Below are 121896 nucleotides of genomic sequence, written 5' to 3'. Positions count from 1 at the left end.
CTACTACCACACTGGACATTGGTAACTTGAAAAAAATATAGACTGAATATTGTTAAAAACTAAATTGTATTGAAACAAATTAAACTACTATTGCTTTCTTTGTCATTCGGCAGAACACCTTGCATATATGTATCGGTATGTGTTCTTTTTGGGTAACAAACAACTGCTCGTGGTGTTTAAAGCACTCAGTTCTACTTTTATGTGATGCCTAGGATTGGGATTATTGCAAATCGTACACTACACTAGAAAAGTGTGTTGGGAATGCGTGCACAATATGTCCACACAATGTAAAAAAAAACAAAAACAAAAAACATTTTATTGTTTCTAATGAACTGTATTTACCTCCAGGTAAATAGAACAGTTTCAGACTAGAATGGCGAGGGTGGGTGGGGGCTGTAATATTTGTCTATTAGCCAAAGTGTCGCCTTCAAATGTTGGCAAGATAATTAAATAAAACATGAGATGATTTAGGCTCCATTTGACACATATCTAAATCTACTACTGTTTTTAAATCTTTATAAAATGATATTTATGGCACAGGAAGAAATATATTTTAAAAAATGATTACAGTAACTTTTAGAACCCCCCCCCCGTATTCCAATCCTCCCGTACCCTCGTCGCTACAGATCGCGGTATGGGGACCCAGCGAGTGCATACTAACACGCGCGCTCCTGCCGGCGGCCGTACCCTGAAGAATCGGGGATGGGTTTCGCGTGAGGCAAGAATGAAGTCCGTCTATGCGAAGCAGTGATCAGTTCCAGCAGAACAGTGCTGTCGTGCTTTATTGTGACACTGCGTTTCGGAGGAAACACGCGTTCTGCATTGTTCACGAGTTAAGAGCACAGCAATTGCGCGTCGCTGCACCGAACACACGTTTGATTTAGGAAACAACTGAAACAAAAATACGCAGAAGCTGTGGACACTATATTTTCGGTGTTCTTGTCGAACTGCTTAGCACAGCATATGGTAAGTATCCCGAATGTATCTTGTTAAACTTTTCAGGAAGTTTGAGTAAACCGCGTTCTAAAGGACTGTGTCTGAATTAGCCGTTTTTGTAGCTGGGACAGTATTAGGCTGTTAACCACTGCTTTCGATGCTGCCCAGCAGTGTCCCCGGATCCAAACATAAACCACTACTTCTTTCAGGTTAAACACTGTTTACTTAAGCCTTTCGATTGTGTGCTGTTGGGCATTTCACTACTCCTACATCATGAAAAGGTAATGCAGTATTATCTAAATATTAAGTTTGCCTGATCATTTGCTTTTCGCAGCTTTGCTGGTAAGAAAACATCTGTGACTGATATTTTAACAATTAACAATTTGTTTCGTACGAGGTAGTCCAACATTGAGCGCTTTCTTTCTCTTTCTCACTGTCTAGAGTATATAGGGTACGCTTCTTCTTGCTTTCCTCCCTGCCCTTATTCATAGCGTAATTTGGGACACGTAATTGTCGTGAAAATGAGGGTAAGTATTCCAGCGCCTGGAGAAAGCCACAATTATCCGTAATGTGGTAAGCTTCCATGGTCTCTTTTGGGGAAGTGTGGTGGAACAAGGTCACCATCGTAAGACGAGTTGTGTTTTATGATGGAGAAAAGGTGTTAAACAGTGGTCTGCGGTGCCTCTTTAACACTGCAGAGACCATTGGTATAATCAGTGACCATTTCACACACTCAATCGGTTGTTGTCATTTGCTCAGTAACTTGTTAATTTAGCAACCTTCGTTGTTTTATCTTATTATTTAAAGGTATTTACATTTTATTAAATGTACATCACCTTATATTGTTTGAATGTAAACATTACACATGTATTATGCCCAGTGCCCCAGTTCATGGAACCATAAGTAATTAAACAAATTGCCTACTCTAAAATAAAAATGTTATATTAAATGCTTGGTTGCTAATCAGTTGTATTCAATATCCCTGTCCACTCATATTATATGTGTAATAAAAGCACTCAAAACTGAGGGAATCCAATTGCAAGAGGTTTTATATTCCACACCAAGCAGGGTACTGAGTACTTGGGAGTCTGGCTTAAAACCCAACTTCTTTTGGCTGGGTACAGCGAGGGTGAGTTCCTTTTTGTAGTGCATACGATGCAAAGTGACACTAGGAAGGCAGAGTCTGGGAGGTATCCGAGGGTTATTCAAGAAGCAGGGTCTGGAAAACAGGTAGAGTATAACAACCAACAGGGCAATCCTACAAAAAGGGCTAGGCACGAGCCAGGGGCTAGAATTCGGGCAGGATCCGGCAAGGAGCACAGCAAGCAACCGGGATAACAGCTCGGTAAGCAACATAACAGTAGCAACACTTCGAAATGAGGCTGAGACTGAGGGTAGAATAAGTTGGAAGTTTTAGAGGATGGGAAAATGCAGATCAGGTAAGGCTATTCTGCTCTGGTGAGTTAGAACAGATCTGTTGGCAGGGAATAGGCATGGCACTGGGAGAGTGGGTAAGGTCTGGAGGATTCAAAACAACATGCTTGGTCGAGTCAACTTGGCCTGTCAAGAACATTGAGCTTCTTACCTTTGAAAATTTCCATGGACGCTTTAGTGCTTTATGCATGGAGCAATTGTTTGTCTGAAAAGTAAACTACCATCCACTTGGTTTGAGGCATTTGGTTGGATCTGAGCAGTTAAGATCCTTCTGTATACTTCAGAGTTCCCCGTGCTACTGGTATTGGCAGTCACATAATCAAAAAACACAAGTAACACTTTCCATTGGCAGTCATACATGCCTCTACCCCAGTGTTTCACAGATGATGGCTCATATGCTCTCAAGACTTTGTCCCAGAACTTTACAGATATTTAATGTTCTTTAAACCAAACAGTGACCTGGGTTTTCTGTTCCTTAAATGAGATATTACAGTGACATTCTCCATGTAAGTCTCCATTCTCCACATACAGCTGGTCAATGGAAACCAGGTGTTCAATTACTTATGGTCTCTTTAAACAGGACACCTGTGCATAAAAAAGGGCTGATTCTTATATGGTTCACCTACAGATATAAATACACTCTTGCCCATATATTTCAAAGTATTCCATGCTGAGCAGAGCCCAGGCTTTGAGTTTCTTTGACAAAACAGGCTAGTTGCCAGGTTTGTTTTCAGCAGGGCAATCATTGTCTCTCACCCAGTGCTCAGTCAGCATGATCTGGTGTGACTGAGAGATAGTGATTGTGCCTGGCATAAATTCAGGTGTTGACTGATTTATTGCTTGTTTAAATTAATTGACACAGGTGCTTACCTGGTAGCATACTCAGATAATTTTTGCTTTCAAAACATTGAAGTGCCAGAAATGTAAATCTAGATAATGTAATTAGATAATATAATGCATTTTATGAGGATTTAAGGTTGTAGAATGCATGAACACCAGTCAGACTGACCCCCTTTCCTAAGAATGGCAATGCTTAACTCTGCTTACCTGACCTACTTAACCTGTCTCTTTCAACACTCTTAGCTAAGCAATGCTGCATTACTGTATATCAACAAAGCAGCGCCGTAATTTCACAACACTGTATTATCTGAACGCACAAAGGTCTTTATCACAGGGCTCAGTTTCGGGGGGGAACATGTAGCCTGGATGCTTTCTCTGCTTGAAGTTGAAGTATTGGGGGACAGCTCTGGGACTGCTCTCCATAGAAAGATGTAGTTCACAGTGCCGGAGCGGCATCGCTGCTCAGAGAGCCTCTCTATAGGGTGTGCTCCTGTAGGACTGTAGATGGTGTATAAAAGAGAGAGGGGTGCACAGCCTTAATTCTCAGTAGCTTAAGTCACTTTTACTGCTCTGCACATTTGTTGTAGAGACAGTAAAGCTTTTTTTGTGAGCAGATGAGTGCTAGACCCAGCTGCTGTGTCTGGGTCCCTGCCACTAACACACACACAAACACACACACACACACACACAAAGCTACTCTTACTGTATCACACATTGCATCTGTGATTACTGGCACCGCTCACTGGTTGTGAAGTGCATGAAGTTGTTTTCATGCAGCTCACAGGGTGCCAGAGGAAGTGCCGTGTTTAGTGAAAGCGTAGGCATGCGAATCGAACACTAGGACACAGAGAGGGACTTGACAAAGAAGACAATGAATGACAAAGAAGGACAAAGATCTGAGTAATTCATAAATAATCAAAAGTTTAAGCAGTTTGTATAACTTTGTTGCTTATAACAACATGCTTTTACAACCATACAATGCATAAAGCATTTTTGCTTATTTTGGCCTAACAGACTGCTCTGGATGCTCTGCGTCTGTGGGAGATTACTTACTGACTATGCCACTGTATTTCTTGTATCAGTAGATTTAAACCTACATCAATATATTCAATGTCAGAGTATTCTTGAGGTAAGGGGTACAGGGCCTCTGTAGCTGATTGACTGGATGTATCTCTACTTCTGAAGTTCCCTAGATCTATTAGCATGTGCTCTGCCTATATAATGCTCAGCCTGAGCCTGAAGTAATGTTTGCTTTTTTGATGGAGCCCGAGCTTCTCTTTGCAGGGAGAGATGGAAATGTAAATGCTTAAGACCCCTAATTCTTCTTCTTAAATTGTTTTGCTCCCAAGAGTAAATGTTCATGAATATTTTATGTGGTTATAAACAGTGCATGTGGCTTAGATCATGCTGTGTCTCATATATCTCTTGACGACATTCTTAGCATCAAGTGAGGTGCGAGCATAAAGGGGCATGTCACACCTAGTGAAGAAACTAATCTCACAGATTATTATTGTATGTGTGCAGGGGACGCGTGGTGAGACTGGAGGTGGGAGTGATTAGTGATGTCAGCTCGGCGTATAAAATGTGTTTTCGTTTTTTTCTAGCCGTGATAGTTGTTGGACTGCTAGCTGAGAACTGGAGAAATAATACTGAATGTCGCAGCAGATCTTCAACAGTTCAACAGAACATGAAATCAAACACCTGAGACTAAACGCTGCCTCAGTGAAACCAAACCCATGAAGGCTATTTATACACACTGTTCTGTAATAATACTGTTGTGAATGCAGGGCTGTGACACTGAATCATGTGTAGAGAAGAATAGCATGGGAATGTTCAATGTCAATTAAAATTTTATTTGCCATCTGGTGAATAAATGAAGAAAAAGAAATGTTATTTAAAAGTATATTGCATTCAGAGAGTGATGTAACAATACAGTGTGTTCTTTGATTAGAAATACACATAAAAACAAATATGCTCAAGCAACAGACGTTTTATCATAAACTGAGAGTTTATCCTATAGTAAATCATATAAACTGTATATGAGAAATTTAACTCTGCATGTTGGAAATGTGAGGTAGATAGTTTTACTTTTGTTGGGAGAGCATTTCCAGTTTAGCTATGTACATCAGCACAGCCAATATCACTTTTGTTTTCTAACTATAGTTATATATTGTTATGTACAGTATATTGTTATTGTTTTCATGATCTGAATTCAGTAGTCCCAGGCTTTAGGCTGCTAAGGCCTGGAGGCAGAGGTCAATCCTCGTGACCCTTGCCTGATCCTAAGATTATGCTGCCCTTCTACACACAGTAGAAGTGAAAAGACCCTGTGTTATTCACAGTGTCCGTAATGTGGCCTGAATCTGGTGCTATTTCACAACACGTCCTATTTTTTCTTTGGTCATTTGATTTGCTGGGAGAAACTGATGTGACTGGCATTTGAATCAAAATCCTCCTTTAGCAAATGGGGTTGACTGCAGTTTAGTGGGCCAGCATGGACTGAAACGACAGTAAGAAAGACTGAGACAGCCCGGAGATCTGGCTGTGATGATGCCCTCTCCCCGTTTATGTTGTATGAGAGAGCCAAGAGTCCCTCTAGCTATAGCTCCTGATAATCTGAATATGCACAATAGTTTCTATGTTTTACACTGTGCTTTAACAGTTTTAGAACATGTAAGATCAAATTTCATCACATGAAAAATGGTAGTTAGTTAGCTGATTAGCTGATAGTGGGTAGTTAGTTGATTTGTTGAGCAGCAACAGTTAGTCATTCTGAAAGCCCCTTCTCAAATACATCCAAATTTGCAAAAAGACTAGGTCTGAATGTGGCCTCATTACATAATATTTTGGAATATTGGGTTTATGTAACTGTAGTTTGTGATGTCTCCTTCACAGTTGCAGTGAGGTTGTAATGAGGTCCAGAAAGAGAGGACAACTATCAGAGCGTCACAGGAATGGCCTGCTTTTCATTAAGCAGGAATCTACACTGTCAAAGAGCACAGTGGGCCCGTGCTCTGCAAGGCAAACATTATGGAAAGAGTGTCAGTGTTGTGCTTATCTAGATTTATGTCCCATGCTCGACAAGAGCGTTTTTCTCTCTGCTGCAGTACCCCCACAGGTTTTCGGCTCATAGCTGCTTTTTGTACCTTGGCCCGTGCCCTACCGTAGTTAAGCTGTGAGCTGAGCTCCTCGCCACTCCTCACCACTCCTCGCTACTCCACGGACTCCTCACTACTCCTTACTAATCCTCACCACTTCTCACCACTCCTCAGGCCTCTCACCACTCCTCACCACTTCTCACCACTCCTCACTACTCCTGGGACCCCTCATCACTCCTCACCACACCACTCCTCAGTCCTCTCACCACTCCTCACCAATCCTCACCATCCCTTCTGTCCTACAACACCTGGTCTGCGGCGTGCCTGCCATTGCAAGCACAGCCTGCCTTTCAGTTTATGGATGACCCCTGCTGCCCTGTAATTAGGAGAATAAACATTTATACAGGACAGGAATGCAGATGGGGAAAGCTGAGTTGCCAAATGGCTCTACCGGGAGATCTGGAAGCTTAGTGGGAGCTGCAGCTATCACCTGTGGTTGTGGCTTTATGGCCATGTGGCTCTTGTGCTGTTTCTCTGGTTTGACATCACCCACTTGGCCAAAACCTCCACCATTGCCATACTGTCCTACCCAGGGCAGACCACAGGAGACCCAGTGGACAGACTCAGAAAACAGAGGAGGGGCGTATGTTAATGTTATTAATGTTGGCCGTTGAACTTCTAATTGTGCCTATATGAATACTGTTTCTTGTTTGGCCAGTGTGCCTATGCTGTTTGTGTCAAAAATACTGTCATGTTCATAGTGTTATGGCCAACTTGCTAAAAAACTGGTCATGGTACAATCACAGCAGCTACACAGAACTCCTTTAAAATCTAAAATTAATTTATGAACATTTTATAGCTGTTATTAATATTTAAACTCTGAATTCCTCACTGATCATTTAGTGAAATATTTTTGATTAAAAAAAACCAACAACCCCCTACCCACAACCATATTTACTGTATTTACATAAGCAGTGCCATAAGCAATAAGTATTTACATTCATTATTTCATTTGAAATTCCCTTGGCATTCACTAATACTTTTGTCTGCTGGAAAAGATCTTGCAAATGTGAATGAGGCCTACACTCAAAAGTGAACATCAAGCCCTGCACTCTGAAGTTGATGTAAAAAGGGCAGTGGTAGCTCAGTGGTTAAGCTTATTGACTAGTAATCAGAAGGTTGCCTTACCACTGCCAAGTTGCCACTATTGGACCCCTGAGCAAGGCCCTTAACCCTTGATTGCTCAAATTGTATTCCGTCATAAGTACGTTGCTTTGGATGGATAATGTGCAAAAATGTAAGGAGTACTGGGACAGAGGTAGTTGTCTGAACCTAGGGCTCCCAGCCTGTTTATCCAGATTAGCAAGGCCACTCTGACAGCACCATGAAGCACTCTGCCCTCCTGTCTCAGGCCTGCTTCCTTGGCCTTTAACTACTCTTCTGTACTAATGAAACCCAAGGCCTGGGGGTGAGTGGGTGAGCTTTGGTGATGTGTGTGAGTACAGTGTGTGCTCACAGTGAAGCCCCAAGGCCCATGTGGTGGCCATAGATGAGGTTGTTGACCCTGTCAACCCCAGCCCTGTTCCCATTTCGTGAGACAGCCACACTGGCAAATAATCCAGTGTGGATGTTTAACGAGGTAATGGAGTGGGGTCAGATGGTCAAGGCCTTGCAACAGGGCCGTCTGTCTTCTCCATTATTACAGCAAAGCACAAGCCTCAGTCGCATTGCAGCCTCAAACAGGCCTGCACTGAGGGAGGAATGCTCTGACTGATGTAATGAGTGCTTGGCAGTGTTTACATGTAATGACTGGGACACAGTTTCAAGGTCTATAAATGAAGCTCACATTTTTCCAGACATTCCTCTGCCTCACACTGAAGTATTGTGTATAAGCAGAAAGACCTGTATTGTCTTTTTGCACAAATGTGACCTAAGCCATTGTATTTCTGTTTTGCACAGCTGCAGTCTTTTCTGCACAGCTAGGTGTGTCTGCATTTGTGCATGTAATGTGTCTGGTGAGTAAGGCTGGTCACAGCCTACTTCTGGATCATGATCAGGAAAGCAGTTTTGCATGACTAGGTATGGTGTTTTAAGGGGCTGTGTGTCTATTGCAGTGCAGAGTTTGACAGAGTTCAGTGTGGATGTTGTGAGCAATCTGTGTGTGAACAGAGGTTAGTAGATGACACTGGCCAATGGCCTGCATTACTCTCTACCTCGTCCCTCTTCCAGCAGTCTGCCTCAGCTCACAGGGCTCTGCTACTTCCCTCACTCTCCTTTCTTGCGCTGTGTCTCTCTGTCTCTGTCTTTTTCGCTCTCGCTCTCTCTCTCTCGCTCTCTCGCTCTCGCTCTCTCTCGCTCTCGCTCTCTCTCTCTCTCTCACTCTCTCTCTCGCTCTCTCTCGCTCTCTCTCTCGCTCTCTCTCTCTCTGGAATTCTGCTTTCAGATGGAAACAGAGAAATGATGGAGTCCAGTGAACTTCTTCTTTCAATTGTGGCTTTTTACAGATTGATCACATTTAGCCATACTTGTGGGCAAATAAAGAATGTGAAATAACTCAGTTGTTTGTTTTTTTCTCTGTTGTATTCCTGTCTCCTCTTTCTTTCTTTCTTTCTTTCTTTCTTTCTTTCTTTCTCTTACTCTCTCTCTCTCTCTCTCTCTCTCTTTCTCTCTCTCTCTGGCTGTCTCTTTCTCTCTGGCTCTCTCTCTCTTGCACAGTTTCTCCTGCTGTGGAGTCAGGTATTGAGGAAAGGCTTTTTGGTTGATGATGTTTTCCCAGCTCTGCTTGAGCTCCGAGATTCAGATCTAGCTCTGCTCTTTCTTCTTCCTCTGTTCTTCTAAGCAGACACTCTGGTCTGCGTGGTATGACTCGCACATATGGATCTGCAGGACCCGTTTGCAGTTATCACTCTCAAATGTCAGCATGGTTTGATGTGCAAACACGTCCCAGCGCTGTACTACTACAGTGAAGACACTGGTTCTGTCATGCTCTCTGCTGCAGCACTGCTGAAGATTTTCCACTGCTGTTTGGACATTTTGACTCTTCTGCATATTTTGAAAGATTGGTTTTGGATAATGATGCTACTTAAGCTCTCAGATCTGCCAAGAGAGAGAGAGAGAGAGAGTCTAATGGTCTAATACAGTTCTTATCCTTTGGTAAACCTAGCCTGTTTCTCTTTATCAGATCTGTTGGTCACTGTGCTTAAACGACCAGCAGTGTGATAACATGTGTCTGATCCCAACACAGTGCTGTTTGCTGAGAGTGTGAGAACCTCAATCTGACTTCACCTGTCTGAGAGGATTAGCAGACAAGCAGGTCAGAGATTTTATTGAAGATCTCATTGTCCATCAGTGCAGTGGCAGACGCAGTGTTGGGAACCAACCAGGGCTGCTGTGCCTGGGAGTGCAGCCATCCAAAGTGGCACTTTATGGGTGGGTGTGTTTCTGTGTGTCTGTGTGTGTGTGTGTGTGTGTGTGTCTGTGTGTGTGTGTGTGTGTGTCTGTGTGTGTGTGTCTGTGTCTGCGTGTGTGTCTGTGTGTGTGTGTGTGTGTGTGTGTCTGTGTGTGTGTCTGTGTCTGTGTGTGTGTGTGTGTGCGTGTGCGTGCGTGCACGCATATGCATCAGTAATGAGTTGGAGTCGATTTATTTTGCACATCTCTATAAAATAATCAAATGCTGAATAAAGATTTAAGCTCTGATGCTTGCCTACAAGGACCTGCTCCCTTTCACTTGATGGCAACGGCCAAAAACCTCAAGACCCTTCTCTGTCCTAGCACCCAGTCAGTAGAATGAAGTTCAAGTTGTTTGAAATGCAGAGTCCCTCATTTACCCATTTCTTTGAAAAGCACTTAAATTAAACCTAATCAGGCACTTGCAAGAAGCTTTTATATTTGCACTTGGCTCGTGCGAATTGTGTGTATAGTATTGTTTTGTATTGTAGTTCTCATTCTAGGTTTCAGCACTGACACTTTGTTCTGGCACTGTCTCAGTTAAGGGTATTTTTGGACTCTAACCTATTTGTGCTAGATAAAATTACATAGACAACTAAAGCACTTTTTGTAAGTTTCTCTGGACCAGAGTGTCTGTTAAATGCTATGAATATAAAGGTGACATGCTACTGTGGTTTATTTGTTAACTTCACATTTTCCCACAGAGCCAAACGCACATGTCCTACCTCCAGGATCAGGGCAACATGTCTAGCACACAAGCCACAGAATGTGGGTTCCCATCCTGCAGATGTGAGATGTGGTCACCGCATCTTCTCATTTGGTTTGGGAGTCTTACATAAGGAGCACTGGGAAATCAGGCACTCATTAGGCTTGTATTCTGGCTATAAACCACAGCATTGAGGAGACAAGCCACATGGCAAGCCACTCTATGGCCGCTTTACTGTGGACACAGCCCCGCAATGCTATAAATGACTGGCTCATAAATGTAGTTTAAAGGGGCCCCTGTTAATGTGTAAGTGGGAACGAGTTTGCTACTCCTGGCTGAAGGGAACCGAATCCTCCTGTAGCTGCAGAGACCTGGAAGAGGGAAGACGACAATGGCCTCGTCAGACTTGATAAAGTGTCACTTACGGTGCTTCGTGGCAGAAGATCACAATCAGTTCCAGAACATCCCCCAGCTGAGTGCCTGTGCGGTGAAACTGGACTGAGACAACACTGCCTTGGATGCTTTTATGTGCTTTATTTATACTTAATCATTTGCATGTTTTTGTTTATTTACTCTTTGGGGTCTTGGTGCTGTTAATAAAGCACAAAGAGGAGATGCTGAAAGATGATGCAGGGAGGATGGAGGGAGAGGTATTTATAGCCAGAGTAACCTGCTATTCTATCTGCCTCAAAGAAGCGTGGCCTCCCTGTCAGACTCCATCAGATCTCCATGTGGATACTAAAGGACTTGAGTGTATATACACACACAAACACGCGCACGCATGCACACACACACACACACACACACACACACACAAAAGAAGAGAAACACACATATTCATCTAATATCCACCCCCCAGCTGCTCTCTGCCTCCACATAACTAAACTCTCATGCACCCCTGATCCTGGGAGCATACATGTGTCCAGGACTGACTGTGTGACCAGCACCGAACTAAACCACAGCCGCTTTGTTTTCTGCAGTCACCCTTTTTGATAATCATTGAGCCTGCCTCAGTCCCTCTGCCTCAGTCCCTCTGCCTCAGTTTGCCTCAGTCACTCACTCTCTCTCTCTCTCTCTCTGTATCTCTGTCTCCTTCTTGTTTGCTGTCTCTCTCTGTCTCTCTGTTTCTTTGTTATTGTGGGTAGGGAACTTAGTACGTTTGTTACATACTCATACTCAGTAATGTAATTTTTTATTAATCCATATTCTTCACATGGATGAGAACCCAGATGCATCATTTATCTCTGCAAGGTTGACTGCTGCTTAGCTGGCTTTTGCTCATTTGTAATAGTTTAGTGCTTTGGCATTTGTCCATGCACTTATGTAACTCATACAGTCATTACATCAAAATTAGCCACAGAATCAGTTGACTGGACAGCAGTTCAGACTCATTCCAGATCTCTGTTTAGCCACCTTGGCCATGAGGACCAGGAGCCGGTCTCCCACTTCGTACATAGAATTTCTATGTAATCTACAGAAGACAGGAGGCGGGGCTAGCTGACATGTTGAAACAGGATTGGTGGGATTCAGCGGATTCAGTTGAACAGCACCCTGGAGTCTTCAGATTGGTCTCTGTTGTCGGGTCCTGTGTGTTCGATGAGTGCAAGTGGCTGAGCAGAGATGGTGTTGAGGGTATGGTACCACAGGGCTGTCATGATAGTGAATGGTGACACAGGACTGCTGAGTTGGACATGTCAGGACATGTTCTGTACAGATCAGCCACTCTGGCATTCAGAACCATGAAACCCTTTACACATGGAGGAGTGCTGTTCATGGGCCAATAGCTCTGGTTCCTGTAGTTGCACATGCACACACACACACACACACACACACACACATGCACTTACACACAGTGCTTGATCTTTCCTCTTATGCATTGTAAGGGTGACAGAAGGCTGTTGGAAGTCTTTACATAAGCTGACTTTATTGGTTTAGTCACTGCCCTAACTCTTTAGTGAGGCAGAGGGAGAGTAAGAGAATGATGAGACAGAGCGATAGATATAGACAGATGTTGTCTGATAACTCCAACTCTAAAATAATCGTTTTTGCTGTTTATTTGTCTGTTTCTCAGCAGGCATTTTTTTTCTGTACCTGAGCCCCACTGTGGTAAACCCAGAATCATGCTCTGAACCATGACAGCATGAGTGCTACAGGCAGACCAATCCAGAGGCAACATTTATTGTTTATTGCTGTCAGAACTGGCCTAAGCAACGCAAAAATGTGAGTCATTTGTTTGTGATAGTTGTACTTAAATCTTGATTCTGCATTCCTGTGTTCAGATTTTTCAAAGCCTAAGAGACAACCTAACAAAAATATGTTCCTTTTAAGGACTCTAGAGCCTTTATTTGTTAGTAATACATGGATAATGTAGAAGTGGAATGATATGATAGCCATCTGATTTAGGTCACCCTGTGTCTCCACACTGACTTCTGTGATTTGATCAGTAGGTTACATGCTTCATACATTATAGTAGGCCTGGTAACAGCTTTTTTAACATTGCATGGTGGTACATTTCAGTTTATTTGCACTTTCACTCGTATACTATTAATACAGTGTGGCTGCTTACTGGATATACTATATATATGTTGAATAATAATGAACATTAAAAATTAAGTTAATTATGAAATAGGACTATTTTGAGGCATTTATCAAGAATTTCCAATGTGCAATATGCAGTGTTCCTCCGTTTACTTAAAGATCGGGTTTAGCAGTGTAAAATATGTGGACACTGGCCGAACTTTAGCAGTCTTCAGAAACATTAAGCAGTGAGTGGGCTCCTTCTTGGCTTTGTGGTTCTTGAGGAGAAAGCCCTATGAGACTGTAGCAGATTTGCTGAGTGTATGCTTTGGCATCTGTGCTTGTACAGTGATTTCAAAGAAAAAAGCTTGTGGTGTAAGGTTTTTGTTTATTGGGTTTGCTGGTATATTTTCACTGCACATTCTGCAGGACAGCTCTCCTGAGTCTGAAAATGCAACCCCAAGGGTTAACTCAGATCCCAGACAGGGTACTGAGCAATGGCCTCAACAGAGGAAAGGCATTACAGGTCCAGAGCCTGGGCTTCATGAATCTCAAGCACAGCACGGCTTTTGCTGAGGGTCTGATTTCCTGACCCTGGGCCAGGTTTCTGGCAGTGAAGTCTGGCCAAACTGGGCCAGAGTTCTCGTCAAAGGGCCGTTAACGCAGGGCCTTCTACTCTTGCCACATTAAGTCATTACCAGCTGGACAGTAGAGACGAACTGCCCGATTCATTGACCTGGCTGCAGATTCGACAGGGCTTGGATTGCTCAGTCTTGGCAGGCTGTGCTGGAACAAGCTTTCTGCATGGCAGGGTTCAGGGTCCTCTTCACCTCCCCTCTTCTGCCCCATTTGTGTCTCCACGTTTTGTCTGGGTGAATATTTTAATTTGCACTCTTTCTCCTTCCTTGTCCTGTACCGTGACTTGTTTAGACAACCTCATGGATAGGATTTCATTGTGAGCCTTATTAAGAATTTGTCACATCATCACATTGCCTCAATAGCACTGGAATGACTTAGAGTTGAAACAGATTTTCTTTATCTTTGCAAACAGTTCTGCACGAAGTTCTTGAGCGAGGGACATAAGGAAACAATTAAAAGGAGAGTTCAAGAAAAAACAAAGAAAGAAAATATTTCAAATGCAATATATTTATTTACCCTTACTATAAATATGTTTTGTTTCAGTGACAAATGAATTGCTTTACGGACTGGTGAGAAAATGTCACGGTAATTAATCCTACACTATGTAAAACATACAGACTTGAATCTTTGGCACCATGAAACATATAGTAATGATGTTGAACCTGAATTGTGCCTGATCCAACCTCCTGCTGAAGACTAGTGCCAAGCCTGTGTGTCTCAGCAAAATGAGGCAGAGAAGCCATATGCTCTTATTTGGCGTTATCATCATGTGGGAGTTTGGCTCATAAGGACTCTGCTCTCTCTCTCTCATGTGGAGTGTGTGTGAGAGTGTGTGTGAGAGTGTGTGAGAGTGTGTGAGAGTGTGTGAGAGTGTGAGAGAGAGAGAGAGAGATTTTTTTGCTGGCCTTGCAGGTTGAAGTTCATCTTCTTTTTGTGTCCTGTTTTTCTGATTTGTTGCTTTGCATCTTGAGTTCTGGCTCAGCTAACAAGGCTAAATAAGTTTGGGTCTTTTTGCTGCTTTGGCAAGTTTTTAAAGAGTCACAAAATAAGCTTTAGCACCTGAGGTAGACGTCTTTTTCCTGCCACTGGGCTTTGATGGTGCTACAGTGTTGCCAAGCGTCCTGAGTTAGATCCTGTCTGCTTTTACCCTGTAACAACTGTAACGAGCTCACTTCCCCTGCCTTTGAGCTGACAGTTTAAGAGAGACAGAAAAGAAGGGGGTTGTTTCAGAGCATCGAAGTGGGAGAGTTTGAGAAAGACAGAGGGAGTGAAAGAGAGTATGGGAAATAGAGAGATATAAAGAGTGGGGGCTGAGCAGAAGACTGCTGAGCAGGTCGCAACGCCATCACCAGCTGCTCTCTCTTCGAGCCTCTCACATTCCGAACGATTTTGAAAAACAGACAAAGTGCCTCGATCCACTGAGCAAGAGCTGGAGAGAAAAATGAGCCGAGTGTCTCAGGGTCTGCATAACAAAGCAGTTATCCCCCCCCCCCCCCAACACACACACACACACTCACACAGACAGACACACATACACATCCCCCTACTCTTCAACACACAGTGTAAAGCTCCCGCAACGCACCACAAAACAAGATGTTGGGGGACATCTAAAAAGGATGTGTGTCAAAGCCCCTGGGGCCCTGCAGGGTGAAACTAAGCAGCCTCCTTGACCCTGCATCCTTTTCCCCCCACCGCTGGGAAGCTCAGGCCACCCCCTGACAGCACGTTACCAGCCAAACTGTCCCAACACAATAGAAACACACTCTTTAATATAAGACTTGCTGAAAATATGGCCTGTGTGCAATATTACCATCATGCTACCGCAATAGGTTTTAGTAATATTGTAATCGTAAAAATAGTAAATATCTTAAATAGTGTATTAAAAGTATTAAAGAAAAGTGATATGTAAGATGATGGTGGAAAACACATGCAGTGCTTAAATGCTCATGACAGCGTAAGCAGAACTTCAGGAGAACTACCCTTACTTGTCTTCCCCCTGGTGGTGTGAAAGAGAAGTGCTGCAGGGGGTTGAGGAAAAGCTGCCATCTCAGGCAGGGCCGCTATCCTGTCTCCTAAAGGCACTTCGTCTTCTCATGGTAATGCGTTTGGCAGGCCTGTGGTGATGGCCTGCTCTTCGCTGTGTCTACTAAAGCCCTCTTTGTGCTCGCAGTGATGTTTAGAGGCCCCCGTCGTCTCCTCGGGCCGTAGCCCCGGCTTGTGCTCCGTGCTTGTCTGCACGCATGACGAAAGCAGAAGGGGAAGCGGGATATGGTGACCTGACCCAAACCAAAAGAATGATAAAAAGTTTTTTACAAATTAGAAGGTTAACAATAAGGTTGTCAGACAAACACATTAACAGAGTTAGTGCTCAGACATACATGTATGACTATGTATGTGACAAATAAACCAAACTTGAAACTTGAAACATACTGATAAAATTAAAGTTGTTTAGCTTACCTGTCCAAGAGTAAGCAATATGGATTCCCTCTTTTAATTCCCTTAATAAGTGACTCAGAGAGCCGTCTGGCAAGTTGCGGTAGCAACAGCAGTCTCCCACTGTCATCGTGGGTGTGTGAGTTTCTGTTAGAAATAGGAAAAAAACAGAAAGGCATTTAAGGAAAACAATGTAAGACACTGTTACCTTTGAACAGATGCTAGTTTAGTTCAGGGGTGAATGTACTATTCATTTAGTTTTGTTTGGACATTTTCTAATTGTCCTCTGGTAAGTGGAGTACTCTCATTCTTCTCAAACTGCACACTAATGATTTTCTCTGTTTATTTTTCACATGACGTGAGCTAAAGGATCCTGTCACGGCTTTATGTAATCCAGCGCTCAGAAAGTCCCATTAGAAAGCCTTTTAACTTTCAGCGCCATAAATCTGCTCTCACAGCTACCTGATAGTCCACTGGTTCCACTGGAGTCTGATCCTATACTAGCAGCGTCTGTGGCAGTGACTGATGAAATAGCGACGGACAAGTTGGAGTGGGCTCAGATCACAGCAGGGTGGACTTATGTAAGAGGACAGGGTGAGACGAGCGCATCTGAATAGGGCACGGAGAGATGAGAAGAGCGAGAGCAGAGGAGAAATGTGGAGGAGAAAGGAGAGCAGGGGAGCACAAAGAGAGAGGAGGCTAGTGAAGCATGAATGGATGAGGCGTAGAGCGAGGAAGGGAGGAGAAGTGACAATAGGAAGTGTAGTAGGTGGCTATGCTGCAGGAGGGGAGAAGATATGGAGTTAAGGGGGCGGGGCTTTGATATGCCCATGAGCTCCTGCTGTTGCACAGATAAAACGCAACACTTTGGAGGTCTGTGATGGTGGCTCTGCTAGCTCTTTTATGAAAATTAAAAAGCTAAAGCTGTCGCAGAGGTCACAAGCGTGACTGCATGAGTTGGAGGATAATCGCGTTCTCTGTGCCGAGGCTAAAAAGATCTGTACTCCTGTAATCGAATGACAAGGTCACACAGGACGTGGAAAGGGTTTGTCCACCAGGCAAGGGGCAATTTTAACAACATTGACAACGTTATACCATCAGCATTGTGAGCATCATCAGCGCTAACTGAGGCTCAGCCCCACCCCTTATTCTCTGTGGTTGGGTGATGCCACATTCTGGGAACTCTCACTAACCCAGCCCAATAATTATGGGTTCCCATACACCAGTGTGCATTGGTAAATGGAGTGGAATAAGGTAATGGAGTCTCGGGTGTCCCATTGTCTGCACGTGTCTGTTGTCTGCAAGCTGTCTAGGTTTGGGGAGGTGGCATCTGTGCGGGGGAGGCGGCTTCTCTCTCCTCTCCTCCGTTGCCTCTCCAAACTTCCTGAAGCCTGGCCCTTACCATCTGTCTCACGGCAGGTCGCTTCCACCCCCCCCAACACACATACATACACTCAGTGGATCAGTCACACATTTAACCAATGACCACAAATGGAAGGAGTGGGTGCAGTGTTGGGGTGGTGGGCTGAAATTTAGGCTGGGTGAGTTGTATGCCGGAGGGGTGGGGCACACAGGTTGCTTTGAGCCAGGTAGCTCTGCCTCTCCGATGATCCGCCCACCTTATGCAATGTGGAGCTCCAGAGCTCCTCTCGACATTCCACTTTTATCAACAGGAAGGAGCGCTGGTTAGGCAGTGAGTGCCTGTGGTACGAGGAGAGCGCCTGAGGGCTGTGCTAGTGGACTGTCATGCAGCGAGTTCTGATGAGGTCATGGCAAAATCGGCTGATGAGGTCATGGCAAAATCAATGGGCTGTGTTGTATCAGCTTACACACAGTTGCACTGCGATTGATTACTGAACAGTGTTTGGGTTGCACCTTGACAGCTCCCTCCATCCAAGAAGCAGGGACTGTGCATGATTGGATGATGTCATTTGTACATGTGAGGCAGTGTGTGAGCGTGTGTGTGTGTGTCTGTGCGCGTGCATTCATATTGTTATGTATTGTCTCCCATCTTCCTGTTTGTCTCCTTTTCTGTCTCTCTCTAAAGTGAGGACAGGACCAGGCACGTATCTCCTACTCGTGTGCTGGTGCAGTTGTGTGCATGTGCATGCAGGTGTGTGTGCTGCAGTCGCGTGGCTCATGGAAATGCGTCCCACTTTTTGAGGCGCAAGCCGCTCCTCCTTCCCCTTCGTCCTTCCACTAGGTGCATTAAAGCCCGCAGGACACAGACGGCGCAGCCATCCTGCCAGGGAGGGGCTGCGTCCCAGATCGCGCGCACTCAGAGGCCGGAGGCCATGAGTCAGCTGTGGCGCATGCGTCCCAGACAGCTGCGATGCTTTATGAGCACATGCAGCGCAAAAAAGCGTGCTCCACAGCACAGAAGAAAATGGATCAAGCACACAGACAGGGGCTCGGCCACAACGAGGCACCAGTCGGTTCTGTTCCTTTTTTGGATGGGAGTGCAGCAGGATCAGGGAGGGAGGCCTTCGTCTGATATGCCGCATGGAGCATGCTTGCTGATGTGAGCAGAGCTACTGTTCCTTGTGGCCTGCTGAAGTGCTTCTGCCCGCGAATATTGAAGGCTGTGTCAAGTTCCAGGGTGGTTAGTGTGCGTGTGTGTGTGTGCGTGGGTCTTTGCTCACACCTCCTGGCCGTCTTGAATATGATGTTATGTTAAATCCAGTGATCTGGTAGACTTGTAGAGGGTCAGGAGATAAGCAGCAAGCAATTGCAACACAAACATATACCTTTATTTGTGTAATGTTTTCTTTAAAGTGGAGTGTGTGTGTGTGTGTGTGCATATGAGTGAGTGTCCAGTGGGTGGCAGTGTGCTCCTCCCCTCCTCAAGCTCAGAGTGAGGAACAGATGTGCTGAGGAGCTTAAAACCGTAACAGCTTAGCCTAGGCAGAGTCAGGCTTTAGCCTTTAGCCTCCCTTCCTCTGTTCCTGCTCCAGCTCTGGCTCAGTGTCCTTGGGGAAGAGTTGAAATTCAGGAGAGCTGATTCATACTCTCCCCTCTGGCCATGACCTCACTATGATGCCTCTGTAACCTAACTGCAGTTTCCTCACCTTTCTGCACAGTAAATCTCCCAAACAGGTTTATCAGCTGTAGAGTTCACATGTTTGTAAGATCACAGGTGGACACAAGAATGTGTAAGCCTGGACAGGGCTCAAGGCAGATATTCATGCACATGCAGGTATGCATATACATATGTGCACATACGTGTATGCACATGCGTGTGCAAGTGTGTTCATGCTTTGGAATATTTGGTCCTTCATGCTGCATCGCTTTTCCCTATAGATCTGCAGGAATCTGCACAGACTTGGTTTCAGCATGGCCTAACCCTCAGCGTGTGTGTGCATTTCTGCAGGTGTGCGTGTGTGTGTGGCAGAGCCTGTGGAGTCGCTCTGGGGATGTGCGAAGCCTCTTCCTGTCCTGAGTCTCCACATCCAATAGGAGTTGCAGCCTGGGCCACACAGCAGGGTAAGAGCAGACCTCCCTGTCTTCTCTCTCTGACTTCCACCGCCTGTAGCTGTTCTCTGAAACTAAATACACATTTCCCAAGCCATGCCGCTATAACGCAGGGATCTGTTTCTGCATGCTGTGTTTATCAGGTTTATCAGTGTTTAGGAATCATTTTTAAAAATAATTTTTGTTCACTGATTCAAAGCCAGTTAAGCCAAAGTGGAAAATAAACCTTTATTTAAATGTACTGTAAAAGAGGGCAAATAAAAGTAAATCTGTTTGTGTTCCATTAGCACACTGCTGCTGTATGGGAATGTGCGAGTCTGCTTTCCTGCCATGGAGAGTTCAGTCCATGTTGGTTAGCCAGGCCTGCTCTGGATCAACACTGGCAATATGAGTGTTGGAGGGTCAAATCTGACCCTCCTCATAAAATTTCAATTAAGGTCCCGGCTAGCTCTTTGAAGTATATTTTGCTCCACTGTCAGGCTGGTGATAGTGATGGATCACCATAGCAGTGTGTGACAGCAACAGTGGGGTGATCTTTAAGGCATGTAGGAGGAGCTGAAAGGTCAAGAGGGCAGGGATTGGGTGGACAGTTTGTGTAAGTTGCAGAATTGTGGGGGCAGGGCTGGGATTGGACGAACACAGAGACAGCACCCAGGAGTGCTGTGAGAAACCCTGGGTGCACTCACCCAAGAAACCAGTGGGGCTGCTTTTCATTCTCCTCCAGCTCTGGCCCTTTTTAGCTCTACCCAGTACCACTTACTGCATGTGACTGGCAGTAGTTCCCCATGAGTGTGTGTGAGTGTGTGTGTGTGTGTGTGTGTGTGGTCTCCTTGGCATTTGTTCTACCCCCCGCGTCATCGTCCTCGCTCACACTCACTCAAACACAGCTGTTCCTTCAGCCATCAGCAGATTTACCCTGGCACCCCCCTCCCTTTCTCTCTCTCTCTCTCTCTCTCTCTCTCTCTCTCTCTCTCTCTCTCTCTCTCCCTCTCTCTCTCTCTCTCTCTCTCCTTCTCCTGCTCCTGCTGTGATAACAGTGGATCTATCAAGCACATGTATCTATTCATTTCGCACTGCTCCAACAGGCTCTTTTGTATTTGAGTCTCACCGTGGTCTGTGTAGCTGTGTTTCACACACTCTGCTCACGGCAGCAGTCACTGGACATGTGGAGGGCTTTCCCACGGAGTTCATCACAGAGCCAGCTGACTGGCCTGCTCAGAGCCTATAGCCATGCACCAGTTCACATCTCTGCTTCATCAGCGCCGCCACACTGGAACGTTTTGCCCTTGACCAGGACGAGTTGTCATCAAATGTCTCAGAAATGACACAAATCACTGAATGACAAGAAACAGCAATATATTCTATCCAAAATACTCCCAAACCATGTATCTTATATCTTATGTTGTTTATGACTCAGATACAAATGAGTATCACTGGCTCTCTCGCGCTCTCTCTCTCTCTCTTTGGGTATAAAAAAAATGTGTGTGTGTGTATGTGTGCGCTTGTTTTTGTGTAACCTGTATGAGAATCCCTCAATGAGGGGGTATGTGTGTGAGTGTGGGACAGTGTGGAAGTGTCTGCAGGATCAGTATGATGGACATGTGGACTGGATAAAGGTGCACCTGCATGACTGTTTGAGGACATCTGTGTTTGTCTGTGTGGTTGATTGTACTGGCCCTCTTCAGTTGCTCACAGGGCTCGGATCCGCTGGCTGGCCCGGCACAGACACACGCCTGGCCCTCTCTGAATGCCAGAGGAACAAAAGCCCAAAGCATGCTGGGAGTCAATGGAAAGTGAACTTACAGGCGTGCAGAGTGAACTGCCTAAAATACTGCCTGCTCCCACCATTCTCCTGTGAAGATTTACTGAGCGTGCAATGTGTGCGTGTGAGCGTGCGTGTGTGAGAGTGCTTGTGGGTGCGCGCGTATGTTTTAATAGGTACCAAGTGTTACCTCGTTGCCCTGTCCCATAAAAAGAGTGGATGCTGCTCATGTCTCTGAGGGATTTACCGCCTGTTTCCCTCCATTGTCCTGGATGGTGGCTCCTCGTTCCATTTCCCCACCCTTCTCCTCTCTACTTCTAAACCCTTGTGCTCTTCTAACGTTCTCTCTCTCTCTCTCCCCCCCCCTTCTCTCTCTCCCTCCCTCTCTTAGAGTTTATGATACCTTTGATCTAGAATTCTGTTGCAATACAGGGATCAATGCTGATATCTCGAATTGTAAAACAAGTATAAGCTCTATCTCAGACAACAATAAGTGCAATAAGCAAACAATATCACACTGTATGTGCTAGACTTTCAGTTACCCAACATGTGTAGGTTCAATAGTCATTCTAAATATTTCACAAATAGATAAGTCTGCATTTGAAGACTGCAAGGGTCTCTGCTGTTCATCCCACCGTTTGGGAGCCAGAATGGAGAATATTTTCAGTAATGATATTGGTGACAGGTTTTCAACAGAGAAGTTAGATTTTTGATTTTTTGATTTTTTTTTTGATTTGCTTCTTTGTTGATGTCTCTGTATTGTGACGTATATTTATTCCACTGTCATTGTTTTTCTAATTATTCATCACCTGCTACCAGTTACTTGGTGAAAGGTGACTCACTTATATAAACTTCATTTCACCATTGTCAGTTCCTTCTTAATCATCACTGTTACTATTTTTTCATGTTATAATATTTTTATATCGAGAGGTTGCTGCAGTGTTTTTATGCAAATTAAAGATGCCATCTGTAGTGAGAGCTAAGTGGAGGTGTTATATGTGATGTACTGACCCTGGGTGGTGAGCAGTCTGTCATATGCTTCAGGTCTGCTTTAGACTGCCTTTGGAACTGTGTAAAAGTGAGTTGACCTCTCACTAAAAATTTAGTTTAGACTACCTGTAAAAATGCACTTCCCCATACTGCCAGAAAATGTTCTTTCTAGACCTAAAACATAAATCACATTATCACACATATAATGAGGCTCTGGTCTTACACGTCTCTCCAGTCCTTCAGGGAGTCTAAGAATGGAAGCTCCCTGAAAAACACTAGAGGGCTAAAGGCTGCGTAGCGTTTGCCTGCTCCTCTGGTCCTTGACCCTCCTCCTCTTCAGCTCAGATGGGAAAGCAGAGGCACTGCTGTAGCCGGGATCATGTCTGATTGACATTCACGCCATTGTTATTAAAGCTGATTTTATACTGGGTGACTCCATAATTGCACCAGAGGGATGGAAGTTTCACCTGCTCTTTCTGTCTCTTTGTACCTCTTTCTCTCTCTCTCTCTCTCTCTCTCTCTCTCTCTCTCTCTCTCTCTGTCATCACCAAACTGCATAGACTCAAACTGTGTGTGTGTAGTTTGTTTGCATATAGTTTGTTCTTACCACATAGCGTGATATTTTATGCATATAAATGTGTGTATATTTCTCTGTAGTCAAAGGAGCTGAGAGGTTTGTGAGGTTAGTATTAATGATTGAAAACTTTGAGTTGAAGCTGTTCTGAAAGTGCTGGATTGATGAACTGAAAACTATTGGATTACCCTATCAGGGCCATGGGGTATGCTCAGCAGCGCGCACACACAAACAAACACACACACACATATCTAACATGCCCTCTTGCACACACACATGCATTAGCAGACTGGCATGGACTCTAGGCTCTTTCACAGATGCAGACTTGCACAGACAGAGAGAAGAAAAGACATCCTTTGGAGAGCTGCGATATTTTTTTCAGAGAGTGTTAACTGAGATTAATCCCTATACAAATCCGGTCAAGCTCTGCCTCAAAAACCAGAACACGTAGACGCAGCGCATCTTATTTTCATGCTTGCCAGTGCTGACTGATCCATGCTATCTTCTAGGGTTAATTGTGGCATGTGTGGACGTTTTCACATCAGTAGGAAAGTTCACAGTTCATCTCAAAGTCCCTCCAAAAACAACATGCTCAGTGTACTGTGGGCCTCATCAGGGCAGCAACACTCCCCCTCAAAACCACCACCCCCAACAACACCAACACCCTACTGCCCAACACCCTACTGCCCAACACCCTACTGCCCAACACCCCAGCCCTCCACAACACCACCATCCCTCTTCAGCCCTTTGTCCTTTTGTTCCTGCGTACCTCTCCACCCCCAGTAGAGGGGTTAAGTGTTTGGCAGTAGCATGTGAGGGCTTCTCTTTGTGCAAGTGTGTGAGGTTGATCAGATGGCTGGTTGTATGTTGGATTAGAGTGCAGCACAACCTGTTGACCCCCCAGCTCCATCTTTAGTTACCCTGAATCTGCTCCCTTCTGACCACTGCATTGCCCCTGTGTGGAGCTCAGTTGTGGTCAGACGGGACAGGAAACTTCCAAATGTCCCATCCCCCAATGCAGGCCCAATCAAGCAACATGGCCTGTGCATTATGATCCCCAAGCACTCCTCTATCCTTTCCAACTCTTTAAAAAAGATACGTGTGTGTGTGTCTCTGTGTGTGTGTGTGTGTGTGTGTGTGTGTGTGTGTGTGTGTGTGTGTGTGTGTGTGCAATATCAAGTTAAGTCCCCTGGCAAGTTTATGTGCAGTTCATGTTCATATGATAACTTCCCTGGAGGGCGTGAAGGTCCATGAATCACTCAGATGCTCATGCGTCGCTGATGGTTCCTCACTGTTGCCCCTGTGTCTGCAGCCCCACACTGCTCTGGGCTCGCGGGCCTTCCCAGCCCTGTGTTCGGCTTGGAGTCGGCACGCCGCACTTTCTTGCCTACGTGTATTCAGTGCAGCGATGGGCAGTAACCGAGGCAGAGGAGGGGCCAGATGCATGAATGGCCTCTACCGTCCCTTCTTACTTCACCAGGGGGAAGGTGCCTGTGGGCTGCTTGTCCTGGAGTGGGCTCAGAGGAAAGCTCCTTTCACACACTGATTTCTTATTCCCAACTCCAGAGCATAGCATTTATATTGCCCTTTGATAATGTATGTGGGGATTGGCTTTAGTTTGTTGCAGCTCTTTGATAATGAATGTGGTGATTAGCTTTAGTTTTCTACTGCCCATTGATAATGAATGTGGTGATTATACAGTACGACGGTGTGTTCAGTGAAAATGCACTGCAGTGCATATATGTGCTACACTTGTCTAGGTTTTGTGAGGTTTGTGTGTTCCGTCTCTCTGTGCTTCAGCTTTCTTAAGAAGATCTTGTTGTGCAACACTAAGAAATTGAACTGAAAAAGACGTTTATGAGAGAAGGAAAACGAGAGAGAGCGAGAGAGAGAGATAAAGGGAGAGAGAAAGAGAGAGGAACAAACAGATGGACAATCATCAGTCACATCATAGGGGCAGAAGAGCATTAGAGGTGAAGCAGGAAGTGAGCCCCACCCCCACCTTTCTAGAAAAAGAGTAGACGGAAAAGGGGGGGGGGAAAGAGAGAGAGAGAGAGAGAGAGAGCGAGAGAGAGAGAGAGAGCGAGAGAGAGAGCGAGCCAGTGAGTGCGTGAGCGAGCGAGAGAGAGAAGGCAACAAGCAGAGAGAGACTGAGCCCCAGCATGTGAAGGGATTAGACACGTGAGGGAGGGGAGCCTGCACTCAAAAGTGAGAGGGGTAGGGGGCGGTGCTAGGACAACCCAGCCGAGACAGAGCAGAGCAGAGGAAGGTGCTTCACAGTGAACGGACGGGGCAAAGAGAGGAAAGTTTGACGAGAAGAGGAGGATGGGAGGAGGAGCAGGGAGCGGAGAGTGTGTGTGTGTATGAGTGTGTGTGTGTGTGCGCGCGCGCAAGGGAGTATGTGAGAGAGAGCAAGAGCATGTGAGTGTGTGAGACGGAGAGAAGGGGACAGAGAGCAAAGCCAAGGAACGGCATGAGCAGCTTGGGACTGTGCACTTAGTTTGACTGCAGGGCACACAGTGGAGACGCGAGGAAGCTGCCATGCAGAACGCTATGGGTATGTGTTAGATATTTTACAGCCCACACACACCCACACACACACCCCCACACACACACACACACACACACACACACACAAACAAGCGCATGGTAAAGTTCAAACTACTGCCGATGCTTTAGAGACAAAGCCCTGAGCAGTTTAAAGTGATCAAGATGAATGATTAACTTTCCAACCTTAGAGAAGTGAGTAGTCTCGAGGTGGGGCATACACAGTACAATGAAGAAAAGCAAAGAGGTCTACAAGCTTTGTTAGGGGTCTTTGAGGGAGATGGGCCTGTGTTTACCAGCTGCTATTACACTATTTATTACACTAAAAGCAAAGGTCTACTAATCTCTGTGCTACCTGTGCATTTGAGCACATGTGTTTTCTCTGTAGCGTGGCTCTGTGTGTTTCCGGCATGGTGGACTCCTGTCAGAGTGTGTGTTTTCAGGCTGTTGCTGGTGCCGGGCCTCCCTCAGTGGAGTAATAATGAGCCTCTCTCTGGAGTAATGGACTTACACAGGCTGGCCCATTTGGTCTAGGCTTCTGGGAAAGGGCTGTGTTTGGGAGTGTTGCTTAGGGTGAAGGGGCCATTAACATACTGGACAACAGGCGTAGATGTGCCAGTCTCTCTCTCTCACGCACACACACACGCACAAAAACGCACACACGTACACACACACGCACGCACACACATACCAAAATGCACACACGCACGCGCGCGTGCACACACGTACGCACGCACGCACATACAAAAACACACACACACGTGTGCACGCATGCGCACACACACACACACACACACACACACACACACACACGCGCACAAACACATATAAAGGTGATACTGTAAACATTATTTATTCTCAAATTACAAAGAAAACTATTTATGGTACATGTAATACTACAGCATAGGGTCAGTACTCGATTGCCTGGCATGTTTTCTGTTGTCTTTTAATTCTTCTGAGGGAACCTGCAGTCATGTTTGTTGAGGTGGTTTGACACTAGTATGAAGTTTCCATTGTGTTCCTTCTCATAGTTTACTGAGACTGGAATTTGTGGTCTGACTCAGCTTAATGGTAGACCTATGTACAGTGCTAACCTAAAATAGCATGGTCTGTCACTGTAAGTCAGCAGCATGCTAACATTGCTTTAACCAGATGAGATCACCAGTGGTGGGGGTAGGGGTGCTTACGTCACCGAGCTGGAAAATAATAGATGTGTTAAATCACTCTCATATGGGAGAGAGCTTTGAAAGGTGCCCTTACACACTTCTGTTGCCTTTGTCTTTTTAAGGAAGTTTGGTGCATGTCAGAACCTTGCCATGCTGGTATAGGATATCAAGCCCAATTCAAAATGGCCTCTGAGTGTCTGACATGTGGCATAGTTCTGGACGGCAGTGGACATAGTGTGGGGGTATACCTGCGTCTGAGGTCACGGAGGTGGACGGAGACCAGGGCTTGGAAAATTTGAGGAGATTTTTCTCTCCTCTCCTCTCCTCTCCTCTCCTCTGCAGTATTTCCATGCATGAGACAAAAGTGCCAGGTATTTATATAAGGCCCAAACTGCAGACCTGTACACGTGTGTGGAGAGCGAGAGCTCATTAGCCCTGAGCCAGGCTCAGCTGAGCGCCTGAATCAGAACTTTCCATGCCATACCTTTTCGTCTGAGCTCGCCTGGAATCTGAAGTGCCGGAGTGGCCTTCGTCCACAGCCCTTTCCTGTTCTCCTCGCTGCGGCCCGTTTACATGTTTTCAAACTCTAAGCTGAGGAAGTTTCCCTCTGCTGTCTGTGGCTGCTGCGTACTTCACCACATACACACTTTCTAAATCATATATTCATGCCAGCATAGTTTGACTCGTGCTGGTTATGTAAGGGCTGGTGTGGAAATCCATTTACCCCCGGGGTCCTCTCCTCCATACCACTGAAGCTCAAATTTATGCACCCTGCACCAAGCTCAGCTCGTAACAGTCATGATGGCACGGAATATTGCTTGTCATTAATACATAAAAATATATTTCAGTTATAAAATGGTTATGCAATAAAGTGGATGAAACTGAGATGGAAAACTGTTTGTTGAAGTGCTGTGGCTTGATGAAGGCCATGTCTCATGAAATGTCCTTAAACCCAGATTTAGTTGCCTAGACATGGCTGTGAAATAGAGATTAAACTCAGCCACACACATCCCAGGCCAAACTGTCAAGCCGTGTAATTGAGTGTGAACAAAACTAGCTTTAGAAATGGCTATAAAATGGCTGAACAGTACCTATACCTCATGTCCCATCTCTGCTATGTGTATTAGACAGATTCGGGTCTCTCTCTCTCTCTCTCTCTCTCTCTCTCTCTCTCTCTCTCTCTTCCTTTCCTGCTGATTGCAGCTGATATCTAATATGGTCATAAATGCTGCTCAGTGACCCGTCCTTGTGATCGCGCCGCATCAAGAGTGAGCATTCCAGTGGTTCATTCCCGTCCACTTGGCGGCATCTCGGCAGAATGGCCGCTCTAAAGGCGTCAGTCGGGAGAGGCATTAACGTGGCGTGACCGCACCACCTCTCCTGGCCGATCCTCTCGCCAATCGCTGACTCTCTGACCGCTGGCCTGGGATAAATGATCATTAGCGGTTGGAAATCCCTGCTGTAGCGTTGGGGAGTGGTGGAGGGGGCATAAGCAGTCCAGCGCTCCCGATGGCTCTAGCAGAGCAGTTAAGCGCAAAGCGGGTGTTTGGTGACCCTTCACACCGACAGGCCTCTGTGCACCTTGAAAACGCTGTTCGACAGGGTGACAAGGGCTTGAAACTGGGCAAGGAAGGACTATGGAAGGAGAGACGTTGTGGGTGGGAAAAGTCCAGTATGAGCAAAGTAGGGTTTAGGAACTCGCAGGGCAACCCCATGCTCTATTACTATAATGCTTTTATATAGAGACTCATCCAGGTGCTGTGGATTGCAAATAAGAAAACATAAGATAAGGTAACATTTCCTCTGTGGCTCTAAATGTGGCTTACCGATCAGGAGGTGGGACTTACTACAACCATACTGTGTGTGTGTGTGTGTGTGTGGACTTGGCATGGCTCTTCATTATAATATCCATTGATAGCTTTAAATCTTTCTTGCTCTAAATCTATGCTGGCTGTTACAAGCAGTTTTCATAATCACATCCTGTAGGAGATGATCAGGGTTTGTTCAGACTGACCAGGTTCCAGCAGTTCCTAGATGCCTCTCTGGCACAGACCTGGGTAAAAACAGCCGGCTCGACTCGGGCGTGTGCCAGTGTGGACCCGGTAGCATTGCACGGTGGGCAGAAAAAGCTCTGTCCGCTGTGTTGATTGACAGGTTACATCTTCCCAGATGGCGGTGGCTCCATGGTGGCATTGTGTAGGAGACACACTGTATCTCATTGGACGGTGTGGAATCAGCGGGCTCTGTAGTGAGATGGCTGGTTGTGGAGACTGGGACAGGGGCAAGGAGACTAGCTGGCTCTGAGAGCACTGGGTGACAGGTCCAGCTCCTGCACCACCTGGCCTTTAATACAGCCCATATGCTTTGAGGTGCCGAAGAGCCTGTGTAACGACCTTTAGCCTGCGTCTCTGCTGGTCTCTTTCTTGCTCTCACTCACTCTTTCTTTTATATCCACTACCTCATGTCTGTCTAAGACTCGGTATGGGCTGCTTCGCTTGACATGAATTAAGCCTAGTTAAGTAAGCCATGAAATAAGCTAAATTGAAATATCACTGCTGATTCATCATTGAACATTCTAAGCTTTGGATTAGGACAATACTAGGTCCAGGAAATTGGCCATATGTGTCTTACATGCGCAAACATTCTTCCTTCTCTTTTTCTTAGTCTTGATCCTGCTTAGCCTCGTATTCTGCCCACCCCACCCCACCCCAGTTCCCGCCTTTTCCTCTAATGTTGAGCTTTCACCTCAGGCTGCACAAATGTAGGCCTTAGTGCGCCATGGCAACATCCCCAAACACAGCTACAAGCCAAAAGCCTGCGAAAGCAACAGGTTGGCAATGATTTAAAAAAAAAAAAAACCTTAGTGAGCCAATTACCCTTGTTCTACAGGGTTTTTTAATTCGATCCAGCATTTCAACAAAGACGTACAGGACCAGCATAGTGAGGAGAAGAAGCTATAAGGAGTTAACCCTGGCAGTGGGGGATGGGTCGAGGCAGCAGCTTCACGCAGAGGGGGTTGAGGCTTTTTTAGTGTTCAGCTCGATACTTTCTCCTTGTTTTAGGCTGTGCTTTGTGAAGGTACATTTTCAGGCCTTGAGCACTCAATGAAGTTTGAGGGATTTGAGTGTGTTTTTCTTAGCTCAGTGGGAGATCACATACTAAAGGAATTTGTGACTCATCACTCTGCCCTTTAGCATGGATTGATGATCAAATCCAGTATTTGACCTCTGCTTCAACAATTTTATTTCTCCCTCTCTTTCATGGTTTTCTGACATGTCAAGTTAGATGCTGTTTCCTTCACAAACGCTCCCACACAGAGTAGATTATTCCTTTCATATCCTTAAGGGTAGATCTGGCACAGGGAAATGTTGTTGAATTAAACTTAAGACTCTTGCCGCTGCTCTCTGACGTCCATTGTGCGAGGTACAGCTCCTGAGTGCAAATCACTTGCACTGAAAGGAGACACTCTGCCCGTCTCTGTTTGGTTGAGTTCGCTGCGTCACCAGGCAGCGATGGGGATTTTCCAGGTCCATGGGCTTCTCCTTCCCTGCTGCCATTCACAAGTCATGAGCACGCCTCTTTGACGCCGCGAACGTCCCATTGACTCCATTTAAATTGTAGTTACCACATCAGCGCATGTAGAAAAGAAATATAATAATAACGTTTGGACCCATCATCAGGAATGAAACTTGTGCCAGATTTCTTTATTAAGAATTCTTGTTTTTTATTCTAAAACTACTGAAAATTGTTGCATGCACATGTTCATTTGGACTCGGTGCGAAAGTAGATAAAGCCCATACTGATGGTGTGCGAAAGACTGGGAGTGAATGGAAGTCATTAGTACTTCAATCAGACAACCTCTATGAACTCTGGCCAAAACCTTATTAAACAGCTCCACCCAAAGCTTTGTGGCAGCCTGAATACCCTGTTCTGCAATCTGTCTGCGGCTCCTCCGCTGTGCTGCTGTGTCCTGGTGACCTCCCTTTCTCTTGTGCTCACACTGTCCCATCTTAATAGATTAACTGGCCTGCTGTGGAGAACAGGTGGTGTATTAATGCAGTCAGAAACACAGAAGTCTCAAAGTTATTCATCTGTGCTAGAAACCCACTCAAGGAAGAGCATCACAAGACTGCACTAAACTATGTGTCCTGTTTTGAGTGCAGGCAGGTAGATGGCTCCTGCTCTGAGATTTACTCCTAGATCATGCACGGCATAACACTGTATGCTTCCTGCCCTGTTAAAGTAACCGTGCAACTAATTATTAAGCCTAATTTCTGAAACGAATCTCCTCAACATTTATGAATAATTGAGTAGCATGGTAACCCAATGCTCAAACTTCCACTTGCACTCTGAGCAGTACAGCATTGTGCTTTGTGGAGATCCTAGTGTTTTCTCCTGTAGATATGAGCCAGTCTGCTTAGAGGCATACAATGACTTCAGTACATTTGTGTGTGTGTGCTTGTGTGTGCTTGTGTGTGTGTGCTTGTGTGTGTGTGAGTGTGTGTGTGAGTGTGTGTGCGCGCATGTGTATGTGCATGTGAGTGTGTGTGCGCATATGTGTGCATGTGTGTGTGTGTGTGTGTGTGTGTGTGTGTGTGTGTGTGTGTGTGTGTGTGTGCGCTTATGTTTATAAACCACAGTAGAAATGTTTGCGTATCATTCCAAGACTGTCCCTAGATAGTCATGCTGTTTCATGGAGAGAGACAATAGGGGTGCAGCTGACAGGAAGTGTCCCAGCGGAGAGGCCGAGAGGCATAGTGCTGGGTGTCCAGTAAGAGCTCCCTGGGGTGGGCCAGTGTTGTGTGACAGGAGCAGGACACAGATCCCTATCTCTCCATGCCACTGATTTACGCCACACACCTGTGGGGTGTGAGAGGGACCGAAGTAAGTAAGATGATGAGAGGAGCAATGGGCTACTCTGGGTAACAGGAAGGAGTGTGTGTGTGTGTGTGTGTGTGTGTTTAGGGGGTCAAACAGTCTAAAAGCCTACAGTACAGGAATGGGAAATGGGAAAGGAAATGAGCAGCCAGGTGTGCAAAGATCTGGACGGAAGGAAAGAGGCTTGAGGACACAGGAAAAAGTAACAAAGAAAACAGACTAGTAAAAGGAAGAGGTGAAGGGACAGAGATGTAAGGACAGGCAGTGTGGTAGAGAGGGTGACTCAGAACTGGACCTCATGATATTTTGAGATTGTAAAAAAAAAAAGAGGGCGGTGAAGCTGGAAGGAGGTCAGATGTTCTCAGTGTCCTGTCAGTGCTGTAAGCAAACATAGCCCAACTGTTCAGGACATGATGGTGTCATTAATTCAGGGATCACTTTCACATCTTTATTCTGCTCCTGCCATGCTAGGCTTCTATAATTAGAACTGGTTCATTTGCTCTCAAATGAGAAACATTGAGTTATTTTTTGTTGATTTTGGCCTTTATAGTGAGTTACCACTCTATAGAGAGTTTGACTCATTTCACTTGCTGGAACTCTGTTTAAAGTTTACAGGACACACATGTCAACATGTAAGTATAACATAATATGATTATATTTCCAGTGTTTCCTTACCATTGATTGTGTGAGAGAGTGTTAACCCACAAAAAATATATCCACAAAAAAGCTTAGAAATTAGTACTTTTCTGTGTTGTACTTGAGTTGAGTGTGCTAACATAAGTTGTCAGCCTTGCAATATTTGAGTTCCACTTTCATTTAAGTTTGTCTTGAGAGATAGTACACAGATAACTATGCTCTGTCTCTATTAATGAGTCACTGAAACAGTGAGCACACCTCTCCAAAGAGGCGGGTTTGTGTGAGCCAGGTCCTCCCTAAGCCTGCTATTTGAACAGCAAGCTTGGGCGTGTGCAGGACACCCCCACCTTCACGGACAATGTGTCCATGGGAAGGTTCTTTGATCAGAATGTGAATGCACATCAAATGACCTGGGCCCAGAGGCAGTGTGTGCATCCCAATGAGATTAGGTCTGCCGGGGGCTGGGCGGTGAGATCTGGGGCATGGCTCGGGCGGCAAGATCTGTCCTGTGCTGGGCTGGGTTTTGCACTCGATGCCTCGGCTTCCCGCCCCAACTCGCCCAGCTTCCAGCAAGAGGCCGAGCAGGAGGTTCATACCTCGCCACTAATCCTTTCCGGCAGCGCCGGAGCCATTAAGACTTATGGTAACGGGATTTGAGTTGCCGGTCCAGGCTCTCACTGTGACTTTGATTAGAAACACTTGCAGTGGACGACCACTGCACTAGATTGCTTTCGCAACATAGGAGATGAAGGAGCAGGATGGAAGACCTGGTCTGTTTAATTTGGGCAATGATAGGTCACTGTACCACACGGAGAATTTTATGTTTGGTTCAGATTGATGTTCTTTCTGATGGAAATGGGTTTGAGATGTAGGTGCCATGTCACTCCAAGAGGAATCCAGTATTAAGGTGGGGCAAAGAGAGTTGCGAGGAGCAAGAATCAGGATCTAGGAGGCAACCCAAGAGCAGAGGTGGGGCTTGATCTCACTCACACCAGGCACTGCCCACATAAAACTTCCCATGGGGTGGTAGAGGAGCCAGGTCATGATCATTCTATAATCTTATTATCCTAGACTTGGCATATTTGAGTAGGGGGTTGTGTGTGTGGGTAGGGGGGAGGGCGATTTTGGAGGGAGGAGAGACGGTGCAGACCGTGTGTTCTGTGACTCACATGTGGGTGGACCGAAGCTGAAGGTGGACTGAGGGGTGTGCGAAAATAAGGTGGGTGAAGTGAACCATGATGATGCCGGCCTGAGAAGCTAGAGCAGTGGGTTAGTGAGTGATGGACACTGTTTAAAACTCAGCCCCTTTTTGACCTCTCTGCTGACATCTCTTTCCACAAAGGGAGGTGTGCAGTCACCCTGCGCATATAATTTATTTCACAAAGCTTTAGTATTGCACAAAAACTTGAAGAGGTGTTGTTTTGCACTTCTGTGAGCACTGCTGTGTTTTGAAATTGGAGCAGGGTATTTCTGCTGTGCTGCAGAGGTGTGTGAACAGTGTGTTGAAGAGAAGGAGAGGGATGGGAAATTATGTTTTGCAAAACACCCACAGGACCATGAATACCTGATACTCACGTTGGTGGAGTGCTCTGAGCACCATACTTTCTCACACTAGGTGCCATGCTTTCTATTTTTACTATTTTAACTTGTGACTTCATTTGTAATGTCAGTAAGTTAATTAAAAAAAATCCTTCTTTTGATGTACAGAATATAAGATTCATGTTGGCCTATCTGCAAACTCAGCTCATTTGACTGCCACCAACACACACTGGGACACTTATTTCAGGGATGGATTCTTTCAGGCAGCATGACGGACAGCGGGATCAGGGTCAACCATGAGCCTCACTAATCTTGGGAAGTGATGCCATCCCACGCTTAGACCTGTCACATTGACCCCAGCAGAATCTAGACCTCATCTGGAGTGGCACCTCGTATAGGAACAGCTGGGTTCCATGTGAGCAGACCAACCATGCAGAGCAAGCTGAAAGATCCTGGCTTTAATCCTTCTGCTCAGTGCTGCCTATGCAGCAGGAGGAACCCAAATGTCTCTGTACTCTCTATTTGTCTAGAAATGACTATATTTGTGTTACAAACAGTGTCACACAGTGACCAATCTCTTTTTTGTCTTATATATTTGGCATGAAAGGCAAAGAGACAGGTCTCTAAATCTCAGAATGTAGTGTGGTGTGCTTGTATTTTCAGAGAAGACGGAACATCCCCATTTTCTCTGCTATTTTTTTCTGAACCAGAGCTTTTCAAATATCTGTCTTTGTCATATTTATTAACATATAAAACAGATGACTTCATATTATTTCAAAGGGGAATGAGTAGATAGAAACTATGCGTCAAGACTGGCTCTGTCTCCAAGAATAAGACAAGACCCAAGAACCTGTTTCTGCTTTCCTCTCTCCCTCTCTCTCCTCACTCTTTTTTTCTCTCTCACCCCAACTTCTCTCACTCACTCTTTCTTCCCACCCCCCGCCCCTTGTCATACTCTCCTGTTCTCCGTCTGGTAGCCTTGGCTGTACGGATGTCACTGCAGAGTGATCTCTCTTGGCAACGTGCTCCCCCAGTGCGTCGTCACAGTGAGGCATGCTCTTTGAAGTGCAGTGGGAGTGTGTGCTTCAGCACTCTGGGGAGGGGCGGAGGTGGAATTGATTGGAGTGGCAGGCTCTTTGCAGGCCTCGCCGCGTGCTTTATTCCACATGGCGAGACAGCTCTGCAAGCTAAATATAAGAGCCGCACCGTGTCCAGGGCCCTAGTTCTACCACTACACTGAAACCTGCTGGCTAACACAGCTCACCTCCCCTGTCAGGCAATGCAGTTTGATTGCTGTTAAATTTCATATATTTACTGTCGTTTTGATTTGTTTCCTCTTGCCATGCTATGTGCAGAAGACTCTGCCTTTGTGGCACCAAGGTAATATTCTGATAATATGATGGATAACACTGAACTTTTAAAGCTTGTGTTTACCATGGAGGTTTTGAAGCTTGTGTTTACCAATGGAGGTTTCACAGAAGAATCCATTGTTTCCATAGTGGTCTTCAACTTCTCTGACTTCTGCCTCTCTCTCTGCAGGGTGCGTGCGTTGCGTGCGCGGTCGCCATGGCTCTGGTTCAGGCACTGCCTGTGCCCTGTGATCGCCCCAAGTCCAGTGTCGATATCCAGCTGTGCCACGCTACCTCACACTCCCCGCTCGTGCCTACAGGGGGCACCATGGGCTCTGTCAGCAGCCTGATCTCGGGCCGCACCTACCAGGAGCGCCACTGTTGCGCCGCCAGTGACTTCAGCGGCAAAAGCCGCAAGCCCACCGCCGTGGCCGCTGCCACCAGCTGCTTCCGTCAGCGGGACGGCACACTGCGCAGTACCAGCTCCCAGGAGCAGCTCCTTATCCACCCACCTGCTCCTCCCACCAAGGGCAGAACCTCCGCCCTGGTTGCCGCTGGCAATGGGAACTACAGCTATGTGGGCGAGGACGTGGTGTGTGACTGGAGTGATCACCACACAGCGGTGTGCAGCCCTTGTAGTGACTCAGAGGAGCCGCGGGACAACCGGACTGTGAACGGGAACCTCGGCGGCCCTCCGCCTAAACTCATCCCTGTGTCAGGCAGGCTGGAGAAAGTGAGTTAGTGCCCTTTTCTGAGTCCTTCCTTTGCCTGAGGAAATGTCCATACTGCCAGAAGCTTATTTTATGGCTATGAAAGGAACATACTGATTCAGGGTTCAACGTCAAATTAGTTATTAAAGTGTAGCTGGCCAGAGGCTCCGTGAATGTGAAGTGTGACTGATTGATGTGCTGTGGCAAAGCCTCCAACGCATCATTATTTAGTTGCTCACTGTATTTCATTTAATCAGTGGACTATCTCATTTACACTCACTGACACCCAGTGAATCCTGAGAAAAACTGGAAAAGCGGCTCACCGAACAGCAGCTTAACTAACTTTAATGCTTTTGTGTACTCTGATCATGTACAGCTGATACCTGTGGGAGTTTTAATTATGTTTGATTATGTGAATACATGCTAACCTGATGCTTTTGTTTACAGAATATGGAGAAAGTTGTAATTCGCCCCACCGCCTTCAAACCTGTAGTGCCCAAGAACCGTACTTCGGTGCAGTACCTCTCCCCGCGGCCAGGGGGCAGCCTATCTGAAAGCCAGGGCAGCCTCAACCTTTTACTGCCGGGTGGTGGAGCCGGGCTGGTGAGTGCTGAGAAGCGCAACTCTTACAGCAGTGGCCGCAACGCTCGCAGCAGCCAGTCATGTACCATGTCGGACTCGGGGCGCAACTCACTCTCCAGCCTGCCTACGTACAGCAGCACGGGCTACAGCCTGGCTCAGAGCGATGCACCGTCTGGACATGCGGAGCCCACACGGGCTGCTGGCAGCCACGGCCACTCGAACTCCGACAGCGGCCGCTCCTCCTCCAGTAAGAGCACGGGCTCCCTGAGTGGGCGCGGCCAGCCACTCTCAGACACCGGGTCATGTGGCCGGTCCCCTGCCCCTCAAGAGGGGTACGAGGTTGTGATCCGGGAGCTGGAGGAGAAGCTGAGAGAGAGAGACCTGGAACTGCAGCAGCTCAGAGACAATCTGGACGAAAATGAGGCAGCCATTTGCCAGGTGAGGAACTGCATATCTTAACCACAAATGCCATCAGAACTGACAAACGCACAGTCTCAGCACAAACTTCTTCTAATCATTATTTTTCATCAGTGGAACCCAAAATGTTGGACTCAGCAATGGGTAGAGCAATGTCTCAGTCTGTTTCCAGCTCCCAGCTGGCTGCAGACTGAATGCTGGCTGTATGTTCAGGTGTACGAGGAGAAGCAGAAGCGCTGTGAACAGGAATTGGAGGAGCTCCGGCAGACCTGCGCCTCCCGCATGAAGCTGGCGCAGCAGAAGGCGCAGCGCACGCAGCAGGTGTTGCAGCTGCAGGTCTTCCAGCTGCAGCAGGAGAAGAAGAAACTGCAAGAGGACTTCTCCCAGCTGCTGCAGGAGCGCGAGACACTGGAGAAAAGGTGCGCCTCCATCGAGAGGGAGCAGACTCAGCTGGGACCCCGTCTGGAGGAGACAAAGTGGGAGGTGAGACTTGTTAATGACCGCGAAAAAAGAATCCAACTGAGCTAAGGCTAGTCTAAGCAGTTTTTAGTCCCTTGCAAAATGTAGGCAAATGCTTTGGTTCTCAAACTTATTTCAGTATTGTTCTAACATGTCAAACAATTTCCCCTGTGTATCTGTGCTGCAGGTGTGTCAGAAGTCAGGCGAGATCTCCCTGCTGAAGCAACAGTTGAAGGATGTTCAGGCAGAACTGGGCCAGAAGGCGGCCGAGATCGTGGCTTTGAAGGCCCAGCTGCGGGAGGTGCGCTCAGAGCTGCAGGCCAACCAGGTGTGCACACAAGAGGCGCATGCGGCGGCGCGCACCCGCACGCTGGAGCTGGAGGTGTGTGAGAATGAACTGCAGCGTCGCAAGAGTGAGGCCGAGCTGCTGCGTGAGAAGGTGGGCCGATTGGAGGAGGAGTCCAACCGGCTGAGGGACGCCCTGACACTGCCTGCCGCAGCCCAGGCCGCCCTGCCCTACTCCAAGGGCCAATGCATGAGCCTGCCCCTGCCCATTGGTCAGGGCCGCGGTGGAGGTGGCATCGCCCGCCTGCACAGCCCTGCCCACATCCACAGCGCCGCCCTCCGCGACAGCGAGGAGCAGCTGCTGGCATACGAGAGCGACGAGGCCAAGGCGCAACGGCAGAGCACAGACACGCTTCACGCGCTCCGCCAGCAGGCGGAGCGGCTCCGCGCCGAGCTGATGTATGAGAGGAGGAGAAGCGAGGAGCAGCTGGAGGCCTTTGATGAGGAGCGACGTGTGTGGCAGGAAGAGAAGGACAAGGTGATCCGCTACCAAAAGCAGCTGCAGCAGAACTACATTCAGATGTACCGGCGCAACCGCGAGCTGGAGCGCGTCATGCGGGAGCTAAGTCTCGAGCTGGAGAACAGGGACATGGAGGAGTTTGACACACGCAACAATGACATCCACTTTGAGGAGATCACAGCCACTGAGATCTAGCCTCTATCACCACCCCCTGCCACAGTCCACGTGGAGCTCATTGCAGCAAATGCACAACAGGGCTCGTGTTCCTTCTTAGACCTGAGTTTGTGTTATGGATATACAGGTTGGACAGTGTTTATTCAGCAGTATTTCCTAAACAAAAAGATTTTTATTATGGCCATAACCCTTGTCTGCGTGGTGAAACATTTAAAAACATGTTTAAATGGTAATGTGCCAGAAAGGTGGACTGTGGGACTGGAAATTGTTCGTGTGAAAGGTCTAGAAAGTTGTTTTCTCTACTCTACTGGCTCTCAGCCTGAAACTTCTACTCTTCATATTGTAATAGGCCTGTTGTGTTTTGTGTTTGGACACAGTGAATGCACTAATGGGAGAGCAGCACCAGCACTAATGGAGACCTCACCCTCTTCTTTCTATCACCATTAATATTTGATGTCATGGAACTCTTGAGAGGCATGGTCAAGTCTTCCAGGACCTGCGTGTGCTGTTCTGCACTTCAGAGTGCAATGAGTCAAGTCAGGTCACACAAGTTGTGTTTATTGCAATCTTTCTTGGAGTTCCTCTCACCAGTGGTTGAGACATCAGTAGTGTTTGTTGTTCTCATACTGGGGTCCACGAAGACATAATAATCAATCCAACTCTCTGTGCTCACTGCTCCCTGAGCACGCAAAAACGAATCACTTTATTTAGAAGTACTATTTTTCTAAGTAGATCTTTAAAATGCAGCCCAAATTATATTTTGCCTGTATTTTCTTCAAACCCTCATATATTGCAAAGTAGTGCAAAAATATTGCAGTGCAGTGTAGAGTTAATTGCATGGGTGCATGATTCAGTAGCATTCTACCACCAGGTAGTCTGGAGATCGTATTTATAGTGATCTCTGTTGAGATAAGATGTCTGGATATGACATCACACAGGTCACATATGCTGTAGTCAGGAATGTCTCCACCCACAGTGGGTAGGGCCACTGTTCATTCATAGCAGAGATGGTGTTGGCATAAATATCAAATTAGGTTTGCCCAGTTTCTGAAATACTATTAAAACATTTGTGGCCACAAAAGACATACAATACGTATATACACCAACTATATAAATATTGTTTTTACAGCACAGATTCTTTAAAATAAATATGAATGGAATATTGAATATATAGGATGTATATTTTTATATACATATATAGCACCTCAAACTATTTTGTGGTAACTCATCTTACTTTGTGATTTTAAGAGTTCTGTATCTTATATCCGTTAACATGCAGTCTAATGGTGTGATCATTTTCCATGAGTGATTTGTAAGGCTTTTCTGTGTTGTTTGTTTTTTTCATTTTCTCTGTGTGGAGGTCTGCAGAAATTTCTTTTCGAGCATCATGGAGAATTCCATTCTGATAGTATGATGTTTATTTTATATTCGATAGAAAATAGAATTCTGAATGTTAGAAATTACTTTTACCAAGTGCCAATCAGTTCTTTGCTAAACTCAGTGCTTATTTCACATTTAAATCCTTTTTCCTGAAAATGTATATTTATGTGAAAAATGAATTTGTTGCTCCCCACTCAAATAAAAGCCAAATCAGGCACTGTGCTAATCCCTATTGCTCACAGAGTTTCCACTGCATAGAGTCTAGCATATTTGCTTAGTGGTTACAGTTGCTTAGTGGCCAAACTGACCCGTTGTATTAGTCAGAATGTCCTGGTTTGTTAGTTTACTCTGGTCAGTTTTTGTGTTTGGTTATATTTTTAATTCTTGTTAGCTCATGTAAATGTAGCACTACGCCCTCACTGCCTATCACTTGAATTTCTGTTTGACACGAGAAGCACTGTGATTGGATGAGGACAAGGTGTTATCCAATCAATTTCATGCTTTTCACAACCTAATCAGATTATTAGCTCTATTGTACTGATTAGAAATAATGCTTTTTGAGTTATATCACAGCAGAGTCTCATCACACAAGTAATGCAAATGTGTACAAAGGTAGCTCCCCCATCATATCTCATACTATCTCCATGACTAAAACACACCTGTAAATATTTCTAACACTGTACACAACAACATATTTTAATCTTTAAGAAGACAAAATATTTCAAAATATCTCAAAGATGTAGCCACTGTGAATAGACCAAAGCAAAGTAACATATTTGTTTTCATCTTTTTTTTCATGGCTGTTTGTGTTTTCTTTGTCATTCCATAGTGTTTGTAGTCAATTATGTATATTTTCATGTTGTACATTTCTTGTAAAGACAAATACCATGTTTTTAATTAAAAGAATAAGTCACAAAAATGGGTGGTTCTTGCTGGTTTATTATACTTTGACTCACTAGATCAGAGAATTGAAAAAGGAGTTATACTACTGAAAGGACTTGGGATACTATTTCAGTTTTTTTATTATGACATAATCACACAGGACTTTTTGTATTAAAATAAGTTGAAAAATAATTGCCAATCAAAACCCTCATTTACCTACAGTGGAACCTAACCACATTTGTGATTATAAAGTTCCGAACCTGTTTTTGATCCCACAGGCTTTCCAGAACATAATAGTCTATTGCACAGTTAATGCTCAGATGTAGGGCACTCTGCAAACATGTAACTCATTCAGAATGACCTAAGTGTTCAGCTTTAGGTAATGACAGAACAAGGCAGACGAAGCCTTTGGATGCATGCATGCATGCGCATCCATGCATAACTCACATCCTGAAAGCATTGGCTTATGATACAAAAAAAGGAATGTCGTAAGCTTCAGGTGGTAAGAATGCATGAGACATTCATCTTATCAAGGCATCAAATTTGACATGATACAGAAATAACATAACATGGCCTTATTTGACATGATACAGATAACAACTTGTAGCATGGCCTTATTTGAGCTCTGCTGGGTATGGCAGTAGAGCACTAGAACTCTTCTTTGTCTTGTTGGGATTGGTATTATTTAGATTATTACCTTGCCAACATGCTTCTTATCATATTACATTGGCTAAAACATATGCTACAACCAAATTTAGACTAACTCTCACTACCATATATTTTTGCAGCCTTGTCACTGGTGTGAAATGAAGAAGCAATATTAGTCCTGACATGTATGAGCGGGTTTTTGAAAATTATTAAATGTCACTGAATTTTCAAAGACAATAAACATGCAAATTCTGCACAAAATAGCTTAACAATTATGAAACTACTGTGTGAAATGATACAGAGAGCAAATAGGTGCTGGTGTATCACTGGACAGATTTCTGAGGAAGCTCTCTGAGAAACCTTACCCTTGGACGCACTGTTTTGGCCAGTGCATTAGTATTACACAATGGCAGCTTTGCTTTCTAATGGAGTGATATGCACTTCCCTTGTATTTGTAGGATGTTCTCACTCGGTTTCTGTTCATGTTCTTTGCTCAGACAGTGAGAACAGTAATATATATTTTTCCTTCAGTCTCTTGGGTTCTTTGGGACTTTGATGATGAACTCCATAGGGTCTCTGGCCTTGTTGCTGAAAGCCTTTCTTATGGCATCCACCGCATGCTGATGTGTGACTCCCTGGAGCGATTCTCCATCAACTGACACAAGCTCAAATCCAGCCTGCAGATGCATGCACACACACACAGACGAGAAGGATAGAAGGATAAGTTCAGATTCAAGCACTCCCTCATTTGTTCCACTGTTCTTTTTTGTCCTACCAGGACTTCACGTGAATCCCGGTATAGTCCTGGTAGCACTGAGGCAGTCACACAGCCGTTAAAAATGAATGGCAGGAAAGACTGATAACTGACTGCACATCAGGTGAACACTGCTGGTCACTTCCTTTGTTCTCTTCCTTCAGTACCTGTGAATGAGCTCATCCAACCCATTTTGCTTCCCCCTACATCCTTAACTAAGGTGATTTCCCTGTTTGTAATATCCGCTATACCCTCTAAACACTTTGTGCCACAGATTCATTAAAGTGCAAAGTTATCCAGTCCCTCCCTGCTTGCTCTGTTGGCCCTGTACATCTACCAGTCTATAAATCTGATCTCTCTGACAGAACCTACTGATTTATACCACTGCGATTGATACTGGAACATCACCTCCAACTCAAGGTCTCACACACTCACACATGCAAGTTTCCATTTACAGCTTCTTACTTATGCTTCCTGTTGGAAGTACAATAATTAGTAGCTGTGTTGCTAACATACTGCTCACACTCTCTCTCTCTCTCTCTCTCTCTCTCTCTCTCTCTCTCTCTCTCTCACACACACACACACACATCTATACATCACTCACACATACAGATCTATACATCACTCACACACACACACACACACACACACACACACACAAACACACACACACACACACACACACACAAACAAAAAAAAACCCCCAAGAACCCCAGATCTAAGAGCAATTCCTTTGTCACTTCCTGGTACCAGGATGCATCTGCTTGAAATGTCCCTGCACTTATCATTGTTTTCTTCCCTGGTCTTCACGCCCCCAAAACAAAGACCTTTGGTTCTAACTGATCAAACAAAAGCTTTAGCCAAATCTTACAACCGCACATCATTACAGAGATTTTAAAAAAATTTAATGAAATTTCAAAATGTTATCCATATTAATTCTAATACATTTGTTGTTATATTCCAGATCAGTGAGCATTCTCATTTCTCCTGCTGCTTCAGAAAGTATAGCTTGAGTTCAGTCATGATGTGAATTTCAATATAGTTAGATTCACTTAATTAAAAAAGCTGATCAAATAAAACGCTTAAGCTGACTCAGAACCATTAAACTAAATGCTGCACAATCTGGTTTAGCCCTTTTATGGCCATTTAAGAGCTCTAGCTTCGTTCACTCCACCTGGGCTTGTATTCTGAGTACCTTTTATCACACGCTGATTTGCACGTTAACCACCTCACCAACACATGAAAATTGCCAAAAAGATCCAGAGGCTTTACAGATGAATTACCACAGGAGAAAGACTGTAGTGCTTTAACTGTACATATGTGTTTGTGGTGTGTGAAGGGGCTGTTAAACCAGGATGTCTGGACCAAACATTTTTATATATATATAGTATGCAGTAGTCTGTCATTTCCTTTAATTAAATTGTACCAGCTATTTACCTTAAGTTATACTATTCCTGAGAGAGAGAGAGAGAGAGAGAGAGAGAGAGAGAGAGAGAGAGAGAGAGAGAGAGAGAGAGAGAGATACAAACAGACAGACAGACAGAAAGAAAGAGAAAAAAGAGAGAAGAGTGAGCACCAATGAAGTAAAAAGGTGAATAAGGTGGGGCTTAAGCAGAAGGAGCAGCCTCGCATTCATCACTGTCCCTGGCTACCACTGGGACTTTTTTGTATTCATAACTGATGTGAGAGACATTTGGGCTTGCAGTCCTCCAAAGTGAAGCTGGTCAGTATCTGATACATTGATAGCACAACTGTCACTGGGACAACAGGACCAGGAAGTATGTTAACACACACTTTCCCCTACCTGATAGGAACTTTGAAGTGGTTATAACACACTGTGGCCTCAAAGTGTGAGAATAAGTGATGTGTCAGCCACTGTTATGTGTTTAACAGACACACACACACACACACACACACACACACACACAGCTATTTTTGATCTTTTTCTTAGGTCTTCTTACACGCCGGAGGTGAGAGGAGTCTGTGGAAACTGAAAGACTCGGAATTTGACACTAGATCTCCGGAGTAAGTGTAACACTAATCTCTTAGAGAAGCACAGGGAAGTGCCGTCACATGATAGGCTGCCATCAAGGCAGAAGCACACACACACATACACACTCACATAATACACAACCAAACACACACATATGCTTGGGATTCCAAAGGGTTGACCTAGCACCCAGGGTCACTGTGATGGTGCTAGCCTCTAGTGACCCTAAACCCACACCCCTACCCTTCTCAGCTCAGCTTGTATGGCAACGCAAGGCTGATAATATCTTGGAATGACTGATATGGGCAAGAGGTATGATTATATGTCTGATTATTCTGAAACCCATCTCTACACTGATCCATTATTTAGAGGGGTTCTTCTCCTATATATCCACTAATAAATTAGGAATGGCACACATAGTGGTATTATTGGGTGAGCATGTGTGTGTGTGTGTGTGTGTGTGTGTGTGTGTGTGTGTGTGTATGTGTGTGTGTTTGTGTTTGTATGGAGAAAGTGAGAGCTTGCGTGGAAAGGAGAGATCCATTAGAAGACCAGCCACAAAGCAGCGCATTTGCTGGTCAGTGTAAGCTCATCAGTCATGGACGAGCTGTGTCATTTAAGCCCATGAAAATACATCTGTGCTCAGCTCACATGTCAGTGAGTGTCATTCATAACCACAGCAGACTGCATCTTAACAGTAGCAGTCAAAGACACACTTCAGAGGTCATTACCAAACTCTAGAGGTCATTACTGAACCCATCAACTGATACATCACAAAGTAAGATCACTTTGTAATGTTTAAAACACTTATTCCAATCACACATCCAACAAGGGCAATAAATATTTGTCTGACAGCAAGTCTAAACATTTCGTATATAAAGACTTACTTATCCTCCCATAAATTTAGCAGAGTTCAAAAATATTTAAATATTACTGTACTGTATTATATTCACCTTGTGGTAAAATACCCCTTACAGTTTTCTAAAGACAATAAAACAAGGTAAACATCTATTCATATTCCACTCATGTATTCCCAAAGCTTTAGTGAAAGTTTCACAAAAGTGGAGAAAACAGGATAGAAGAAGCCCATATCAGGTTGATGTAAATGATTCTGTAGCAGGCACCATACAGTGTAACTTAATAGGGTCATCAGGGCCGGAGGTACGTGTTGTAGTGGCTGTACTCCATGTGTAGATGAGAGTGGGTATTATACGACATCTGCCTGGTACCTTCAGTACCCCACTGGTAGAGGCAGCACCTCCTGGAAATATCCTCTCGATCTTAACCATCGGCTGAACCTTCGACTCTATGCCTCCGGAGATGCTGATACCTGCCAGAAGCAGAAGAAAATGAGGAAATCACCCACCGGCCTAATGTCTAAGTTCATGAACTTTCAAGCTGAAGCACATTTACCAAGGTCCAAATAACACTTTCCACTTTTATTGCTGTTCTCCAGTGTTATGTTGCTCATGCAGACTTGTGTCAACTCATACCTAATGTACCCTAACTTTCCATTAAGCGCTGTCTGTCGCCTTACATACACATGAGGAAAATGAAGGCCTCAAATCTGAGCCGTGCCCGTTTTTGGAAGCATGCTTGATTTCTTCGTTTCCTTTCACAGATGAGCTCTTTAGGGCAAAGAGTAACAGAGTGGGAAAGTAATGACTCTCTCTCCACTGTCACTGTCAGCACATTGGACATCCATCGTTTGTTTTATAGGAAGAGATTAGGTTTCATTGATGCTTTACCATAAAGACATCCATCTATTGGTTCTCTATAGCCACAGTAGACCACAGTGTCTTGCCCCATTTATTCTGACAAACATTAATAACAGAAAGAGTAGGTTTAGTGACAAATCCCAACTTTATCTCTCACAAACCAAGACCATAACATTAATTGCTCATATATTTTCATTTCAGTAGATATATAATCAGATAAACAATCTTGAAGTTTTGTAGGATACTGACTGCATGGGATGACTCACTGACCTCTACTGGTGAAGAAGAGTATTGGTGAAGATAATGTGTTGCCACTGTTCACTGGTTTCAGTGAAAATAATGCTCATGATTAGGAAAATATTGCGTGTTGTGGATGCTGGAATGGACAAAACAACTTTCCACAAACTTCACTTTTTTGATGTATGTTATGGTCCAGTTTTGACTTTAAACAACACCTGTGCTTTGATTAGCCCAGATTTAAATATGAGTGTTGTAGAGTTCACTAATGTGGTAAACCGCATACAGACCGAGAGTGTCTATACTCACCCAGAGACTGTTTGGACTTTGGGATAGTGACATTGGTCAGTTCATACTTCTGTACCGGCAACTTGTCTTGGTGGTTCAGAGATAATCCAGCATGTCCGTTCACCTGTTCTCTCTCTGTAGTGTCTGACCCGAACACGTGTGTCAGCGGTGTCCTATTCCGCCTATGCGCACTCATGACTGTGTACTTAACCTCGCTCCCATTCCCAGACTTTTTCCTTGTAGATTTGCCATGGCCATTCCTGTAAGGGGACCTCCCACGCTCTGGCATGGTTTCACCCCTTTGGGAGTTCTCCCCAGAATGCGCTGTCCAGGGTGAACCATCGGTCTGTTTTTGAGGGGAGCGCCCGCGTCGCACTGTGCTATGAGGGGACTCGGTGAGCAGCCAGTTGGGGTTGGCAGGGCTTAAGGAGCGCTGGCGGAGAGACCCACTGATGTAGCTGTCTACAGGTACATCTAGCAGAGGGGTGAACGCACGGGGAGGAGGGGACCTGCCGGTGGGGAGGCCAGCCAGCTTCAGGCGCTCCAGCTCCTCCATCAGCTGCCGGTCTCTCTCCAGGGCTCGTACAGGCTGCAGCTGGAAGCCTCCCCTGTAGTCTGAGACAGAGGAGAGCCACAGGTGTGCTTCAGTAACTGACATGAATGCAAACTCACACGCACACATGCATACACACACAGACACACACACACACACACACACGCATGCACACACACACACATGCACACACACTCACACATGCACACATGCAGATACACTTTCACATACACGCGCTCATACATGCACACATTAACTAACTCGCCTACAAAACACAAAGAGTCAGACATTGGTGATCCCATGTAGGCAGTGATGCAGTTTTGCATCCTATGAATGACATTTAGCACTGAAACGGCCTTTAATGTAATTTCACTTCTGCTTACAGAACCAGAATCTGATATCACTTGTCAAACTTAGGCTCTTTTATGTTGTATATGGCAGAACAAGACTGAAACCACAGATACACACAGACCCAGACACACACACACACACGCTTACTCACATACACACATACATGCAGAGCCTCATTCAGATTACAGTATCCTCTGCCACAGAGAGGCTTGAATTACTCCTCTGTGGCCGGTACAATAGACAAATAAGAACAAGCAATAAGCTCCAGACCTGCGTGGGTAGTCTTTGAAGGCTAAACAATGCAGCAAGTCTTTCTTGCATTTCAGCAATGATTATTATTCAACACTCAGAGGCCCAGGGTGATGGCGCTGACGGACTACTGCCAAGGACTGCGTCAGTCACCACCCACCTCACTCATGTCAGGGGCCCAGGGGTCACTGCAGGGGCTGGCAGAGAAAGGAAACTGGCATTGGCAGTATCTGTGTGCTGCTTTCCACAGTTGGAGTTCAGTGACCTTGGACAGGCAGTGATACACTTTAGGATTCTATGAACAACTCTTAACTGTGTTCAACAGAGCCAGCATCACAGTTCTATTAGTGCGGGGGGGGGGGGGGGGCACAGTATGACCTGGGCTTAGAAGAGTTTAGAGAAGACAGGACTGTGTGTGTGTGTGTGTGTGTGTGTGTGTGTGTGTGTGTGTGTATGTGCGTGTGCGCATGTGCATATGTGTCTGTGTGGGCGTTTGGATAGGGAGGATTAAATGTCATTGAAAAGATATTTTCAGTGCAAGTATTTGGCTCTTCTGCTCAGACATTGGTTTCAGGATGTGACATGACTGGAGCAGGGGCAGGAGGAAAGTGAGGTTATATAAGGTATATATAAGGTGGTTATATAACCACCCAGTGGGCTGAAAATGAGCGCAGCGCAGTCACGGCCAGGGGGAGGAATGGCAAGGAAGGGATGATGCACTCCCACACACTGAGGCCCAGGACTGTAGGCTGCTTACCTGGGATGGGGGTGATGAGATGCCGGCGTGGGGTGCCCCCATGACGAGGTGAGCGCAATGCTGGAGAGCGCACTGACGAAACAACACAACACACAACCAGTGCACACTGTGTTACCCACTCAACAGTACACTGGAGTCTTCAGCCAATTTAGTTTGAAAGAGATTTTTTTTGGTAACTTGGTTCAGTGACTTAGAACTAATTTGATTTCTTGAATGTATCATTACATGATAACTAAGCATTCACTGAGAAAAAATATAAACAAGAAATATAAACTAGTGCTATCTTTGAACAAATATATATTTTAGACAAATGTGGTCTGAAAATAAAACCATTTTGTAAAAGCACTAAAGAGGATTTAATTACCAGAGCGGTTCTTTAAAATGTCATAGGCCTCCAGTTCAAAAGGCATAACCATGCTGTCAAATCGACCCAAATCCGTGGATGGGATAATCATTCTAGATCAGGGAAAGTTTAAATAAAGATACTGCTTAAAATATAGATCCTGCATAAATGCTGTCAGCCAGAGGCTAAGGGAAGTGACAAATGCTGTGTTTGTAGAAGAATGGCGTGTGCTTTGTAGCATTAGTAAGCAGCCAGGGCAATCCCTCCCCTCCTCACCTGATCTCCCGCAGTAGCAGCAGCTTCTCAGGCCTGTCAAGGATCGCCAGCAGGGGGCGCACCAGGTCCTCGACCACCCGCTCAACCAAAAACTACAGAGCACAGAGGAGCAAGGGTTACCAATACCCATTTCCCTTAGTAACTCACTTAAGATCAGATTCTTCCTCGTAGGCCAATCCACATATTTATCTGTTCCAATTCCCAATACACTCTGGCTAGGAAATCAAGAGCTCTTGGCCACGTAATTGAGGGTTCAGGTGTATGACGAGCAGGAACCTGGACTGGCTGAGACCATGTGATTCATGAGGTCTAGATTGAGAACCTATAAGGAAACATGCACTGCAGTTTCTTGCCAGGGTTAGGGTTAACCCTAGCTGAGTCTGAGCATTGCCTGTATGTAACCAGTAATGTCTGGTAAGCACTTCATGAGAATGCTCAGCATGGTTAATGAACTCTTGTAAAATCATCCAAAACAGGGAAATGAAGCACTACAAAATATTAGACCAGAGCACATGTTAATAAACTAAAACATACATTTGTAGGTTAAGAAAACAAATCATTTAGACCCAATGTCAAAAATTCAATTTAATAGATTTTGATTTTCTTTGTGCCATTGCTACATAAATCAGATGATGGAGAACATTTTATCCTAATCTTTAATATCACGGCAAATCCATCTTCTGCAAGAGCAGCCTGCATTCACACCAATACCTTATATAGACTGAGGGAGCTCTGCACGTCTTTCAGCAGAAACCCATGTGTGACGGTGACTCTGGCATTATGAGACATATTACATATGTCAATAGATATTACTTGAAGCATGCTCACTTTTGTGACTGTTGCAAACTGTAGCCTGTGTTTATGATGATGAAGATTACACAATGTAAATTTTTTTATAAATGGTCTTAATTTCCTTTAATGGGACATCATTGTTTTGCCTGAAATTACTGTAAAATTTCCATAGACAGAGTGGGCTGACACACAGACAATAGGCTGACCCTCACCCACAGACAGAAACACAAACACACACACACACACACACACACACACACACAAACAATATGCAAACACACACAGTGGGCTGACAAACACAGACAGTATGCAGACACACACAAACATTGGGCTGACACACATAGACAGAATGCAGAGTCACCCAGACAGTGGACTGACACACAGACAGAATGCAGACACACACAGACAAAGGGCTGACACACACAGACAGTGGGCTGACACAAACAAACAGTATGCTGACATACACAGACAGTGGGCTGACACACACAGACAGTGGGCTGACACACAGACAGAATGCAGATACACAGACAGTGGGCTGACACACACAGACAGTGGGCTGACACAAACAAACAGTATGCTGACACACACAGACAGAATGCAGATACACAGACAGTGGGCTGACACACAAACAGACAATATGCTGATACACACAGACAGTGGGCTGACACACAGACAGTGGGCTGACACACAGACAGTGGGCTGACACACAGACAGACAGTATGCTATCACACAAACAGACAGTGGGCTGGCACTCACTCTATTGCAGTGTCTCATGACTGCAGCCACCTCGTCCTTACTGAGCAGTTTGCAGGCCATGTCCTCCACCATGGCCATGGTCTCAGCACTAGGCAGGGTCTCTGGCTGCCGCACGCCAGCACGCGTCTCCCGAGGAGAACTCAAGAGGGTCACAATTGGCCGACGCTGTTCTCTACCTGAGGACATCACAACAAGTATTACTCTGTCAAGTAAGGACCTCAGAAACAACACTGACTTGAACAATCTGAGAGGGAATCAAATAAATGTCAGTTCTATCCACTAAGGGATTACACAAAAATATAGTAACCAGCCACTTTATTATGCACACCTGTTCAACTACTAAATATCTAATCAGCCAATCACATGGCAGCAACTCAATGCATTTAGGCAGGTAGACATGGTCAAGATGACCTGCTGAAGTTTGAATCGAGCATCAGAATCGAGGGAAAGGTGAATTAAGTGACTTTGAACGTAAGATGATTGATGGTTCTAGATGGGATGGCCTGAGTATTTCAAAAACTGCTGATCTACTGAGATTTTCAGGCACAACTATCTCTAGGGCTTACAGAGAATGGTCTGAAAAAGAGAAAATATCCAGTGAGTGGCAGATCGCTGGGTGAAAATGTCCTGTTGATGTCAGAAGTCAGAGAATGGACAGACCTTGAGGCAGATGGGCTGGGGCAGCAGAAGACCACACCTGGTGCCACCCCTGTCAGCTAAGAACAGGCAAATGAGGCTACAATTCATATGGGCTCACCAAAACTGTACAACAGACGATTGGAAAAATGTTGCCTGGTCTGATGAATCTCAATTTCCGCTGCTAAATTTGGAAGGTAGTGTCAGAATTTGGCATAAACAACCTGAAATCATGGATCCATCCTGCCTTATATCAACAGTTCAGGCTGGTGGTGTAATGGTGTGGGGGACATTTTCTTCTTGCATGTTAGCTGCTACTTTGGCTGTTTGCGTGAATATGTAACTAATTGGTTACTGAGCAGAACTACTGGGGCCAAGATGAAGGCTACTCAACAGGAGTTATTGCATAATTAACAGCAAGGCAGCTCTCTCTCTGACCTTAGCACAACTACTAACCAAATTTGGTTGAGGCAGACTATTCTGATTGTGGTTGTGGGGATTAGGTTCATATGTTTGATTGGGCACAACAGTTCAACCGGAGCTTTTACTTGTGTCTGTGACACTGCTAAGTGGTCTGCCACCTAAACACATTCAGCCAGCAGCAGCCATATGGACAGACCTGACCAATTATGAAGACTTAGAGCAAGGCTAATGTAGACTGTGCAGGGCAATAATAGCACACCTAAAAGGTGTTTCATATGAGTGAATGTATCTTATAAAGTGGGTGGTGAGTTTATTTGATATTTGAGTCTCTATTTTAAAGTATTCAGTCTATGTGTATCTATATTACAGTATGCAGTCATATGCTGTCTATGTTACAGTATGGAGCCATTCATCACAGTGGGTCTGTTTGCATGGGCTCTCACCCCGCTCATTATCTAAATGTGTGGGTGACTTGGACCGTCCACGCTGACCGTCCCCTGTCCCCATAGTTTTCCTATCTCTCGAGGCAGACCTGTCCCTCTTGCTCTTAAACAACAGACTGACGAATGTCTTGGAGCGCTGCAGGGTGCTGCCTGGCCCCTCGGACTTCCCCGTCTGTTGCTGCTTCTTCTTCTGCTTGTCTTCTGCTCGACATCAACATATACACACACACACACACATGTAAAACACATTCCAGAAATTAGCAGATAATTCAGTTTACTGAAAATGATTACATCAGAAAAGTAGTGAAGAGGCAAATAAATAGATTTTAAATAACATTAATGATGCTGAACAACAGAAACAAACGTGTTTCACTGTGGGAAGAGGGCCCCGCAGTGAAGGTACTTGTCATTACTGAAACACCAGCCATTCATTGGAGCAGCAAGAGGTGCCAAGGGTGACATATGCACTGTTAAATTTATACTGAACATTCATTTCTCATGAGGTTAGTTTCTCCCCTCTCATCCATAAATCTTCCAGAATCCCAACAGTAATACTGATGTATTATGCATTACTCAAAGCAAATTTAAGTGCATAAAAGCCATGGTAGCACACAAAAGTGCTCTTTAAAAGAGCAGGGTTTACACATTAAAACATCAAACCAGAGTGATGCAATTAAATGTCAAAGATCTGCAGCTTCTGCCTTCCCTGTCCTCCCACTTATTTCAGTAAATGCACCCATAAATAAGGCAAATGTGTGATATATGATAAAATGATGATATAAAAACTACTAGAGATCTGTGGCAACTAAAGGAATCCTAATTGAGTGCTAATAGATCATTAATCATTAGAATGATTCAAATTGAGGGATAATAGGTAATTGATCAATATAATCATTTCTCTGCAGGAACAAATTGAGGAACCATTAAATACACCTAAACATTTTTAACAGTGCTCTGTGATTTGTGTAGCAGCATAACTCAGCATTATAACATGACCAAGAGATTACAACAGCCATCTATAGGTCACTTGACAAAATATTCAGGATGGTATACCAGCATCATAAAAGATGTATATAGCAACCCAAGGACTCTCATAAATCTCTCTGTATGTTAACCCTAGAAGTGATAATGAAGTCGCTTGATACCTGTTCCGTCACTTAATCAAAAGGTGACCTTGTGAGTGTGTATTCTAAGAGACCAACTGTTTGAGGGCAGGATAGAAGGCTGGCATCCCACAGCTCTGGCTGTACCTAAAACAGTGATGTGACTCTGGGAGCGGTGGATGGGCTTGCGGGGCTTGCTCAGGGCCATCAGCACTGCAGTTTTGGGTGAGTCCAGAGCCTCTTTGTCTCCAGTGGAGAAGGTCCTCGTCCGAGCCCGAGTCTTATCAAAACTACCGCTCCGAATCACCGTGTCCTTCAAGAGAACCGTCTCGCCCACTGTGCAACTGGTGTCCATAGAGATGAGCCTGCTGGGGGGGGGTGAGGGGTCAGCCTCCAGAGGGTCGGTCTGGATGGCGGTCTCTGTCCGGTCAGAACTTGGCCGGCGTGAACGGTCCTCGGTCGAAATGCAGACATCCACCATCTCTGAGCTGAATGTAGGTGGGAACATGACCTGAGACAGGCCACTGAGAGAACTGACTGGTGTCCCGGAAGAGAGAGAGGAGGTGGGGGAGTAGGAGTCTGAGCCTTGAGAGGAGGATGGCTGGCCCCCATTCCCCACTGAGAGAGAGAATGCGAGACAGAGGGAATTGTAAGCAGAACTGTGCATGCAATACTTATGTAAAATGTATTTATAAGCAAATGTTAAAGCTACTTTCACACTACTAAACAACCCTTGTTAATCTCAAATATCTCAGGTATAGAAAAAATGCTCAATATAAACAGTGAAAGCATATAATATGAGTCTCAGAACCCAAATATCCATATCAACCCTGATGTGAGAAGTACACACAATTCCACACTAGTTCCAACAGTTGAATTGGACCCTCTAAAGCCAGGCTTTTTAATGCCAGGCTATATTCAGACTAGTTCATATTAAATTCAGAGGGTTTGACACATGGTCAGCATGTGCTCTCCGTTCAGACTGTCTGGAGACTCTGCTGGTGTGCATCCAATCATTTACACTAGTGATGACTGCTGCTTCTAAGATTAATTAAATCTAGCAGTCAACAAAAGCAGTACCAGAGGAACAGAACATTGTAGAGTGACTAAAATAATGAATGTGATTATAAATGAATGGTGTTTGTAAATGGACTTTACATACGTTTATTGAGCCAGCTGTACTCTGCTATCATCTCCTTATATGCAGGGTAACGCCCAGCTTCCTGTGTTAATAATAAAAGCATAAGAAAAACAACTAACATTTCAAATACAATGGTGAACAGTTTGGCCAGAGAGTGGAACAGATTAGAATGTGATAGAGAGAGAGAGTTAAATGATTTTTTCCAAAGGGCAAACTTGGAAGGAATATGAACTCATATCACATGTACACTTAAGTTCCTCTGCACTGACCTCACTGTGACTGCACAGAACATTTGAAGCCACTCATTCCAAAGCTCCACAAAACACAAAGCCCTGACTCTGGCATTGCTGGCAGCTTGCCTGCTTCAGGAAACATAGCATGAAAGGCACAGTGGTCACAGAGAGTACTAAAGAATCTTCCCAGACAGAATCAATAAAAGCTCCCCTGCCAGACTCAGATACTGCTTTGAAATGACCGTGTCAGAAAGCTTTCATATCCTTTTGCTTCTGACTTGATATTTGCCAGAGGCACTGCTACCAGTGAGAACAGCCTGCGTTGGACAAGCCCCGTCTGCTTATAGTACCAATGTGGGCTTGATTCAACACTGTGCCACTGGGGGGTGAAGCAGGCCACTAAAAAGACACTTTCTGCTGATTATAACCCGATCCCCATGGCCTGGTGAATAATGCATGTCCCCTGGCTGTTTTTCACAGGCGGAACCTGAGCTCCTCCAGAGTAAAGTGAGCAAGCAGGAATGTGATGACCAAACAGCAGCTGTCTGCTTTACTGTTCTGTCTCACTGCCATGCTCAATAAGGAGCTGTGTTGCTTAAGGAATTGTAAAATAGTTAGTGTGCCTAACTGATAAATTACTTGCTATTCACCTGCATTGTTGGAAAGAAGCACAGGCACATATATAGTGAGATAAGATTTATACTGACAATTAACTTTTATTTAAAACTGAGGGTGATGTGCCAACATGGGTCAGTTGTGCTATTCAGATACAGAAGAGAACATATGTCGGGAACTAGTTGACATTCAAGGCATTGAGTAAAAGAATTTAGAGGCCTGACAGGACCCTCTTAATCATGTAGCCTTTGGACTGCTTGCAATCTGTCTCTGTCATCCACTATGATGCAAGGCTGTGTTTACAGCAGAGAAGTGATCTTACACAGTGTTAGACACATCCCATAAACAATGTCAGGATTTGAATGATTGTAAGATATTCTGAACCATGGGCGCTAACTTGGAAATGTTTTATAATCACGTTGCTTAAACAGTTTGCTTCTTTGAGATAAGCCTATTTTTTAAACAATTTAATTTGGGCCACAAGCATTAAACCTGTTATCTTGGTATTGTGTCCTGAATTAAAATAAATCCAATGATAGTGTAGATTAAAAATGTATCAATTGTTTTTGACTGTAATAAAAGAGAGTTCTTACCTTAATGGTGAGCATGACATGGGTGTGACTCTTCAGGACTTCCACTGCATTGCTATGGCTAACATCCTCAAAGCTCACTCCGTTGGCTGCCAGAATCTGATCGCCCATTTTAATACCGTTTTGCTCTGCCAAGCCACCAGGGTCCAGCCTCATCAGCAAAACAAACATGTTAACACCCATTAAGTTTTCACTTGGAAATAAGTTATCAAATAAAGGAATCAGAGAATTAAATCAAGTATAAAGCCCAGTGCTGCAGCTTCTTTTCTGTGGTCCATACTTTGAGACGTAGATGCCCAGGCCAAACTCCTTGCCCCCACGGATGTTGAATCCCAGGCAGTAGTCATCAGAGGTGGTGTAGAGGTGCACTATCCTACGCAGAGCCCCATCCGAGCTGGCCTCAGAAGGGGTCTGGCCACTCTCCTCCACCACCATCCGTCGGTGGATTAGATCCACCCTTTGCACAGTTATTTGTATTCAATACATTTGCCATTGTACACCCAAAACGGAATTTATTGTTAATGCATGTATGCACACTATCACACACACAAAACACATGCAAAAACACTTAAATACATAAACCCCATCTATTAAGTTATTACACATTTACTTGCAAGTACAAAAACACACACACAAAGGCACATTCCAATACATCTGCCCACTGTACTATCACTAGCTGACAATGCTGTAAAAACTACTGGGGTAACTCTAGCACAAACATATGGTAAAAGAGTAGCTGGAAGGAAAGATAACAAGTAAAGGCCAAGAGTCAATAGGTTTCCATACTGTTGGACATGATAAAAAGAGAACAGTGACAGACCCAGATTAGCCCTTCACTGTCCTCTGCTTATCTTTTTCATTTATCTGACTTAATTATATATGATCATTGTGCATCAACTCTGCCTGCCAACTGGCTTAAAACAGACATGGCTGTGATGTGTCCTTATATGTCCACAAGGCCTCTAAATGTTCTTGACCTAAACAGCTAAGCATACATAACTGGTATGCTTAGTCAGGTTCAGTGAAATGGGCAACAGGCATATGTGAGAGGTTTTGCAATTTTGACATACAGTAATTTTAGAAACAAATTGAAAGATAAATATTACTGAACTGCACCAATTCTAGTGATATACAGTAATTCACCCAGAGGTCATAATATGTATTCTTTTATACTATAAATGGGCAAAAAATATGTCTTGATTTGCCAACCAGCTATGGCATGATTCAGTATGGCACAACATAAAATACTATGCCACGATGATCAAATCAGACCATGTGTCTGTCTGTAATTGACGGGGCAGGTGACTGTCCTCCTACCAAGTGGTCTTCTCTTTGGAGTAGCGGATGCCAGGCACTTTCCCTACACGTCTGACCACCATGCGCAAGCGGTTGTTCCCCGTTAGAACCCTCACGGCGCTGCTCATGGTGATGCTCTCCAGGCTGATCCCATTCACCTCCACCAGCTTGTCACCAACATACAACCCCGCAAGCTCTGTGGCGCAAACACAAAACCACTCCACAATTACGGGGTCATATGTCTGCAGAGACAGGCACAGAGGCATGACAACATAGACAGAAAGGTGGCAGCCCAATGTAGTCACACACCATAGATCACAGTGAGCCACAGTTCAACATCTGTTTTTAGGAGGACATTGGGAATTTTAGTTATTAGAAAAAAAATTAGAAATGTACATATAAGAAGTAAATTAAAATAGTCTGTGCTGCTATCATATGTATTGTATGGATATTGTGACATAGTCACATCCAAGAATATGAAAAGTTTTCAATCATGTTATTATCCCAGTGGGAAACCTTACTTAAACTAATACAAAACATTATAAAAATACAAAATATTAAAAAACAAAAGATTTTACGATAGTTGTCCTTTACAGTTGTAATGTCCTACACTGGCCATTAGGATCCATAGACCACAACTGTAACTGCAATCTATGCCTGATAATGTATCACAGAAAGAGCCTGTGTGTAATACAGTGTAGTTACACATACCCGCAGAGCTGTTGTCCTCCACCTTGCTGACGAAGATGCCGAGGCCATGTTCTGAGCCACCGCGCACGCTGAAGCCCAACCTGCCGTCTTCACTCTTGTCAACAGTGATTGTGTGGATATCCTCACTGTCGTCCCCACCTGCAGCCAGATAGCCCCAAACACAACACCATGATAATCTCCTCAGGCTAAATGCCTTTATTTACTAGGCTAGTTAGTACCTCTACCCCAAATATGACTCTTGTAATTGGGCCTTCATATAAGAGTCACAGTTCAGAAGTGTAGCATTCAAATATTAAAGCACTTTATGGAAGATAATGTTCTAATTAACATTAAAATTTAGCAGAACCCTGTTCAATATATGAGATGCTCACCATCCACAGGTGCATTGATGAGGATGACTCTGCCCATGGGAGATGAAGACCTCACTCCTCTCTGTCGCTGCTGCTTCTTGTGCAGGTAGCGTGGCAGAGTGGAGGTTCCTCCACCACCTGGTTGGGCACTGGAATAGGCCCCATTCGTCATCTCTCTGCGAGCATCGCGAGCATCGCCAGACAAATGAGCCATGGCAGAATGGGGAATGGTCCTCGAACTGGGGGGCTGGCAAGGGAAGTGAGCAGCTGCACTGGAGGCCTGGCTGGTTAGTGCCAATCAGAGGAAGAATGCTCCACAAGATCAGTGTAATGCTAATGTAAACTCTGTCACAATGGCACAGAAGAACCAGACAGTAATGGGTCCAGATTTGTGGTGTCTCCTCACCCATATGCTTTTTAACAGGATTCCATGCTTATGTCCAAAGGATAAAGCAATAAAAACATTTGATCCAAGTATAGGTGCTCTAATCAGGTAATGTGTTAGGAAGTTAGGATGGTGTCTTCTTGTGCTGCTCCAGTTCTTTCTGTCTGGAGGAACAGCTCACATTAACTAAGCAAGGGCCTGCAGCTGGAGCACATCTTCTCTGTTTGGAAGCAGTAGTGTGAGAATATATATGCCTTATCCCCCTAGCCGGGGCCATGGTGTGTTACCTTCACCCAATGATAAAAAAAGAAGGGGAATTCTGCGAGGAACGCACGATGACTATGAATTTCCAATGGAGGTAAGATACGAGCGAGCGTGAGCCGTTGCTTTCGCAGTAGCCAACAGAATTCACTTAAGACGTTTCACTGAAATGAAGGCATGATTTGAAAGAATTTGGAAATGTTTAGTATTTGGAAAAGTACTAACAGCAGCGGTGAAGAGCAGTTTAGAAAGTTAAGAACAGCCGATTTATGACGAGGTTATCTTCAGGACCATGGACAGCGCTCGGACAATTGGTTGCCTAAACAAAAGAAACTGACGCTATTTTAAAACGAACGCAATTCGACTGCTTCCAGAGGACCTGGGTCGCAGAGATAGACTTCTGTTTAAATCAACTAAAAAAAATGGTTGTTTTCCATTGGCTTAGCCTGAGTAAGGAACAAGTGCAGTCCCCGCACTAAGAAGTCAAGAAAAGCATTATCATAATGCAATGCTTTTTGAATTAGCCTTACGAATGGAGCTAAACTCGGGCTTATAATACACACACCATGTCGTGAAGACACAGGCGGGATGTCAGATACATACAGATAAGTCTTTTTACAATTGTCTGTACGTTAACTGTCTCCAGTTTATTTAATCTTATCGACTGATAGTTTTATTTCATCTAAAACACAAACTAAACGAATTAAACAAACAATATTACCTGTCTCCATGTTGCGCTGAATGACCTCACCTGAGACGAAGAGAGTATTAGTCTCCTCCAGCCCGCCTACCAACCATGACGATTGGATTACCTGGAATAGTTTATTTGTTGCAAACTCATTTCATCAAGAGAATTACAATCGTCTCTCATAGCATAAACGTATTATATTTTAGAACCCACTTATCTATCGTACGAACGTGTTCAGATACTTAGAATGTCTCAGGTAACAAATCCACAGGTTTCTTTTCTTTGGGTATCTAAAAGTATAATTAGAATAACTTAATGTCAAACAGTTTAACCTTTGTAGGTCGATGTTGGTGTGCGGCAAACTGCAGGACCGTTTTCCTGCAAAATTCCAGTGACTTGCTTTCATAGTCACACCATTGTCTTGGACCATTCCATTAAACTATACTGCCACTTACTGTTCATTTCTGGTTATTACATAGGTAATAAAACTATACGCGAGAATTGCAAACAGGCTATGACGACGTGATATGGGCGTGTTACGAATCCGACCTACAGCTGCAAGCAACTCTAAAAAAGGAACTGTCCTGTTAGTTTGTTCTTTCTTCTATTATTTAACAGTAGCAATAGAAACTTCCACTTCTTGTTTAATCCCATTTTACAACTATGTACAATTGTATGCTAGGTTACATCATGACTATATTTTCTCGGATTTAATTTCACTGTACTTTTGTACCTGCTACGAACGCGCTTGTGCAGCCTTACACTTTGATTTAATGAAAGAGGGGAGTGGAGAAAACAATCTAAAGCAATATGTATAAAACTGATGCATATTTCCTTAAATTAACACGGTAATATTATCATAAAGCTCATGCGAGTTTCTCCAAAAACTGCAGATGTCAAAAACCCGGACTTTACTGAGTTCACACTACGCCTCTCAGTGCAAGAACCAATCCTGCCGTGACACTCCCTGTCCGCCCGGCCAATAGTCTCATGCGTCCCAACCGCCGCCTTCTCACTCAAAGGCGTTCTCAGGGCTATGACCACAGAGTTAGGCTGTGCTGGCTAGCTGGGTGGTTTTGTGACCCTGAGCTTCAAGGTAGATTGACCGGAAAGTTACACTAGTGAAACATATTTGGGAGGTCAGTTAATTTTCAAGTATTCCATAATGTCCATCCAGATGTATTCGCTGGATTAGACTTTGACAGACGTATGTTTGTCGTCTTAGACGGTTTGAACAATCAGCGTTACGGTTTATTGAGGCAACAATGTTAGTATTTATGAACATGACATTAGTAATAGCTAGTTGACCTAGCTAGCTAGCTTAACAGCTAGCTAGCTGGTTAGCTAGTGTATTTCTAATTGATAGCATATTCAGTTAGCTAGCTATCTAAAATGGTAGCTAATGCTGATATAGTTAACGGTAGCCATGTAGTATCAGCATCAGCATACCTAGCGATCTAACTAGAGTAGCAAGTTAGCTAGCGTTAGCTACTTAACTAGAGAAAACTTGCTAGGCGACACATAGGTAACCGGTACTGTTGCGATAACTAATGTTAGCAACATGTTAAACTGGCTAATATAGCTAGCTAGCTATCTTAGCCAGGTACATTTCGTTTTAGATCTTAATAATGATTAACACCTAGTTAGTTAGCTAATGGTTTGGTCCTATAACATTAATGTACTACTTGAAACTAAATGGAGCGGTAAACTTAAAACTGATACCTCATCACCTGCTAGTCAGATTTGCTCAGTTGACGCGCTGAAGGCGCGAACTTGAGTCATAGTGTGTTAGTATGATATTTGTAACCTAATGAATGTTTCACGTTTTAGTGAAGACATTTAAAGATGCCATTTTCGAGTCGATAAACAAGATTTGAATCAGTAAGCTTAAGAGTGTGACCATGATGTGTCTCAAATGAACTGTGAGGTGAAGAGGTTGCATGTTCTTTACTTCATGGACACGGGAGTAACAGATGATGTCTGGAGATTTGCCGCTGAACATCAACATTAAGGAGCCGCGATGGGACCAGAGTACATTTATGGGCAGAGCCCAGCATTTCTTTATGGTGACCGACCCAAGAAACGTGCTTCTGTCAAGTGAGGTTCTGGAGGATGCCAGAGTCACTATAGAGAATTACAGGTCTGTTGGGGTTAATTGAACATTGGTTTGGTGCAAGACTCATTGACACCTGGTCAGTTTATGTAGAAACCTATTTATTATAATAAACTTGTGGCTTTGAAATAAATACAGTAAACTGGTATTATGTAGATAGTGATACAACTGGATGGCTTACCTTGGTACATTTTTAATCGTTGTTTGACATCTTATGTCTAATGCCTAAGTGGTATTTTTGGTGACTTATTGTATGTCATAACAGAGCAGTGTATGATTTTAAGAATCTGTCCACATATTTATACATGGTGACCAGCGCATTCTCCTACACAGGCAGGGTATTGTGCAACCTGGGCTAACAGAAGATCAGCTATGGAGGGCCAAATACATCTACGACTCTGCCTTCCACCCAGACACAGGCGAGAAGATGCTTCTGATTGGCCGCATGTCTGCGCAAGTGCCCATGAACATGACCATCACAGGTTGTATGCTCACATTCTATAGGTAAGGACACGGCATTCAGTTCAAGTATTATGCACAATCACTTTATGTATGTATCATACACTGTGACTATCAGGTAGCCTTCCTTTTTTACCTATAATATGGTGAGTGGGCAGTGGGATAATCTTAATTCATGGTGGGAAAATGGAGATAATCCTCAAAGATCTGCCAGAAATATCACAACTCAGTTTGGTGAGTCATGCAGAAATGAGTCACAATGGAAAAGACCTCTCAATCGAATTTCAGGGTTTGTAAGGATTTCTTTGTGGTTGCTGTTTTTATGTGTTTCTTATGCTGTGACATTATTATTCAGAATTTTTGTATATGTTTGTAAAGCACAAATTGTATCTAAAGCATCTACACATTTTCTGTTATCAATATGCATTCCCACTGTTTTCCCTCCCTGTGTATCCAGGACAACTCCGGCAGTTGTGTTCTGGCAGTGGGTCAACCAGTCTTTCAATGCCATTGTCAACTACACAAACCGCAGTGGAGATGCACCAATCACCATGAAGTAAGGAGGCTGTGATCTCGTTTAGAACACTAGCAGAAGGTCTTTTTAAGAAGGCCTCACAACAAAACACCCCTGCCCATTTGATTGCTATATTACACCACCTAAGTAGTTGTAGAAAATATTTAGTCATTACATCAAACATGCCAATTATTATTTTAAGTAGATGTTTGTACAGATGCCATGTTAAGGTAATTGCATCTTTAATATATTTTGGTGTATTGTAAGATGATTGCCCTGGCGCTATAAGACGATCCTGCCTTGGTTACTTGGTGCATGATGTAGCCAGACATTTATTGTTTGAGAGTATTTACTGCTAAATATGGAAAGTGATTAATTCTGTAGTTTAACTGTGACAGTTATAGGCCCTCTGTGAAGAGGTTTGTGTGTGTGTTTGTGTGTTTGTGTGTGTGTGTGTGTGTGTGTGTGTGTGTGTGTGTATGCGCACATGCTTTTATAGTCAGCTTGGAGCAGCATACGTAAGTGCTACCACAGGGGCTGTAATTACTGCTCTTGGCCTCAAGTCCCTAACCAAGGTAATCTTTTTATTTTTAATTGCTACATCGCACTGCGCTAGTGTCCTCATTTTGGTGCACATTATTCCCACTGTCGGTTATTTTAGGTAAATGTGAAAGCTGCATTCTGTGGTGTTTAACTCCTTGCATTCAAGTTGTTAAAAACAAAGTGTAAAAAATCAGAGTAACTGTTAGCACCCCTTGAAAGCTATTTTGAGAAACACTAGTCTCTGTTTGAACAAAATGTACAATATAGACATATTGCCTTTGAAGTTCCAAGTTTTAAATATAAGGATGCTTATTAGAGAAGGATCCTCTGTATTTTGGAAATAGATTTTGTTGCAGGAATGGCAGGTTTATTTGTTGTACTATGGACTACTGTTTCATGTTTCAAGTGCTAATTTGACCTTAACACGACTGCCCCTAGCACCTGCCAGCTATCGTGGCCCGCTTCGTTCCATTTGCTGCAGTGGCAGCAGCAAACTGCATCAACATTCCCTTCATGAGACAAAGGTGTGTGAAAATATTTAGTTATCTAATGTTTAACAGGGAAAGATGCAGAAACAGACTATTATGAAGAATAGTCTGATACCATGTATCATTAATTGTACACAATTTGCAATATTTCTACCTAGGTGGGCTTTTTAATAAAATGCTATCATATATAAAACAAATCAATTAAACTGGTCAGTGGAATAAACGCATGACTACAATGGTGGATGTTTATTATTCTTTTAAAATTTTCCCGTTCATGGACAGTCGATGCAATATGGAGAATACCTCTTCACTCTTTGTTTTGCTTCACCCAGAGAACTCAAATATGGAATTCCCATCACTGATGAGGAGGGTAATCGCCTGGGGGAGTCTGCCAGCGCAGCTCAGCAGGCCATTGTTCAGGTGGTGGTGTCTCGAATCGGCATGGCTGTGCCAGCCATGGGTAAGGGCACAAAATAATTTAACATTTTTAAAAGGTGACTGTCTTAATCTGACACATTAGTTCCAGTTAAACATTGACTTCATGAGCACTGGAACATTGGAGTCCAGTGTGTTAGTGTTGGATCGGTGCTTAGTGAAGTGGTATGTCACCAGGTGCAGGGCTATGCACCCTTTAAGTCAGGAATGCATACTCAAATGGAGAGTTAGTCCTCCTGGTTCTTATGGACTGTACCTGATTTTTTTTTTTTTAGAGCATGACTGCCCTTTTCTGACTGTGAGCCATAGAAGTTTCTGACTCCGTTGCTTACACATACTGAAAACTGATGTTGATTTTAGACGTTTTAGGGTTGTTCTATTGTGCCATTGGGTGTTTGTCCTTATCTTCAGCATATAGTTCATAGTTTATCAGAGCAAGTTAACATTCCTCATTCCAGGCATGAGAAAATCCACCATCCCAATTTTGAGATTCTGAAGTTCTGAATTGTAGCTTTAAATGTCCAGCAATTAAGTATATTTAAATGCTTAATTTAAATGCCTGGAACATACTTTATTGTATTTTTTTTACAGCTATTCCCCCTGTTATAATGAATGCCTTAGAGAAGAAGGCCTTCATGAAGGTAAAGTTGTAAGCCTTGAAAGTCTTGCTAGCATTATTTAGGATATCTTTATTGAAGCTGAAAAGTTGGAGCTCTCTCCTCCTCTCCCCTCAGCGTTTCCCAGTGCTCAATGCTCCAGTGCAGGTTGGCCTCGTTGGGTTATGGTGAGTTTTGCTCCCAGCCAGTGCTGTACCATATGCAGAACAACTGCCTTGATCACAGCTAATAAAAGGTTTTGGGTGTGCCACTCTCCTAGTCTGGTGTTTGCTACTCCGCTGTGCTGTGCTCTTTTCCCACAGAAGAGGTGAGTGCTAGTTACAGTGCTGTATTCTGCTCCATTGTAAAAATGGTTGCCTTGTGTTGGGTTGTTGGATCATTTTTGCTGCTGTGATGATGGTTGTTTCCATTGCTTTTATGTGGGTGCGTGTGTATGTGCATGCATGCGTTCATGTAGTTCCATGAAGGTGAGCAGTCTGGAGCCTGAGCTACAGGAGCGCATACGACAGAGCAATCCTAAGACCACCACTGTTTACTTCAACAAGGGCCTGTAAATGCCTCTCCAAGCCAAGGCTGATGCATCCTGCTCAAAGGGATGTTAGTGGGCACAGTATGAAGAATAAATATATTTATATTTTTGATTTTTGTTTCCTGTTTAAAGTAACTGCATATGTATTTGCTTTGCTATATTTTCTCACATCTGCCTTCCCTCATGTTGATATGCAATCCTGAGTAAATTTCTGTACAACAGAGTATCACTGAGCTGCCTAGTATGATCTGGTACAGTGGGGTTATGGTTATGGGTTATGAGGAAAAGGGTTTGTTGATGTTATTGCAGCTCTGATGGAAATGACCACATATGTTTATTAAGTAATCTATTGTGCTTTCCTATGCACTGTCCCAAATTGTTAATGAATTTATTTATCATTATTTATTTTTCTTTATGGTAGAAAATTTGAGCAATGTATTTTGTTCTTTTTTTTGCTTGAAACAGCTAAACATCTGTCCATTGTTTCTGCTAGATCAAGAACAGAATGCTAGAATACTCTTCCAAACACACAACTGTTCAGGAAGTCAACTTTGAATCATAACATTTACCACTTTAACACTGTAAATGATTGATTGCATCGAATACATCCCCATAGGTGCCAGTAAACTGCACTTGACACCTAGGGTTCTTGCATTTTGACACTCCAGTGGGTATAGCAGGTAGACACTTGTCTGCACATGCAAACATGCACACTTTTAGGTAACTCATGGGTCCATAATATGCTGATTTCTAATGTTTGAAATCAGCATCTATATGTAAGCCTTATGTGGATTTCAACCATTTAAGTTTCTCAGTGGAGAAAATGTATAGCCATTGAAAAATATGCTGTTGGTGTAACAACAATGATATTGTATGTTGTTGATGTAGCAATATCTATGCTGATACATTTTCCCTTTAGTAACCTTTGTGTTTTCAATAAGCATTTCTTTTTATAGTCAGTTGCATAAAAAGGGCATATTCTGTTAGTTATATCATAGACAGTGCAATAAGAAGTAACCATTGTTGGTGAATGACTGTATGGAGTACAGTGGCATTTTATGTCACTTAAACACTTATTTACTGCAGTTAAGTAGTATTCATGTTTCCATTTAAGATATAATTGCGTATTGTACATTTATATGATGTATAAAACACAAATAGCTGCTTATCTTACATATAAATGTATATCTGTTTATCTATATTAGACTTACCCCATGTGCTCACTCATCCATTAGTGCTGACATAAGCCATAATGGATGCAACTGAAAATTATTTTTTGTGGAATAATATTGTACTAAATATGGGCTTAGTAGTAAGTCTGTCATGTAAATTTTTAATGCATCTAAAAATCTCATTATAGTTTGAGCATTTATGATCAATTCATGAAGTATTGTGAAGTAACTGTGTTTTTGTGAGCTGTTTCTGTGTATGAATTCAATCTACCTTGCAGTGTTTCTTTTTGCCTTACCACTTGAAACACTAGGTCTATGACTTTTGAAAGAGGGTTTTAAGAAACATGTGCTCTTTATGACCACACAGTGGCAGTAGTAGTTCTTGTATCAATTGTGCTGTATATTATGCAAACATGACCTTTTATGAATTTTCAGGTACTGTCATGTGATATTCATACATTAAGATACATGTTAAATGCACAATAGGTGTGCAACTACTTCTAATCATAAATGTTATTTTAAATGGGAAAAGCAAAGATCAATTTAATAGATTAACTGCATATCATGACATTGTTAAGAAATGTACGTGAGTGCAGTGTTACAGTTTTGACTGAAGTGTTTTAGATGAACAAATACACTTACCTTCAGCACCTTCTATGTGGACAAATTCACAATCTTGTATGTTACTGAACCATCGCGAATAAAGCTTTGGCACAAATTATCAATACCATAACATAATGTGAGAGATCCAACAGTCTAACAAATGAATACTGACCCTTTTAGCCCATGTATTCTTTTTTCTTTTACAAAGAAGAGTGGTGTAATTTGAAAAACTCAAAATGCATTTTGTATTCCTGCACATTAAAATGTCAATATACTGATACTGGGATAAATGGTTACAATATGGGAAACAACATTTTCTTTCCAAATAAGTTTTTCTGATGAGTTCATGATAGCAATCATTTAAGGCACCTTTTCTTATATTCAGTTCTAAAGATCTTGTTTAACCAGTGAGCTTTCCTTAATAGCTTCAACATTTTTTCTCAATTTTCAAAGCATAAATGTCCCATAAAGGTAGCAGATACATTTACCACTTTACCCAATCTGCTATAGACTTTGGATATAAATATGAAAAAAATGGGAAAATAAGGCATAAATTTTCAAATGCATGATAGCAGAAGTTAGTTTAAAACTAATTTATTTGTAACTATATTTGTATGATTGTTTCTTGCTGTGGACTATGATGGTAATTTTAAGCGTTTCTTTAAACATAGCCAGCACAATAATGAGCTTTGGTTAAGCAATGGGGGATGCTTAACCAAATAATATAAATTAAATATTGAATAATTATGTTAAATAGCAAAACTTGGGGAAAGACACTGCTTTTGTGACACTAGGTGCTATGTTCTGATCAAGAATGTATATGAGCACTTGCCAAAGAGCACAGAATGTCTAGAAAAGAGCACAATAAGTGAACTCACTCCTCAATCAGTTCTTAAGATATTGTATAGTACATTGCTGCACCATGTCTCTTCTCATGTATTTTGTCCTCAATTTTATGGTCGTGTATTTATTTATGGCATAATAAAAGTATGAAACTAACATGGGCAGGCTTATTTTAATGGTTTACTTTAGGATACTATTCAATTCTGCATGCCTTTTGATAGTATTGTCAAGCTATTTTTTGTTGGTGAAATCAAGCATAAACTATTTCAGAGTATTTACAATATATACTATATTTAAATTACAAAAACATTACGTTTCTGGAAAGGTATGAAGAATGATCTTGTCTATTACCAAAACTAATAAAGTGCTAGAGACATAAATGCACTGTGCATTGACTTGATACAGCCAATACAGCTATCATCACTGTACCAGGAAAGCTACTTTATACTTTATATAAATTTGGTCTCCATTTAGTTAACAGACTTGACAGCTTCCAATTGGTAGTATACTGCAAATACCCATTGTCCTTTGTACAGTCACACCTCACACTTAATTCTTTGAAGTAAAATTACATGTAGTATGCAACATATGAATATATAAATGTATACATGAAATCAACTGACTAGAAAGAATTTGATAAAATTCTTTATAGTGAAAAACTTGTTTCTTCCAGTGATCAAAATCTGAACTTGGGTTAAAGAGCTGTCCTCTGAAATAGCACAGACCTCATTAAGACAAGTTAAAAGTCTTTCAAACACAAAACATGAAATATAAAGAACTCAGAATATCAGATTTCAGTAACTTGCTTTTTATGGTACATGGTAAACCCCATCTGCTTCTGGACCTTGGGCCGTCCACTAACCAAAACCTGTTGAGCAGGAAAGCGTGTGTAAAAGCATCAAATCTGCTCTCTCACTGGGGAGTTTTGAGTTAGATTGTCATTAAAAACACACACAAGCCAAACCACCAGCCCAGGAGCAGACAGTCAATAATTCCTGACAGAATGAAGAACAGCACAGTATAATGCAACAATTTCTGAAGTGCAAAAATACCACTGCAGTAAACAGTGATGTTATACTTGAATACCCAACATTAAGATTATTCCTCAGCATCAAGATTTCAGGACAACTTGAGCATTCTTTTATATTCACAGCATTAGTAAACTAAATGAGGTGCAATGTGAAGGCATACAAAAATCTATTTATCCACCACAATTTTTTTAGCTGCTTCCAAAACAGAGACAGGGTTGACTTTGTCTCCAAATTCCTTCTCCCGATGCTCAAGAATAATTCCCTAAAAAAAAAAAAAACAAAACAGCAAAATATTAAACTTTTACATCTACAGAATAAACCCTTTAGTCTTGCATTGATTAGTCTTGACTTAAAAGCAAAAACAAAAATATTAGAGGGAATAGTTTGGGTAAATCTAATATACACAATTTTCTGCTTAACCCAGATGTAGCCAATCAGCTGAGATATGCATGTTACTTTTTAGTTACATTCGCCTCACAGAATGCATAAGACTTCAGAAATCTCAGCAGGAATCATTTCCATAAACACATGGCCAAACTTTCACATGCTCAAATCATGCACAGTTTTTAAAATAATGTCACAAACATATACTGACGTGGCTTAAGACTGTGTTTCTCAACCCATTTCCACAGTTTTGCTCTGTCCAAATTCTCAACACATTAGGTTACAGCAAAAATATGTAACTGTCTGGTGGGCCCAAGACATTTTCATCCCATTTCTGAAAGTCATAACCTTACAGAGGCAATAATCTCATGCAAATGGAAATCACTTTCACTTAGCAAATTATTTATTACCATGCAATTTTATACATGTGTAAAGATTTGGGCATGTAATCCTCTTCAAGGAAATAATTCCCAATTACATTTTCATTACTTGTTCGCACCATTTCTTATTCCATTGCCTGGAATAAGAAACCAAATGGTCACAACTGTCATTTCACTGAACCATTCCTTTAAGACTGTTGTAGGAATTGCTTTTGCAGTGAGAGACTGACTTATGAAAATTTGAACCTTCCTGGTTAACAGGCAAGGTGATTAATTTAACCCTTTTGTTGTATTGCTATATTACATTTTAATACATTTTTAATATTTAAATATGCTCCATCCAAGTCACCTGTTTGCCAGATCCAATGACAAATACTCCACCGAGGATGAAGCCCTCTCCATTCACGTTTCCCTGGAAACCTGACTTCCAGGCTCTCATGAAGTTCTGCCAAACTCCCAGACGAATAAAGCCAAGGAAACCCATTTTCCTCTGGCGTGGCCCATAGAATGCCAGCTGCAAATAAAAAGGTTTTCATATACATGCATTATCCTTTTAATACCTGAAAAGCATCTCTCTACAAAATGTAAGATAAAAGTGTGCATGTTTTAATCTTCGCTTACTTATCTGCAGAAAGGTTTTTTGAACATGACTTACATATGCACTTCTCTTATCCACCCTCACCTTCTCATCCAGGAAGACATCCCCAGAAAAGTGGGGTCTGAAATCCTCAATCTCTGTACCAATGTTCTCTTTGGCAACAGCATACAGTGGGACCCCGAGCTCATCCAGCTGGGGCTTGAGAGAGGACAGCTCAGAAGCCTCCTGCATAGATACAACAGCACCAGTCCTACCAGCAATCAGACAGATGCCCTTTTACTTAACTGAAGTGTAGGAAAACACATCAGGAGTACCTCTCTGCACCAAAATCATCCAGGCCGCCGTACAGCCATGATCACTGCTCCAGACTTCTCCCACAGAGTTCTAGCTTTAAATGTCTTCTCATCTAAATGCACACCAGTGAAAATAATTAACCTAAAGCCTCTTTTATCATAAGCAGGATTCTTCATTACTAAACTTGTCATCAGAAGGCTTTTTCAATAATAAACCTATATGGCAGACGAAACTAAACACATACTTACCTCCTTTAGTGGTTCTGAGGTCAGCATCCTGCAACTGCTCCAGAGTCGCATGCTCAGGCTTGGTCAGCAAGAAATCAGTATTGCCAAGAATTATGCCTAAAATGGCTGCAATCGCAGCCCCAAACCCCATGGACCACATGCCCATGGCTTGCGTTTCCCCCTCCACGATGGCTGATGAAACTGCAGTGAGAGGACAAACTGTGTGTAATATAAATACATAAAATATATAGAAATATTTTCTACATAGAAAGCATTTCAACAGATCTGGGATGGAGAAGAAGAAAAAAAGGTGTTGTCGAGGATGTTTTTCAGGTTAGCACTTGATTAGCAGCCAAGAATCAGATTTCTGACTTAACTGACAGTTGTGCTTCATACATGAAAAGCTTGACTGCAGCCTCATTTTGTACCTCACATAGCTGCTAAGATAGACAACAATGCTACACAAATGTGTGCAGCAAGGACTCAAGAGGTCACTAAAGTGATACCTTTCAATTCATGCACGGTGGGCTGGCCAAGGCGGCTTTTCCCAGAATGGGGCTGGCTCGTTGAAAGTGGACTAACACTGTCAGTGCCAACATGCACAGGGAACCCTGCTGACTTATGGCATGGTTTGCAACTTAACTTAGGAGTCTTATTCTTTGGGGCCAATTTATTTGTAAAAACCTGAGGTTTATTATCTGAGATTAGGCCCAACTGTAGACAAGGCTGCAGTGCAGTGGACCTTAAATTATGGACTCTTCTCCAAATGGCATTAGTCACAAGAGGAATTAATTACCCTCTGCCCACCATAGCTAAACAGGGTTGTAGTTGCACAAAGGCCTCCTTTCTTCTGTTAAAGGTATAAGAAGGAAAACCTCTTGAAAAGGGAAGGGAAAATGATTTATCGTAAAATTATTCCATTTGGAAAATAGTCTTAAACACAAGCTACATATATTCCAACTGAGTAAAGTACACAGAAAACATTAGTGCGGAAATGCATGGAGTTTGGAGTTCAACTGTTCAAATGTCCTTAGATTACAGTGCAGCCTTGAGCTTTGTATCCAGCTTGTTTAAACTGCTTTATCTCACCTTAGCCCTTTAGTAACTTGGCTAAATTTAGCTTGTTTCGAGTGTAATACAGCAGTAAGACAGTAGTGTCATACGATACATTGGTTGCTAAAGCATAACTTCGAACGTGTAAAATCAGGTCAGTAAATCAGGTAAATAAATAAATGATAAAAAAGGACCTTTACAATATAACATTACAATTTACTAATAATCCTTTGCAACTATGAAACATGATGGTCTCCTGACGTTTTAGCTAGATTACGACCTTAAGTTTACGTCCATTATGAAATATTAATTTCCCCAACACAAATAAGATACAAGTAGCAGTAAAATCATTTTGAGGAAGCACATTTTACAACACTGGTAGCTAGGTAGAAATCATCTTGACGTGACAAATAGTTAGCAGCTAGGAGAGCTGGACACATATATTGCCTCAGTTTGCGTGTTGGCCTTCGCTATCTGCCAGTCTGTTAGCGTTTGGGCTAAGATGATTAGCTATTCGCTACTGTATGAAGTTAATAGCCGGACCGTTTCATTTTTCCGTGGAACCGAGAGGGTACGGTTAATTAAGAAATTGTCAACATCGGATTATCTAACGCTACATAGCTACCATTACAGTGCAACATACTCACTGTCCCAGTGTAAAACGAGCCTCTGACAAGTTCCAAATAGCACATAAATTATTTATAAATCAGGTCCAACATACAGAGTGCAGAAACATCGAGCAGACGCGAAGGCCCGCCTCTCCCGTGCATTCAAATATTTATATTCCAAATCAGTCGTTTAGTATTAGAATTTTAGTGACAGTTTAATGTTTCGCATAAATCTTTGCCTTTACTGAAAAATTTAACAGCACTTTTATAGTACTGTGAATGCCCATGATAATGTTTATTTTGATAATATGCAGTCGCCATAGCTGCGTAAAACAGCCTGCTGTTGCCTCTAATGCATTATTTTAGACCTAATCCACATTTCTAAATCCACAAATAAAGCTATAATTAAAAATTGCAAGTTACCAGATGTGTTAATATTTTAAGACTGTAATTATGGGAAGCCGAACACTACAAAAACTTCCAAACTGAGCCTCTTAGAGGAACCACGCAAATACTGCGAGACCTCCATGGTAGCGTACGAAACACTTCACAGTAGACCATGCGTGACCATGCGTGACTCACTGGACACAGCAGAACAGACCAAGTTGGCTCTCCCAGCGGGAGCTTCAAGACCTGTGGGACCCAATAAGCAGCACAACGTGAATAAAAATGGGAGAGACTAAAAAGGTCATAATTTCATTACATATAGGCCTACTACGAATCATCTGAATATGCATACACTGATTTTTCTTTGTGCTTCTTTTTAGTTAGGCTAATGTAAACTACAGTGTCGGGTACATTTATTGGCCACACGGTTCAAATTTGTTTCGCAGCGACCTAAACAGTCAAGATGTACAAGACTTGTGATGCATTGACAACATGTCTTTAACCAATTCCTTGTAGTTTCCAGCCCTGACATTCCCAAGGAAGTGAGTTGACACCAGACGAAATGCATCCCAAGCCTTTTTCTCGTCACCTATAAGCAGGTAGTCGAACTTCTCGTCTATGAAGAGTTGACGGATCTGAGGACCCGTCATTCCCTCTTTAATTTTTGCTTTTCTGATCTGAGGGAATTTCTCAGACAGGTATTTAAACACTGATCCATTCTGATCCATGGCTTTTGCCAAGTTCTTCATCAAACCGAGATGATTTGTAAGGGTGGTAGAAGCATTTTGTTCGGTTCTGCCAGTGCTGAATGCTGCACATTCTTCTCTCCAATCTTCAGAGACTTCCTCAGGGGCCAGTCTTTCTTCACATAGTGCAAAGAACGTGCTCTGCTGTCCCATTCACATAGGAAACAGCAGTACTTTGTATATCCCAGCTTCAGGCCCATCAACAGAGTGACTACCTTACAGAACAGATATGCCAGCCATACTTGCTGTATTCAAGACAATCCAGCAGCTGCTTCATGTTGTCATATGTCTCTTTCACATCCACAGCATGTCCGACTGGAATAGATGGAAGACGATTCCCATAATGCAGCAATACTGCCTTGAGACTCATTTTTGAAGAGTCTATAAACAATTGCCATTCTTTGGATCATGTTGGATTCTGTCAGAGCAGAACACAAGCTTATCTACCTTTCTGAAGAAAGGCTCTAACTGCAGATGCTGCTATTGATACAGTGTCACTCGTACATTTTCCTGAAGAAGATTCCATTGCTGAAGTCTTGAGCCTAGTAATTCTGCTTTGCTCTTTGACAGCTCCAGATCACAAATGAGATCGTTCAGTTCTTTCTGCGTTATTCTGTGTGGCACAGATAACGCACCTTGACTGAAGTCAGGATCAGTTTCTTGACGATCATCCGACGTCAAAGGTCCAGGAAACTCCAGAGTCATTTTGTCTCCATCATCATCGTCTGAAAGATCATTAGAAACTTCTGTTGGAGGTTCGGGAACAGGAAGTCTTTTGCCATGTAGAACAGATCGGATAGCAGAAGGTATATTTGGATATGCTATTGTCTACTTCTTCTTCTTTGTAATGCCTCAAGAAACAGGAGGCACCATGCCGAAGTAGCAGTCAGTTATGTGATTGCTGGGCTCCCTCCAAACCATCGGAATGGCAAAAGGCATTGACTTTCTTTTTCCATTCATCCACTGTGACAGATTTGATGCACACGTATGACAACATATGTGTGGGACCCAGGACTTGTCCTGGTCACTGATCTTGCATCCGACATACCGATGATATGCCTTCTTCACTTTTTCATTTGAAGCAATGTCCTTCTTCTGATTTGCAAAAGTCACTTCCCCACAAATGTAACAAAAATTGTCTGCAATATTGATACAGTTACGAGGCATTGATACTTGTTGATTGACAGTATCTGAATCACTTCAGAAGTGTTTATAACGCAGCTGGAATTACATTTAATCTAACACATCTTAATTTACATCTAACATGACATTTAGCACAAGAAGTAACAGAAATAAATCGCTCGTCCTATGGTGTCTTGCTTTATATATCTCCCTATTGCGTAATCTTACATCAGCGATTGCATAATCTTACATCAGACAGTGATACAATAGACCTTCCTGATTATGATCATCATGAACTGATACAATATGATGCAATATTTCTCAGTATGTTGAAATATTAAAAATTGTCATCTTATAGCTGGACCTAATAGAATGTCTCTTAAGGATCACATGCAGCTATCATTAAAACGAGGGCCAATAAAAAATTTTCATGGTTATATCTGCGTTCAGGACGTTGAAATCATTAAGAATTGCACATTATTAACTCAGAAGCATTTTTGTTGTCCAGTGTAATTAAAGTATCAGGCGACGATCGCCTTGCGTCGCATTGTATTTCACAGATTTGTGAGTACGGGGGAGTCCTTTAAAACCATAGCAGTAATCTACCATTTCAGAGTCTCTATGTTGCTATGTCAACACCATAAGCAACGGTTAGCAGGTTTTTGTCGCTATACAATAAAATAAAATTAGGTCACGTTTGCGCCTTCCCGAAAAATTGCATTTGGTGTGAAACGGTCATAACACCCTGTGAATGTATAATGTGAATGGTGAGTTACATACTTACCAGCTTGGCCTAGGACAAGAGAGCCACTAGCAAGTGTGTTTACCTTTAGGAGATTGGGTGGTACCACAGCCGTCCTATATACAGGGGAACCTGTAAAAGACAAAAGACTGCACATGCCTGAACTGACAATGTAAATGTATATACTTACCGATAATATTGCATAAATACTCGTGGGTGACTGTTTAGTGTTTGTGTATACACACAGAAGACATGTACAAAATAATAATTTAAGTGGTCTGTTTTTAACTTTTATTGCTGTAATGGAACATTCTAGGCTCAGAAGGGTAGGGTTACATGTATAAAACCACCCAGTGGCTTTTGTTGTTGTGGCTCTCTGCTAGGAGAGAATGGATGAATCTATGCAGTCTTGCAACTAAGAGACTGTGGGCTACTGAGGGTTACTTAAGAGTAGATTGTTGCTCAATTGATTAACCAATGAACTTGTGAAATACTTTCATTTATTTTCACTTGTATATCTCATGTTTACCTTAGTTAAAAATATTTTTGTTGCACTACACAATCCTGGAGAGCTTTTCAATCTGCTGTGAGAGCATTTCTTACCACTGGATGCCAGCACTCCATACTACCAATACACCACAAACAGACACATGCTTATTTAAATAGCCTTTATTAATTGTGTTTAACTTTGAATGTTTAACTGTCAACCAAAGGAGGAGAAAACCTGCAGTCAACAAAACTTAATGTTGAACAAAAACTGTTGTAATTCAAAATGTTAATATTTGTTTTAGCATATAGCTAGCTGTACATCTTAGATGTTTTATGTCTTTTCAGGATTGATGATGGTCAACTTTTTTTTAAACTAAATAAAATAAAATTAAGAAACGAAAAATGCTTACCAGTGAAAAGCAGCCATGTCTTCACTGAAGGAGTAACAGTAGCCTTTGCTTGGTGAGCTTTTATGGTTGCATTTCCAACGCAAAAATCAGAAGGGATGTCACAACACTTCCTTTCTAGCTCTATATAAGGTCTACTCTTAGTAGAATGAGAGATAGTTGGATGGAGTGTTTGAAAAATACTCAGATTGTGATTGATTAGAGGAGTGCTTTTTGAACTTCAACATATTTGTATATATTTAGCTTCTTTTTCTTTTTGTCATTTTTTTTCTTTCCTTGAGTAAATATGCATTTTTTTTTCACTTGGAGCATTGGGATTGAATAAACACCTCCATTTCCACCCTAACCTGAGGCAGACTCATGTGTCTTTTCCTCTGGACCATTACAAGTAGCATCAGAAGTGTTACTATTACTTGTAGTAATTTGGACCTCACAAGGAGTATCAGGAACTGTTTCTGATGGGATTCTGCCAATTGAAGGAGGTGTGAAATGATACTGAGTCTCAAGGTATGGACGACAGCTCAGGCAAAGTTTCCACTCCCAATGAAGCAGTGCAGGTAACAAGAAAATCCAAGCTAACAGGGACATTGCTGAAAGAACTGATTGAGATCCTCCAGAAGGGTTCATAGAGAGCCAAGCTGCCAGTGACGAGTGAGTGGAGTGAGAAGCCATCAGACAGGCTGTGATGGCAGCGCTTACAGCACCAGTTCTGATAATTGTAGCAGCAAGTGGACCAGCAAGGACAGCCTGAGGAGGACGCCAGTGAGGGAGACAGGGGAGGAAGAGGAGCAAAGAGTACTGACAGGCTTCAGAGAGTCTCTACTGCAGCCTTTGACTCCAGAAGATGACAGTGAACATTCTTGGCAACCTTTGAGCAGATTGCGAAGATCTGCCACTGGCAGAAGGACCGGGCAGTGCGGTTTGTTCCGCTGCTTACCAGAAAAGCCTGAAGTGTATGTGGCCATGGACATTGAGCATGCTGAGGATTATGAGAAGGTCAAGGATGCTATTTTTGCCAAGTATGAAATAACACAGGAGATATACAGCCAGAGGTTTTGTGCAGTGGAGGCCAGGGGAAACACCAGGAAAACTGCATGTGTACCTGAAGGAGTTATTCTCTCTCTAGATGGCTCAGATGGGAGCAGAAATCAGCAGAGATATCAGAGTTAATGATCTTGGAGCAATTGGGTGGTGAACATAGAGAAGTGTGGATCATGGACCTAAACCCCAAAACTAAAGAGGATGCTGCACAGCTGTCTGAAATCTTCATCTCTGTAAGGAGGAGTCAAGGACCTTCAGCTGTGTTCAGCATTCCAGCTGTAAATATATAAGGGAGGATGGCGGCCTTGGTCATGCCAATAGTAGGACATACTTTCATAATAGATGTTTCCCACCCACAATACCTCCTGGAACACCTCAAGGCAATAGGCTGGTAAAAGAGCCAGTAAAGAAGTTAGATACTTCTTTACTGATTTATAGCTTGATTTGATTGACAAGATCAAAAGGTCAAACAGAACAAAAATGTAATTATTGACTCCTGTACGAACCCCTCTCATTCGTTAGGCTATTCTCTTCTGACAAAATGAGTAAGACGAAAAGTAAAAGTAAGTTAGTTGAAGCTTACCATAACAAACTTTGGTTTTTTTTACAAACTCAGTGTCATACATTATAGCTAATTATGTTAGCTAGGCCCACCTAGGCTGTATTATATTGGAAACCCGATAAACTGTGAAAATTGTGCAGAATGTAAATGTATCCTACAGAAATTTCATATTTTTCTTTTCAACTATAGGCTATAGGCTATAGGCATTTAGCGCAATTTACAAACTTTTTCACAAAGGAATCCACTGAAGCCATTGCTGCTGCTGCCTCTGTTCTCTCACACATCATTTATAACACATTACTCCAGCCTCTGTCTCTGTACTGCCATCACACTGACCCAGCTGGAATGTCCTGTATAAGCCTATTTGGAGGGGAAAAAAGGGAGGCAAGGATTCAACAAGAAAATGAAAGATAAAACGCAATTAGAAATGTTACAAGCATTTCTAAGCATCTATCAGATCAGGGATGTTTATGAATCTTTTCTTTATAATCAGACATAATCAACTGAAGCAAGTGTAGGCACAGTGATGTTTATTTCCTAGGATAGACTTAGCTATAGGAAAAACTAAGTTAAAAGCAAAGGTAGGCTGAGCCAGTGCATCAGCATTCAAACAATTAGCCAGACATGTCAGTAGATTTGTGAATGGGGGTCTAAGTCCTCAAGGAGAATAGCAAAACTGGACAAGAACAAGCCATCCATTAACACCTGCCCTAAACAACGAATTGTTTAATGCAGAAGTCGTTCGTTTCCTTTTTCAGTAATGTTACATTTTAGCATTTGTTCATCAGTCATCATGGTTTCTAGGTTAATGGCATTTTCACTACCATGTGATTTTGTTTCTGACAATTATAAGATATCCAAATAATGTATTTTCTTTACGTTTATGCTGAAGTTACACAGTTTTTCAGCCACCATTATAGCCAAACATTAGTCAATATATGCAAACTGATATTCAATACCCACACCAGTTGGAACCCGTTACCACCACATTTTAAGATAAGACTTTTGACCTTATCCTAAATAAGAGCTTGGTGGAGCAATAATATGAGATAAGCACTGCGGTCTCCTGAAGTCTAACAGAGGCCTCTGCGTGGTACTCAAATCATTCTGAAAGGACACAGAATCTCTATACTCCCTTATTTTTTTAATGTTATAAATATAACTAATTCAATGTTAAACCTCTTTTCCCTCTAAACATTTATGATCTCAGTAATCAAAATGCAATAGCAAGGTGTACTGCTAGGTAATAAAAATGTGTAATAATAAATGCTGAATATGTAATAACTATGTAATAATGGGGTATAATAACTACATAGTTACTTGGTGTAATAACATTGTATTACAACATATACTGACTATGTAATAGCAAGGTGTAATTAAAATGTAATAATGAAGCAAAGTAATAACAAAGAAGTTCTCTGTAAATATGACCAAAACCAGTTAAGGACTGTTCCTGAGAGTCCAACCCTGTTCTGAAGCGTGTTCTAACAGTAGTAGCTATCAAATACTTATCAAATAACAACAAATACTACTGATCCATCCAACAGTGTGCATGTGCACACTGAGGTGAGGCTCCAAATAAATAAATAATTCTAGCAGCACTTCATGTACAACCAAGGTTATGCTGTATAATGTTTGCTGTTTCCAGTACTACACAAGAGGCAAGCTGACTGTCATAGAAACAGAAGCATTTTATGCAGACCCTGATATGCCATTTAATTTTTCACTACAATGATGATGCCTCTTTATGCTAAGGTGGATTAATTTTCACACTAAAATTTATGCCTGCATTGAGTCACCTCAGAGTTGTCCTAACTCAGCAGTGTAAAGGTGATAATGACTTGTTAGCCAAAAAAAGTCTGTATCTATTTAGTCTGAACTAAAAATGTAATTCCATTGGTTCATTGTTTGGAGTCAGTGGATTGTGGTCCATTGCTGTCTTTAAAGACTGCAGCTTGATTCTTAGGTAGACAAGCTGACATGGGCTATATCCAAGTCACAAGTTGTTTTTCCAGTCTTGGCTATTGTACTAAGATCTGTAGATTCTTTGTATTTGCATTCCTTGAGATTCTTTTTTCTTTTCTACAACATCAGTACACTGAAGCACTGCATGCAGTTATGAGATACTGATTGTGAAAAGGGACACTGAAATATAAGAGGAGGTGGATCCATTTGGGGCATAAATGTTATTTTTAGGAGAGTGGGGAGAGAGAAGTGTGAGGCTGCTGCTGACCACTGCAGAGAGGAATGTGCTGAGAGGGAGGCTGTGCTGATACCCCACCCCACCCTGCAGCTGCTGCTGCATTCCAGCTGGCTACCGAGCAATCACAGGTGCCTTCTGCTTTTTCCAAGTTTGCCATCATTTGCCTAACATGAACTTCTTGACTCACTACTCTGCTAAATTGGGGAGCAGCTAATTGGGCCTGCTTCTCAACTACACCCGTCTGGATCACAGATTTCTGTGCACAAGCCCCAGTTTAGGGGTGTGCTTGGTATATAAGCCAATCAGCAGTGAGGATATGTGGCCCACCTACAAAGGGTCACAGCATCAATCAGGCATTGGATGATACACCACACTCTTTCATGAGCTCAGCAGACTATCAGATAGGCACACAGACAAAGGGAAAAGAAGCCAAAGAACCTGTTGTAATTGCCACTAGACAGTGGAATCAGGAAACCCTAAGAATATCCCATATTAGAATAATCATTTAACCTCAGCTCCAAGGTATGGTTTTTAACTTTGCACTGACATGCCCTAATCTAAAGACTAATTATCTATGAAATAAATTAAATATTCTCAAGTTTGGTTTATTCGTCACATACATAGTCATACACAGTATAACTCGCAGTGAAATGGTGGAGAGTGCTCTGTCCAAACTGAGGAAAAGAAAACAGGGGTGCATAGAGAAATATAGATATTCTCTATATGTGAAATATATATATGCAAGATAAATATATATATTCTGGTGGTGATTATAATATTACCACTAAAACTAGCAGAAAAATGTTAAATATTTCATGTATTAAGAATAATTCCACATGCATAGAATGCACTTTATTTTTAATTTGTATCATTATTATTATCTTCATGCAAACCCCCCCCCCCCCCCCCCCCCCAAAAAAAACAAAAAAAAAAAAAACATTTTTAGCTTTAGATAAACTTTGGTCAGTGATGAAAATAAAAATAACAAATAACTTCAGTCAGTTAACATATACACACTGTGCCAGACTCTGATAATCAGCCTTGAACTTGTGAAACTAGTAGTTTACGACCTGGCTATTTGTTCATTTAGCTCAGTCAAGATTTTAGTGTATTCAGATTAATGACAATAGCACTGAAGCTATATTAGCTTTTCCCTGTGCATTATATTTATTATATGAATAAATATAATCAATATTTTATCGGGGAACAAAACAGGAAAGTGTAATAAATAATTTAATGAAGGCTTCCTGCCACACCTTGCTATTCGGCCCTGTTCATACAGTTTTTTTCTGAGGTTCTATATATTGTACTCTGAATGTTGACCTGAACTAACCACATCTACTTTTAAACTAGGACATGTTTTTTTGTATGAACCCTGTTTAAGTAGTTAAAGTGAAAATATTCCTAAATTATGCCAACTATATATATATATATATATATATATATATATATATATATATATATATATATATATATAAAACAATACACTAAGGCTATACATCTTAAAATACTCTATCCATGAGTCAGCATAGGTATACCCCATCTTAAGTGTGATGATTCAGTGACACTTAAGGCCTGTCACCATTCCATCAGTCACTTCATGATGTAGACCAATAAACCAGATGAAATACTGGTAAGGCCAAAGCACTAATACAATAATCCTCCTATTTTGAGCATTTCTGTCTGCTGTATGTTTCTGTAACCTTTTGTTCACAGTATCCACTATCAGATGTGTTATTCAATTGCAGGAACAAATGTTTCATATATATAAGTGATGCCAGATCAAATAGAAATGCCCCACTGGAGGATCAATATAGCACAACAGTGTCACTTTGCACCATTGAGCCAAAGTCCAGAGCACACTGCTTCATATGCTGGGTAGACAAGTTGTAGAAAGAACTCTTTCGTACACTCCATTTTTCAACCAGTTGTTCACCACCAAAATAAATCTTTCAAAGGGCTCATAGAGACAGGCTAGGACTCTGACATATGTCCCTGCTCTGCTCTGACCCCCAGAGCAGTATAACCAATGTTAAATTTACTCCTACAGAGTTTGTTACATCAACCTTTTTTGGCAACAAAAAAGGTTTTCATACTACCTGTTGATTAAGTTTTTTTTTCGTAGAAAGAAGCTATACAAGAATATGATACAAATTAACTAAAACCTGTTATACCATATTGTACTTCACACCTTCGACTGAAATCATGGCCAATGTTTTACTGAAATCTGATACTTGAAAAGTGAGTCAGAGTGTGTTCTCTGATGAATATTAATGTTTCTTCTTTCTCTTATAAGCATGTAACTCATAAATTATATAATCATGTCTATATGGGCAGTAGTTTTGGCTAAAAAAGTAAATAAAAATGACTAGACTGTTTCATCTTAAACTCAGTCACACAGCAGGATATATATGTACACACTTACTGTTTGTGTTTTGAATGACGCAATAACAGCAATGTCAACAGTCTGCTCACTGTGCCTTGAGCCCTATCACTTTATTGTGTCATGTGTCTTATGGTAGTGTATGCATGCCTGTTGGTTATTAGCATGGCTGGGTATCATATATTTAATGTTGCGATGTTTATCAGGGCAGTGCCATGTGGTATTCCTTTTTTCAAAGTTCAAAGTTCAAAGTTTTATTTGTCACGTGCATAGTCATACATGACATAACTCTCAGTGAAATGCTTTGGTAAATGCTCTGTCCGAGCTGAGGAGAGATACAGGGGACTATAGGGAAATGGATGTGGTTTGATGAATAAATAACTATGTAATGAAGGATGCACAGGGAATGTATGATATGTATATATACACAATGTCTAATTTCCATGTTTTTGTTTTACAATTTACAGGGTTTTTTTTACCTTTTTTTAATGATTTTATGATGTTATTGTGGACATCATACCCAGAGTACACAGAGTAGTCCCTACAGTTCATCAGTTGCCCTGATTCAGGGCCGGAATGGCCTGTGGGAAGAAGCTCCTCTTCAATGTTGGTCTTCAGGGAGCAAAAGCACTTCCCTGACCTCAACAGAGCGAAGAGCCTATTGTAGAGATGGGTGGGATCCTTCACAATCCTCCTGGCCTTGGTCTGGCACTGCTTGTAATATATGGTCTGCAGGTCAGGGAGTTCCGTATGAGTGATGCGCTCTGCTGAACGCACCACCCTCTGGAGTGCTTGTCTGTCCTGCTTGATGCTGTTCCCAAACCAGACTGTGATGTTCCCCGTGAGGATGCTCTCAATAGTGCAGGTGTAGAAGTTCCGCAGCACCTCGGAGGGCAGTCTGAAGTCTCGTAGGCGTCTGAGTTGTTAAAGACGCTGTCGAGCCTTCTTTGTGTGGCGGGACCAGGACAGGTCCTGCGATATATGAACTCTAAGGTACCTGAAACTGTCTACTCTCTCCACCATTCTGACTTAGGTACCAATGTTGGCATAACTGGTATTTCCTTTTCAAGATGTTTTAAAGCACAGGCACTTCAATACTATAGCTATAAAATAAATAAACATTAAACAGCCTGGTTTTTAATTTTATCACATCTGTCATACAAGTTCAATCACTATTTTGTTGTACTTTCAAGAAATAAGATTTTGGCAGACAGGCCTAACTTTCTTTTTTGGCAGACAGGCCTAACTAACACAGACCTCCAATCAAATTAACCAAAAGCTGGAAATAATCCACCCCATCCCCGTGAGTACTGACATATCTCAATTCTGTCACGGCTAAATATTATTATGTAAGACACTAAATATTATTATGAACAACAAAAATCTTGTTAAATATGAAGCAATTATTTTTTATTTGTAAGGCTTGATTAGCTTTTGGAGTTCCAAATGACATGGCATCAGAGTGTGAGACACTGAACCTAGCACTCAGGGCTCACAATTCCCAAATTCTCATAGACATCTGATCACAGGAAAGCAAGACCTACCGCAGAGCCACAAATACCCTATGGACTGCCATTAACTCTACACTATTTGTCAGAGTATAAGGGGTTAACTAAGAGCTCCTAAAGCTTTGAAGCCCCTCCCTCCAACAACTCCCCCTGGAATGGCTAGCCCTACTGGTTCACATGACATGCGTGTATATGTAGGTTTGTGCATGTGTGTGTGTGTGTGTGTGTGTGTGTGTGTGTGTGTGTGTGTGTGTGTGTGTGTTTGTGTGTGAGTGCACGTGTGCGCATGAGAGTGTGTGTTTGTGGGTGCACACGTTTTCTCCTGGCCATATATAGGAGAGTGTTTGGGTCTGAGACCTGTTGATAATCAGTGATCTTACTGTATCTCTCTCTTTGTTTTTCTCTTCCAAGGTCTTATATACAGCCTGTGAGGAATATAAAGAACACTGCAGTCTTGGCCTACTTCAGCTGAGGTTGGAAACTATTTAAAAGCCCCTGCCTCAATCCATTATTGTTTTTTAACATAATTTCAAAGCTCTGTTACCCTGTCAACATGGATGGAGTGAATGATTTTCATGATGATTCCTTCATGTTCACATCAGAGTCAGTGGGAGAAGGCCATCCAGGTGAGTCTTCATCTTCATAAAAATACTTTAGCGTATCTCCTATTTTCTGTATAATGTCTATAAAAATCTTTATTTTATACAGCTATATGAAATATTTGTAATGCTGTGTCCTCTGTACCAGTCCATTTTATGGCAGTCTGTAATAAAACTGCCTGTACATTTAAAATTTTCTAATCCTGTGTAGTATCACACATGCAGTCCTGCTAGCAACCACCTGCTGACACTGCATTCCACTTGCTTCAACAAGTGCTCATTGAGAGGCCAGTGAATGCTAATCCCTCTCACATGACAGAAGGAAATAAACGTAATCTAGGTTAGATGTGTGGCAGCAATTGTGTGACAGGTGCAATAAAGGTAGTGAAGCTGGACTGTTACAAATACCAACTTTGACCATTCATGAACTATTGCACTAGCCTGTGCAGAAGAACTAAGGTGTTGTGCATGTGACTGGATTTTAGACATTGACCAGCAAGGTGATTTACACTTACAGTGAAAACATTTACCATGTCAGCCACTCAGGTTCTATTTCATTCAGTGAGCACTGTTACTCACATGCCCTGACGCTTAGCTACCTGAAGTGTTACACTGCATTAAATTAGTAGCTCTTTGAACCTCCAGCCCTATTAAACATATAGCAGTACATTTAGTACATTTGGTAATACTTCAGCATTTATGTGTGATAAAACTAGCATTTTCAATGACATTTTGTATCAGATACACAGTGTATCAGATTTGGTTGCTAGACATCTGAGCATTTGAGCATTGTCTCACAGCACAGAATAACCCACTGATATTGCAGTTTTTGAAGTTTTATGTGGGAATTAGCCAGACCTCTGATTTCTTATCAGGCAGATGGCTGTTGGTTCATACTGCAAGGGCAGCACACTTAAAGCCTGGGCAAAATGAGTGATGTCCACCACAACTGAAGAGAATGCAAACAGGCTGTGTTTTCACTGAATGCATTCAGTAATATCCATTCAACCTTATGAAAGTTAAGCGAGAATAGAATTTTTCATTAAGACAAATCCCTCATATAGTCATTAGCTCTCTCTCAGTCAACCTTTGAATCTAAATCAATGTTAAGGGTTATTGATGTGTGGGGAAATGTATAATCTATGCTTAATCTTTTTGGTTTAGTTTTAGACTTTACAACAGCAACACCTGATTCCATTCATTTTAACCCGTCGTCAGTTCTCTGTTACCTCTATTGCTGTCTGATGTAACTCACATAAGCTGTTGCCTCAGTGCAGAATGGCCTTGAACATGTCTAAAGCAGAAGCCGGGTGGTTTTGTTCCCTCAGTACTGCTTAGCTATGGTATCTCTATGCTATAGTATCTTTATGGAATGGTATCTCTTTACTGGAACAAGAGCAGCATTTTATGAACTTAGCATGCAAATCCCACTACCTGGTGGGAGTTCAGATTCTCAGGTTTTCCTTCATCAGGTTTTCCACTTCTGGCACGCTCATCACAAATCACCCAGATTCTGTAAGGCTGATTTGTGACGATGTCTGTTTTTAAAAGCAGTATACAGGTAATTCTAAAGACAAAGGAACACTTTAACTGAGGCAGAATGAGAACGGCCAGAGGAGGACATCATTCTCCTTTGTTATCATATTTTGTTCTCCATCTTGATCCATCTTCTTCTCTTGTGATTGTTCTTTTCCTTTTTTTTGTGACAATTTTAAGTTGTTTAAGTGTGAAATTTATATTTAAATTTAAATTTAGTAGGCTTAATGCAAAATCTTAGTAGGCTTAATGCAAGATCTTCATAAATGCCTTGGAATTATTAAAGTTAGCCATTGTGCATCACTATGGCTCATGTAGTTGTTTGTAAATAGACTTTTCAAAAGTCAGAGCTGGTTCATTACTCATTACTTTCACCGAACGCTCGCCTCCCGCGAGTCACATGGTTTGGCCCGCTACATGAAGTGGGAGGATCTTTTGTTTGTTGTCACACCTGCACACACCAACACCTTGTCTTGTCTTTATGTATATAAACCCTTGTCCTTGTGTGCAGGGTACTGGTCATTGTACTCACAGATGTTAATGTAGTGTGTTTAATAATAAATGTTCTTTTCTTAGTTGTTAAATGTATCCGTGTTTATCGTGTTTGTTTGATGTTGACCGTGTTGTGTTCGTGTTTATCATTTGTAATACGTAAGTGGCACTCTTGTCTTTTGTTTTGTGTAATTAAATGTACGTCCATGCCAAGAGAGTCTGTGTGTCCTGCTCCATGCCCTGCGGCACTCTGGCCAACATGTTACAATTACATCTTTGGTTGCTGTTTCTTTGGTGTCCATGCCAAATTCAATTTTTGCATGGAATCTATGTCGTATGTGTCATGAATAACAGGTAAGGTAATATTGCAGAAACTATAGACTGTGGAAACATTTGTGGAATGTTTTCAGTTTGAATAAACAGATTTACTCATTGTTTTCCTCTTTCCTACAGATAAGATTTGTGACCAGATCAGTGATGCTGTCCTTGATGCACACTTGAAGCAGGACCCTGATGCCAAAGTGGCCTGTGGTGAGTAAGTACTGTGACAAGTCTACAAGACACAGTAACTGCACTGTGGGCTCACACTAAAGCTCAGTGGATCGTATTCAAATTTGTGAAGTTAAAAACTGTAATAACTGGAGAAATGTGACACATAGTTATATTTTGAACATGATAATCATGAACTCTGGCATTAAGGGCAACTCATCACAGTATTTCAGCAAAGGCTTTTTAAACCTAAAAAAATAGAATGAAAAGTGATCACAATAGATTACCGAGGTGTGCAGTCATTGAAACTGTTACTGGTTGTAGTCTTTTAGCAGCTATTCTGTAATCTGTAGAGGAATACATTTTCAAATGTAAATTTAATATCTGACTTTCCCAGTCCTTGGCTCTGCTGTTAATCTGACGTTTTTTGCCTACCTTCTGTTAGTGTGACTATTATTATTCTCCATCTGTTCAAACCAAACTAGTCATGTCACTAGTAAAGATCTGCTTTGTTATAGATTATCTTTATCTGCAGAAATTGTTTATATAAATGTTTAGTTCTAGTTTTTTGCACTTCTAGGTATCAGCATTAATCCCTGTATTTCAACAGGATTCAAGTTCAATGGTATCTTGGACTCTAACCTACTGTACTGGCTAGGCTGTACTCTATAAGTAAATGACAGCACTTTGTAAGCTCCTCTGGATAAGAGCATCTGCCAAAATGCCATAAATGTAAATGTTGTTTGTGGACATTCTGATTCTTCATTTTATATACACTGATTATCTTACATACAGAGACTGTATGTAAGACTGGTATGGTGCTTCTATGTGGTGAGATCACATCACGGGCCAATGTGGACTACCAGAAAGTTGTGAGGGATACCATCAAACAGATTGGTTATGATAACTCTGATAAAGGTAAGAATGCCCAAACAAATGGTTTCAAGTCCAATTTTAGGATTTGCAGAAGTCTGTGGATTTCATTTAAATCCATATCTCCCTCACATCAGGTTTTGATTATAAGACCTGCAATGTACTTGTGGCTCTGGAGCAGCAATCTCCTGATATTGCACAAGGTGTCCATGTCGACAGACACGAAGAGGATATTGGAGCTGGAGACCAGGTAATAACTCACCTGAAAGGACAAAAGTGTGAATGAGAATTGTGAATTAGCAAGAATTGTAATGGAGATATAATCTATGCTTTCTCTTTGTAGGGTCTGATGTTTGGTTATGCCACTGATGAGACTGAGGAGTGCATGCCCCTGACCATTGTCCTGGCCCACAAACTCAATGCCAAGATGGCTGAACTCCGTCGTGATGGGACTATTCCTTGGCTCCGTCCAGACTCCAAAACACAGGTTAGAATACATTGCCATGGTAGATGGATCTGTGATGGTGATGGCTACAATGTCTTAGAAAACACATAATGCCAACACACCAGGGCTTCAAGGTGCTGAATGTAGCAAAGCAGTCTAGTTCATCTCATCAGATGCTGTGGTCTTAAAAGTGTTCGGTTGGCCAATAGCTGTAGTCCTTGTTGAATAAGTCACAACTGAGTGGTGATCTCTTTTTATGGCTGTGATAAAACTGAACTTCAATGACAGGTCCATGGTCCTTACAGCTAGTGAAATGCTTCTGTGTGCTTGTCAGTTGGCCTTTAGAGTATACATACAACCCAAGCTGTTGTCATCTCTGGAAGATGAAACCTTTTTGCTATTTTGGAGTTCTTGACATTGTCATACTGGAGGTCCAGAATTGCTCAAAGGATTTATGTCATGTGGTATATGTCTTTTAAGAGGCTCATTTGTCTGATTTCATAGCATTGCCAATTGTTCAGATTACAGCAGTGCTGTTATTTCTGTTGCCAACAACCTTAGAAACTTTAATTGGCCATGTTTTCAGTGTTGGATGCCTTATTATGGTCTGTTGTTTTTAAATTTGGTACCACTAAATTGTGAGGAATATCAAAAATGCATTCCAAAACTATTCACAAGATATACAGTAAACTATGAGCACCCTTTTGGCTCTCTGCTCTCCGAAGGTGACTGTGCACTACAAACAGGAGAACGGAGCTGTGATTCCACAGCGCGTGCACACTGTGGTCATCTCAGTGCAACATGATGATGTCATCTCACTGGAGGAGCAGAAGAGGATTCTGAAAGAGAAGGTCATCACGGCCGTGGTGCCAGCCAAGTACCTTGACAACAAAACCATTTACCACCTGCAGCCTAGTGGTCGCTTTGTCATTGGAGGTCCTCAGGTAAACCACTTCATTCTTTGGCACTCTTTGCTGCTTGTTCTCAAAATGTTAAAGCATGATTACTGACAGAATGACTGGTATAGTGAAAGAACAGGCCCATTAGCATCTGCTCTGTCTCTCAGGGAGATGCTGGCGTCACGGGGAGGAAGATCATTGTGGACACATATGGAGGATGGGGCGCTCATGGCGGTGGGGCCTTCTCTGGGAAGGATTACACCAAGGTGGACCGCTCTGCTGCCTATGCTGCCCGCTGGGTGGCCAAGTCTCTGGTTATGGCCAAACTCTGCAGGAGAGTCCTGGTGCAGGTGAAGGAACCCATGACACATTCACAAGAGTGAGCAAGTGTGTGCACGTGTTCTCTCTGTTATAAGTGTGAACATCATGTTTCAGTAATTGCTGGCAAACTGTAGATGCTGTGGACTAATTGTATTTAGGATGAAGATAAATGTGAATACAAAAAAACAAACAAACATATTGGCTTCATACATTGGAGGTTACTTGAGTTCATGATCTACTTGATGATTATCTACAGAGCGTATGATTAAAGTATTTCTTCTCTTGTTGTTCAGGTATCTTATGCTATTGGAGTTGCCCACCCCCTGTCTGTCTCTATTTTTACCTATGGCTCTTCTGAAAAAACAGAGAAAGAGCTACTTCAGATTGTCAACAAGAATTTTGACCTTCGGCCTGGTGTCATTGTTAGGTATATATCCATATTGGTGTTTGTTTTTGTTTGAGCCATGAAACAATGTCAGCGCTTGAAAAGAAATGCCCTACAAAACAGTCAGGCATAAGTGCTGGAAAGGATGGAAGCTCCAAAAAAGTCAGATGTGCTTGAAAAGATAAATGCTGACTTTTGAGTGTTTGTAATTTGTTGTACACTTTTAAACTGAACAATCTAAAAAGGAATTCCTATGATTGTGAACACTTCGTTTCAACCATGAACACTTCGTTTGAGTGAGTTGTCACCATGTTATTTTTTATTAATTTGTAGAATTGTATCTCTATCATATAAATTCAATTATTTTGTAGACTGACTTTGAAAATAGTGAATCACTTTGAAATAATTGTGTTGATTTCACAATTAATTGAGTTTATTGTGTTTTTCATTACAAAACATCCACGGTAAAATATATGGCATATTGTATTGTTTCGTGAAACATTCTACATCACTGTGTTACATTCATTACACGGTTTACAATGGCTAGTTTCCATATGAAGCAGCTACTGCTCTTAAGATGTCAAGAGGGTTTCTGCACACAGTAGTATCAATTCATCAAAGTACTACAGGCAAAACAAAAAAAAAAGAAAAAGAAAACAAGACCAGAAACATCTATTTCTACCTAATTTTTTAAGATTGATATTCTGTGATAAAGAGCTTACAGTTACACAGGGGGTAACAATAAATGAAACGTAAGAAAAGTAAATCTGGATTAAAATGACTAAATATTAACTTGCAAATGTAATGAATAGAAGAAAAATTCCAAAACAAGAAGAAACAGCTGTAAAAGTATCTGCTCAAAGCCCACATACTTCATTAGTTTCTACCATTGTACATGATTCATTTGTGCTGTCAAATTTGCTCTACCAAAAGGCAATCCAATATTGAACAGTGATGAATTTCTTCCACTGACAGGGACCTGAAACTGAAGTGGCCGATTTACCAGAGCACTGCCTGCTACGGCCACTTTGGCCGACCTGAATTTACCTGGGAGGTGCCCAAGGACCTGAAGTATTAAGCTGAGCAAGACAGTAAAGAGACATCCATGAGACAACCACAAAGGGGCAGGATAACAGAGAACAACCTCACAATCTTCCACCTCTTTCCATAATATCCATAACGAATGAAAATTATCTCTTGCTGTATAGAAGTTCTAGGAGTGTAGGAATCTTTTATTACTACACAATCCAAATTACCATACAGTCATGCAGCATTTAGGCTCTCACCTAATTCATTTTAACATGTAGAATGTTCTTACGCATTTCTAATTTGATTTACAAGTTATTCTAGCAACAGTTTTATTGAATATCAAACCATCATATGGACAGTGCTTAGCATGGAATGATTTCTTGCTTTACCCGCTCTATTTCAGAGCCCAAAGCATGGATATTAATATTTATAATTGAAATAAATATAAAATCATTAGTCTTAAATCTGTACTACAGGCCAGTTCCAACTTAGGTACATTGCATGACAGTACCAGATCAGACTCACAGATAGAAATGTTCCATTTTTGAAATAGTGAATTTCACAGATTTTAAGTTCATTATAGCCTGTAACAATGGGTCATAAGTCAAAGTTAATTTAATTAATTTTTTGATTTCTCCAAGTATCTTAATATGTTATATACAAGTTAGCATCTGAATATCTACCTGTGGTATATTACTTTCTTCTAGAACTTACTGCAGCTTAATGTTTTTTCTATCTAAAAAAAAAATTAAGTTGTAATATTAAAATGTTTGGTGTGAGGCTATTATTGATGCTAAAACATTGCAAGCAGCACATAATATACAATTATTTCTGTGCGTTATGTCTAATATGTTAAAAACAATCTTTTTATAGCCTCTATATGGCATTAATTGTGTAATATAAGTGTTGTAGACTGGAGGCAGTGGTAGACTGATCACACAAGTAAGGAATTCCTGCCTGTTTACATGTACAGATTCACTGTAGTGTACAAAAACATTACTCAGCAGAGGCCAGTGTTTATTAACTAAACCCACATCAAGCTGTGACTAAGAAATACATCAGCCACAGTGGGACTGTTATCTTTCCATATGTCTCCAAAAGATGCTACTCCAGTAGTAACCACTATAGTATTACATGCTTCCATAAGGCAAGTTCTTTTTCAATGACTTCTGTATTAAAGATTTGTAATATGATCCATGTAAATAATTGTGAATAATTATTAATAAACTATTGGAAAGCAGTACCATTTGTCATTGTTTATAATCTGTATCTGCAGTTGCAGTTTATGTGAAAATCAAAACTGTGCCTAGAGACAGCGCACAAACAGAATGTGCATAATTTGTCACATTCTACTTACATGCAACGCACAGAGACAGAGCCATTCAGCTAATTTAGAATGAGATTACATGTCTGACAACTTCTGATATCCACCTTATCCACATGACACAACCGAATTTCAAACAACAAATTATACTTTTATCTTTATTTTTAATACATCTTAAGGCAAATATACAATCACATCTTTTAATTTGTATAAGAAACATTTTAGTCTTTGGTTTAAGTGAAAAAAAAAAAAAAAAAAAAAAAGAAGGCACAGGACGGTACTTTTTTCTAGCCATCGCATAAGATCCTTAACCCGACTGTGGAAGAGTCTGTTCTGTGAGAGAAGTATTTATGCATGTGTAACTGCTGCTGAGATCACTGTATTTTAGGTGCTCATCACACATTGCTCGGCAGCACCTTCCTGTGACTGAGTTTAGGCAACACCTCTGAAACTGGACCAAGTTAACCAATGGCCAGCCACATTCTAAAAAAGTCATCATTGTTGAATGAAATGTCATCATTGTTGAATCAAAGTCATCACTGTTAAATGCAAATCCTCTTTGGTGGGAAGACCCATCTTAAGCAATATCATAGAGGTACTGCAACTCTGAAGTCAAAACAGGTAAACTGCCACCGAAACATATAGACCATTTTTAAACATTTGCAAATAAAGCATAATACCTCTGATAACAAATATGCTTCAAGCATTTGTCAGTTTCAATGTAAAAACTATCAAAAACACACCCCGAAACAAACAAAAAATCTCTAATTTTTTTTACAGTTTAGTTCTGGCATTGCTAAACTACTAATACACCATTACTGACTTCAGGCTGGTGTCAACAGAATTTCCTGAGCATTAGACTACAGACTGCAACAAGAAAAGCAGAAAATAAAGACTGAAATTAAAATAAAATGATGGGTAAATTATGCAGTTTTCAGTATGAATGTACCCAGAGAATGTAACATTTTTTACTTCCTAAGGTCACTTAAATTGGCCAAGACAAAAGAATAAGAAACATAAGAGCTTAGCAGAGTATTTTTTTATGAAATGTATAACTCCTTACTGAAAATCTTGCAGTCCCGCTGCAATACCATGTTGTGAAAAATATATATTGAGTTTTGTGAAAATAAAGAACACTGCATGTACGAACAGTCACATGAGGGCTGTTTGAGCTCCATTATAATTTTCATCCTCAATTTGAGTGTCATTATGGAGGGTGTTTATTTTTAATAAACTATTTCTGTTATTTTTTTTAGTCAAAACAGCCAGCATGCTTTCATGAGCTACATAACAAATCACTTAAAACACAAGGGGCAGACAGCAAGGTGGACCAGTGGCCAAGCTTTCCAGACATGGAGACTAACGTTGCATCTACACAGAAATTATACACTTCCAAAATGTCAGACTGGACTGTGGAGAGGACTCTGAATCTCAAGATTCAGGATGGTGTTTATCAGACAAGTTCAAATGAATATTTTGCTCTAATTGTGAATTGCGTACAGACCAATTGCTGCACACAAAGATGTAAACACACAACCACTTCTCAATAAATGTCAGTCTTCCCCTCTCACTGTACTGTCCACAGCCACTGAGAAGAGCAAGAAAGTTTAAACCACATTTACAATAAGAAACCAACAACAGGCCAAAATATACATCAATATATGAATGTTTTTGTTGGCCTCACTGGCATCTCTTTGATAACATCTCTAGTATAATACAAAACACACTTTACATATACTGGAGCCTTAGACATTTTTTCTTGACATTCTGATAACTGACATAATTAGATTATTCATAATGATGTCCATTTGCAGGGTTTCTTAGCCCCTCTTCATAAGGCACAATGGCAATGAATGATAGTCCCCCTGAACTGAAGATGAAATGCCATAATACAGGCAAAGAAATCTACCTCAGGCCTCTCTGCTATGAGAGCACAGGAGGTGGTATAGGCAATGAGCTTAACCAGATTTGGCTGAATACAAATGGGTAAAACAAATCTTTTCACTGGTTAAATATTTCTGGTCTTAAAGTAAATTTCTTGAATATGTGTAAACTGGCATATCAACACTTGGCATGTGTTTATATGTGTGATTGCTATTGACTTTAGCCCAGCCTGCATCTTACATTTTCTATAAACACAAGTACTCACAAAACCAATTATAAAAACACACACACACACACACACCCACACACACACACACACTACATACAGTCCATGTAGTCCAAGATAACACTGCCTCTTAACATTATAATTTCAGCTCTTCAGAGTTCAACATGGTGGAGGTTCCAGTGAGGTGTTGATTTAGTATCTCAACGATGTACAAGACGTGAACAGGGTCCTTTGGCAAACTTTACCTCAGGGTGGGAGATCCATGGTCACATTTCCATCTGGGTTTTCCTCTGCTGGTCCTTAGTGTCTTGCTCTATACCTTCCCTAACACATGTGTGAGTACATGTAAGCATTTGTGTTAAGAGCGATACGGACATCGAGTGCACCTGGGCAGGTCTGCCTCATGCCTCCCTAAAGCATGGCCGTGCCCTCCGACTGATGTGAGTTCGCGCCACTGAGGGACTCCATCTTGTGGTCTCGGCTGGTGCTTCCCAGCACCCCTCCTCTTGCCAGCACCATCATGGTGTCGCTGGATATGCCAGCAAACTCGAAGGCGAACGTGCCATAAAACAGCATGATGATGACACAAAAGACCCACTCAAAGATAGCTGAGGCGTGCTGCAGCACAAAGCTCTCCTGGACGAAAAAGACCCCACCTGGAGGACGGCTGAGTTAAGGAGCTCCCACTCAGGAAGCAAAAGGCCCACAATGGTAATCAGTGTTCATCAACTGTCTTTAAGAATTAAAAAAAACAAACAAAAAAAAAAAAAAACACAAAACACTCCCACATGACTCAGATATTAAAAATGTAGTCTTATTAGCCTCTGCTTATCTATATAAAATCACCAACCATTTCGTGGCAAATGTTGAACAGTAGGTACAATATGTAGGTGTACAGTTAAGAGTTCAAGGCACAAGTTGTGCTAGCCACATTAATGGTCATTGCTGATTACAAGACAGCTGTTAGTTGGATATTCTGGGTAAGTGGACCACTCTAAATTCAGAAGTGACACTGACCCCTAAAAGAGGTCTGAAGTACAAGTCACATAATTACTACAGGAGACTCCATCTGCATGTGGTTGAGGTATTCCATTTTTTCCCCCTGAAATATACCTGTCATCTATACCAGGTTCACTAGTGCATTTCCAAGAACACACTACTCAATCAAAAAAAAAAAAAAGGATTCCGTGCAGATATATTTGGGTTAAATATACCCAAAGCACAAGTTCATCACTGAACCACAAATCGAATAGGGAAAAGGTGTGATGCTCCCCAGAACTGACCGTCCTCCAAAAATAACTGACTGTGCAAGAAGGGCCATAGGAAGTCCACCGGGAGGCCTCCAGCAGTGTGACAGTAATATCAACAACAGGCAACAACAGAACTTGCACTTCTGGATTGTACTGAAGGGTGGAAAGAACCCTTGTTTGAAGACTCATCTGAGCTTAGATAAAATGTGTGCAACAGCATGATTCTTTGGTCTGAAATAGCCAATACCTTTGGATCTAGCTATGCTAAATACAATTTTTAACACAAACCTAAATGCTGCATGTTACACTCAGAACACCAACCCTACAGTGAACCCTGGTGGTAGCAACATCAAAGTTTGAATAGGCTTCTATTCAGCAGGGTCTGTAAAACTCAAAGATAGAAGAGAAAAAAGATGACTGTCCACAAAGCCCCGGAGGAAAACAAGTGCACTGGGATCTGGAAAACTCGGGACAATAACCAAAACACAACGAAAGTGATGCTGCAGGGGCTTAAGAAAGGTGAATGTTCTGGAGTTGCCCAGTCACAGCCTAGACTTCAGTTCAACTGAACATCTGTGCAATGACCTTAAAACTGCTGTTTACAATCAGTCCCAATCCAACATGGAAATTTCCCCAAGAAGAATAGCCAAAAATTCCAGTGTTACTTAAAAACACTCACAGCTGTTTTATCTCACTCACATTCATTCATGTTGGCCCTCTTTTGTTCTCCCTGCTATTTAAAGCCACAAGTACCAGCCATGGGTGCTGCGCATTGCCAGTCATCCTGGGTCTGGAGCAGCCACCTCTACATGCTCTCCAGTGCCCCACCATTCCTGGGTTAACTTACACATTGAGCCATTACAGCAGCCTTGTCAGCTTTTTTGTTTTGAGTTTCCTCAGGTCGAGCTGTTATGAAGAACAAAGATTCACTTTTACTCACCTCTATACAAAAAAAAAAAAAAAAAAATGAAGTTGAAACACAGGTGAAACATTTCAACATTACATCTTTTTGTAGTCACTGTAGCTAATAAAACGGCCACCGAGTACAAGCACAATGTAGGCAAACCTTGACATGATTTAAGGATACTGAGCACCAGTGCCACAAAGGCCAGCAAGGTCATGCTGAGTCGCAGGTGGCCCACGCTGTATTCGCCCTGCGTCTTAGCCAGGCGGTAGGTGAGTGCACACTGCAGACACACAAACAGCATGCTAGTGGGGAAGGCCACGCCAGCCCCCACGTAGTGCAGCACCTTCGCATTATCCACCTGAAAAACACACACACACGAACAGAAGCCGTCTCAGCAGCATTCGCCATCGAAATGCATACAACACATGTCATGACAGCATCCAGTGGACACAGATGCAACAAACACCTTCACTACGTAGTTAAATCTAAACCAATACAAGTTTGTGTACCCATGCCCGGTGCTGATCAGAAAGCCTGAGCAAGATGGTATGTTTTAAAGAAGTAAAAAGATCTAAACTAACACACACACACACACACACGCGCGCGCGCACATGTAAGGGAGTTGCAATACTTCCAAAAACATCAGACACAAAATAAGCACTTCAGAATTTTTTGGTTTCTGTGACAGAGTGTAGGCAGGAGCATAAGGTTGAAATAGCCTGACGTTGCCAAGTCAGCCACAAATGGGTTTCCCAAAATGACCCAGAAACACAGCACAGCTCAAGCAGTAATTACTGTTTGCACAGATTTCCATTTCTCTAGCTTTCAGCTATTTCCACTGTTGGGTACACAGGATTGTTATATTCAACAACCCAGTCAGTATATTTTAAACAGGTCTACACACCAATCACTGTAAAAGTTCCCCACAATACATGTGTAAATATTTGTTGTCTGAGGTGTCACTTTTATGTCACTGAACTATGGTCTTAACATTTTTAAGTTAGCAATCTATTCCCAGATTACTTCTCAGTGGCAAGTCTACATGCTCCTCCTCAACCTCACCAATAGAGGGCAGCAGACTTCACTGATTCCTCTAAGCTCTTTGCCACACAACTCAGTATATGTGAAACATCGGAGGGCAATTAGCCATACAGCATCTGTTCAAAACTCTCTCCCACATAAGTGTAAATGGAAATTTAATCCCAAATGACAATAGATGTTCCCTGGGTTCCTTACACATAATTAAGTGTAAGATGCACTGGGAGAGCAGCAGACCCAGGCCCTATACCAGTATAGTGCTTTCTTGTTCACTGGCTCCCAGCCACAAAGCACAATGGAGCAGCCAGTGGTCATGTGACCCATGCCACAGGACCCTGACCAAGCAATAGTGCCTCCCACACTGACCGGCTGATCAAACCTGATAAAGAGCCCGCGGCCAATCACCCGCCACAGTGACATTTTAGAGATTTTAGCCAGATTTTAACATGAAAGGAAGCATGTGAAAAGTCAACAACCTTGCAGTCCAAATGCAACAAGCCAGCAGACCAGGCCCCACACCTGAGGAAACAGACAACCATTTTGGAATTTTTTTCAAAAGAGAAGAGTGTTAGAAAATGAAGGAGAGACTTCGGATTCCTGGCTAACTGGCTTATATAAGCCCATGTGTGCTGGTTCTTTTCTTATGCAGCTCAGCCTCCAAGTGCCCAATTAGTGGGACACACACACACACTCAGACAGACTTGCGGTAACATGTGGTGTTTGAACACCAGACCTGGTTAAAGATAAGCCTCTTACATCTGGCAGTCTCAGTGGACTGGGTTGTATGGCATGTAAATGCAGGACACCACCAGCGCCCAGGAACACCTCCTCTAGACTGTGCGAGTAGATTGTGGCACTTAAAAGAGTAGTGGCCTGTAGATAGCTAATGTGGCCTGCCCAAGCAAAGTTATTGTACAGTATGGAGAATAGAAAAATGATCACCAATTTACACTATAGTCTAGCAATGGAAGGCAGCAGGCATAGAGCGCCACACACTGGCAGGTGTGTTAACTTGGCAGGCTCTAAATGTCACTGACTAGCCTCACTCACACACCATATTGTTTTTTTTACCATAAGAAGATAAACATAGTTTATTCATCCAGGCCTCAGAAGGTCAAACATTTCAGTGGCCTACACACACTCTTGATGGAAGCTTTGGGTGGACAAATGTATATGGGGGACCACACACACACACACACAAAAAAAAAACCCAGACCAACACATGCAAATGCACAGAACGAAGCCATCACAAACCTCAATACACAGACTCACTGATAAACAAACATGCTTAATAAACAGTAGAGTGGAAAAAGTAAGAAAGATGGAGAGAAAGAGAAACAGAAGGAGGAGAGGCACACAGAGTGAGAAATGAATGGGATAGAGGAGAGTGAAAGAGAAAGCAAAAAGAGGAAGAAGCCAAGAAAGACAGATAGAGAGCTACGTGGCGGTGTCTTCCCAGCATGCACAGACAGGTTCATCAGAGGCTACCTCTCCTCACCCCTCCCCATGCCTAAACACACCTGCACCTGAAAAGCCCCTCTGTTCCTCCAGCCTCTATCGCTTCCCCCTTCTCCTTTCCCTTTAATCTCCTCCTCTTCTCAGTCCACTGGATGATTCAGAAAAACAACTCAAATTACAAATGTCTCAACAAAGTTCTATTTATAAAGTTTTGGTCAATGCAAAAGAACAGCCAGAGGGCTCAGTAAAAACAGCATTCCCTCTGCACTAATGGGCCTGATGTAAATCACAAGCTGCTGGAGGCAGGAGGTGTTGAGCAGGACCTGCGGACAACCTGTGTGTCAGCGGAGTGGTGTGGTGTGGTAGGGGGCTGGAGAGGAGCTGGTGCCCAGGCTGAGGAGACGCACACGTGCCAGCCAAAACCTGGCTTGCAGTCACCCTGCCCCTCTGATGCATTTAAGTCCAAGCACACCCGCATGCACACACAAGCACCTGATGACACACACACCTAGTAAATTTCCCTCCGTTTCGTAACATACAGGATTCTGGAAATGAAAGGAATGGAAAGAAACCCCCTCTCCCCCAGCACTGGCTGCCTAATACTTGTTCATAGATGAAATGTCTTCCATAGAGGCTCATTCCTCAGCACTAACCAAATATGTACACACTTTGTCATCCATTTGATCGCAGCGTAGATCATCTCACTCTGTATGGGAGCTTTATTTAGCAGCTGGAATCCCTATTCATTCTTCAGTGACTGTTAACAGAAGTTGTATTGAAGCACTATATGGCAAGCAGAGGCCACATGAGTTCCTTCCACAAGCACAGGAGAGTAAAGACACTGGTTCTGTCATTCCACATATGGAAGGGCCACACACACACACACACACATACACACACACACACACACACACACACACACACACACACACACACACAGTTACTTAATGGTTTGCAGACTTCATGTGTTCAGTCCAAACATGAAACTTAGTGTTCAGCAGTGCTTTCCACGCATGTGGGAGGTCCTTCATTTGTTTATAATCTGTGAGCCAGTCATTCTAACAGCCTAGAGACATGAGCTGATAGACATTTTAAAAATTATGGAATTTCTACAGTCTGACAACCTTGATACTTTCAAAACAGTTAGCAATACAGGACTCCCAAAAATTTAGAGAAACCTAGTAACTCAGCCAGTTGTTCAGCTATCAGCAGTACAGGTCAAAGTCAGACTCACTAAGCCTTCACAACACCAGGGAAGAGTGGCAGTGCCCGCTGATACTCCTTAGGCACCTACAGAGACAGAATACAGCCAGACTACTGCTTCTCATGCCTACATACAGGGTAAGCAAGCTTTCTTTCTTCTCAAACACACACACACACACGTTTGATGGGAGTGCATAGTTAAGATGTGGACGTTTACATTATCAGGGGGAGAGCTTGCTCTCCCCCTCTGTCTCTATGGCAACTGGCCCATAAAAACCTCTGATGCCCTATTGGCCGACCTCCCTGCATTGCTTGCAAGCTGGGCACTCAGCCAATAGTCAAACATCTCAGCTGCCTAAAATTCATTCCCTGGAAGGCCAACGCCACTACAGAAATAAAGAGAAAACATGTTCATTTCAGAGTGAAATAGTGGCCACAGCTGAATGATTCTCAGTGTCTAAGGAGATTATGGAGGCTGTCGTACATATCTATTAGCACCAGCGTTGACTGGTCTGGGGGGGAGGGGGGGGGAGAGAGAAGAGAGTCAAGTGAACCATAGTTACAGAGGGAATGGTACAAGAATGCAGTGGCAATATATATGCATCCCCCCCCACCCCACCCCCCACACACACACACACAAGCCAAGCAGCTGAGCGCCTACCTCTTAGGTAGCAAATTAAAGTGGATCACACAACAACACACTCATCATGGCCCACTTTCCCCAGAAAATCCTGATGGTAAGGTGGCTTTACATGGCCTATGTTCACACTAAGCTGAGGGTAACCAGACAGGAAGGCCTATCTGAGTGCTCTGTTCAGGAAAGCAGAGGAAGCTTTCCCACCCTGCAGCAGTGCTTTAGTCCACACACCCCACCCCATGCGCTTGTAGACACAAAGTAGCCTGTGGTCATCAGGTTCATGTGAGTGTTACCTGGAAGTTGCCCACCATGATGAGTCCCGCTGAGCAGATCCAGCCAGTAGAGAGGCTCGCCGTGTTCAACACACAGTTCTGGTGTTTCTCAATCACATGTGCATAACGCAGCAAAACTATCACCATCACTAAGAGAGAGAGAGAGAGAGAGAGAGAGAGAGTACAAATGGAATCAATACATTTTATGAAGCAACAAATACGAAACGTGATGCAATACAATGTAAATTTGAGAAGTTAGTTATGGTTATACATGCATGGACAGGACTATATAAAACAAAGATGAAAAATCCATGCAGGGGATCAGATGTTTACTTTCTTTAAGAGATCATGCCAAATTGATCCATGCTTGACATTTATCAGTATAGCTTTAAAACTACAAATAAAACAGCACTATGAAACAATCAGAACCTGCTAGTCACAATACCCCGAGCCCAACACATCACACATCACTGTCACCCCTTGTCACTTGTGAGTATTTACACTTGAACACACCAAACATACTACAGCTGATGATTAACATGCAAGTACGCTCCGTGCCTATGCAAAATAAAAAAAACACAACACCCCCCCCATCCCGCAAAAAAACACACTCTCCCATGCCTGGAGGTGCAGAAGCCCTTGTTTAGTAACATTAAATTTAAACCACTGCTTCCTGAAAGTGCAGGCTTCTTATAACAAACATTCTAAGTTCCTTTTAATTCCAACCTCTTCTTCAACACTTTACTTACATAAAATTTCCTACAGTAATATGAAGGTAATGACACATGTTCTCTCAATAGTTAGCTACTTTCCATGGAGCAAAATATTAAGTTTATCTACTTTCCATGGAGCAAAATATTAGTCTTGCACAATGCATTGGTTGATAAAGTCACACAAAAAAAAAAAACCTTACACAGGTTATGTCTATTATCTTGTTCTGTGACTGAACAGCCAATCAGAAAACAATTAGGGCACTCCACAGCATGGCCTGTGCACTCCATAGCAGGACCCATGCACTCCATGGCAGGGCCTGTCCCTGCACAGGCCTGTCCTGTGCACTCCACTGCAGGGCCTGTCCCTCCACGGGCCCCTGCACTCCACGGCAAGGCCTGTCCCTGTACTCAGCTGGCAAGATTCTGCACAACATCCATGCACACACACATACACACAAAACAGCCTAATGTCCGGTGTTCCTTAGAACCTATTAATTGTTTTCCTGGAATAGCAGGGGGTGTGGGGTGACTGAGGAAAGGGGTAGAGAAGGGGTAATGAGGTTGATTGTTATGTGCTGAGAGGAGTCTAATGCGGGTTTGCCTGCTCCATTTGCTCGTCTGGGTTAATGCTTAATGAAAGTGGACTTGAGCCAGCCGGCTCAGGGGCAGCATGGTGAGCGATTGCCCTTCATGCCATTAATGGCATCATCAACCTCGCACTCCAAGGGAATGGTTTCAGAGTTTTCACACGCATAGCAGGCCCACATGCCATGTTCGCTAGCATCCATCTAACAGCGCTGCTGTCACAGGCAGAAAGTGAGAAGTTAAAAGGCAACAGGCTTCTGTGACCTTCCGCCCCTATGTGAGATGGACGAGGGGCAGAACTCGGGCTGCACGTGGACATATTTCATGTGCTTCACAGTGAGGGCAGTACCACGAAATCTGTAGAACATGCATGGGTGCCACACACTTTGCCTGACAATTCAAAGAGAAATTAGGTGCATTACCAGCATGGAAAACTAAACTACATGCCCTTAAGGCAAAAGAAATTAGCCCTTGTCTTTTTTAACAAAGTTTAGCTGCACTAGAGAGAGAGAGAGAGAGAGAGAGAGAGAGAAAGTGCAAAAAATAACAGCTGTTTACTCCATTAGATTAGCACCAGCTCAACAGTGTCCACGGACAGACGCCAGCCATGCCTCCGGACAGTCACAGGAAACAAGCGCAAGTCCAGCACACGCAGCAATTCTCAAACAGCTAAATTTATCTGTGCAATGACTACAGGGTGCTTAGGGCTGACCGTAATGGGATACCAGGTTGACATTCTTTATCGTACCTTGACACTTGTGTGGAAGAGCATTGCTCACTGCATTCTTAGCCAAGGGGAGATCGCAGACTCGCATGCAATTTACCCAAAGCAAATGCAAGAGATGTCATGAAAGATTGATCTGAACAGTCTATAGACAAACGAGAGAGAGAGAGAGAGAGAGAGAGAGAGAGAGAGAGAGTGTGAGTTTGTGCACAGGTTTCTTAGAGCTGAATACTCCTCCCCAGAAAGCAGCACACAGAGGGGGGTACTTTTATTATTTGTCCATGCGGTGCACACCACACCTCAGACGTGTACGGCTTAACTCTAACCAGGTTCACCATCTCTGGCGGCCCAACTGAACGAGAGGTCGAGTCAACAAAGGTAGTGAACGACCTGGAGAACAGGGGCAGGGACAGGGCCATTGCTCTCGCTGCAGGTTCAGTGGTGAGCAGCCCACCCCTTCATCAGCCTGGCCTTACGTAAGCTTCCTTAATAACACCCACAGAAATTAGCCCAGTTGTGACAGCTTGAGTTCCATGCGAGCAGCTCACCAGTGAAGCATGTCACAGACGACGTCATCACGGCAGCAACAGACAGGCAGCTCTGGCAGTCGTATTACAGGAGCTGTTAAAATTGCGCTGACTGTTAACACTGATGGTGGGCATAGTATTAGTCACCCCATGAGTGTATTGACTGCCCTGTTAAAGTTGATAAGACTGTGGCTGGTGCTTTTTCATGGCTGCAGCTCTCATAGGGGAGACATAAGTTGTCTAACAATGTCAGGTCATGGAAAAAACATTTATTACCCCTGGTCTAATGGTCTAAACTAGGGTAGTATGTTTGCACAAAGGCCCTAGGTTGCCTTTCAGTTGCATAACAAAACATGAACTCCCAAACATATCAGACTGGATGTGAAAGTGAAAGTGCTCAAAAGAGAAGTCAAATTTCTGTGTGATACATGGATGAAGGAGGTCCCAGCTGCTTGTGCCTCATGCTAACGGGAAGGTAGTAGAGCTGGGCTTGGCAGTTTGATGACAGGCTCCCAGCGTTACAGCACTGACTCCTGCTCTTCACAGCCATCTTCATTTTTTTGTTCTGCTCTGCCTTGCTGTCTTTTGGGAGGTGTACCTCAAAAACTCATAAGATGCAACTATGGGGTGTGCAAACAACTGCTTTAGAGCAACACAAATCTACATGAGCAAGGATGGTATTGACTCTACTGGCGTTTACAGTCCTGACTGGGTGTAGTTATACAAAACCCCTTCCAGAAGGTCCCCTCTACACAGCTAAATTACACTTGCATTGTTTAAACATAGCAGTAGCATACATCATGAGGCACAGAATAGCCCACTCAGATAGCACAATTAGGCTAAATAAAGGGGAACTTGCAAAGTAAATCCTCACCCTGGAACCCGCAGGCTCTGTTGGAAAAAGCACTGCCCTTTCCACATCAAACCAGTGAGTCTGATCTGCCTACCAGGAGCAGTCTCTCGCGCTCACATTAACTCATGGGATATGGAACACCACCAAGCATCAGCAGGGGGACATTATGGGCCAAACCAACTGCACAGTTCAGAGGTCATGTTTTACCTCCAACACCAAACAAAAAGCCTTTTCCCACTCAGACTCCATTGTGCCTGCAGCACAGTACACACTTGTTGTGACAGGTTTGTTCTGGTATCTTACAGAGTGTTTCATTTGCAGAACTTGTCCGATTGGCTGTTCTCAGTAATGGCTCTCCAGTCAGTCCCAACAGCTTGTGCCCGCAGATCTAATTATAAGACAAATCTCTTGACCCAAATCACATTAAATGCTGGGTGATAAAATGTCACATTTGCTAGCAGCTAAGTGCATACCTCACCAGTAGACATCTCCGATATGGAATGTGGTCTACTAATATTTTGATAATTAAGTAATTGTTTGTTGTTTATGAACTTGCTTTTTGATGACTCCTCACTGTCTGAATGATGTGGTTCTTGCAGAATTTCATGATTCATCTTCAGGTTTCTGCAGCCCTTGTATGGTAAACGCTGTTGGTAATACATTTCTAATGCTGCAGTGCAAATGGCATGGAAATGGCTCAGTCAAGTATGAGGGAAGGAAGCATGCTCCCACAACTCTTCCCCCCTGCAACCTGCCCACATGCCCCCCCCTACACACACACACAGAATTTCCTCTGTGTATGTGGTCTATTATGGGTTATTATTATCTCACAACCTAAATTAAAAAAAACAAGCTGTTCTTGTTGTTTTTAGTGTTAAGGAAATGTTAAGATTACTTATTTGTGATGTACAGCATGGTAAATACACACTTACCCATGAAGGATCCTGTACTGCAGATAAGACTAAAGAAACAACTCTCTGGAGGCAGTGTACCACACTTACTGCAAAAGAATACATGCAGACACACACACACACACACACACACACACACACACACACATACACACGTTAAACGCTGAACATCTTATTCTGAATGGCCAGACAGGCTGAATCAGTTATCTATTTTTTGTAAAGATTGGTTACCATACTCAGAGCAGAATAACGATATGGCAGTCCTAGATCAGTAGTGCTATTCCCAAATGCTCCATGATCATAAACCTTAGGCTCTCTCTCTCTCTCTCTCTCTCTCTCTCTCTCTCTCTCTCTCTCTCTCTCTCTCTCTCTCTCTCTCTCTCTCTCTCTCTCTCTCTCTCTCTCTCTCTCTCTCTCTCTCTCTCTCTCTCTCTCTCTCTCTCTCTCTCTCTCTCTCTCTCTCTCTCTCTCTCTCTCTCTCTCTCATTCCTGTCATGACCCTATGATCCAGCTGACCAAACCAGCTCCTCCTCAGGCTACTGGGAGTCACCACAGGAGCTGAGTGACAGGAGAGACAAGTGGGAGAAACACATCAGGAGCTGAGAGACAACACGACCACACCAGTAATTCATCACCCAGCCGTCAGATCACATGCGATGCAGGAGCAGCAGGACTAATGCAGGAGGAGGAGGTGACCCAACAGAAAGCTGTTCCAGCCATACCCAGCACAGTGGTCCCACCTATGAGACACCACAATAATGCATGTTCACCAACAACAGACTACCCCTTCCACACCCTGCTGCATAGGTTTCATTTCAAATTTGAGGGGGGTAGGGGATTGACTGCTCACATCATACAACCCAATACATCAGATGATGCTGCCAACAAGAATTATTGGTTGGGACACGCCCTGACAAATCTGATTAATAACAGCTAGGCAAAAAAAAAAAAAACAGCATCTCATCTGGCATCTTTATCTTTAACTCCCTTTACACTGAATCTCAACGAGGGCAGAATGTACATACTCTCAATCACCAGAATGAATATGGATGTTAATATTCTATAAATCCTTATACAAAACACTATGATCAAAACTGTGCCCCATTTTCCTTTTGTTGAACAACTTATGTGCAGACAGCCTCTTTTCTGTATTTCTATACATAGCACACACTATGCACCACCTATAAACACCTGCAGCGTGTGTGATAAGTGGATTTGATGAAGGTCTTCTGCAGTTTATAGGGTGTATGTATGCTTTTGTCTCACACCAAGTCTGGCCTTTCACCCACTTTACTACACCTCTGTGGCAGGAAGAGAAGATTACTGGAAAGGAATAACCCCTTCCCCTCCCAATCAGACCCACACCCACAGAAACACACCCGCACAACCAACACACAGGCAGCATCCACAAGGACTGAGCATACCCAGGGACATCCAAAAATAGCACATGCATATAAACACAACAAATTCCATAGGATACACTGCTTTGATGGAACAGAAAAAAAAATAGCTTATGGGAAGATGAGGTGCACGTCCCATTGCACAAGAACCTACAGTATTTACTATTGATTCTTCACCTAAGCAACTAAGCAACCAAAACCCACTTCCCCTAAAGTCCAAGTTCTCTTCCTGGCAAAATTGGGGGAATTCCTTAATCAAGAAGGCATGCACAAGCTCATCCCTGAGCAGAGGCAGACACACACACACACACACACACACACGGAAAGAGTCTTTAGGCTTCTCTCCACAGCAAACATCTCTTAGACTCCACACTCACTAAGGCACAGGTCACACTAAAATACACTACAAGAAAGAGAAGACACGGGTTTTCTCTCTCTATCACACAGAGACACACTGTCATTTTTCCCCACCCTTTCTCCCATACTACAACAAGTGGTTATATCAAAATGACAAAATAGGAGAGAGAATCAATGGAAGTTTGAAGAAAAGCAGGAGCTCAAAAGCAGAAGTGGTTGTATGAGCAGCAGACAGCAGCAGTTAGGAGGAGCACTCACTGAGCACATGGCCCAGGCAGGATGTGAACTACTCCTCACAACACCCGCTCAAGAACCATGTGTTCAGACACACTTTGAAGATATGTTACACCACATTGGGCCATAGAGTAAATCACTGATGCCAAAAAGTTGAAACGTTCACCCCTCCCTTGCTTAAGTAGCTGACCAAGCTGTGATTGGCAATACAGCTTGTATAGCAGGTAAATTATCCAATTGGTAAGTTCATGGCATGTCCATTGGTTCTGTCTTATAAGTTCTAAATGCCATCCAACACTCTTTACATGGTCATATATGGAAGCTACAGAATATGTACGCTGTTACAATGTACAAAAGTGCAAAATACGGAGCACACAGAACATACTAGCTAAAAGCAGACAGAGATGATATAGAGGGTTTGACAGACCTGATGAGCGGGACATCGTCCAGAGTACAGCATAGAGTTGGTCCTCTCTGCATGGACAAATCCTCCTCACATGACTGATTATACATCCTGAAGCACACACGGATAAATGCATTGAAGACTGAACTACTGACTGTGCCAAACTGGTGGCAGGGCCATATGATCTCCAGACTTTAAACAACCCTCACTCACACCAGGCAAATCTAAGCACTTTATACATGATGAGACCGACCATCTGGTTTTGAACATAGAGAGCTGGGCTGTTATTAGGAGCTGCATTCCAGCCCCTGGATGCTTTGAAAAAAAGGAATAGTCGATAGTCAAGTCAGAAAACAATGTTAATTAATGAAAAAAAACAAAAAAAAACATTAAAAAATAGATACAAATTTATCGAAATGTATTTATTCATCACTAAAACAATTGTGACTTGTATTATAAGTGTAAGGAATCATCCCTAACAGAAAACATTAAGAGCAGAGGGGTTTTTTTGGGACAAACCATGACTGTGTAATCCAGGCCCCTGGAAAAACTCAAACACTCAGCTAGGTTGATTCAGAGGCTGTATGCACTAAGACTGAACATCAAACACTAACATCACAAGTGTTTGTGCAATCAATAGCACTGATCTACACTTTGTACCATTTTACCAAGATTCATACTTCATACTTTTAGCCTAGTTTCTTTAGTACTTATTGGTTTACAATCCACCTTTATAAGCCTAGGTCATGGCACCAATCTATTGTACAGCCTGCCACTTGTTCTTTTGTACATGCAGCACTGCAGACTCGTTCGGCACACTTGAACACCACTCCATGACCATTCCGAAAGGCTGGCCCAAAGAGGGCATATGGCAGCATCTGGGTTTAAACCTGGGGTCCTGGTCCTTAGGGAGCACCCTCTGCCTTTACTAGATGTTATGGGGAATATGTCCCAGCTACTAGATTAAACATTCCTTTGACTAAATCATCCATGTGCTATTATCCATATAAAGTCAGGGAGATTAAATCATGAACCTAAGTTGTTCAATATCATTTTTCTCTGAAATGATTTACCAAAAGCTCTTACTTCCCTCACATTTAGAGAACTTTAGATAAACAGAAGGTTTAAACTGGTCAATGGCTAACCTGCCGAATATGCACACATTCTTTCACCATTTTGTGGAGTAACCAATTAATTATAAACTGTACTGCATGAAATCAAGGGGACATCAATTTCAAACAGGAATTATTTAAGTCACACTTCAGTTTAAACAGGTAAATCATCATCTACCTCAGAGTCAGGTCTCATCTGAAGTGTATACATAAATGCCTTGTATTGGTACTACTGGACAACATGAAGCTGGATGATTTTTTAAAAAATATGTGTAGAACTTTATAATGTCTGTCCCAGTTCAAAAGTCTTGATTCTGGAGTAAATGAAAGAATGTTCCTTGATGTGACAAACTTTCCTATTGAACAGAGCTGTGTTACTGCAGACAGGCACCAAAAACTGCACAATGCTCTGAAACGTAAAGAAATATGAGCTCGAAATCTTACCAGTTATCAACAGGACACACATGCTGGTTGTAGAGGGCCATGGCATACCTAAAAGATATGACAAGGTTCATTAAGCAGTGATTATAGTGCCTGGGGACTTTGAAAGTAGGATTTTGAAAGAAGAAATATATTCCTCAAACATGCAGAATCTAACAACTTTCCAAAACTTGGGAGAAAGAAAAACAGACTCAAAGAAAATAGAATTTGTTGAGGGTAAAGAAATTAGCTCCAATGCATGCTAGCAAATTAATGTCCAGAGACAAATATTAATGAAAAGTAATCTCATTACTGCAATGACACTTCATTGACCTGCTTTCCTATTTTTCCATGAATTAATGAAAAAAAATAAATTAATGAAAGACCAGAGAAATCTGGGCATCTGAGTGAAACGACCAGCTGATTTGGAGCTTACACCAGAACTTCATTCCTCACACACACCAGTGCAACCAGATCAAAGAGCATCCAGCCAGAGAGACACTGACTCTCAATATGTCAGTGCACAGAGGACCATCGGGACACCATCCAAGTAAACACATGCCACATGAACAACTACATTCTCAGGTTCATAAGACTGGCAGAGAAATGTGCCATCAAGGAAAATCAGTATATAAAGGGACAGCACAAGATAGAGACATCATGCAGTAAACAATACCATACACTCATGACACCACCCTCCTGTTGGCTCTCCTCTTGGCCACTCAACCTACACAATGTGTGCCTGTCTGGTGTAACTGCATCTGACAGTGTGCAGGGTCAGCAACAGGCTAAATACCAATTAGAGCCGTTTCCATCTCTCCTTGCATCTTTGTGCGTGTGTGCGCGCATGTGCATGTATGTATGTACATAGTGGGACGCATCTCTGCAGCCCAGTCCCGCACTTAGCATCACACTGAGTGAAATTACATTTGGGAAACAAACATTCTGCCATCTGCCTCAACTAGTGTTGTGAATAATAAGAAAGGCCGTTACCAGGTCACCCTTAACACCAGTGGGAAGGGGGCAGGCAGGGAGCAGACGTCTGAACAGAATATTAAAGCAATTATTCTTAACAGATTTTTTTATGCAGATGTTTTACATGGGCCAAATCATCTGATGTTATAGAACACAAATTAAACGTATTCAATTATAAACTGCAAATATGAACAGTCATGCCTGTTCACAGCATCTCTCTGCTGCATCTTAGATAGATGAATTCATGCAAGATAATCCAAGTGTAATGTGTGGGGTAAACCAGGGGTAACATGTGGGGTAAACCAGGAGCATGCTGAAGGGCGGCAGCTCCACTGTCTTGGCCATTCCTAACTGAGGCCCTGAAGTGGCTTGAAATGGAGATATTTATTAAAGGCCGAGTTTACATGCATAGTGTAAAGGCACACTCCAGAACACAAAGAGAACAGCATGAAAACAACGTGTATGCCCGAGGGTTGAGTGGGAGAGAAACCACTTTTTCCTGGTTCCTATTTACCAGCCTGAACATAAAGAAAATTGCTATGGAAACTTACTCTAAATGGAAAGGTCTTAACAATATAGTCTTAAGATGAAATTATCCAAAGTAACAAACAAATAATTTGTTAGTAAGTTTGACCCTATGCCTTTGGGGCATGTTCCAGTAATAGATTAAGCATAAGAGGCATGTACAAGCACAATAAAAATGTAGCACATTCAACACAAGAAAAATGTCAGCAATACCTTTTTTTTCTGGGAATACAACTCTTGATAAATCCTTCTTTAAGGCCATAATTAGTTGTTCCTTTTATGAGTCAAACCAACAAGAGCATCTATTTAGGGAGTAGCACAAGTTAGTCCACATTTTATTGGGAACCACTCCCAGATTGTCACTTAGGGAAACATAGAATGCCAATGCTCCACCTGATCACTGAGGCAGCCAATGAGGAGTGTCTGGTATTGTCTGGAAAGTGCAGCTAACGGCTGCACATTTGTGCTTTACTCCCTCCGGTCATAGCGGAAGCTTTATGTAACCACACCTGGCCCACCACACTCTGGATGAGGGAGGAAGGGGACTCCCGAGTGCTCTCAGAACCTATGAGCATTCCACAGGAAGGAAGTAGGGAAGAGGACTGGGACGGCTGTGTACTTCTATGCCACCTCGAAGAAAAAGGGAGAAAGAAGACTGTGTGGCACATACTCCTCCTGGGTCTGCATTCTAGAGAATTTACCTCAGAGCAGGAGAGAAGCTCCCTCAGCCCCACCATGGAACAGGTGCAGGGTCCCATTGCCCGATCATCCTTTTCCAGAAAATCCTGTTCCATATCCTGGGCCTGCACCTTGTTCTTCAGTTGACTTGTGATGTCAAGACTGATTCATGTTCATTGTTAGATTTGTATCGGTGCAGTGTGCCACCAAATTCCAGCTGGGATTTCAAGTGTGTTTACAATAAAGCCTGAACAACATGTTAGTTGGTTTTGTATGTATGTTATTAACTCTGTATTCATTACCATTAGTAATGGAATGTCACTATATGACAAACAGCAGAGGGCATGGTTATGCCCTCTATCTAGTTATGCCTTAAATGGGAATTTTATGCCAGATAATATTATGCAATATAGCTCACTTATTGACCGAAAGTTACTATTAAATGATATTCAGATGGAAGCGCCCCTGAGCACAATATGTACAAAGAAAAAAAAAACCTCCAGGAAACTTCTTAGTGATGCTGATTCCAGAGTTCATCACAGAAATCTCAGATGACATTTACTGACGCTAGTGTGAAACTGCCTTTAAAAAGTCTATAGGCCTATGCCTTTAGGAAGGAATAGTTACAAGACTGGCAAAAGAAAGCAATCACTTGAAGATACATCAGCTTTTAGAACAGTTTTCTTCCCTATAAACTTTAAGACTGCTCAAAATAAAATGAATGATTAAGCAAACTAATCATTTCCTAACTCATTTAATGTTTTCTTGGGTGCAAACTACACCAGTATAAACGACTATGAGCCGTTTGTACCAACAGTAGTGTGTATGCACGCTAGCGTTACCACACTCTCTCGGGAAAAAAAAAGAAACAATTCCATCCAACATAGCCAATGGTCGTGAGCCAAAATTAATCTAAATCCTTGCACATGCTAGGCTCGTATTATAACAGGGGTAAAAGAGAAATTATGTCACGACATCTGAAAGAGCTCCCACAGCAGAAAGAGGGCCACTCACACGACCCATATTCCAGTGATGGTAAGGGCGGGAAGGCTGACGGGCAAGATCATCCACAGAGACATCTCCTCCACGCGCTCCTGGGCAGCTCTCCGGGAACGTTCCACTTCTTTCTTCGCCTTCGCCAGCCTGTCACTTTTTGCTCATAAATGTGCATTTACGTTCGTGTCAGGAACACCAAAGCGTTCATCTCCGAGATCGTAAGTCTAAGTGGAACACGAGAAATTGACATAAGAAAGCGAGAACTGTGATTTGATCACGGTAAACTGGTTTATTTATGTTACGCTAGGGTCCCTTTCAAAAGGCCACAGAAGAGCGTCTCAATTTCAATTAGGTTAGCCAACTAAAGGTTGAAACGTGAACTTTCCAAATACTTTTTCCAGAGCAAAATGGCTGAATGTACTAGTAGCAACTTCTGTTAAATAGCTATACAACTGTAGCTACTGTATGTGGCGAAAAGGTTTTTCATTCTCTTACCTTCCCCCACTTCAAGGACAGCAATCGTCTATTATCCCACCTTTTGCTACACTCCAAATCTTACGAAGTGCAGGCTGGTCTGTATCTATGTGCAATTTACATCTGTCTCTCTTTTCCAACGTACACGACTAGCTCAAACAGAAACACTGAATCCCCCCCCCCCCCGCCCCCCAATCTTGTATCCTTTTCACTTTGTAAAAACATGTATTGCACTCGCTCTCACCTCCTCGTTTAGGATACTAGACGCTCTGTTGTATTTGATTCGGCGCTGTTTCGTCCTCCGCTGATCTATATGTACGTTAAATAAGACAGCTGTTTGGCGCAGCTCCTCCCCTCGCCTAAGACATCAGATAGGTGTAGACAGCGGAAATCAGAACTACCTTTCTACATATTGAGTAATCTTTCCACGTCTTTTTTGGTCTTTGCAATACTTTGTGAAGGCCTAACGTATTTTTAGTCTAGTGATTATTTTCACTTTATTATTTAAAAGCAACTTTGACGGCTTAGTTTAATTATCGTTGATTTTGACATTCCGCTTTAACTATGATCGTGAGAAAAAGATCTAAGCCTCTATTACATGGTCAGCCGAAAAAGCTTCTTTGGCAGAGACGCATACATTAGTATTTAATCAGTGGGTTGCAAGATTGAACTAACTGAAACCCGAGATTCCTAGAGACTTCCAAGAGACTCAATATTATGTCACATAAGGAAAGTTGTGGAGACCACAATGAAGATGCCTTCATTGTAGGCTAAGAGAAGACATATTTCGATCTAACCGGTTTTGAAGATCCACATCTATGTTTTTTCCAGACTCCTACTTTTCTGCATGCCTAGTAATATTCACATGTCAAGATCTCTAAATAAACAACATTTATATTCACAGAAATATAGGCTCGATTATATACACATTTATACTCTCAATATGAGTAAGAAACAGCATTCTTAAACTTGTAAGAACATCATGTCCAAGTTATACTTGAATGCTGAATTTGTTGCAATGGATGATTAGAATATATAAATATGTACATATGAGTGTAGTTTTCATGAATCATTTGTGGGAACAGCCAGGATTTGGGCCTTGAGGAAATTAACACTGGTAAAAGGGATGATTTTATTGATTTTCAGGAAGGAATCTTTGGATTGGATAGTGGTACAGAGTACAGGATATTTGTCAAAGGGTCAAGTAATTGTCAGGAGTCAAATGACCCTAGCTAATGGATGGCTGATTTTATTGTGCCTTTGAACACTGTAACCAAAGTTTGTTAACATATAAACATTTAGGATGAAGAATCTGTTAAATTAAATGTGAATATTCTTGCACTTGGCACAAATACAGGACATGCATGTGTTTTATACATTATAAAAGACATCTTTTAAGTATGTGGACATACAATTTCAAACAAAGAGAAAGGATACTACATAAACATTATTTTAAAAATTTGTAAGATACTCAAATTTTGTTCAAACCAAATCAGAAATCCAGTAATTTATGTGGCTTTTTAATACTAAGCAAAAAAGATAGAATTATACCATCTAGTGGTTGGGTGTAATTATAACATCTACTTTACATCTATTTATTGTAGCTTCTCTCTTTCTTTTCTTCAGTTCAGTTTTGCAAATGACAGTCGCTAAACCAATAAGAAAATTGGATATTCAAAAGCCAAAGTCAAGCTTTTAAATATACATGTCCTTTAGTGTCTTTAGAATGTATTTATAAAAACAACAAAGAACTAATAAACTTAAATATTTGAACCAGCATTATATTAATGTGTGTGTGTGTATATAGAGTGTTCTTACATTCCTTTCTTACAGTATCCTTAGAGTGGTTCCATAACCCCAGACTCCAAATCCAGCATAGATTGGCTGGATGAATGAGGTATGAACCTTGTGGAGGAGCGTCATTGTGTCAGACACACTGTAAAACGCTAGTGTTCCAGCGCTGTGGTCTACATACACTGCTATTTTTGAAGAACTGGGCACTGGTATAGTGGTACGTTTACTGTTGTGAATAAAGGAGTACTTGGACTCAGAGCAGTACAGGCTCCAGGATTTGTCATTCCAGCCAAAGCTGCAGGCATTATCATTGCCTTTCCTGTTAATGTTCTTGTAAGTCACAGCTATGTCAGCCTCAGTGCCGGTCCATTCCACTTCCCAATAGCAGCGACTTGCAGACAGGACCTCCCTGCAAAGCACCTGCTGCCAGTAGTCAAACCTCTCCAGGTTTTCAGGGTACTGCTTGAGATCACTGCTCATTTGCACCATGGTGTTTACTTTGGAAAGGTGCAGGTTTGGGTGAGTTGTTAGAGGATCCAAGGAAAGATTACAGGAATCTTCACAGAAAACAGGAAAGAGAAAGATTATTAAAAGTTGGAGTTTTTCAAGTGTTTCAGATGCATGCACATTAATAAATATACTTATGCTAATGCAGATTTATACATTTGTTAAAAAAAAAAAGATAAACTATAACTTCTTGATTGAAGTAAACAATACTAGTACTTTTCTTAATCAGGTTTACAGTTTTATCTGCTCTAATTTGATATGGGATGTAGGTACACTTAGGCTCCTGTCTGAACATGTTGCATCACAAAAGTTTGTTTTATGTAGTGAATAAAATGACCACAGATGAACATGAACAACATGATGAACATGTACTTATTTGTGACCAGGTGAGCTACACACCGAGACATTCATGCATAAAATAATGGAGACTAAATATCATTCATTGCTGAAGTCCCATACAGTAACTAAAGTTTCACTTTTGTAATATGGATTACCGACAGCATTATACGTTGTATTGAATGGCCTGTTAATATTTTGCAAATTGCAAGTGCACTTTTCACCATAATCTCTTTTCTAAGAGTGAATATTAATCAGGACTTTACAGTTTAAGGTTGTCGTGCAGTTTTAAGGTCAAATTATTAACTTACTTTACAAATGTATAAAGTTATACTAAAAGTGTCTTTAACTCTAATTTGACTTGAATGAAGAAACTTACATTGTAAAAACTCCTCCCTTGTTTTTGGGTGCACAGTCTGCAGAATTTGAACATCTCTCACTGCAAAATTAAATAAATAAAAATACAAATGTCATAAATACTTAGAACAAATGAGTTAAGCTCCATCCATGATTAAGAAACTTTAAAGAAATATTTTACCAACCTGCATGTGAGATCTTACTCAGTTCTTCCTTACTCACATCCTCTAGCTGCACTTTAAGATCAGAGATAGCTTTCTTTGCCTTATCAAAAGTGTGCTGTGGGACAAGTGCCGTTTTGGACAAGTCCTCATACCCTGATGGTCCAGTTAGAGCCTGCCAGCTCTGGAATCACAGGCACAATCTTATTCTATCATATTTCCATTATTTTTGTACAAAATTATAAAAGTGCATACACATGTTCCTAAAAATGTTCTCATACTGTTTTTTTCATGTTTATAAAAGTATAATATTTTCATACTGACTTTCTATGCCAGGTACCTGTAGGAAATGGATGTGATCCTCAGAGTGCGAGAGCTTTTCCAGGTCATTGTGTTTCATCCTCAACAGTGTGATCTCTTCCTCCATCTGGCCCTGGTGTCTCTCTGCTTGAGTCAAAAGGGCTACCTCTTGAGTTCGGACCATCTCCTTCACATCCGCATGCCTCCTCTCCAGAGCCTGAATTAACTCTGTGAAGATCCGATCATTCTCTTCTAACAAACTCTGAGATGAGTGCTGTGGGAAAACAGTACCGGAACATACACAAGGTGAAGCAGATAACACAAGGTACAGATACAGTATTGCAGAGAGGAGAAAAAGAGTGACAGAGGGTGTTCAGTTGTTTCCAGGATCAAAGCCCTACCTTCAGAGACTCCACCTACCTTAAGAGACTCAGCTGCCTGCCTTAGATCCTGCCACTTTTTTACTCGCTCCTCAATCTTCTGCTGAGAGGTCATCAGTGTAACCCCAAGCTCTTTCTGCAGGAGTAGAATGTAGTGCATACATCACTGTCCAGACCAAAGAGACTGTAGGAGCAAACAAACCAGGAAATGTGCACACACAAGATTACTGACACCTGTGAGGGTAATCATTAGCTTATGAGTGTGTGCTTTATGGTTTGTGTTGTTCATCAGAAAACCTGAGTATTACAGTACCTTCCAAGATCTTTTTACAGGTTCCTCAATTCATTATTTTCCTGCTTTTGTATCCAGCTCGGTTTCACATTGTGCCTTGACATTTTTTTTACAATATTATAAATCATTTAAATAATTTAATATTCTTAAGATATCTAGTGACTTTTTGGTTGCTGCAGTTGCCCTTATTTCTTCAAGGCCCTCACTGCAAATCTGAGAAGGACTGTATAAATAGAGAATGGAAGTAGATAAAAAAAACAAACCAACCTGCTTCTCTGTCCTCTCAGCTGCGGCTGTAACAGTGTCATGTTTTTTGTGCTCTTCCATGATACACAGAACGCAAACACACCTCTGATCAGAGCGACAGAATACTTCCAGTAACTTGTCGTGCTCTGCACATATCTTCTCTCTCAGCTGCCCTGTCGCTGTCACCAGCTTGTGCTTCATCAGAGCTGGATATTCATAGTGAGCTCGCAGGTGAGTCTCACAGAACGAGGTCAGGCATGTGAGACAGGACTTCACGGCCCTCATCTTCTTCGCCAGGCAGAAATCACAGAGTACATTTTGCTGACCATTCTGGCTGCTCGATCTTCTGTATCGGTTGTATCTGTCAGAGAAATCAGGCCTCCGGGACTTACCCTGCGTGCCGTAGCGGCCCTGGTCCATCATACTGCTGCGACGGGACATTTTTTAAAGCTCTCTTAAGTACAGGAGAGATCTGTGTGTGCCACCTAGTTTCACTGAAACTGTTGTGTCACAGGCTTTATATGGAGGAATGTGAAGAATGAATGAAGTGAAGGGTAAACCTGTATGCCTTGTTGGAGGAGTATGCTATTCTAACAAAGGGGTCAGAGGGAGGAGGCAGAAGTTAAATAAATACATGGTACATTTATAAGTGTATTCCATATAAGGGTATTTGGTTGATAATTATTTAAAGAGAAGTAGAGGTGGTTTTTCACATGCAAAATACTCTGGAGCTAAAATAAAGAACTGAAACAATTTCACATTTTACAAGAATTTTTTTTTTAATACTGGGGCTTTTCCATTTAAAAACTGACAAATTCAAATATTTTTATGTATTGTTTAATAATACAGAGGAAATTTATCTCCTCTCTGACATAACAAAATAATAAGCAATGCATTTCTTATTAGCAGTAGTGGGAATACACTCACTATACTTTGAACAACTTTTTTTTTTTTTTATTAAAAAATCAGTGGTATGTTTCTTCAGGTACAGCATTTTGCATACTAAACTTTTCTATAACCATTGTGAACTGAAATGTTGAGTTCAAGGCACAGAGATTTTAGATTTTGGGGTTTTAGGGGTTTTGTTTTTGCTTTTCTTTTTTCCTCTTTTTTTGCTTCAAAGAAATGAATGGCCAGAGAGACTGAACTTCCAACAAAATAAATTAGAAACAGATTCACAATGAGCACAGTAACATCCATGACAATAACATACATGCAACAAATGCCTGAGAAATAACAAATCATTTAATATTGATATTGAATACAGTATTGCTACAATATTTTGCAAATTGATCTAGGGGCATGATGAACATAGAAACAAAACATTGAAAAAAGAAATGTAAGCATAAAATGTTTCAGAACCTAGAACAAAGATCATTTTGAAGCAATAACAGCCTTCTTAAGACGAATCCAGAATCTCATGTTATTGAGAGGGTTCTGGCTCCATTTCAAATAAGTGTTCTTTTTTAGATACTTATGAAGCCCAAATACGTTCTTGGTCTCCTCCTCCACATCTTCTAGAATTATGATGATGATGATGATGGGATTGCCTTGCATCACTAGCCAGGACTGGGGCACCTGAAACTCAAATCAGACTCACTAGGAATTCTCAATAAAGTGTTTAGATACAACCACTATAATTTTACGACTGCCCAGGATTCCTTCATCTATTATATTGGAGATGATGGCCTTGCCTACTTCAAAGTCCCACATATGGAGACAAAGCTGAATGGGTGGTATTCATTCTCTAGACTGTCCACCAGTTCATCCAACACCCAGCATTCATCTTTGCTAGAGTAGATCACAAAAGCATCATAAGAATATGATTGTTGTTTGGAGGCCTGATAACCTCGGAGGAGGATACAAGCATATTGCAGATAAAACTGGAACTTATAGGTCAAAACCGATGCAAGCACAATAAGAATGACAGCACATATGGAAAATAATTATCAATTTTCTAATGTGTACACAACTTTCAGTGTCAAAGTCAGTGACTAAGTTTTGAGCTGGGGGGCAGCGATTTACACAAAATATTATAAGGGTGAGGAAATATTTTCTGATTTTTTATAATCTACAGAATAAAATCTGTTTGAGTGCAAAGGCAATTGATTGGATTAAAAGATCAATCAAAAACTGAGAGGTTTGATGGTAGATTTTGCAGAGTATTAAGTTGGATACTCACAATATTGTTCTACCGCAAGCCATGTTAGGCTTGGAACATTTGGCTGTGTCAAAAAATCGAAAAACATCAACTTGTTTCGACTAAGAAATAAATGCCGTAGTCTTTGCAGATCTTTAAACGTTTTCCAGATTATGTGATCAATGTCAGTTTGACATGTCAAGAACATCCAAAACTGTAAGATTTGCAAATAAATACCCCAGTATATCTCGTTGAAAAGTGTGGCAAAATATTTTCAGTACCTTAAGACTGTTAAGACCTTGAAAAGATGGATGGCAACTGAAAGTAACACTTGTGTATGAAAGGTCTAAATATGTTGAGTACTTCAGGTTTTGTAAGTCTCCATATTGCCCAATTACATCTAACCTTGTGTGGTGGAAATCTAATACATCAAGCAATTCAAGACCAGAAAATGGTTTTCTGTCTATATTTATGTTTGCATTGAGGCTTAGATTGATGTAGCGAATGTTAAACATATCTTTGTAATAATACGAACATCCTTTGAGTGAAATTTGGTTTCTACTCAGATCTACATACTGCAGGTTGGTCATATCACTGAAACCCCAATACAGTTGGGGTTAAACTGTTATTAATCACCACCAGTTTTTCTAAGGAATGTAGATGAGAAAGTTTAGGTATTTTTGATAAATATTACCTATATAAAATTCTTTAAGATGATGAAATGGGACATATTCAATGACTCTTAAATAGCCTTCTTTCAGAGTGATTTTTGTTGCATTAACCCTACAATGGAGCACATGGAATTCAGTATTTGAAGATTCTTTTTGGAGAAAATATATTTCTGTGAAATTGATTAAGCAGAGACTATCAAGATAATATGGATCAACTGCCTTTAAAGAAATGGCTGGAATATAGCTTCCAATTATAAGTTTGCTGACATTAAGACCACTGAGTGCTTTTAGACTATCCCTCAGTGTGTTTAAGGAAACAAAGGTACCCTGTATGTTAAGCTCTCTGAGCAAGATATATCGAAATGCTCCTGGTTCTATGTATAATATTGAATTCCTGGAGAGTATTAATGTTATATTTCCCCTCATCTCATGCAGTACAGTCATGTGATTTACTTTTATGATGGATATGTGTAATCTGTGTAGGTTATGTAATGAATTCAAGGCATCGGGTCCTATATGTGATATCGGGTTTCCAGCCAGAATTAAAGTAGTCACATTCTTCACATTGTGAAAAGCATCATCAGCAATGTACTGGATATGGCATCTGAAAGGGAAAGAACATTTAAAGATTTGCTTTGTTCATTTAAAATCCAATAAAGGTAGGATAAGATTAATGCTTGAAACTGACTGCTGTATAGACAAACCTCATTTGCCTTGTAAGATCGAGGACATGTAAACCATACAGCCAGTGTAGTACAGACTTGTACAAAGAGGGCAAGAAATTAAAACTGAAGTCCAGTATCTCTATAGAATAAGGAATACTGCTAGGTATATAGGCAAGATTCCCTTATTCACACGAATAGTATCCATCCTTTAACTGTGTGAATCAAAATCATGAAATATGTAGTTATTGAAGTAATAAATTTTGATTAAATTTTGATTTTGATTTGAGACTGATGTGGAAAAACATTGCATACTCTTTATGTAAAATAGGGATTCATAATCATAGCGCACCAAATTGATCACAGGAACAACATCAAATACATCTATTTTTTTCTTTGATTTACTTAACAAAGCTTATCTTTGTGCAATCCTCACCATTTCCATTTTGTATAAGAATGAAAACTATATAAAGAAACATACCTCCATCCATACAAATGGCTGCCATAATAAAATATGACCAACTACCCCAATAATGTTGCCTAACAGAGTGTGAAACTAAATCTGTGAGGAAGTTTTATTGTGCACATATGAAATAAGGAAGAAATTTAGTCACATGCAGATGATGTCAGCTAAGTGCTGGAAATTTAGCAATGAAGAAACAGGAGGCTGTTTTGAGCCTCAGATTCTCAGTGGTTACTTGTGCATGGAGAAGCTTCCCATCATTTTTTTCTTATCCAGAAAAGGGGTGCTAGTCTAACTTCAGGTGGTCAGGCCAACACCATTAGAGTGTTGTCAAACTTAAGAAGCAGGAGAGACACAGGAGGAGGAGAAAAGGGAGGGGCATAGAGAGGGAGGGGAGTGGGTCAGGCCTCAGGGGTCTCAGCTGCTTGTTCAGAAGTGCACAAGGTGCAGAAAATCAGAGACATTCAGAAGAATTATATAAGTACAAATGTAAAATTTCTATTACTGTAAATAGTTAAGAAAGTACAAGGTGAACTTATCTCCAAAAATCATAAAGTTGAAATCATCACTGAAAGATTATTAGGAAACATTTTGAACAAGATTAGTGTATTGGTTTTGTTTTGTACAAAAAGTGAAAAAAGTACATCATGCCAAAGTTTGAGCCCAAGACATTCAAGATCTCACAACTTTTATCAAGGTCTCAGCCATTGTTTAGGCTTGTTCACAATCATCATTAATCTAGATGATGCAAATTTCAAAGCTTTATCAAATAAAACATGAAATATACATGAGCAAAAGTATGTTTGAAGCAAAAAGATTTCATAAGTTTGTGAATAGAACACCTCTCCACCTGTTAAATACAGAGGTGAATTAATCATGCGTTGCACTTGTAGTGTTGTAGCCAGTGGCACAGGAACATTTGACTGGTAGAAGGAGGGATAGATTCAATTAAACAGCAGAAAATTATGGAAGCATACATCATACTATGTGCTTT

At 42.2% G+C, this 121896-nt stretch overlaps 7 protein-coding genes and 2 pseudogenes across 32 annotated transcripts; 3 read left to right on the top strand and 6 right to left on the bottom strand.

The window, feature by feature from the left end:
• Window positions 1-626: 626 nt before the first annotated feature.
• On the top strand, window positions 627-40395 carry lzts2a (leucine zipper, putative tumor suppressor 2a). Of its 5 annotated transcripts, XM_027023503.3 has the most exons (7): window positions 627-966; window positions 12533-12681; window positions 19421-19533; window positions 35153-35695; window positions 36120-36692; window positions 36885-37154; window positions 37318-40394. In XM_027023503.3, exons 4-7 carry the CDS (start codon window positions 35180-35182, stop codon window positions 38128-38130), a joined length of 2172 nt encoding a protein of 723 aa, XP_026879304.2. In that variant the 5' UTR covers window positions 627-966; window positions 12533-12681; window positions 19421-19533; window positions 35153-35179; the 3' UTR covers window positions 38131-40394. The 5 variants fall into 5 exon arrangements, with proteins under 5 accessions (XP_026879304.2, XP_026879301.2, XP_081580886.1 ...); XM_027023500.3 differs by lacking the exon at window positions 12533-12681; XM_081724760.1 differs by lacking the exons at window positions 12533-12681; window positions 19421-19533 and having other exon boundaries at window positions 37318-40395.
• A 14-nt stretch (window positions 40396-40409) lies between these two features.
• Window positions 40410-59864, bottom strand: pdzd7a (PDZ domain containing 7a). Of its 6 annotated transcripts, XM_027023497.3 has the most exons (17): window positions 59291-59864; window positions 58992-59082; window positions 57646-57800; window positions 57275-57412; window positions 56585-56759; window positions 55548-55724; window positions 55271-55418; window positions 53851-53911; window positions 52836-53306; window positions 51586-51786; window positions 50084-50259; window positions 48536-48627; window positions 48281-48372; window positions 47917-47988; window positions 46028-46621; window positions 44993-45093; window positions 40410-41696 (listed from the first exon to the last, which is right to left on the bottom strand). In XM_027023497.3, exons 3-17 carry the CDS (start codon window positions 57794-57796, stop codon window positions 41547-41549), a joined length of 2799 nt encoding a protein of 932 aa, XP_026879298.3. In that variant the 5' UTR covers window positions 57797-57800; window positions 58992-59082; window positions 59291-59864; the 3' UTR covers window positions 40410-41546. The 6 variants fall into 6 exon arrangements, 4 of the variants coding, with proteins under 4 accessions (XP_026879298.3, XP_081580884.1, XP_035387224.2 ...); XM_081724758.1 differs by having other exon boundaries at window positions 57646-59082; window positions 59172-59864; XM_035531331.2 differs by having other exon boundaries at window positions 57646-59082.
• Window positions 59865-59999: 135 nt separating this feature from the next.
• sfxn3 (sideroflexin 3) lies at window positions 60000-67432 on the top strand. Of its 3 annotated transcripts, none has more exons than XM_027023536.3 (11): window positions 60000-60097; window positions 60932-61098; window positions 61405-61575; window positions 61988-62086; window positions 62544-62619; window positions 63026-63111; window positions 63408-63535; window positions 64102-64151; window positions 64245-64294; window positions 64387-64434; window positions 64585-67432. In XM_027023536.3, exons 2-11 carry the CDS (start codon window positions 60932-60934, stop codon window positions 64679-64681), a joined length of 972 nt encoding a protein of 323 aa, XP_026879337.2. In that variant the 5' UTR covers window positions 60000-60097; the 3' UTR covers window positions 64682-67432. The 3 variants fall into 3 exon arrangements, with proteins under 3 accessions (XP_026879337.2, XP_026879340.2, XP_081580887.1); XM_027023539.3 differs by lacking the exon at window positions 60000-60097 and adding an exon at window positions 60099-60225; XM_081724761.1 differs by lacking the exon at window positions 60000-60097 and adding an exon at window positions 60147-60165.
• Window positions 67433-67906: 474 nt separating this feature from the next.
• On the bottom strand, window positions 67907-74955 carry selenou1a (selenoprotein U 1a). Of its 4 annotated transcripts, none has more exons than XM_027023542.3 (7): window positions 74889-74955; window positions 72432-72482; window positions 70210-70389; window positions 69982-70073; window positions 69752-69892; window positions 69419-69583; window positions 67907-68567 (listed from the first exon to the last, which is right to left on the bottom strand). In XM_027023542.3, the coding sequence occupies exons 3-7, from the start codon at window positions 70352-70354 to the stop codon at window positions 68472-68474; spliced, it is 639 nt and encodes a 212-aa protein (XP_026879343.2). In that variant the 5' UTR covers window positions 70355-70389; window positions 72432-72482; window positions 74889-74955; the 3' UTR covers window positions 67907-68471. The 4 variants fall into 4 exon arrangements, with proteins under 4 accessions (XP_026879343.2, XP_026879341.2, XP_081580888.1 ...); XM_027023540.3 differs by having other exon boundaries at window positions 74932-74950; XM_081724762.1 differs by lacking the exon at window positions 72432-72482 and having other exon boundaries at window positions 74889-74907.
• An 8753-nt stretch (window positions 74956-83708) lies between these two features.
• On the top strand, window positions 83709-91750 carry mat1a (methionine adenosyltransferase 1A). Of its 7 annotated transcripts, none has more exons than XM_081724486.1 (10): window positions 83722-83912; window positions 84042-84065; window positions 86520-86597; window positions 87351-87473; window positions 87566-87678; window positions 87772-87915; window positions 88599-88817; window positions 88940-89122; window positions 89387-89520; window positions 90454-91750. In XM_081724486.1, exons 4-10 carry the CDS (start codon window positions 87371-87373, stop codon window positions 90554-90556), a joined length of 999 nt encoding a protein of 332 aa, XP_081580612.1. In that variant the 5' UTR covers window positions 83722-83912; window positions 84042-84065; window positions 86520-86597; window positions 87351-87370; the 3' UTR covers window positions 90557-91750. The 7 variants fall into 7 exon arrangements, 5 of the variants coding, with proteins under 5 accessions (XP_081580610.1, XP_081580609.1, XP_081580612.1 ...); XM_081724487.1 differs by having other exon boundaries at window positions 84042-86420; XR_014126443.1 differs by having other exon boundaries at window positions 83709-84065; window positions 88940-89151; window positions 89387-89774.
• A 323-nt stretch (window positions 91751-92073) lies between these two features.
• Window positions 92074-112952, bottom strand: zgc:154058 (Transmembrane protein 150A-like). Of its 6 annotated transcripts, XM_081724489.1 has the most exons (9): window positions 112615-112765; window positions 110839-112343; window positions 110659-110747; window positions 108970-109017; window positions 107438-107524; window positions 105041-105108; window positions 100728-100855; window positions 96279-96456; window positions 92074-94597 (listed from the first exon to the last, which is right to left on the bottom strand). In XM_081724489.1, exons 4-9 carry the CDS (start codon window positions 109008-109010, stop codon window positions 94353-94355), a joined length of 747 nt encoding a protein of 248 aa, XP_081580615.1. In that variant the 5' UTR covers window positions 109011-109017; window positions 110659-110747; window positions 110839-112343; window positions 112615-112765; the 3' UTR covers window positions 92074-94352. The 6 variants fall into 6 exon arrangements, with proteins under 6 accessions (XP_081580615.1, XP_026879321.2, XP_081580614.1 ...); XM_027023520.3 differs by lacking the exons at window positions 110659-110747; window positions 112615-112765 and adding an exon at window positions 112838-112952 and having other exon boundaries at window positions 112138-112343; XM_081724488.1 differs by having other exon boundaries at window positions 110659-112343.
• A 723-nt stretch (window positions 112953-113675) lies between these two features.
• ftr14l (finTRIM family, member 14-like) lies at window positions 113676-117437 on the bottom strand. The gene is made up of 6 exons (XM_027023518.3): window positions 116988-117437; window positions 116469-116564; window positions 116089-116322; window positions 115773-115932; window positions 115610-115669; window positions 113676-114944 (listed from the first exon to the last, which is right to left on the bottom strand). The coding sequence occupies exons 1-6, from the start codon at window positions 117405-117407 to the stop codon at window positions 114421-114423; spliced, it is 1494 nt and encodes a 497-aa protein (XP_026879319.2). The 5' UTR covers window positions 117408-117437; the 3' UTR covers window positions 113676-114420.
• Window positions 117438-118550: 1113 nt separating this feature from the next.
• Window positions 118551-119919, bottom strand: LOC113585813 (toll-like receptor 4; annotated as a pseudogene).
• LOC145660308 (toll-like receptor 4) lies at window positions 119692-120926 on the bottom strand (annotated as a pseudogene).
• Between the last annotated feature and the right edge of the window lie 970 nt (window positions 120927-121896).

Source organism: Electrophorus electricus, chromosome 12, assembly GCF_041902795.1.
Source record: "Electrophorus electricus isolate QZ-2024a chromosome 12, ASM4190279v1, whole genome shotgun sequence".
NCBI classification, from domain to species: Eukaryota; Metazoa; Chordata; class Actinopteri; order Gymnotiformes; family Gymnotidae; genus Electrophorus; species Electrophorus electricus.
Note: the sequence above shows the minus strand (reverse complement) of the source record. Positions and strands in the feature narration are given on the sequence as shown.

What these genes read in the sequence shown, in the direction of transcription:
- lzts2a (XM_081724759.1), top strand. Translation starts at nt 34,961, where the DNA reads ATGTGCAGAAGACTCTGCCTTTGTGGCACCAAG. An exon ending in TCTGCCTTTGTGGCACCAAG is followed by an intron (nt 34,994 to 35,152) that starts GTAATATTCTGA and finishes CTCTCTCTGCAG; the next exon opens with GGTGCGTGCGTTGCGTGCGC. An exon ending in TGTCAGGCAGGCTGGAGAAA is followed by an intron (nt 35,696 to 36,119) that starts GTGAGTTAGTGC and finishes TTTTGTTTACAG; the next exon opens with AATATGGAGAAAGTTGTAAT.
- pdzd7a (XM_035531332.2), bottom strand. Translation starts at nt 57,838, where the DNA reads ATGGCTCATTTGTCTGGCGATGCTCGCGATGCTCGCAGAGAGATGACG. An exon ending in TCCAAAGAGAAGACCACTTG is followed by an intron (nt 55,725 to 56,584) that starts GTAGGAGGACAG and finishes AACTGTGCAAAG; the next exon opens with GGTGGATCTAATCCACCGAC. An exon ending in TCTCATCACCCCCATCCCAG is followed by an intron (nt 46,622 to 47,916) that starts GTAAGCAGCCTA and finishes CCTCTGTCTCAG; the next exon opens with ACTACAGGGGAGGCTTCCAG.
- sfxn3 (XM_027023536.3), top strand. Translation starts at nt 60,932, where the DNA reads ATGATGTCTGGAGATTTGCCGCTGAACATCAACATTAAGGAGCCGCGA. An exon ending in TGTATGCTCACATTCTATAG is followed by an intron (nt 61,576 to 61,987) that starts GTAAGGACACGG and finishes CTGTGTATCCAG; the next exon opens with GACAACTCCGGCAGTTGTGT. An exon ending in CATGGCTGTGCCAGCCATGG is followed by an intron (nt 63,536 to 64,101) that starts GTAAGGGCACAA and finishes TTTTTTTTACAG; the next exon opens with CTATTCCCCCTGTTATAATG.
- mat1a (XM_081724483.1), top strand. Translation starts at nt 83,993, where the DNA reads ATGGATGGAGTGAATGATTTTCATGATGATTCCTTCATGTTCACATCA. An exon ending in ATATTGGAGCTGGAGACCAG is followed by an intron (nt 87,679 to 87,771) that starts GTAATAACTCAC and finishes TTCTCTTTGTAG; the next exon opens with GGTCTGATGTTTGGTTATGC. An exon ending in CGGCCTGGTGTCATTGTTAG is followed by an intron (nt 89,521 to 90,453) that starts GTATATATCCAT and finishes TTCCACTGACAG; the next exon opens with GGACCTGAAACTGAAGTGGC.
- zgc:154058 (XM_027023520.3), bottom strand. Translation starts at nt 112,202, where the DNA reads ATGTCTCTGTGGATGATCTTGCCCGTCAGCCTTCCCGCCCTTACCATC. An exon ending in CAGTACAGGATCCTTCATGG is followed by an intron (nt 100,856 to 105,040) that starts GTAAGTGTGTAT and finishes TCTCTCTCTTAG; the next exon opens with TGATGGTGATAGTTTTGCTG. An exon ending in TCATGGTGGGCAACTTCCAG is followed by an intron (nt 96,457 to 100,727) that starts GTAACACTCACA and finishes TGTGTTTTTCAG; the next exon opens with GTGGATAATGCGAAGGTGCT.
- ftr14l (XM_027023518.3), bottom strand. Translation starts at nt 117,407, where the DNA reads ATGTCCCGTCGCAGCAGTATGATGGACCAGGGCCGCTACGGCACGCAG. An exon ending in GAGTAAGATCTCACATGCAG is followed by an intron (nt 115,670 to 115,772) that starts GTTGGTAAAATA and finishes TTAATTTTGCAG; the next exon opens with TGAGAGATGTTCAAATTCTG. An exon ending in AAGGGAGGAGTTTTTACAAT is followed by an intron (nt 114,945 to 115,609) that starts GTAAGTTTCTTC and finishes TTTTCTGTGAAG; the next exon opens with ATTCCTGTAATCTTTCCTTG.